Source organism: Vitis vinifera, chromosome 7 (genome assembly GCF_030704535.1).
Source record: "Vitis vinifera cultivar Pinot Noir 40024 chromosome 7, ASM3070453v1".
NCBI classification, from domain to species: domain Eukaryota; kingdom Viridiplantae; phylum Streptophyta; class Magnoliopsida; order Vitales; family Vitaceae; genus Vitis; species Vitis vinifera.
The window spans coordinates 15,309,666-15,453,844 of NC_081811.1; the positions used below are offsets into that span (position 1 = coordinate 15,309,666).

Genomic DNA, 144,179 nt, shown 5'->3' on the forward strand with positions numbered 1-144,179 from the left:
TTTTAAAATAGAATTCCATTTATAGGATAAAAAGTAATTATTCATAATACATTATTATTATTATTATTTTATAATGATTAGATCTATTTTTGAGTTCCAAATTATGTTTTTAAAATTATTAATAAATTTAGTACAAAGTCTTGCTTGGTTTGAAGTTCATTTTCCTAGTTAGAAAAATTTTAAAATATAATTATGTGTAGAAAAGAAATAATAAATCAATTTTTATCCATAAATTTATAGTATTATGAGTTTGTTATCTAAGTTTCAAATTATTGTTAAAAATTATTAGACTCGTTAATAAATATAATGCTTTAAGTCTTGCTTAATTTGGAATTTATTTTTCTAATGAACAAAATCGGAAAATAGTGATTCTATGAAGAAGAGAAACAATATAGTTGTTTTACACTAATTTTTGTCTATAAATATTTAGTATTAATTGAATCATTATTTTTTAAAACTACCAAACACGGTTAACATATTAAGTTTTATTTAATTTGTAGTTTATTTTTTTAGTTAAAAAAAATCATAAAATGATAATTCTGTGTAGAAAAGAAACAATAGAGTTATTGTAGATCAATTCGTATCAATAAATTTATTGTATTAATTGGATCATTATTTGAATTTTATGTTAAGGTTTTGTGATTCATGTCATGGAAGTATGACTACAAAACCCAAGTGTTCTTATGTGTGACCGGATTGATCCAGCACCTCTGTTCTGTTTGCATGTGTGCAGGTAGAATGTTGATGCATTGCATTTATAATTCTGGTAATTCAAAAATCCCTGGCAAATCCAAAACTTGTATGTTCCATTCTAGTTGGACAATGAAAGCAACAAACAGATGGTCACAGGTGGCTAAGTGGTTTCACTGTTATAACCATTGTTTTATTAAAAATCCCTGGTCCTTATACTAGATTTTTGTTCTTTTATTTATTTCATTTCATATATTTGTTGTTTGTGCAGAGTGAACTTCATGGATTAGCTACTTTGCAGTGGTCTACTTGTCAAGATTCACTCAGCAGGTATATTTTTTTCTGATAATTAACAAGTCCATTGTTCCTTTACATAGAATTTGAAACAAGTAGATTGTCCGTTGATGAATGTAAGACTTTTGGTTTAGCTCTTGTTCATGATAAAGGCAATTTAGGATTTCAATTGATCAACTCATTTCTATTCTACTTAGGGGTTATGGTGAGTCCTCTTGGCCAGTTACCAACATGCAGGTTCAAATGATATAAAAAACATAATGGATTGATTCAATTTAAATGTCTGTACACCTTTTGTTTAATACAAAATTTGGCCTCATTTTGTTTAGGATTGCAAATGAACTGAGCTGCTCATAAACTGCTCACGCCTGATGAGAAGTCAATGGGCATTACCAGGTGTAGCTACTCATAAAGATCAACACAATATGTTTGGTTACTTGGAATACGAAAATTCTTACTACATTGACCCTTTTATTTCAATTAGATGACAGACTGAATTGTTTAGTTATCAACACGTCATCTTACATGTAATGTTAGAAAGACAAGATGCATGTTCCAGATCAACTCTTTGGGCAACATTTGTCCGGATATGAGTGTTCTCATTTTCAGCGTCTAACAAGTAGGCAGGTTTGTGAACCAATGGGAATTGCATGGATTGTGATAAATTTGGAATGAAACAATTTCAAACCATGCATTTATGTGCTGTTTAGAGTTGGAGAAAAATATTGGGTCTAACTCATAGGAAAGGAAGAACAAATGTGACACTGTTATGAACATTTGTTGTTCTAAATAATTTGGGAAGTTTGCAAATAATTATTGAATCATTTTCCTCGTCTACAATACTTAAAGTAATTCATGAACATTTGATTATGTCAAATAATTTTAGAGTTCACATGTTGAATGGAGTCTGTTTTAGAATTGGGGCTCTTGACTAGAAATAGAAAACTGCTAAGTAATATTAAATTTTTGTTGTCCGGTTATTGGAAGGATACTAAGTAGATGCAATGGTTGACAAGCCAGATGAGGCTTGAGTTATGTACGAGAGGCTTCAGACTCACCCAAATGCCTTAGTGAGCAAGAAAGCCAGGCAGCTCATGTTTGGATTCCAGGTAACCAAGCAAGGACTGCACAAAATAATGTAGTGCCTGTTTGCATGACCTCAGGGCTCAGGAGACAAAAAAAAGTCTGAACTTAGAGTAACAAAGAAAAGTAAAAAAAATGCACACATTTTTTATCAGACAAGTGAAAAATGCTGCATTAGGAGTGGCCTTTTTACAATAGGTTTAAACTACTCTTGAAGTAAATGGAAAAAATAGAAAAAGAATATATTTCAGAAGCTAAATTGGATGTGCTGCTTGATTTGGAAGACTGAAAACGATGCCGCATATATCCTGTTTTGTCCCAATAATTTGTCATTTACATTTTGAAGTAGACTAATTTCATCATGCTTATTCTTCTGTTGTTGCTTTCATTTTTGGTAGGCCGTGGAAATGATGAAGGTTACAAGTCAACTTCCTTCAAAGAACACAGGCTACTAGAATTTTTTTTGAGGCATTTATTGAAGATAAAGTAGATTACTCTCTGGAGGACAATGAAGTTGAAGTTGAACTTGACCAAGCTATCCCATATATTATTTTTCTTGTATCTCCCATTTTTATTGTGCTACTCATTGCTTTACAAAAGGGAACATAGATAGGAAGTTGAGAACATGCAAATTGCAATGGGCTATAAGTAACAAATGTTATCCTTCCAAATGTACATTCACCTCAGTTACTCTTTTTACGCACGATATTATTGACCAAGTGACAGATAGAACAAATACCAAGAGCCATGCACATAGTTACAAGAAAATTTGGGATTATTCTCAGCAGGTGATGGACAGATGAGTGTAGATTGTGGTTTTCTGAACCTCATAGTAAAAATATCAATGAAAGTCTACATAAAAGCAAAGCATATAAATGATGATTTGTTAAGAATATTTTCTTAGAAAGTTTCATCCAACTAGAACATAGTGAAGATTAATGTAGTCTGGTACTTGGTTTTCTAGATAACAATTAACCTTCAATGCCATAAAAAGTCCCTTGCAGACAAAAGAAAGCTGCTAAACCCCCTCTAGAACTCCCAAGAAATAGGAGCATTTTCCATCAAAGACTTGTGAGAGTTAACAACCTACCAAATGTAAATGCCTTCAGTTTCCCATAACACAATACAATCAAGGATCTAATAAATTTCACATAATGCATCCTTCTCTTCACTCCCCAAGTGGTGACAACTGTACCTCAGCAAGTGGTGAGTTCTTGTACTCAATCTAACACCAAATTTTCAAGGGAGGTCATGGATCACCGCCTACAAAGACCACCAAAATTCAAATAGGCTATATAGATTTGTAGGAAGTAATGCTAGCCACACTTCAAAAAACTTTTATGTGGAAAATTACACATTTTGAATTGAAGGAATATTGGATAGAATTTGAGATATATACACACAAGGAAGGATACTAATTTCATCATTTGTTAAGGTGTCCAACATTGGAGCTCTTGTGGGATGTGACTTGTTTGGCAACTTTTACAATTTCTCTAGAGATATTGAAAGAACTAGGTTCAAATCCAATTAACAACCTCACCTTGTCAGGTAATGTAATTCAGTAACTGCAACATTTTATGAAAAGCTCTTGTTGGATGGGACTTCAAAATTATGGCATGGTGTAAGTCACAATACCATTATTTATCCTGTATTTTCCATAATGGCGGGTGACATATTAATAGTCCATATGACCACACGTGCACTAAAAGTAGCTTTTGATAGAAGAAGGGTCATGAATGAGGAGATGCAATTTTTCATGAGAAGCTATCAAAGATTAAATATATTTGAAGTATTGGAAACTTATAGATAAAAAGAATATATCAAAGTATGCAAGAAATAAAGGGTATGTTTGGAATATGCTTTTAACAACTCTCCATTCTCAAGAACCAAAAAGAAAAAGAAAAATGTAATATTTTTATAGAAAATAATTTTCTATTCTAAAAAAGAAACAATTTTATATTCTTAAAAACAAAAAACAATTTAATGTTTTAAAATAGAAAACATGATATTTTTCTAAGAACCTATTTTAGTTGTTTGTATTTTTGTTCATTTGTTTTTAATTGTTTTTATAAGTTGTCAAATGATTGTTTTAAATAAAATTGTACAAATTTGAAAAATGATTAAAAATGAAGTACTACAAATAAAATTTAATTTTAAAAACATAAAAATAGGTTATGAAACATTTTAAGTTCCCAATATACTTTTGTTTCATAAAACTACATAAATTTGCTTGCAAAACATTTTCAAAAATAGTTCTAAATTTGAGAATTGTTTTTAGAAACTATTTTATAATGTTTTACAGAACAAAAGTCTATTTGAGAATTTAAAATATATTTTTTATATTTTAAAATATTTTTTAGAAATGAATTTTATTTATAGTGTTTTATTTTTTAAAACATCCCTTAGAAAACTTAAATATGTTTTAAAAAACAACATATTTTTTTTGTTTTTTTTAATTGTTCTACATGTTTTCATGTTTTTTTTGTCCTTAAAAACAAACTTTTTTTTTCTGTGTTTTCTTTTTTTAAAACAACTCCCAAACATACGTAAAGTTACTTGTCTCTATATAATATCTAAAATTACAAGATCAAAATGGATGCATGATAATTCATTCTCACTAAAAAAATAAAATTTTAAAATAATTTTTAACATAGATCATTTTGAATCGTAGTATTATGGTATTTATGGTGTATATTAGATTTGAATTTTAGTTCATATTGATAGGTGTTTTTAGGTGGGATATACTCACTTTCTACTAATACAACTTTTTATATAATTAATTTAATAAGTATATGTTTCTTTTCATATAATTATCTCTTCTTTATCAACTTTTAATAATTTTTTTAAATAAATAAATTTTAGTATCATTGTCTTCATTTTCAAACAAAATTTATTATTTATTATGCTAACTCTATTTATATCATTCCAATTTCTATAAATATGCCCTCACCTTTCAAATCATAACAAATATTCCTGCACACATTACTTTTACTCGATCTCTCTCTAATTCAACACTAAAATTCTTCAAATTTAGACTCAAGTAAAGTACCTGAATGAAACTTGGCATCCTCACGAGACGATGACTTCGGCATCCATAACTATCTTGGGGATATGAGCAATCTTGCGCCATTCTTTCCCTTTGTCCCTTTGGCACCGTTTTTTCAGCAGAGGACATTTATGAATCTCGAGAACAGAGAGGGAGGGCAGCCCCTGTTTCGGAAAGGACTTTAACTTAACGCAGTCAACAATCCGGAGTGCTTCGAGAGATGTGAGGTTTTGAAGCCCCAGATTGTCCAGGGATTTCAGATCTGGAAAGTCAAAAATACTGAAAGAGAAGAGAGTGGAGGGCAGCAACAGCCACTCCTCGGAAAATGACTCCAACCCTTCTTCTGTACCTCCCCTGATAGTCAAATATCTAAGGGAGGGAAGTGTTTGTAAGCCCCATTCCTTTTGAGATTCCATAAGCTTGTAGCAGTTCCATATCTCAAGTGAAGATAGATTAGTCGGCAAATCCCCTTCCGGAAATGAAACAATTTCTGGACAATCAAGTATCCACAAATCGTCAAGCGATGTAAGGAGGGTGTGCATCCGTTGGGGCAGTGACTTAAGCTACATGCAATTGCGGATCCAAAGGGATCTCAGGTTGGAAGCTGGCAATCCTCCTTGTGGAAAAGACACCAGATTCGGGCAATCCCAAATATATATGCTTTGGAGAGATGTGAGATCCATGTTGCGAACTCCATCTGGAATGTAAAGGGACTCCAGATTTGTACAACCCCAGATATTAAGTGTCTCAAGCTTTGTGAAGAAGGCTAATGGAAAGGACGTAAGAGAATCACAACTTCTAGTTATAAGTAAATAGGTAAGCCAAGGGTAATAGTTGTGTGTGGTCTCCTCAGGAAGGGGTAACTCTACTTTCCCACACTGCATTATTTCAAGTGATTTCAATGAATAGATGATGGGCAAAGACGTAAGAGAATCACAATCTATGTACAAGCTCTGGAGACTGGTATTATTTTGAGTCATTCCCTCTGGTAGGGTCTCTAGAATGTGGCACTTTTCTATTCGAAGGGTTTCAAGCATGGGGGGCAGCCCCATCTCTGGAAGAGAGGAAAGACTCTGACATTCCTTGATAACCAACTTCCGGAGAGATGTGAGCATAAGCAAAATTGCTGGAAATTCCACTTGTATGGAACAAATATTACTCACTTCCAACTCAGTTATTGAAGGCAGGTGGACAACACTTCTCAACACTACCTCATCACATTCTTTTAAATTCAGTTTCTGAATGGACGGTGCCTCTGGAAGCTGACACACCAATTGCCCACATTCTAAAATTACCAGGCTTGTTAAAACAGGAAGGTGCTTGGGCAAATCCCCTTTCAGCTTTGGACAATACTCAATACGGAGCTCATTGAGACGAGGGAACTCCCCCCCTTCGACTCCAAAACAATCCCATTCCTCCCACACTGATATCTCCTTGAACACCAGAGTCTGCAGGCTTCCAAATGGCTTAAATGAAGAAGGCCCATTCCCATAAAACTCCTGCCCCACCTTTTGCAGAACATCATTCTTCACAATGGAGAGGTTCTGGAGAGACCGTAGCTGTCCAAGCGGTGGCAAGGATGCACAATTTTTACAGTTAGAGAGTTGTAGACGCACCATGTTGATGAATGAAGGTTCCCCTAACCAGCTTGAAAATTTTGCACCATAGTAGCATCCAATGGAGAGTTCTTTCAGGTTGCTATGAGGCTGCAGCTTTTCCAGCACACTTGCTGCATCATGTGAATCACCGGCAATTGCATTATCATCTTCCCAATTCAATTCTAACTTGTCAAGGCACTCCTTACCCTTCATATTACTCTCCAAGGCATCTCTAGCATCCGCCACATTTTTCAACTTGAAAATGGCAAGTGTACCACTAAGGTGTGAAAGGTCCCTCAATTCCCCAACTCTTGATCCTGTATGCTTACCGACAACAAAAGTAGTCAACGTTCGAAGATTTTTCATTCTACTCATTTCTATCGGCATCCTTTCTAGATTAGTCCCATTGATTTTGAGATGACGTAAGTTGATTAGTCTTCCCATTTTTGTTGGCAAATCAACAAGATATCTACACTCTGATAGCATCAACGTCTGCAAGTTGAAAAGAGTAGTTATTGATTCAGGTAGTGTTCCAATTGGAGTATGAGAGAGGTCCAGATAGCGTAAGTGTTTCAAATTTTCAATTGAGTGGGGTAATTCTTTAATGTCAGAGTAAGTCAAAGACAAAACCCGCAAACACCTCAATGTTAACAACAAACCATGTGAGACCTTCTTGCTTAAATAGAAATTAGGAACCCGATCATAATAAGGAGACAGTGCTAGGAAGGTCCGTAGACTATAGATGTCAAAAAATGATTCAACTTTCTTGAAGGCTTTCAAAGTTTTCCAAACATACGAAGAATGTCGAATCTCCTTAGAAATTTGATTTTGTTGTTGGCCCTCCAATCTAAAACAAAATTTTTTTGATATAAATTGTGCCAAATCATGAATCAGATCATGCATCACAAATTGAGAATCATTGTTATGGTATCGTTGAAAGAACGACCTTGATAATAAATTATCGAAACATATGCTCCCAAACTCTTCTATAGCTTCCCCTCTTTTGGAGCCATCTAAGAAGCCTTCAGCCATAACAATACTAACTTTTCCCTGTCAAACACATGATCCTTGGGGAATATGGAACAATATGCAAAACATCGCTTCAATGTTGTAGGAAGATAACAATAACTCAAATTCAAAGCAGGAAGAATATTATTTTGCTCATTTGGCAAATCCCATACATCATTGTTTAACACTTCATTCCAAGCAGTGCTATCTTGTTTAGAGTGTAATAAACCTGCAAGAGTCTTCACCGTCAAAGGCAAACCTTTGCATTTTTTTGCTATCTTCCAACCAATCGATTCCAAGTTTTGACATGCATCTGAATTTAGATTTTTGAAGGCCTGTTGTGATAACAATAACCAACATTGTTCATCAGTTAGTTGACCAAGCTGACAAGAAGGCATTGTTTGCATAATTGATGCCACAGTTTCATTGCGAGTTGTTACTAAGACCACGCTGCCTCGTGCTGCGACATTAAAAGGAGCTTGTAGGAGATCCCAACGGGGGGGTTTCTCGTTCCATACGTCATCTAGAACAAGGAAAAAATTTTTCTCCTTCATTTCATTCTTCAATTTTTCTTGAAGCGATTCCAAGGTTTTAAATTCACATGGACGTTTTGTGATGGACTCGAGAATTGCTTTTGTTATCCCTACAACATCAAAATCATCTGAAACACAAACCCAAACTCTCTTTTCAAAACGGTTCTCCACCCTGCCGTCTTTGTAGATGATCTGAGCGAGGGTTGTCTTGCCAATCCCGCCCATTCCGACTATGGAAATGACAGAAATTTTATCGAGCTGGGTTGCTTCATCTGACAGCATCAATTCAATGATCTTCTCCTTATTAGCATCCCTACCATGAATACGAGACTCATCTACTAAAGAAGTAGTTGGTAGCCTTTCTTCAATTCCAAACGACACCCCTCCAACACCCTCCCTCAGATGAAAGTCAAGTCTCCGTTTGGCAATCGCATCTAACTCCCTTGTGATTTTGTTTATTTTTTCACCCATCTTTTTGTTGAAGAACATAGCTCTAGGATCCAAAGCACCAAAAGTTGGGATGAGCTTGCGTACCTTACTTGTGCTGGCTTGATGGCCTTCTGTCAAACTCCTTTGCTTGGCTTCAGTATCAAACTCATCCACCACATCTTCAATGTCATAAGCCAAAGATTTGAGGTCATCCAGCCAAACTTCCACTGCTTTCTCCCTGATCTGCTTGTTCTCATCATCATCTAGCACTGCTTCAATATGGGTCAACGTCCTCCTCCATTCTTGGAGTGTTGTGTCAACTTTTTTCCGGCGAGCGTACTCTAACAGCGGGGAGGCGATCAATTTGTCAATCAACACACCAAGGAAGGAAGATCCAACTGCCTCAGCCACAAACATATTTTCAGTAAAAGCGAGAGAGCAAAAGTGATAAGAGAAGGGAAAGTTTCCACAGATTGTAAGATTGTTGTTGTAGTGACCCTTTCAACTCACAAGAAGACATGGACACAAACACCCACTATTCGCAATTGAAAAGAAAAATAAAATAAGAGAAAGGTCATCTTATTCTACAGAGAAGGGCAATTCTATCCTACTGTAAAGGGGTTTTGGCTTTGGCTATGTATCATACAGAGCAGTTGAAAGGGATTTTGAAGGGCAAATCATATGACTGTTTGACTCTTTTGAAATTATTTTTGGAAGTGTTGAAATATCAAAATCCCATAATTCAGATAAATTTATTTTCATCTAAATTTCATATGTTTGTAGTTATTTTCCCTCATTCTAATTCATTGTATCTTAATTTTATTTTTAGATATTTTGATTGAATGGTCTTGACTTGGTAATACATGTGAACAGGTTTGAAGTTAGCTAAGATGCCCATCCAATATAATAAAGCATTTTTCCAAAAGATAAGGTCAAAAATAATAGAAGTATATGATTCTATTCTCCATAGAAAAAGCATCTTTAAAAGTGTATTGATCCCATTCGCAATAGAAAAAACAACTTTTCAAAGTGACTCCCACGTGGCCATGTCCGTAAAACAACCATACAAAAGGTTGATGATGGTCCCACTGCTTTTCAACACTTAGAAAAAATGGAAAAGCAATGAACCTACTTCTTTGAGGTTCCCACTTACCCATTTTCTTTTGTAACCATGTCATTTCATTGGGCTTATAGGTATAGGAAAATGCCCTCTACAAAATCCAAAGTTTACTCTCTTTACTCACCTCTGCAATACTGTTCTTTGTATTTGACACAGAGTGTCTACCATTCTCATTTTGCTAAAGAAATGAAATGAAGTAATTGTTACTAATTTAGACCAAAACATCAATGCAGCTTTGCTTAAAGATTTATGCATTTTCCACCATCTTTGCCCTTTAAAGATCATGCAACCATGACCAGCCTTTTCATGCTTATATAATATATTTGTTGTGTATATAGGTACATGTATCCAGCAGGTGAAAAGGAAGTACCCGACCTGTTTGATGAGACTCAATCCAACAAGAAGAACATGAGCTGGGGCAGTTTGGCCCCAATATGAGAACTCCCTTTTGTTGTTGGGTTGGGGTGAGGTCGGCATAAAGGTTACTCCTTGAACCTACTTTATTGATATTTGTATTAAGACCATTTTAATTAGGATTAATAATGGCTAATATATATATATATATATTTCCATATTTATAATTGAGATGAGAATCACACCTTTAGTGTGAATCAACTTACCAATTCATGTTAGAAAATAATACTTGTGAATTGAACTCTACCAATTTCCCCTCAATAAAATAAAATGACATATCATCATTATCATTATGGTTATAGTCATCATCATGATTCATTGTTATAGTGTTTGTTTACATATATTACTTGCTTTCTGTTTTTAAAATAAAAAATAGTAGTAATTTTTTTATAAAATAAAAACTCTTAAAGGACCTTTATAGAAAAAGTAAGGGTCTGTTTGGTCATGTTTTATGAAATTTGTTTTCGAAATTTTTTTTAAGTTAAAGAACAAAAAAATAGTTTTATAGTATTTTATAGAAATAAGGGTATTTGACAAATTATTTAAATATATATATAGTTTTTAAAAAGAGATTTAGAAAAACACATGTAATTTAAAAAAATATATATATATTTAAAGTGTTTAGGTATTGGTATTAGATCAGAAGAATGAAAGAAAATGATATCATGTTAAATTTTATTTAGTTTTTTATGTTTTCATTTTATTTTTAAAAATTGATGAAAACAATTTCTATTTGTTATCTAAAAACAGTTTTTTTTCAATTTTTTTTAAAAATAATAATTGTTTTTAGAGAGCCAATGATCAAATCATGTTAGGAATTTTAAAAATAGTTTCTTATTTTTAAAAACAAAAAACTATTTTCAAATCACACGACTAAACAAACTCTAATAGTTTTAAAAACTATTTTAAAATTTTTTGATACCCTTTTAAGATTTTTAAAGAAAAACAGAAAAATGGGAAGTCTATCTAATATTTAGGAGGCAACCCTTGGATTCCTGTAAATGAAAACATAGTCCTCACAAAGTGGATCTAGTAGTAACAGTTTAATTCAACCTATTTACAAAAAATAACAATAAGAATTAAAGGAAAAAATAATTTATGAAAGGAAATGGATAAATAATGCTAGATTCATGAGTGGCAAGAATATGATCTACATGTCACAAAGATTAATAGAAAAGGCAACTACAAAATCTGATTAAAAAAAAAAAAAAAGTGTGCCCTCGTCCAAAGCTATTACTAGTATGTGAGTGCTTTTTAAAGTTAAACATGAGAATAGAACTATAGTAATAGAGAAATAGAGCTATCACTAGTCTTTCATCATGTTTTAAGAGTTGCAACACACTGAAAATAGAATCATCCCCTCCTCCTCCCCCTCCAGTCCCTTTTTTTTAATTAATTGATTAAAATGATGAAAAGCTTTCAAATCTATAAATCTAACATTTCTCAGTTTTGAACTGAAAGAGTAATCCATTTTTGACATAAATACCTTTCAATATTTAGATTATTTACATGTGTTTTAAAAGAAAAGATTATTTTTACAAGAAAAAAGTAAGAACATCATATGTGTTCCAACATATGAACTTCAAGGCGAAATAAGACACGTGCATGGCCACCCTTTACCTCTTCCATACCTACCACACGCTCATGTCTCCACTTTCTATCATAACCCACGCCTTCAATGCTCACTAGTTTTCCATCCTCCATCATCCATCATACCCCTCACATATCATTTCTCTCATTACCCAACCTTCATTCTTCCCAAACCCACTGCCCATAGTCAATACCTATCTCACCACATCCTATCATTTTTCCAAACCCACTAAACTCACTCCTCATTACCCTCCCTCATCCATTCATCACATCCATTTACAGTAGCTAACTTCACCACCATACCCACATCAACCTATATTCCACTCACCATCCTCCATCACAACCACCATACCCGTGTCATGCTCATCCCCATTGGAATCCCAAAGTCACCTACCACATGCATGGGAACCATGCATGCATGGCCATCCCCATGGACACTTCCACTCACATCCCTCGTACCCATTCTCTCTCTACATCCTCATACCCATTTTCCAACCATCCCACTAACCCATTCCTCATACTATGTCCCTACCATCCATGCCACCCATGAACAAGGTCATTAACCCATTTTTCTCACTTTCCCTCACTACCCAACTTACCCATATCATCATGCTTACCATACCCGTTTCCTCACCACTCTTCCACCCCATGCCCGTATTCTGCTATGCCATCCACTTTCACCACCCATCAAAACCACCATCCTCTCATTTCTATTATTTCTTTCAGGTGCATGATGCCCCATGCACACTATCACCTCGATCACCCCCCATGCTTGCTTAACCTATCTCCACATGTCGTTCATCCCCCACCCACTCATTTTCATCATTTCCACGTGCATGAAGCCCCATGCATGTGGCCACGTCCATTCCATACCCATTTATCATTCATGCATGCACGCCCGCCATACCCATTTCCTTCTCATACCCGTCATTGACAGTCGATATCATCACCATGCACATAACTCCATTTCTTTTTTCCACCGGTTTCCCTGTCCCATTCCATCACTCGCGACCCACAGTCTTTACACCCATCACTATTCGCACTCGTGTTCTACAGAATCAATAATGAAGGTGGTGTCTTGCCTCAGCATCAATAATGCAGTCTCTATAGCGTCTAGTTTTCCTTTTTAGCCCACTGCTCACGCACACGGGCGAAGACGTTGCGTTTCAGAACTAGAAGACGGATTGTTAATTGATATGAGCGTACTTCTTGTGTCTGAGAAAGAAACTGATATGTCTTCTCATACCATAACCAATTGAAATAGAAGGAGAGGGATGTCATCGCGATCAGAACTTCAGGTGCGGCCTGAAATATTCTACAGTGACACTGAAGCTCGCAGGTATGTTTCCTCTTCTTGGATCATCGAAATTCAGGCCAAGCTCTCAGAAAGAGCATCACTGCTGCTTGTTTTGCCCGACAATGGAGTTTCCAGATTATTCATTGACATCGAAATTTAAATTTATTTTTTAATTTTTTTTCTATCTTCTCTTTGTATTTTCTTTTTCTCTAATTTTCTTGGAAACTCAAAACCGTCCCATGGGAAAGAAATTAAAATTTTAACCAATTATCTAAGATTCAAGCAATTTCTCTTGGTATGCAATGTAGGGAATTAAACCGAATTCCCAACCCATGAGAAACAAAAATTAGAGAAAACACACGCCAAAGAAAAACAATCACACGCACAAGACAGTATTTACGTGGTTCGGCAATTTGCCTACGTTCACGGAGTTGTAGGGATATCACTATTATCAGGGAAGAATACAGAGTACAACCTAGCGGCTACAATATTCTCTCTATATATATAGCACGTCAACCCCACCACACTAAAAAACCTTAATTACAAAATGTGGTTCCACAATGGGCTAAACGAGCCCAACAGGCCTCAATAAATCTCCCATTAAAAAGTCATGCAATATTATTCGGGTCGGGTCGTCAAATCGGATCAAACAAAACTAAGCTCCACAAAGCCCAACAAATCTCCCACATGGAGACTAGTCCAATCACCAACATCAAACCGCTATCCTCCAAGAAACAATCCCTCATCCCTACAACTCATCCTCCTGTCCTCAAGCTAGAAGACCAATTGAAGCTGCGCACAGCTTCAACTTCTCAATAGTGACACCCTTAGTCAACATGTCTGCCGGGTTCTTAGATCCACAAATCTTCTTAAGTATTACCAGTTTATCTTCAACAAGATAACGGATAAAGTGGTATTTTGTTTGTATATGCTTCGACTTTGAATGAAAAGCCGAATTTTTGGCAAGAAAAATTGCACTCTGACTGTCACTGTGTAGAATGCCCATCTCCTGCTTCTTACCCAATTCATCTAAGAAACCATGTAGCCAAATCATCTCCTTTCCAACTTCAGTTGCTGCAACATACTCAACTTCTGTAGTAGACAAAGTAACAATCTTCTGTAGATTTGAAGCCCATGATATAGCTGTACCACTTAGAGTAAAAACAAACCCAGTAGTACTCTTTCTACTATCAATATCACTAACAAAATCAGCATCTCCATAACCCTGCAATTTCAAACTTGCACCTGTGAAGCAAAGACATGTATCTAATGAACCCTTCAGATATCTTAAAATCCACTTGACTGCCTCCCAATGCTGCTTTCCAGGCCTACTCATGAATCTGCTCACAACTCCCACTGCATGTGCAATGTCTGGCCTTGTACACACCATAGTATACATCAAGCTGCCAATAGCTGAGGCATAGGGCACCTTGCTCATATGGTCTCTTTCTTCTTCTGTCTTTGGTGACTGTTCTTTGCTTAGTTTGAAATGACTACCCAAGGGTGTGCTCACTGGTTTAGCTTCATTCATGTTGAACCTGCTGAGAACTTTCTTCACATACTCTGATTGTGAAAGCTTCAATGTACCATTAGCCTTGTCTCTAATGATTCTCATACCAAGGATTTGCTTTGCAGTTCCCAAATCCTTCATTGCAAACTGTTTCAACAATTGCTTCTTCAGATTATTAATCTTCTCAATGTCAGACCCTACAATAAGCATATCATCCACATACAATAGTGATATGATGTAAGAATTGTCAAAGGACTTAACATAGCAACAATGATCAGCTTCACATCTCTTGAACCCAATTCTATGCATAAAATTGTCAAACTTCTTGTACCACTGTCTAGGAGCTTGTTTAAGGCCATACAAGCTCTTTCTCAGTTTGCAGACTAGATTCTCTTGTCCCTGAACAATGAACCCTTCTGGCTGAATCATGTAAAGGTCTTCCTCCAAGTCACCATGAAGGAATGCTGTCTTCACATCTAACTGCTCAAGATGTAAGTTTTCTGCAGCCACCATTCCAAGTACAAGTCTAATTGTTGACATCTTCACAACTGGAGAAAATATCTCTGTGTAGTCAATGCCCTCCTTCTGCTGGAACCCTTTAACAACTAATCTGGCCTTGTAACGTTTGCTACCATCATGCTCATTCTTTATTCTGTATACCCACTTGTTGTGCAAAGCCTTCTTTCCTACTAGCAATTCAGTCAGTTCACATGTCTGATTCCCCAACAGGGAATCCATCTCATCCTTCATGGCTAACTCCCACTTGCTTGAATTCTCATCTTGCAAGGCTTCATCATAACACTCTGGCTCACCACCATCAGTCAACAGGAGATAATTTAAAATAGGTGAATAACGCTGCGAAGGTCTAATGTTCCTAAAAGATCTGCGAACTTCAACTACAAGTGTACTCAGATCTACTTGTGAATTTACATTCTCCTTATCTTCTTCACCCCCTTTTTGGACAGTACTTTCAGTCAATTCATCTAAGTTGACAAACTCATATTTCTTTTGATCTATCTCTGTAACATCTGACACTACAGATGACCTGTCCTTGTACATAACCTGTTCATTAAATATCACATTTCTACTTCTAATGATTTTCCTGTTTTGTTCATCCCAAAACCTATAGCCAAATTTCTCATCACCATAGCCAATGAAAAAACATATTTTTGACTTTGCATCAAGTTTACTACAAGCATCAAAATCAATATGAACATAAGAAATACAACCAAAAACTTTTAAATGTGAAAACTTCACCTCTTTACCGCTCCAAACCTCCTCAAGAAGTCTGAACTCCATGGGAACTGATGGTCCTCGGTTTATCAGGTAAGCTGTAGTGCTAACAGCATCAGCCCAAAAAGTTTTTGGTAGTCCAGCATGCAACCTCATACTTCTAGCACGCTCATTGAGAGTTCTGTTCATGCGCTCAACCACACCATTTTGCTGTGGTGTCCTAGGAATGGTCTTGTCCATCCTAATTCCCTGTGCAGCACAATACTCACTGAACCCTCCATCTATGTACTCTCCTCCATTATCTGACTTCAAACATTTTACTTTCAAACCTGTTTCTGTCTCAACCATGGCCTTCCACTTCTTAAAAGTTTCAAATACATCATATTTATTTTTCAGAAAATAAACCCATACCTTTCTACTTGAGTCATCAATAAAAGTGATGTAGTACCTTGAACCTCTTAGGGATGCAACCGGAGAAGGCCCCCACAAATCAGTATGTACTAGTTCCAATTTTTCAGCCTTCGATGTCCTGCCAGTTTTCAAGAAGCTCACCTTTTTTTGCTTTCCTAAGATGCAAATTTCACACATGTCAAAATCAATGGACTTCAATTCTGGTAGTTTTCCTTTTGACAACAACATCTTCATCTCTTTTTCACTTATGTGACCAAGTCTGCGGTGCCATAGGCTTGTATCAGTACTTGCATCAGCAACTGCAATTGTGTCTCTTGGACATGAGGTCATATACAGAGTGTCAGTCTTCTTTCCACGAGCCAATACCCTAGCTCCCTTTGTAACCTTCCAAGTACCACCAACAAATAGTATTGCATGTCCTTCATCATCAAGTTGTCCAACAGAAATCAGATTCCTCCTCAGTTCAGGAATATGTCGAACCTTATCCAGTAACCAAATAGACCCATTGGGCAACAATATCCGGACATTTCCCAGACCCACAACATCCAAGACTGAACCATCAGCCAAATACACCTTACCAAAATCACATGCAACATAATTCTATATGATTTCTTGGTGTGGAGTGGTATGAAACGAAGCTCTTGAATCCAAAACCCAATCATCAAGTGGACTGTCTACTGCAAGAAGTAATGCATTCTGTACCTCTTCTGTTACAGCATTAGCAGAATCATCTTCATTCTTCTTCATAGGGCTTTTGCATTGCCTTTTAAAGTGACCTGTTTTCCCATAATTCCAGCATTGTACTTGTTGGCCTGATCTAGATTTGCTTCTATTCCAATTAGAATTTTTGGAATTTGATCTACCCTGATTTGAATTTCTGTTATTACCTCTCCCTCTTGTCTCAAGGTTTAGGGCAGAACCAGATCCTGAGGTTTCACCTGCATCTCTTCGGCAAATCTCCTCAGCCAGAATTAAATCTCGTATATCATTGTACTTGAGTTTTTCCTTTCCCGTAGAATTGCTTACTGCCATCCTCATTGCCTCCCAACTGTTTGGCAAAGAAGCCAAGACGATCAGAGCACGAATCTCATCATCAAAATCAATTTCTACAGACGACAATTGATTTGTGATTGTATTAAATTCATTCAGATGTTGTGCTACTGATGCATTCTCTGCCATCTTCAAATTGAACAATTTCTTCATCAGATGCACCTTATTGTTTGCGGACGACTTTTCATACATACCAGACAAAGCCTTCATCAGATCTGCTGTGGTCTTCTCCTTTACAACATTGTGTGCAACAGACCTAGACAGAGTTAACCTAATAACTCCTAGAACCTGTCTGTCAAGAAGCGCCCATTCCTCAGCCTTCATACTCTCAGGTTTTGTCCCCAAAAGAGGCAGATGCAATTTCCTCCCATAGAGATAATCTTCAATCTGCATCCTCCAATACGCAAAGTCTGTGCCATCAAACTTTTCTATTCCAGACGCCTTTCCTGCTTCCTCTACCATTGCTCCCACTCAAACCTAACCCTAGGCTCTGATACCAGTTGTAAGGAATTAAACCGAATTCCCAACCCGTGAGAAACAAAAATTAGAGAAAACACACGCCAAAGAAAAACAATCACACACACAAGACAGTATTTACGTGGTTCGGCAATTTGCCTACGTCCACGGAGTTGTAGGGATATCACTATTATCAGGGAAGAATACAGAGTACAACCTAGCGGCTACAATATTCTCTATATATATATAGCACGGCAACCCCACCACACTAAAAAACCCTAATTACAAAATGTGGTTCCACAATGGGCTAAACGAGCCCAACAAGCCTCAATAAATCTCCCATTAAAAAGCCATGCAATATTATTCAGGTCGGGTCATCAAATCGGATCAAACAAAACTAGGCTCCACAAAGCCCAACATGCAATGGGTTGACTACGCCACTTAGCCTATCATCAAGGTTTCAATTTTTGCGTATAATTATTTGGAACCAGCTACCTCTCCAGTTAATAACTTTAAACTGGCTAGAATATGTTGATTTGGTGTCCTCTGGCCTGTCGTAAAGGCTTCATTTCCTCCATTTAACAATTTCAAACATAATTCGTAACATCAATAGTTTGGAAATTCCATGCGTATAGCATCCATCTGGGTCAGTCTCATGTCAATGTTTACATCCGACACCTTAAAATTCGCCAAATTAACAGAATGTGACATACATAGCAGTGCAAAATGTGCGCTCTCTTCTCAATTTTATAACAATAACGAAGCCAAATATTAAAGAAGAAATTATAATGGAGATATTATCATGAAATTTCAGGAAGCTTTATGAATCTTGCTGACTGTAAGAGGAAAATCATCGAATACTGATGGGAGGTATTACGAAACAAGAAATATTAAACCAAAAAGAAAATGATGAAAAAAAGATGGACTTTTACCGGAGCAGCTGGTGGCTGTTGACTTTGTGCAGACTCCATATTAAGTGGTCGAGAAGAGTGGTTAAGAACGAAATCAAATGAAATTTCAGGGATCTTCACTGTAGTAATGGTGGCAGTAGTTGCCAAGTTCCATAGCCATGGATGATGGGAAGTGAATCCCCAAGTGGAGGCAAACTGATATACAACTGTGAGCTGAATCATAATCAACAGAAACTTGAGAAATGATGATGATGATGATAAACGGCATGAAACCGGTCCTTTTTCCCCTCGCCCCATCTCTTTTTCTGGACCCAACTTTCTGAAAGGCTCTATGGAGTTTCTTCCAATGATTCTCTTATGTATGGGAAGCTGCTTCAATCCAAGAGTAATGACATCATTTCCTTTGGACTTGGTCCATTTTCCCCTTCAAAAGCAAGCCGACTTTACATTATGAACATGAAGGGTGTCATGTCCCTAAAAGGCTTTCAGTTTAATATTCAGTTGCTTATATAGGGTTTCATCATGCCATGCATCAAGTATCTAATGGAATATTAGTAACAGAAAATGTTCTTGCGTTTTCTATGGGTCAAACTTTGTGTTCACTTGTTGATGAGATTTTCCTTTAGAAGAAATCGAGTCGTGTCCCCAAAAAGATGACTCATGCTGAAGACCTATATTCCCCTTCATTTGCCCCCTTTCTCACTAGTAAGTGTAGTGGTTGAGAAGTTTTAAGGTGGGAAAAAATAAATTGCTTTTGCCACATGAACAATTTTCATAGGGCCACTTGCCCTCAACTGCGATGTGCCACTTCTTTTTGACACGTGACCAAGGATCTATGCTCCTATGCATTTTCCAATGGTGGGACAAAGGTTTTTGTAGTTTGTGGCTTTAAAATTGGATAGTCAGCCTTACTTCGCTTTTAATACATAATGTCTGAGTTGCTAAGCTTGAACTGATTTTTTTGTTGGGTGCACACCATGCTATCTTGAATCCTCTCTGTTCCATTATTCAGTGAGTTGTTCTTGTTTTGTGCTTTGCTTATCATTTTTATTCTATACATATTCATTTTCTTTAAAGTTTGAAAATAGGTATTTGGTTCCATGCTTTAATTGAGCCATTGCTTGGCTTCTTTTGGGTTTTTTTTTACGTTTTAAGGGTTTCAAAGTTTTTCATTCTTGTTTGAAGGTTTTTTAATTTTTAGTCGAATTCTTATGTTGGGATACCCTATAGGATCATAGATGCATGCCTCTAACAACACAAGGACATTAGATCTAACTGTATTAGAAGACAAAAGATGAAAACATTAGATGTAGGGCATACGAAAGATTACATTTAATATCTAGATGTTCCTATATCAAAATCCAAGAGTAGAAGAATGTCTCAACACTACAAGAAAAATGGGAAACAATGACGTTTTTTAAGCGTCAAGAAAGGTAACAGATGACGCTTCTCTAAAGCATTCTCTTCGCCTCTGTCATTGTATGTCTTAGGCAATAATGACACTTTCAGGAAGCGTCATCTTTGATAAAATAAAGGTTTTGTTTTTGGATGAAAGATGACTTTCCAAAACTCTAAATCCGATCTTCACCGTTCAAATTTAAGATTAATGACTTATAAACCTCTCCTCCAAATTTCAGCTCAATCAGACCATGAAAAAAGCGGCATCGGCCCTTTGATGAAATCTGGGCATGATGTAAAAAACCACTGTTTTTCTCTCTTCTCCTCTTTCCCTCTAATGACTGTCCGAAACTCCAAATCCAATCTCCACCGTTCATATTGAAGATACATGAGCCAAGAACCTCTCCTTCAAATTTCAACTCGATCGGACCACGGACGAAGCGGGATCGGACATTTGATGAAATCTGGGCATGATGAGAAAAACCTACGTTTTTCTCTCTTCTCCTCTTTCTCTCTAATGACTGTCCGAAACTCCAAATCCGATCTCCACCATTCATATTGAAGATACATGAGCCACGAACCTCTCCTTCAAATTTCAACTCGATCGGACCATGGACGAAGCGGGATCGGACATTTGATGAAATCTGGGCATGATGAGAAAAACCTACGTTTTTCTCTCTTCTCCTCTTTCTTTCTTATGACTTTCCGAAACTCCAAATCCGATCTTCACCGTTCAGATTAAAGATAAATGAGTCACGAAACTCTCCTCCAAATTTCAGCTCGATCGGACCACGGACGAAATGGGATCAAACCTTTGATGAAATCTGGGCATGATGAGAAAAATTTGCGTTTTTCTCTCTTCTCTTCTTTCTCACTAAAAACGGTGGCTCTCTCCCTTCTTTCTTGTCTTCCAAAAGTTAGGGTTTTCAAGGGAGACTTTATAACAAATTCTAAAATACCATACATGTCCTTTTTCAATAAATTAAAATAGTATTCTTTATTTCATCTTCCAATAATAATTTTTATATATTGAACTCATAATGGATTTATATTGTTTAATTATTTGATATTTTAGGTTGATGTTGGTTTAATTTGAATATTGATATTTAAAAAAAAAAAAACTAATTTAATAGAATGAGCTTAATTCCCATAAATATTAGAAAGTTTTTATAAATATTCTTATTACATTTAGTTTTATTGTGAGTCTAATCATCATTAAATTAATTTAAATATTAATTTATTTCATTTTAGTTAAATAATTTCAAATTTATATTCATTAACTATAAAACCTTCTCAAATAAAAGGGTTAAACCCAATAAATGTGGCCCAAGGCTCGAACAAGTGCTCAAAATAGGCCACTTTTTTGTGGTCCACAAATAAATTAACAAATTATTTTTAAATGAAATATAAGATAATTTCTAATTTAATAAAAATGAAAAATAGTTTATGAAAATAGATTGTATTGATACAAACTATAAAAAAATTAATATCAAACAATAAAAAAATAATTTATTAGGATTTTATTTTATTTATATCCAATTTTTTTTAAAAAAAACCTTAATGTAGCAACTTTATGTCATTAATATTAATGTCAATTTACCATAATTAATTTATAGAATAAAATTCTAATATCAAAATTTGTATAAGTTAACTTAAAAACAAAAATTTTAAAAGTCAATACAACTATGACACTTCTCAAGAACGTCATTACATACCCATCAAATAATGATACTTATAATAAGTGTCAAGGTAAATAATAAAACTATGACGCTTCTTATAAGCGTCATTATATACACAGTTATAAGGAAAAAGATGACATCAAATAATGACACTTATAATAAGTATTAAGATAAATAATACAACTATGACACTTCTTATAAGCGTCATTGTATACTCTCAATAATGACGCTTTTAGAAAGCGTCATAAAATAAAGCGTCATTAATTTCAATTTTTGTAGTAGTGACCATTTTATGGTTAATCTAGATCAATGAATATATTTTTGAATCCATTTTAATGGCGAATTTCTCTAAAGTCAAGATACCATGTATTTTTATCCTAACTTTCTCCTTAGTATATTAATAATAAAGTAAGTTCTTCTTGATCTTTGTTTTCAATATAATTGATCATCAATTTGACATTGGTAGTGACTTTTATGCATAAGGACAAATTTTTGAAAACTATAGGATTGAATATGATGTTTACCGTACTTTTCTATATTGTTTTTCTTTAAATTGTGGCTTCTTCCATATTCAAATTTTGACTTGTTCCCATTATTTAATCAATTGAAATTCCTTGGCCACAACCACATTATTTTGGCTTCTTTCCTTGCTAGGTTTTCTTCCTTCTTTAATTAAGCTTTTTTTTATTTTTTTTATTTTTTTAAGAACTTGTTCCATTTTTTCATGATTCTTCATTTTAAACCCCCCTTCATGAGCTTATGATACTCTTATAAGTTGATTAATGGTCATAGAATCCTAATTGTTGGCCATTTCAATTTCCATGACATTACAATTAAATTTTGAATTTCAAGATCAAAGTATATTTTTTTTCAATCATACATGTAGTACCCAAACCTTTGCCTTAATAGATTTAGAATTACCAATACTCTTGAAAAACTAATTACAATTTTATTTCAATTTTTCATATTCAAACCTTCAAATTCTTCTTTAAAAGTCTACAAACAAAACTTTCCTATCTTATAAACACCTTTTTTTTTTCTTTTGTTTATTTTTATTTTCTATAGCTTGATACACGAAGGTAAGAATTTTATTTTATTTTTTAATCTTTCTTCTTTGTATCTCTTAAAAAAAAAAAAAAAGGATTCCCCCTTCTAGATCTTTTGTACCCTTTTCCTTTTTTTTTTTTTTTTAAGATAGACAAGTTTCACCTTGTGGCTTCTTCTAACCTTTCTTTACAACCTCTCATAAATCTTTGGAACCAAGTCTTCATCATGATACTTAAATTGTCAAAATTCATCTTTTTTGATTTAAGGAATTTAAAAAGGACAAATCCCACTTGTAATCTTTTTTTTATGATTCTAATAACAAATGTTGAAGTAATAGAATTAAACACACATAAACAACTATATAAAAAGAAATAATTGTGTCCAACAACTATCTTATTTGTAGACACTCATGCCTAGTTAAGGAATTCAAAAAGGATACATCCCACTTGTCATCTTTTTCTTACGATTCTAATAACATATTTTGAAATAATAGAATTAAACATACATAAACAATTATATAAAAAAGAAATAATCACGCCCAACAACTATCTTACTTGTAGATAATCATATCAAATAAAAGAGAAACTTCAAATTAAAAAATATAGAAACTTTCTAGGACTCAATCAATAAAATATAGAAACTAAATTCTACTATTCAAATTGAAATATTCTAACTCACCTTGCGAAACTAGATCATATCAAATTTTTGGAAGCTTCCCATATAATTGTTTCCTTTTATTAACAAGGTTAATTAGTGTAAAACTTTAGTTGTAGTGAATTGATATTGATTGCAATATTGAGATAACATTCCAAGTTTAGTTGACTTACATATCCTACTAGGTTGATGGTGCAATCATTGTGATGAAAGATTTTATTCTTGCGGCCACTTATGATCTCCAACATTAAAACTCCAAAACTATATACATCTGATTTCATTGAGAAAATACCATTCCTGGCATATTCGGGTGACATGTAACCACTGCATCCAAGAACAAAAAGTTCTCAATGGGAGAAAGGATATAACAAGTAATTAAAGAAGTCAAGAGAACAAAAAGTTCTCAATGCGAGAAAGGATACAACAAATAATTAAAAAAGTCAACGCTTACATTGTCCCAACAATCCTTTCTGTATTTGCTTCAACTGCATTTGACCTAAAAATTCTAGCCATGCCAAAATCAGAAATCTTGGGGTTCATATCATGATCAAGTAAGATATTACTTGCTTTAAGATCTCTATGTATAATTTTCAATCTCGAGTATTTATGCAAGTAAAGAAGTCCTTGAGCAATTCCCTCAATAATGTTGTAACGCTTCTTCCAATCCAATAATTTCTTGCACCTAGCATCTGAAATATTTTTCAACATAGTTAATAAATTTCATAATCACTATAAAAGACGTAATGATTTAAGGGAAAAAGTATAAACCAGAAAGGAAGAAATCCAAGCTTTTGTTTGGCATGAACTCATAGATTAATATCCTTTCTTCTCCACTGATGCTGCAGCCTATAAGCCTAATAATATTCATATGTTGTAGATTGCTAATTAGCCTAATCTCATTTTTGAACTCCACCAGCCCTTGTCCAGATCCTCTTGAAAGTCTCTTTACTGCTATCTCTTGCCCATCAATTAGTTTCCCCTGAAACAATGGATTCTAAATACTTTATAAATGGAATGGATTACTAAACAATATCTTTTTATATGGAATGTCCTTATCAAATTTTATTTACCTTGTATACATCACCAAAACCACCTTTTCCAATTTTATTTTGAGATGAAAAATTATTTGTGGCAATCATGATGTAATCAAAATTAAAAACTTTCAACTTATGACCATGATTCCCATTATTTCCATTCTCATCTAAATCAGTAGATCTGTCAAAAGTTGTCAATTCATGTAACATAGCCTCTTCTTCTTTCTTCCCTGTAGGATTAATAGAAATTTTTGTTTAGATCCAACTATTTTCCATATTTCAGAAAACAAAGCATTGATATTGTCAAGAAAATGTAAAATATATACACCTTTGAGTTTTCTCCTATAGCAGAAAAGGACTACGAGTAACATGAGAATTACTAGTCCTGAAATGGTAATCCACAACCACCAATAGTTCCCTACATAGAATGTAATGAATGCAATTGTTAGAATAAAACACACTAAAAGAGAAAGGGAAAGGTTAATATCATTAAGGCCTTTCATTGTGGTATAAATCAATGCCTAGTCGTTCTCTAAACAAAAATCACATTCTAAAATCATATGCATACCAAAATCTTACCTCATCTAGTTAAATTAGATCCTAACTATATCATGTCTTATTTGAGTTGAACACATGCATTGTAAACTACTAGCAAGTACTCATCAACAAATATTCTACAATAATATTACCAAATATTCTAACGCCAAAATGTAGTCATTTTGAGGGCATAAAATTGCCTTTAATTTCATTCTTTTAGGACTACATGAATCTAAAATCAAGATTAAGTTAAGAAAATAAATTTACCTGATTAAAGAAAAACTTAATTTATCCAAAAAATTTAAAATAAATAGTTCATTAATAACAAAAGTTACATACAACGTACAATCTCGATAGGTGCCAAGTTGGAAATAGCTTATGCATCACATTATCGATGCATTGCATTATCAAGGCACCCACTAAATACCATATTCAGTAGTGAATATAGAGATATGTGCCTAGCGAGATAAGACATGAAAAAAAATGATAAAAGAAGCAAGTGTTGATGTAGTCTTGAAATCGAGCCTTACCAAGCAAAATCAGTATTGAGTCTATTTGTTAATGGCTCCTCAAGAAGAGAAAGGATACGAACTATCGTCCTCTTGAACTTGCTCAAAATATCAAAGCATGAATAGTCGATCAAACTTGGATTCTTTTTTTCTAACAATTAAGGTAAGTACAATGCATAAGGAGAATGGGTTAAGCCACAACAAAGTGCAGAAATGGACCTAATTTTTTACTCCATTATCAACCCAAAACCAAAAATCTCATGTTAAATCATATAAAGAAAACATGTCGATTAGATTAGAGAATGTGGACAAACCTGAATCCATTGTCGGTCTTGAAAAAGTATGGTTCTTCTAAGGCAATAGATGAGGAAACCACATTTTTGTATTCTCTCTTGTGATGGGAGGCAGGAGAAGGAACGTTTTGTATTTTTTTTTTAAAAAAAAAAAAACTAAAGACACCAAACTTCAATTTCCTATTCTCTTTTATCAACTTCCTCTATGCCTTAGGGACCATACCCATTGGGTTGTTGGGCCACATGTGTCTTAGGCCCATCATGTAAGAAACATGTGACTTGGGCTCTACACACAAGGTGGCCCATACTTTATAACTAAATAATTGAATATATATAGCTTAATCATAAACAATTATTAATATATGTGAGTCCAAAATTATTCTAACAATCTCCCACTTGGACCACTTATATTACCGAATAATGTTCATGATAATACTTTATTGAGCTCATCTTTGCTATCCTATCCAAATATCTTTAAACAATCTGGTCTACTAATTATGCTAACATAGGATTAAAGCGGCCTTCGTTAATCATAACTATAACTAGACCCATCAATGATCACAACTTTAACAAAATTAGCAACATGGATCAAGTATGGATGTGTAGCATGGAAATTACATAAAATGTGATCTTTAATATGTCTATTTCCAATTGGTCCTACTTTATGACTAAAAATAGTCAAATTCCACTTTCAACACTTAATGCTAAATTACTTCTGAAAGTCATTATTTCAATTCAGAGTATTCAAACACAATAGTCTTTAAAAAACTAAAGTCTATACAGATAACACAAACATTACAACACATTAACAAAACAAACACAAACTCCCACTATACTGACACATGATTAATATGTACAACACCCATATGTGTGGCATGCTCATGAAGTACTTTGGGTGGCAAACCCTTAGTGAGCAGATCCACAATCATGGAGTTTGTGCTTATGTGTTTGATTGATACTTGAAGACTCTGAACTCTTTCTTTCACAACCAAGAACTTGATGTCAATGTGTTTGGACTTTGACGAAGTTCGGTTGTTCTTAGAATACAATTCTGCGAGCTTATTATCACAATTGATTCTCAATGGTTTCTCAATCCCATCAACAATACGCAACTCAGTGATAAAATTTCGTAGCCATATCCCATGGTTTGATGCCTCATAGCAGGCTATGAATTCTACCTCCATAGTGGAAGAAGCAATAAGTGTTTGTTTAACACTTTTCCATGAAACTACTCCTCCAACCAACATGAAGATATTGCCTAAAGTGGATCTCCTACTGTCAAGCCATCCCGCAAAATCGGAGTGTGAATATCCCACGATCTCTAAATGACTGGATCTTCAATATGTGCGCATATAATCTTTAGTTCTTTGTAAATACCGCATAACCCATTTTGTCTTTTTCCAATGATCCATACCTGGGTTACTCAAATATATGCCCAACATTCCAACAATGTATGCAATATCCGAACGCATACAAACTTGTGCATACATGAGACTTCCTACCACCGAGGCATAGGGAAACCTCTCCATATCCTTCCTCTCAAGTTCATTTCTCGGACATTGGTGCAAACTAAATTTATCACCTTTTGCCACAAGTGTGTCTCTTGGTGTACAATTGCTCATGCCAAACCTACTTCGCACCTTATCGATGTAGGATTTTTGTGATAGCCCAAGTATACCCCTTGAACGATCCCTATATATCTATATTCCCAGCACAAAATATGCATTACCAAGATCCTTCATGTCAAATTTACTAGATAGAAATCACTTGGTTTCACGTAAAAGTTCCACATCACTATTTGCAAGTAGAATATCATCTACATATAGCACCAAGATAATGAATTTGCTCCCACTGAACTTGTGATAGATGCATTGATCAATAGTGTTCTCCTTAAAACCAAATGAAGTAATCACCTAATCAAACTTTCGGTACCATTGTCGAGATGTCTACTTTAAACTATATATGGACCTTTTTAATTTGCATACAAGTTGCTTTGAATCATTAAACTCAAAGTTCTCCGGTTGCACCATGTATATTGTCTCATCAATGTTACTATTAAGAAACGCAGTTTTAAAGTCCATTTGATGCAGCTCTAAATCATAATGAGCCACAAGTACCATGATGATTCTAAATGAGTCATTTGACGAAACCGGTGAAAAGGTCTCCTTAAAATCAATGCCTTCTTTTTTAGTAAAACCTTTTGCGACTAGGCGTGCCTTATACCTTACAATGTTGCCTTTTGAATCCCGCTTGGTCTTAAAAATCCATTTGCAACCAATCGGTTTTACACCTTCAAGCAACTCTACTAGGTCCCAAACACCATCATCTTTCATTGATTTCATCTCATCCTTCATGGCTTCTATCTACTTTTCAGAATTAGAATTTTGTTTGACTTGACTTATTGAAATTGGATCATCTTCAAGACTCATGTCAAACTCATGTTCTTGGAGATATACAACATAATCATCTGAAATTGTACTTCTCCTTTCTCTAGTGGATCTCCTCAGTGTCACTTGTACTTGAGGTTCTTGAGGTTCTTGAGTTACCTCTTCATGAACTTGAACTAATTCCACAACTTGAGTAGGAGGAATTTCAGGTGTGTCTACAATCTTTGTTATTGGTTGTACATTCCGGATAGTGTCATCAAACATAATATGATCATGTCCAGTTGCAATAATAGGAATACTAGCAGACTCCTCTTCAAAGACCACCTTTCTTAATGACTCTCTCCCACTTAATTCAACATCCTCAATGAACTTAGCGTTGCCCGTTTCAAAGAAAGACCTAGTTGAGGGATCATAAAACTTGAAACCTCTCGACCTTTCAGAATACCCTACAAAGTAGCAACTCACAGTTCTGGAGTCCAATTTTTTTCATTTGGCTTGTAAGGCCTAACCTCAGTTGGACAACCCCAGACATGCAAATGCCTAATACTAGGTTTCTTTCTAGTCCATAGCTCATATGGGGTTTTGGCTACTACTTTGCTTGGGACTTTGTTCAAAATGTAAATTGCAGTTTTGACAGCTTTGCCCTAAAGTGATTCGGCAAGGTGGAGTGACTGATCATACTTCTTACCATATCCTTAAGAGTATGGTTTCGCCTCTCTACTGCACCATTTTGGCTTGGAGTCTCCAGCATGGTGTATTGAGGGACAATACCACACTCCATCAAATATTTGGCGAATGGCCTTGGATGTTGTTCATTGGATCTGTCATATCTACCATAATATTCACCTCCACAGTCAAATTTAATGGCCTTCATTTTCTTGCCTAGTTGGTTCTCAACTTCGGCTTTAAAATTCTTAAACACATACAATGACTGAGACTTCTCATGAATCAAATAAAGATAGCCATAACGTGAGTAATCGTCAATGAAAGTGATAAAATATTGTTGTCCATTCTAAGAAGAGGTAGGAAATGGACCACAAATGTCCGTATGTATCAATTCCAAGACGTCACCACACCTATTGGCATCTTTTTTGCTCACATTTGTTTGTTTACCCTTAATACACTCTATACAGACTCGAAAGTCTGACAAATCAAGTGGATCAAGAATTCCTTCTGACACAAGCCTTTGAATACGTTGATTTGAAATACAACCTAAACACCTCTGCCATAACATTGATGAATTCTTATTTGTTAACTTTCGCTTAACGCCATAATTACTTGAATGCAAGGTTTCATTACCATTATAGGCTTTTATGTTCAATTTGTATAACTTATCTGTTAGACTATCGATACCAATAACACTTGAATTTAGATAAAGACTAACCATTCCATTTCCAAATGAACAAAAATATCCATATTTGTCCAAACATGAAACATAAATTAAATTTCGTCTAAATGACGGTACCACAAAAGTCTCCTCTAAATCCAAAGTACATCTAGAATCTAACAGTAGTCTAAAAAGACTAATAGCCTTCATTGCAACCTTGTTGCCATTTCCCACATAGATGTATCTTTCACCATCAGTTGGCATTCGGTTCCTTAGACAACCTTGCATCATGACACTTAGGTGAGTAGTTGCACCCGTATCTATCCACCAAGTGTCAATAGGCACTATAGCTAAATTAATTTCTAAACAAACAAAGTTGAGAAGTGTACCTTTCTTTTCACTCCAAGCGACGTATTTGGTACAAGCCTTCTTCATATGACCAACCTTCGTATAAAATAAACAAGTGATCTCCTTATCTTGTTTCTTCTGCACCTTTTGCTCAGATGTCCTAGAATATGCAATTTGTTTTCCCTTATTCTCCCTCTTTCTTTTCTTATTGGTACCATGTCCCTAAGATGTGGAAGCCAAGTGAGCACTTTCTATCTTCTCTTATTTCAGTCTCTCCTCCTCTTGCACACATTGAGCAATAAGCTCATTCAGAGTCCATTTTTCCTTTTGTGTGTTGTAACTGATCTTGAATGGACTAAATTGTGTAGGCAAAGAGATCAAGACCAAGTGCACGAGTATGTCTTCTGATAACTCTAACTTTAGTGCCTTGAGTCTAGTCACAAGATTGGACATTTCCATTATGTACTCCCTTATAGTCTCTTTCCATTTGTACCACATGGAGACAATCTTGCTAAGAATAGTGCTTATCTCGACCTTTTCATTTGTAGTGAATCAGTTTTCTATTTGGTCCAAGAATATCTTCGCTCGGGACTCCTCAAGTATTGCATCCTTATAGCTTCTGGAATTGAGTGCTTCATTATCATTAGACTTATGCGATTGGATCGCTCCCATTTTTCCATAGCAGCCCTTTGCTCAGCAGTGCTGGCATCAGTAAAGTTTACAAGGCAATCCTTCTTTAATGCATAGTCCAAATCCATGCACCCGAGCACAATCATGACGTGTTCCTTCCATTTCTTAAAGTTTGTGCCATTAAGCACAAGAATGTTATTAACATTAGCAGATATAGAAGATGTTGAATCCATAATAATAAAGCTCACAATCAATCACAAAAATATCATACATATATGAATGAATAAAACTTTAATATATATATATATATATGCATGAGGGCCCATTACAAGATACTTGACACAAACATCAATATTCAGTCTTTGGACAAAAATATCAACTTGTAATTGGTACTCTTTTACAAAATTAGTTCATAAATATTGACAATAAAACCGAAGCAATATGTCTTTCTATAATTGGTACTTTTTTTTATTAGATTCAAAAAATGAACCCAACCTAGAAAAAATTCTTAGATTCTGTCAAGAAATTTCTTGCTCTAATATGCCATATGGGAGAAAAATCATGTAAGTTTGAATCATCATGCATTTCTTAATGATTCAACATGTGTGGCTCTGATACCACTTGTTGTAAAATCCATTATCAACCCAAAACCAGAAATATCATGTTAAATCATTCAAAGAAAACATGCCGATTAGATTAGAGAATGTGGACAAACTTGAATCCATTGTCGGTCTTGAAGAAGTATGGCTCTTCTAAGGCAATAAAAGAGGAAACCACCTTTTTGTATTCTCTCTTGTGATGGGAGGTAGGAGAGGGAATGCTTTGTATTTTCAAAAAAAAAAAAGAAAACTAAGGACACCAAACTTCAGTTTCCTGATCTCTTTTATTAACTTCCTCTATGCCTTAGGGACCATACCCATTGGGTTGTTGGGCCACATGTGTCTTAGGCCCATCATGTAAGACACATGTGACTTGGGCTCTACACACAAGGTGACCCATACTTTATAACTAAATAATTGAATATTTATAGCTTAATCATAAACAATTATTAATATATGTGAGTCTAGAATTATTCTAACACCTAATGGAAAAAAAAATTCCGAGTGTGGAACTGGAAGGATGCCTAAAGATGATAGCAAAACTTAAGACAGATAGCTTAAGTGAAGGTATAAGAATCTTGAGTGAAGTGTAGTTCTCTTAAAGGACCTTGACCACAGAGCATGTATGTGATGCATAACTAATTCATAGAAAAACCTTATGTGTACTAACCTAAACCCAAAGCCACTTAAGAGAAATGAGCATCATGACTACGTAGTCGATTATATGTGAGGAAACATACTAACCCTCTGCACTAAAAAGCTACCTATGCATTAAGATGTGTACACACTTCCCAATACCTCGACATGAAGCTGATATTCCTTTTCAAAAATTATTATGTGCACTCAAGGCTCTACACGAACATGGTACCCTCTACATTATGCGAAATACCTTCTAAGAGTTCTTATGCAAACTATCTTGCATACTCAGTTGTACTAGCCATCATGCATAATGTTAATTTCAGTTCCCAAAGGCTATGAATCTGTTCTAGCATGTGCCTGTTAGTTTTTCAAGGCTTTTAACTCAATATTTATGTGGCTATTTGGCTAGGTTTTGGGGTTTCCTATATATTTATAGATCGATAGATAGATGGACAGACAGATAGATTTATATGATAGGATACCTAGGATCTTAGAGGAATGAAATGTAGATGATTACTACTCAAAAAGTGCTATTTGATAGCCTATAATTAATCCTTTTAAACACTTTTGAGTAGTAGTTTAGGCATTTTAACTCAATTGGCATGTTAAGGATCCTTTAAAGCAATTTTGATCACTTTGTGTAAGTTTTGGTGTTTTTGTTAGTATTTTGATCATCAAAGCAAGTCAAATCTGAGGAGAGCTGTGAGGAATCTTGGGCAAAGTTGAGAAGTCATTTGCCAAGAGTGAATCCGGATTGCAAGGAGAAAAAGTAAAGAGAATCTGCCATAAAGCCTATTCTTGATGACAATCGTAGCAGCCACTTTTGGAGCACTTTCTGAAGTCCAAATTATGCATGCTATATACCATTTCAAATCTCAGGAAGTCAACAATCCAATGCTTCAAACGGTGTGCAATTCGGAGTTGAAACGAAGAAGTTGCAGCCATTACAAGCCAGTCACTCCGAGCTGAAGGAAGCATTTTGCAAAGTGCTGCGAAATCGCCCTTTTGTTGCGAAGTGATTTCGCAGCATTTTTGTACAGTAAGGTGTTTCTCCTTCTGACGATGCACAATTTATGCGGCGAGAAGGAAGCTTGGAACCTCAAGGTGGAAGCCAACTTCGCAGCCCTGTGAAGATAGCTCGGTGTTGCAAAATAATTTCGCAGCCCTCTTGGGTGTCTGCGAAATCTCGCAGACACCATTTTTCTCCTGCGAAATGGTTCCTGAAGCCTCCCGAAAGTTGCTACCGACATTGGGAGATATTTTCCATTAGATTTTTGTTGTCTAAATCCCAAAATACTCCTTGTAAACCACCAATTACATGATTCCTTAGTTTTTAAGTTAGTAAAAAGACTAAATATCTTTGTAACAATTAGTTTTATATTATGTTGATATATATACCTCTCGGGAGCCTGTTCTCGAGGAGGAGTTCCTTCTGTAACCGTTTGAGTAAGCAAGTAAAGTCTATTTTCTTTCTACTGCCTTACCTTCTCACTTTGTATTTTCATTTTATTTCTAAGTTATGAATTCTCTGAGGAGTTTTCCCCAGAGAATGAGTAACTAAACCTCTAATTCCTTGGAGCTAAGGTTGTCGGGGAAGGTTCCAAGTGCAAGAATGCAAAGCTCTGTGGTTTTAGCTAGTAATGAAGAGGAAGTGAAATCCTTCAGTGATTTCAATGTTTTTAGTTAACTTAAAACACCTTGGAGTCACCTGGGCCAACACTTGGTAAGGCAAGTGATTTCCAACCATGGAAATGCACTAGTTTACCCCTTGCGAGCCTCTGGTAGGTGACTTCAGGGTAGGATTTTCTAGAATAGCCAACACTTGATAAGCTTTTGGGCTCCTAGGAGACATCCATTAGTTATCTCTTGCGAGCTTTTGACGGGTAATCCAAGGTTAAAGATCACCTTGAATGGCTAAGGCTTAGTGAGAGGCTTAAACCATTGCAAGTTGCATCAGTGAGAGAATTAAAGTGAAATCTAATTGAAGGAGTCTCTGTACATCACCGGTTAGAGAATTGACTATAAGTTGAATCTCTAATGCGAGGAAATGAACCAACTGACCAGAGCCGTGTCTTTTGCATGAGGAACCACCCTAGTGAACCTAAATCTCCAATGAATGCTTTTCTTCCTAAATTATTCCAAACTTCTGCTATGTTAGTTAGTTTAAGTCTAAATCTTTACCAATCAAAGTTTGTGTTTTATTTCTTAAGCTAACCTTGAAATGAAACAAGACCAATTCACTTGGAATTGGTATCATTGATTGCTTGTTAGTCATTCCCAGTGAACGACCCTAGAGCCACTATACTATAGTAGCTTTTTCTTTGCTACCCTAGTGTATGGTGTTATAGGTAATAAATTTTGTTGATTACTCCCTCAATCAAGGAGCACCAGCTGAACACAAATCAGCTGAGACACCAATTGGGCACGAATCAAATGGCGCCATTGCCGGGGAATGAGTTTCAAGTTCATTGTGATACCATTTTTGAGCACTTGTGATTTTCATCACAAGTTGGTAAAGTTTCTTTCACTTTACTAATTTTCATTCTTTCTTTAGTTATTCATAATCTAAGTTTATCTTTTTAAATTTAGCCTAGTTTAATTTTGTTGTTGTAGCCCTGTTTTTCTTATTGTCCTCTGTTTTTATTTAAAGTTGCAGCTGGATACTAGTTGTGTATGCCCAAGTGGATACGAGACAGTGGAGGAAGGCTTGTTAAGTGTGATACACCTCAAAGAAGAGAATTGGAAGTGATCTTGAATATCATGGAGGCTACACCTGAAGATCAGCATAGTCACCAAGGTCGTCAAGATAATCTCAATGAATTCAGATCAATGAGGGACCGTATGCATCCACCTCGTATGAGTGCACTATCATGTATAGTGCCCCCTACAGAGCAGCTAGTGATCAGACCATATCTTGTTCCACTTCTACCAACTTTCCATGGGATGGAAAGTGAGAATCAGTATGCACACATCAAGGAATTTGAAGATGTTTGTAATACATTCCAAGAGGGAGGAGCTTCAATTGATTTAATGAGGCTTAAGTTATTTCCTTTTACTTTAAAGGATAAGGCCAAAATTTGGCTTAATTCTTTAAGGCCAAGGAGTATCCGCTCTTGGACTGATTTACAAGCTGAATTCCTCAAGAAATTTTTTCCCACTCATAGAACAAATGGCTTGAAAAGGCAAATTTCAAATTTCTCAGCTAAAGAGAATGAGAAATTCTATGAGTGTTGGGAGAGATACATGGAAGCTATAAATGCTTGCCCTCACCATGGCTTTGATACTTGGTTATTGGTGAGTTATTTTTATGATGGTATGTCATCCTCAATGAAGCAACTCCTCGAGACAATGTGTGGAGGAGATTTCATGAGCAAAAATCCAGAGGAAGATATGGATTTTTTGAGCTATGTAGCTGATGTTTCAAGGGGATGGGATGAACCAACTGATAACCCGACTCTTGGTAGCTTGGCATGTAAGGGTATCAACAAAATTTATACCTAAGGTCCTTACACTAAAGTAGCAAAGCTACTATAGCATAGTGGCTCTAGGATCGAACACTGGGAAGGGTTTTTACTTTAACTGGTGAAGTTCGGAGGATGGAGTGAACTTTTCTTAATAAAAATTAGGTTAAGATGAAAACATAAAAAGATGAAGGTGTTGTAAACTAAACTAACATGAAAATAAGTTAAAAGATGGAAAAAGAAGTTTCTCAAAGCTTTGGATAGCCATGCTTAACTCACTGTGTAAAAATGGAGATTTTGGGACTTTTCACCTCGAGTTGGGGAAGCAACTAAGGTGACGCTTACTTCCCGAACCGGTATGAGTTTAACAATTGAGTTTTAGTCCTTGAAAACTTACAAAAAGGGTAGCTGAACCTCATAAATGCCCTTTTAATGATATAGGTCATCTCCTCGACTTGCAATACAATGGCTCGTAGGAGATAACTAATGAACGTCAGTGGATCTAACAATAAGAATCCACTGAGACCAAAAGGTTATCAAGTATTGGCCATTCAAAGCAAGTCAGAGGGATTAAAAGCTTTACTTTGAATGAAAACATTTATGACGCTCAGCTACTTACATTCATGGCTTGGAAATCTCCATCCTGACACGGGAGCTTCACATGGCATCCATTACTTCAAGAAACTAAAAGGTTTTAGCCTCTCATCCTTGGGGATTTCATTCCCCAAGGATGTTTGGCTACTAAGAAAATGAGAAAGAAAAGAGAAAAGAAACGTATGAACAAAAGTGCTCTTATAACTTATAAAGTTACAGGTTACAAGATTTAGATGATGCGTGTCTGAGGCTCTTCACCTCTATTTAAAGACAATAACAAGCTAAATTACAAGAACTATTACAAAAGCAGCCTATTCATTGGTTGATTACAAGGGTAAAATAGGTATTTACAAAGCTAAAAATCAAGCAAAATATCTTGGAGAACCGGTAGTGGAATAACATCAACAACGTCTCAAAACAGGGGATTCAAAGGAATTTCGCAATGTGCCTAAATCCACCTTGCGAAATTTTCGCAAGGTGTTTCTTCATGGTGCGAAGTGGCAAAATTTCGCACCATGAAGAAAATCTCCTTGCGAAATTTTCGCAATGTGAAATTCACCTTGCGAAATTGGTCATTTGACATGATGCAGTTGCCTTCCGAAGGCCATATCTTCCTCATTTCAGCTCCAAATCATACACAGTTTGAAGCGTTGGATTCTTGACTTCCTAAGCTTTCAAATGGTATATAGAATGCAAAAAATGGACTTCTGAAAGTGCTTCAAAAGTGCGAAAGAAGACTGCAGCTGTTTTCTTCACTCTGTTTTCCTCTTCTCCATTGCTTGTGCTCGTGTTTCCACTTGAAATTCAAGCCTATAATTGTCCAAAATCCTTGCTTAACTTTCCCAAATAGCTCCTCCATCAATTGGCATGCTTGAATTGGTTCATAAGCTGATGAAAAACATGTAAACTTGCCACAATATGGTTAAAACCAATTACTAAGGACCTTAATGAATTAATTGGGTTAAATGAATATGATTACTACTCAAAGGTGCTTAAAATCATTATAATTAGGTCTACAAAATAACACTTTTTGGTAGTAATCACCAACTAAAGGAGAAGTGGGAAAGATGAAGTCTCAGTTGAATGCTTACAATGCAAAGGCTGGGATGTATAATTTAAAAGAAGATGATGACATGAAAGCAAAGTTGGCAGCTATGACAAGAAGATTGGAGGAGTTGGAGCTGAAAAGAATACATGAAGTGCAAGCTGTTGCTGAAGCACCAGTGCAAGTGAAGCTGTGTCCCAATTGTCAATCATTTGAACATTTGGTGGAGGAATGCCCTGCAATTTCAGCTGAAAGAGAAATGTATAGAGATCAAGCAAATGTTGTTGGACAATTCAAGCCCAATAACAATGCGCCATATGGAAATACCTACAACTCAAGTTGGAGGAATCATCCAAATTTCTCATGGAAGGCCAGAGCAACTCAATACCAACAGTCGGATCCACCATCTCAGCAATCTTCAAGTATTGAACAAGCAATAGCAAATCTCAGCAAGGTAATGGGAGATTTTATTGAAAAGCAAGAAGCCACCAATGCTCGAGTCGATCAAAGAATTGATAGAGTGGAGAGTGTATTGAATAAAAGGATGGATGGAATGCAAAATGATATGAACCAAAAATTTGATAACATCCAATATTCAATTTCAAGGCTTACACATTTGAATACACTGCAAGAAAATGGAAGATTTCCTTCTCAACCTCACCAAAATCCCAAAGGTGTCCATGAAGTGGAAAGCCAAGAGGGAGAATCATCACAGGTGAAAGATGTGAAGGCCTTGATCACTCTAAGGAGTGGTAAGAAAATTGAGCAGCCAACACCCAAGCCACATGTTGAGAAAGAAGAAGAGATAAAGAAAGGGAAGGAAATGGAAGATAAAGACAGTGAGATCAGTGAAGAAAAGAAGGACTCTGATTCAACAAGGAAAGTAATTCCAGAGAAGGAGCTTCTGAAGGAAGAAATGCTGAAGAAATAAACTTCTCCACCTTTTCCTCAAGCATTACATGGAAAAAAGGGGATTAGAAATGCAGCTGAAATCCTTGAAGTCTTGAGACAAGTGAAAGTTAATATTCCACTGCTGGATATGATCAAACAAGTTCTAACGTATGCAAAATTCCTAAAGGACTTGTGTACTATCAAGAGAGGGTTGACTGTAAACAAGAAAGCCTTCTTGACTGAGCAAGTAAGTGCAATCTTACAATGTAAGTCCCCTTTGAAGTACAAAGACCCTGGAAGTCCTACCATTTCAGTCATGATTGGAGGAAAGGTAGTGGAGAAAGCCTTGCTAGACTTGGGAGCAAGTGTGAATTTGCTTCCATATTCCGTCTACAAGCAATTGGGACTTGCAGAGTTGAAGCCAACATCAATCACTTTATCTCTGGCAGATAGATCAGTAAAAATTCCAAGAAGGGTAATTGAGGATGTATTGGTTCAAGTAGATAATTTCTACTATCCAGTAGATTTTATTGTTCTTGATACAGATCCTACTGTAAAGGAAGCTAATTTAGTTCCTATCATCCTTGGAAGGCCATTTCTTGCAACTTCAAATGCAATCATCAACTGCAGGAATGGGCTTATGCAACTCACTTTTGGTAATATGACACTGGATCTAAATATTTTCTATATGTCTAAAAAGAAAATCACTCCAGAAGAATAAGAAGGTCTAGAAGAGCTATGTGTAATTGATACTTTGGTGGAGGAGCACTGCAATCAACATATGCAAGAAAAGTTGAATGAAAGTCTTGAGGATATTGAGGAAGGTTTTTCTGAATCTCCTATTGGGCTTGCTACTCTACAAAGTTGGAGAAAGATAGAAGGAATTCTACCTTTGTTCAATGAAGAAGAGGAGGCAGTTGTTGAAAAAGAAATTCCAAAACTCAATCTGAAGCCTTTACCTGTGGAGCTGAAATATACATATCTTGAAGTAAATAATCAATGCCCTATTGTAATATCTTCATCTCTGACCAGTCATCAAGAGAATTGTTTAATGGAAGTTCTCAAGAGGTGTAAGAAGGCAATAGGATGGCAAATATCTGACTTGAAAGGCATTAGTCCTTTAGTTTGTACTCATCATATATATATGGAGGAGGAAGCAAAGCCAATTCGTCAATTTCAAAGAAGGTTGAATCCTCATCTACAAGAGGTGGTGCGAGCTGAGGTGCTGAAGCTACTTCAAGCAGGAATCATTTACCCTATTTCTGATAGCCCTTGGGTGAGTCCTACTCAAGTGGTACCAAAGAAGTCAGGGATCACAGTGATTCAAAATGAAAAAGGGGAAGAAATTACTACACGCCTCACTTCAGGTTGGAGGGTGTGTATAGATTATAGAAAGCTGAATGCTGTCACCAGGAAGGATCATTTTCCATTGCCATTTATTGATCAAGTGCTGGAGAGAGTCTTTGGACATCCATTCTATTGTTTCTTGGATGGGTATTCAGGGTATTTTCAGATTGAAATTGATTTGGCAGATCAAGAAAATACCACTTTTACATGTCCATTTGGAACATTTGCTTATAGAAGAATGCCTTTTGGTTTATGCAATGCACCTGCTACATTTCAAAGATGTATGTTGAGTATTTTCAGTGATATGGTGGAGAGAATTATGGAGGTTTTCATGGATGACATCACCGTATATGGAAGTACATTTGAGGAATGCTTGGTTAATTTGGAAACAGTTCTTCATAGATGCATTAAAAAAGACCTGGTGCTGAATTGGGAGAAATGTCATTTTATGGTACGTCAAGGAATTGTCCTTGGTCATATCATCTCTGAAAGAGGCATTGAAGTTGATAAAGCAAAGGTGGAGCTTATTGCCAAATTACCATCTTCAAAACCTCTTTGTGAGCTGTTAGCTAAGGATGCTAAGTTTATATGGGATGAAAGATGTCAAAATAGCTTTGATCAACAGAAGAAATTTTTAACAACAACTCCAATAGTGAGAGCCCCTAACTGGCAATTACCTTTTGAATTGATGTGTGATGCTAGTGACTTTGCTATAGGAGCTGTGCTTGGCCAAAGAGAAGATGGGAAGCCCTATGTGATTTACTATGCAAGTAAAACACTAAATGAAGCTCAAAGGAACTACACAACTACAGAGAAAGAATTGTTAGCTGTGGTATTTGCTTTGGACAAATTTTGTGCTTATTTAGTGGGGTCTTTCATTATTGTCTTCACTGACCATTTAGCCTTGAAGTATTTATTGACAAAGCAAGATGCAAAAGCAAGGTTGATTAGATGGATTCTTTTATTACAAGAATTCGATCTCCAAATCAAAGATAAGAAAGGAGTGGAGAATGTGGTAGCTGACCACTTGTCAAGGTTAGTTATAGCACATAATTCCCATCCCTTGCCTATCAATGATGATTTTCCTGAAGAATCACTCATGTTCCTAGTGAAAACTCCTTGGTATGCTCATATTGCTAATTATTTAGTGACTGGTAAAATTCCAAGTGAGTGGAATGCACAGGACAGGAAGCACTTCTTTGCCAAAATTCATGCTTATTATTGGGAAGAGCCCTTTCTCTTTAAGTATTGTGCAGATCAGATTATTAGGAAGTGTGTCCCTGAAGATGAGCAGCAAGGGATTCTATCTCATTGTCATGAGAATGCATGTGGAGACCACTTTGCCTCTCAGAAAACAACCATGAAGGTATTACAATCAGGGTTTACTTGGCCATCTCTTTTCAAAGATGCCCACATCATGTGTAGGAATTGTGATAGATGCCAAAGGCTTGGAAAGCTAACAAAAAGAAATCAAATGCCTATGAACCCCATTCTGATAGTTGAGTTATTTGATGTTTGGGGCATTGACTTCATGGGACCTTTCCCAATGTCTTTTGGTAATTCTTACATCTTGGTGGGGGTGGATTATGTTTCTAAATGGGTTGAGGCAATCCCCTGTAAACAAAATGATCACAGGGTGGTTCTCAAGTTTCTTAAAGAGAACATTTTCTCAAGATTTGGGGTGCCCAAGGCCATAATCAGTGATGGAGGTGCTCATTTTTGCAACAAACCTTTTGAAGCTCTGTTATCCAAGTATGGAGTGAAGCATAAGGTGGTCACACCTTATCATCCTCGGACTTCCGGGCAAGTTGAGCTAGCTAACAGGGAAATAAAGAAAATCTTGATGAAAGTGGTGAATTCCAACAGAAAGGATTGGTCTATTAGGCTTCATGATTCATTGTGGGCATATAGAATAGCTTATAAGACTATTCTAGGGATGTCTCCCTATCGTCTTGTCTATGGCAAAGCATGTCATCTCCCTGTGGAAGTTGAATACAAGGCTTGGTGGGCAATAAAGAAGCTGAATATGGACTTGATCAAGGTCGGAGAAAAGAGATTTCTAGACCTTAATGAGATGGAGGAATTAAGAAATAATGCTTATATCAATTCCAAAGTTGCAAAACAGAGGATGAAGAAGTGGCATGATCAACTCATCTCTAACAAGGAATTTCAGGAAGGGCAAAGAGTTTTGATGTATGACACAAGACTCCATATCTTTCCTGGGAAGCTCAAGTCAAGGTGGATAGGGCCGTTCATTATTCACTGAGTATGGTCCAATGGAGTGGTAGAATTATTGAATTCCAATGGCAAGGATAGCTTTAGAGTCAATGGATATCGTCTCAAGCCATTCATGGAGCCATTCAAATCAGAAAATGAGGAAATCAACTTCCTTGAACCTCAAAAAGCCTAAGTGAAAAAAGGGTTTGCTGGACGTGGTTTTACCACAGTCCAAAATTTTTGTAAATTTTGTAAATTTTCAAGTTTTTTCCGTACATTTGATCTTAGTTTTTGATCTTAAATCATGTTTTTAGGTGTGTTTTAATCGTTTTGAATGATCACAGGTGGAAGAAATTTCAAGGAGATTGAAAGAAGAAAAATCGGGTCGAAATCGGAGCCAAAACAGAGCAAAAACAGGGGAAAAACAGAGCTCTGCGAAATTTCGCAGAGTGAAGGAAACTTCTGCGAAATGATCATTTTGTTGCCAAACCATTCCGCAACACTGTAGAAGTCTTTGCGAGGGTATTTCGCAGCTGCGAGGGTATTTCGCAGCTGCGAAAGTGAATTTGGCACACGAGTGCCACTTCGCAGTACAGTAGCACCCATTTGGCAGCTGCGAAAAGCTTTGCGAAGTGGAAAAGCGTGATTTCGCACCAAAAGTCCCATTCCGCAGGGTATTTCGCAATTGCGAAAGTGGTTTTGGCACACGAGTGCCACTTCGCAGCACAGTAACATCAATTTCGCAGCTGCGAAACTCACTGTGAAGTTGCTGCGAAAATGGCATTTTGCTGCGAAATTGGCATTTTGTTGCGAAACTCAAACTGACCCTTAGGCTTCCGTTTTTCCTATTTATACCGGTCATTTGAGCTGCGAAAAGGGTTTCAAAAATCAGAGCACCATTTTCGCAGCCTGTTCATCTTCTTCGATCAGCAACGCCGGCCAAAGTTCGATAGCCCAAAATGGCACGAACACGAGGGGCTAAGTCTTCATCTCCTTCGAACTGCAAGAAGAGTCTGCGAAAGGAGTCAGTTCCAGAACCTGCTCCAGAGGCTTCACCGTCAAGACCAATTCCACCTCCGGTGAAGCCCGTGCCACCAAAGCCGCCGACAAGACGATACCTTACCAGGTCAGGCGGTCAGCCATTGCAGAAGAAACCCAGGGTGGAGAGCTTAGAACCCATCGATTTGACTGAGCAATCTCCAGAGCCTTCTCCAATTCCATCACCGGTTCAAACTCCAATGCCATCGCCGGTTCCCTCGCCAAGTCCCCTGCCAGTTCCATCGCCGGTACCATCTCCGGCGCTGCAAGAAAAATCTCAGGAGCCTCAAGTGCCACTTCCCGAGCCCCAAATTCAAGCTGAAACAGCTCTGGAAGAAGTGATTAGGAGGCCAATGCTACCTCAGCTCCCAATTGAGGGAAACTTGGATTGTCGAACTCGGGCATTCCATTCCGAGCTTTGCTTCGACTTAGCAGCGTTCAGAGTGAGGCCAGAGCTTGCCCAATCATTTCAGCTGCTGAAGAGGTATCACATGGAGCAACTGCTAGCTCCAAGAGACTTTTTCTATCCTCGGATAGCCACGGATTTCTACCAGTCCATGACAACTAAAGAGGTCAGGAATCCAACTCTGATTCATTTCACTATCGATGGGAGACATGGTATATTGGGAGCACGACATATTGCTGAAGCCCTGCAAATTCCTTTTGAGCCAACCCAATTCGATAATTTTAGAGCTTGGGCAAATCCTACTGAGCTAGAGATGGTTCGCACCCTTTCCAGAGGAGCTGCAAATCGATCACATCTGCTGAGGGGGGAGCTTCCTCCAGTTATGTTTTTGATTGATGCCTTTTTGCGCCATAATATATATCCATTGCAGCATTGGACCCAAAGAAGGGGAGTTCTCCTGGAAGCCCTGTACAAGATGTCAGAAGGATTTTTCTTTGGGCCTCACCATCTTATCATGGCAGCCCTTCTCTACTTTGAGGAGAAGGTTCACAAGAAGAAGCTTCAAAGAGCAGATTGCATTCCCCTCATCTTCCCACGGCTACTATGCCAAATTTTGGAGCATCTGGGATACCCCTCTGAGCCTCAGCTGGAGAGAAAGCGAATATGCCGTGAGCCATTCACTCTTGATAAATGGAATAATATGACGGCCTACAAAGTTGATCAGCATGGGCAGCCTCAACCAGCTGCAAGGAGAGCCTCCCCAAGACATATACCTGAGGGTATAACAGTTGCTGCTCCTGCCATTCCTAGAGCTCCACCAGCTGCACCTGCTCCATCACAGCCATCCACATCAACTGAGCCGAGGATGGCCATTCCTATATCTGAATATCGAGAGTTGTGCCGTGCATTGGAGACTCTTACAGCTTCTCAGAGCAATCTTGCTCAGGAGATGGCAGCCATCAGAGCATGCCAAGAGCAGATGTTAGCCTCTCAGGCTCAACAAGCTGCCATCTTAAGGCAGCTCCAAGTCCATTTCGATCTGCCACAAGCTGTAGAGCCCTCCACTGATACTCCAACAGAGCCACACTCTCAGCCTTCAGAGTCTCATCCTCCAGAGCCCCAAGCCCCAACTGATGCACCTACTGAAGAGGCAGATCCTTCTGCCTAATCCCAGCACCACCCCACTCATCAGACTATATTAGATATCTAATATTTTTATGTATTTCATTTTTTTTTTAGTTGAAAAGAAGTCCCAGTATTTTGGTACTATATATGGGATTCCTTGTGATTACTTGTCTTTTGCACTGTACTTGAATGAACAGAAAGTAATACAAGTTGAATTTTTCTTGTTAAAAGTTAGCATTAAGTTCTCCTTATTTCCTTTTCTCACATATTCTATTCTTTTTGAAACATGTGGTTTTCCCCAATCAATATTCGAATTTGATATCAGCAAGGAGGTACCACTTCCTCCCTTTTATTACAGTCACTCAAATCACATTGAGGACAATGCTTAGTTCGGTTGGGGGGTATGAGGAAGGAAGTATGCTAAATCTTTTTGGTATTGCAATTATATTGGTTAATTAGTTGTAGTTTTTACTTTTTACCCTTGTTACTCTTTTCTCCATGAATTTTGAGGAAAAATTTTCAAATTAAACCAAGAGAAATTGAACTGTTGCTTTTTCACTTGGCTTAGAGTATGGATTATGCTTACTAAAGTGGTTCAATTGTTGAAGCTTCTATTGAAATTGAATTTAGTTCTTCCACTTTAAGCTATCCACACACTGTGCACATTAGTTTCCGATTATAAGATGAAAAGCTATTTCCCTCTTGACTTAGGATAATTTTGGGACTTGGTATATTTGACCTCATTTGATAAAAATTGAAACACCCTGCAAAAGGCCAATGAGCCTTTGAAATAAAGAAAGTTGTTTGCTTACCTTGAAACCCGAGCAAGGTCTGAGGGGCATACGGTGAAAATCTTTTAAGCCTGGTGCCCTAAGCCTTAATTGGTTGGGAGTCATCGACCTCAATGCTCGTTATAAGGGTGAATAGGTAGAGTTAGCATATGGTAGATGCTTGGGTATTAGAAACTCATTCTTAAAAGTCCGGGGAAAAATCCGAGGAGTTAGTGGTTGAAAGATCCTTAAAACTTGGTGCCCTAAACCTTAATTGGTTGGGAGTCATCGATGGACCCCCATTACATGGACAAGTCAGAAAGAGTACCCCATAAAGCTGCCTTGAAAAAAAAAAATGATGAAAGTGTGTTCTTTTCTTATTGATTTTGGTCAGTTTGCTAAAGTGTTGAAAAGAGATAGGTTGGGGGGAGAAGCTAGTTTAGCATATTATTCTCGGAACCTAAGAAACCAATACACATAGATTTTTGTGGAAGATTAAAGTTTGATTCTTAGAAAGTGGAAATGATTTTAAAACTTCAGTTTGCATAATGCACTCCCTTGATTGACAGTGTTTAGCATAGGTGTTATGACTCTTGTTGAGATTTGGGTTTGTATTTCTTTAATGCTTCATGTGAGAATTAGATCATCATGCCACTTGACAATTGAATTTGTTCAGCATGATGTTGTAAATTTTAGATTAGTTTGCTATTTATTTTCATTTTTCTCTCCTATATTGCTAAGGGACTAGCAATATGTCGGTTGGGGGGAGTGATTACTACTCAAAAAGTGCTATTTGATAGCCTATAATTAATCCTTTTAAACACTTTTGAGTAGTAGTTTAGGCCTTTTAACTCAATTGGCATGTTAAGGATCCTTTAAAGCAATTTTGATCACTTTGTGTAAGTTTTGGTGTTTTTGTTAGTATTTTGATCACCAAAGCAAGTCAAATCTGAGGAGAGCTGTGAGGAATCTTGGGCAAAGTTGAGAAGTCATTTTCCAAGAGTGAATCCGGATTGCAAGGAGAAAAAGTAAAGAGAATCTACCATAAAGCCTATTCTTGATGACAGTCGTAGCAGCCACTTTTGGAGCACTTTCTGAAGTCCAAATGATGCATGCTATATACCATTTCAAAGCTCAGGAAGTCAAAAATCCAATGCTTCAAACGGTGTGCAATTCGAAGTTGAAACGAAGAAGTTGCAGCCATTACAAGCCAGTCACTCTGAGCTGAAGGAAGCATTTTGCAAAGTGCTGCGAAATCGCCCTTTTGTTGCGAAGTGATTTCGCAGCATTTTTGTACAGTAAGGTGTTTCTCCTTCTGACGATGCACGATTTATGCCGCGAGAAGGAAGCTTGGAACCTCAAGGTGGAAGCCAACTTCGCAGCCATGTGAAGATAGCTCGGTGTTGCGAAATAATTTCGCAGCCCTCTTGGGTGTCTGCGAAATCTCGCAAACACCATTTTTCTCCTGCGAAATGGTTCCTGAAGCCTCCCGAAAGTTGCTACCGACATTGGGAGATATTTTCCATTAGATTTTTGTTGTCTAAATCCCAAAATACTCCTTGTAAACCACCAATTACATGATTCCTTAGTTTTTAAGTTAGTAAAAAGACTAAATATCTTTGTAACAATTAGTTTTATATTATGTTGATATATATACCTCTCGGGAGCCTGTTCTCGAGGAGGAGTTCCTTCTGTAACCGTTTGAGTAAGCAAGTAAAGTCTATTTTCTTTCTACTGCCTTACCTTCTCACTTTGTATTTTCATTTTATTTCTAAGTTATGAATTCTCTGAGGAGTTTTCCCCAGAGAATGAGTAACTAAACCTCTAATTCCTTGGAGCTAAGGTTGTCGGGGAAGGTTCCAAGTGCAAGAATGCAAAGCTCTGTGGTTTTAGCTAGTAATGAAGAGGAAGTGAAATCCTTCAGTGATTTCAATGTTTTTAGTTAACTTAAAACACCTTGGAGTCACCTGGGCCAACACTTGGTAAGGCAAGTGATTTCCAACCATGGAAATGCACTAGTTTACCCCTTGCGAGCCTCTGGTAGGTGACTTCAGGGTAGGATTTTCTAGAATAGCCAACACTTGATAAGCTTTTGGGCTCCTAGGAGACATCCATTAGTTATCTCTTGCGAGCTTTTGACGGGTAATCCAAGGTTAAAGATCACCTTGAATGGCTAAGGCTTAGTGAGAGGCTTAAACCATTGCAAGTTGCATCAGTGAGAGAATTAAAGTGAAATCTAATTGAAGGAGTCTCTGTACATCACCGGTTAGAGAATTGACTATAAGTTGAATCTCTAATGCGAGGAAATGAACCAACTGACCAGAGCCGTGTCTTTTGCATGAGGAACCACCCTAGTGAACCTAAATCTCCAATGAATGCTTTTCTTCCTAAATTATTCCAAACTTCTGCTATGTTAGTTAGTTTAAGTCTAAATCTTTACCAATCAAAGTTTGTGTTTTATTTCTTAAGCTAACCTTGAAATGAAACAAGACCAATTCACTTGGAATTGGTATCATTGATTGCTTGTTAGTCATTCCCAGTGAACGACCCTAGAGCCACTATACTATAGTAGCTTTTTCTTTGCTACCCTAGTGTATGGTGTTATAGGTAATAAATTTTGTTGATTACTCCCTCAATCAAGGAGCACCAGCTGAACACAAATCAGCTGAGACACCAATTGGGCACGAATCAGTAGACATTGTAGATTGTACAGAGACACAACCTCTATTGTTTTCCTTTTAAAGTTTTCTGTTTTCCTTAATTATATTCTTTTCTTTTCCTTTGCAACCCAACATGGACTATGAGGAGGAATCCTTCACCGAATGGCTAAGTTGTTTTAATCCATATAAAGTTTGTGTCCTAAGGGTGGATCCCATTAAGGAATGCATCACTTAATGTTGAAGTTGTCCCCATTCCTACGTTCATGAATCTATGTACACTTTTAATAGGATAAGTATTTTCTATGCAAAGTCCATTAGGATAAGATTTGATCAAACATATGTCAACCCCTCAATAAAATCTTGAGATAAATAGTGGTTTCAAAGATTATTTAAGATTTGAATTTGAATGAGTGCAACTATGTTAAAAATAAAAATAAAAAATAAAAAATAAACCAAGATCCTATTCTTAAGATTCAATCTTAAAAGCATGACTGTCTCTGCATACATTACTATTCAATTGTTTCTTCTATATTATACTCTTAGGTTGGTCAATTCACCAGCTTCATCTGTATCTTAAGTTTGTTTAGAATCAATACCAATTAATCAATTTAACACAAGGACTAGGACAACCAAAACACCTCATCGCTGAATCTCGAGGATGACAACCTAGCTTACTAATGACTGTAGCATCCTTTTTTTTTATTTTGACCCACCAAGGGTATTATGTAAATAAAAATACTGATTTTTATAAAATTACGTAGTGTAAAGGTTACGTCATTCCTCAAATAGCATCAATGGTTTGTCGGGTTAGTTGCTTAGAGAAGAACAAGAGCAAGTTAATGAACAACAATATAGTTACAACAACAAATAAACCAATAATCTTGGAGATGGAATAGACTCTTGGTTGGGAGAATTATATGAGAAACTTAAGAAGCAAGACACTAGTCTCTCAAGCCTATTTGATAATTAGTATTGAATTGGCTCCAATCCAAATTCTCTTATTAAAACTAATAATAAATGAATATTAATATTTAAATTAAGGATAAAAAATAAATGAGAAGAGAATCTTATTCACTAAACATTATACTTGAGGGATAAAGAATTTTAACTTCTTTAATAGTATAGACTGAAATATCCTAGGAGAATACATATCAACCACAACAAAACAAGTTTCATGCAACAAGGGAATTCAACTTTTAAAGGAACTCTTGAAAAAAATTCTATTAATTGCTATAATTTTTATTTTGTCTTGATAACCAATTGGTTTCCAATATATATTTTTTAAAAGTTTTAGTTTTATTGGAATTAAGCCCTAGACAACATGACAGGATGTGAGATTAATTTATAAATTTATTTATCTATGTTTCTTAGCTTCCTATTTATTATCCTATTTACATTAAATGGTTATCTAAGCATACACGTCCATATCACTTGCATTGTACATGAATTTGGTGCATTAAGAGTTGCACAGAAGATCCAAGTCATGAGCTCCTTTCAAAGTGATGAGTTGTCTATAGTAGGTTCATGGTTTAGATAATCCATCTGAGACTATCATGCATTACCTCTTCATTGGAGGAATGACTTGTCTTGGTCATTGGGATAGTTTTTCTCTAATGAGTGCACTAGTATATGCGAATACACACTTAACCAGACCTACGGTAAATCGTGATGTAAGGCTATCAACTGTCATAATTCACTAAGTTATTACTACATGGACTCTTACCCTTGAGAGGGTATTGAATTTATGCCAAAATCAATAGGAGACTTTGGCCTTTTAGTGAGACCCTTAAGTAGTCATATATCCCTATGGATTAGGTTACTATTAATTAAGGTTGGTGGCAACAAATATTCTTGAAAGAGGCACTGTGATATTTCATGGTATTAAGACAATGTATCCCCTTAGATGATCTAAAGAACATGAGATCTAGAAGACTATGGTTATAGTAATTCCTTCAATGGAATTTTGACATATGCTCCTTGGAGTTAGAGTATGTTAATTGATCACATAATAAGGATGATCTATAACTCAAGGATTAAAAAAGTAATCTTTATGGGTGATAGCACTACTTTATTATATTATAAACACCATTTCATGGAGAGTCTACATGTAATGGATGGAAAGTTGTGAACTTGAGCTTTGTGTCATTGTTATTTACATAGGATACTAGAGTGCAGTTGATTATTTGTAGTGGGATGTTGAATTAACTTCAAAATTAGATTTTGAGAGACCTAGTACTCCTATAGGTCCAATGGTCATCACTCAAGCTCATATACCTTGATGACATAATTTATGAGGAATAAATAAGTTCTATGTTCACTTATATGCATAAAGATGTTTTAGTAATTACATAAGATTGCACAAGGGTTAGTGGACATTATATCTGGATTGAGTTAATTGATTAATTAGACAACCTTGTTAGGTTAATTAATCAATTAGGACCCATTTTAGGTTGTATTAAGTGCCCCAAGGCATTAATGGCCTCAGGTCACTTAAGCTTAGTTAGAGAACTCTATAAATATCCAATTAGATATTAGAGTTTCTACTTAGTCGTCTTCCATATTCAGAGAATGGAGAAAGTTTTAGGGCTTGTTTGGTAACTATTTTAAAGAATAGTTTTTTGTTCTCTAGAACAAAAAAATAAAATAAAATAAGAAAACACGTTTGGCAATTAAAAACTATTTTTTATTTTCCATTCTTAAAAATATAAAATAGGGTGTTTTTAAAGAACATTTTTTTTATTGTTTTATGTTGTTTTCACTTGTTTTCTAAGGACTATTTAAAAAAATTAATTATACAAACCAGTAGAATGATTATAATATAATGCTAGATATAAAAATTATTATTTTTAAATATTTAAAAATATTAAAAATCGGTTAAAAATATTTTAGGTTTTCAAATAGACTTTTGCTCTTAAACATTAGATAATAATTTTCAAAAACTGTTCTATAAATTTTTTCTTTTCAAATGTTTTTTTTCAAAACTTTTTGTTTTCGAAAATAGTCACCAAATAGTCCCTTGGCCTCCACCCTCCCAAACACCCACCGTTTGGAGTGCTAATATTAAGACTGAGACATTGAGTTGAAGACCTTAGATTTACTGAGGCTTTTGACTACCACAAATCTACTCTTTAGTGAAAGGAATTGATTTGAGAATGTCCAAATCATAAGTAAAGTTTTCTAATGCACAAATATAGATCTTTTGATTATTAAAAGTATTGTTTTTGCTTCATTGTGGAGGATTTAGAGGCCTAAAAATATATAAATTAATTTTTTTAATGTAGATTGAGGTGACAAAAATATATGAATTATTTTTCATATAGCTTTGAGTTAAAATAATTATTATATAACTTCTAATTATAAGAGTATAAAGAAATATATATTATTTCTCTTATCTACACAGCTTCTAGTTATGCAAATAATATTTTTTCTTTCTTTCTTATTATGAAAATAACATTTCATATTATCATAGCTACAACCTTACAAAAGAGATTAGTTTTTATTTATTTTTTATTTTGTTAATGTTACCTAATTATTATGTTAGTTTCCTAAGTCCATATTCATTCCTAATTATTTTACCTTTTGAACAATTTTATTACAATATAATAAAATGCATAACTTTAAGTTATGAAATATTCTTTATACAACTTCTTGTTATACTAGTTTTATAAAATTATACAAAATTGTTAATTGATACTTTTATTGAGTAAAACTTTAGGTTATATGTCAAGCTTAGAAATTGTCTACATAAATTCATTGTATAGCTTTCCGTTGTGAGATACCATAATTATTATTTACATTAATAAGAACTAGTTAACAAATTATAACAATAAAAATAAAATATGACGATATACCATTTTTTAATATTTTTGTTTGAAGCAATAAAACCGCACATCTTCCTAGATAAGATGAAGTGTTTGAGGTAAGTAAGAATCTTGTAGATGAAATCCTAGGTATTGTTTTTTTAAGCCTAACTTCTGTGTTGATATTGTAGTACTATAAAAGTAATGAAAAAGCAGAGAGAAAAGAAAAAAAATGGAAAGAATTAGAAGGAGTGACTTCTCTCCTCATATGACTATTCGAAATTGTACTAATTAGTGCTTCATTTACAGGAATCATAGACGTAGTTAAATAAATAAAAATAATAATAAAAAGGAGGGTATTAACAAAGAAAACAGAAGAGGGGTGGGGGAGGAAGGCGGTGGTCATCTACCCTCTTATTATTGAATGTATTTGTTAATACATTTATAGCAATTCACAAGTATTCTCACCTATTTTGAATGCTATTTTAAAAATGAGGTTAGAGGTAGCTTTCCAAAATTAATTTCCAAAAATCAAAATATCAATTTTAAGGATATTTTAACTTCCACCAAAAAGGTGTCAGAAAATAAATAAAATAAAATAAAATGTAAAATAAATTTCAAAAGATGTGGTTTAGAAACAATTTATGTTCTCTATTAAAAAAAACATATGTTTAGAAATTGACAAATTTTTAATTTAAATTGACAAATTTTCTTGTTCAAAATGGTTTTTTGAAAATTTGTTCTAAACAAATATTTTCTAGCATTTTTTGGAGGTTGAACTACAAAATCATTTTTTTGGAGAATACTCCATAAACTATAGTACTGTATATAAATGCAAAGTAGCTTATTGAGAATAAGAGAGAAAAAATTATTCGACTTACAAATAGAATTTTGTTGGTGAAATATTAATTGATTTTCATTCTTAATTAGGACTGAAACTTGGACAGGTTGGTCAAGTTGATGACTAACCTGAGTTCAACCCAAATTAAGAAATAATCAATCTAAATTCAACCCAACCGAAACTCTAATTCGAGGTACTTAACCTAAGCCCAACCCAACACCATTTTTTTAAATTCGGCCTGAGTTTGGATTGTTTAAGTTAGACTCAAACAGATCAAGTTAGACTTAGGTTGGTCAATTCAAAATCTATCTATAAAATTATTTTAATGTATTTATATGAAAATTTAAATAACAAATAGGACAAAATTTCAAGATAGCAATTAAAGAATAAACATAAGTTATATATTTTCTTAATAAAATGAAAAAAATATATATGATATAATATAATTTGATATTTTTTCCTAAAAATAGAGAAAGAAAATGAATATTATTATACAAGATAAGATACATTATAAATATTATAAAAACATTAAATGAGGTTTGGGTTGTTCGAACCTTACCTGAACTCAACTTAAATTAAGCTCGAGTTGAAAAAATCTAACTCAAATCCAACCTGAGTATTGAAAATAATTGTCCAAGCCCACCCAAATGTCATGTTGGATTTGGATTGGATCAGGTTAGCCCGCCTAAGTTGCACTTGCATTCTTAATGATTGTTCTCAAAACTGTTTTTTGATAACTACTTTTGAAATTATTAGCAAAGAATCCCTTAATAACTTCTATATAAAGTATAAAAAAATTTTATGTAATTGCTACAAACTAATCTTTAAACAACAATCATTTTTAAAAATTGGATTAAATGAATTGAGGTACTAAAAAGCTTTTATCATGTCAAATTTTTAAAATACTAAAAACAATCCTTAAAACTATATGACAGATTTATACTTTTTGTATAAAAAAAAAATTATATTTTATATATTAGTTAACATGATTTTGTGTTTTAAAAAAAATAGGCAATGTGTTCAAACAACAACTAAGTAAATTAAAACTCAACAAAAAAAAAAAATCTAAAAATCAAACATACTCTTAAACCAATGTCAAGTTCGTGAGAAGAACTCATCAATCTAAATAAAACAAAATAAAGAAAATAATAAAGTCATGAAGTAAGAAATGTTGAGGCCTCGTGTCCTTAGTGATCCATGTAGTTGCCAAATGGATGAATGCACGATCTCAACCAGTATCGGTTCTTGATTCAGTCGTTCCACCTGCAAAAGGCATCCGGACGGGGTATCCGGACGCACCCTCCGATGGTTTTGTCAGCCATGGTTAAAGAGAGAGATAAATCAGTTGGCCTTTTATTAGGTATAGTAAGCTTACCTTCCCCTTTGTGTGAAGGTTTGTATATATAGTATCAGAAACTTTGCTCCCCTCTTTAATGGTGGGGAGATATTTTGTGTTGTCATGATGGACACTAGGTGGTGGCAGGGCCATCATCACCCTAAGGGCGGCTGATAGAGATCGTAGTAGGTGATCATGTGAAGTGATCGTGGGAAGTGACTTGTTGTCACTTCATCTTGTCCTTTCACTCTGCAGATGGCGAGATGTGGGTCATGGCAGGCTGTTGTGATAACGTGCAAGACTTGCTTTCCTCAGTCAATGATCCGGACAAACATACCCGGATAGTGTATGTCGATCGTCCGGATGCGCTGTGGCAGTCGTCCGGATGTTATATTTGTGAGTGTCGTGTGCCTCTCCTTGAGGGAGTCCGGATAGGAAAGGCGCGCCACGTGTACTCTTGGGGAAATCCGGATGAGAGTGATCCGGATGATAATGCGTGCCACGTGTCATAACGAGGTGTGTGGCACGTGTTATCAGGAGGAGGGGTCCCTACAATGCCCCCCTTTTTTAACTTGCCTATTTTGCTCGAGCAAAAATGGGCGGGTTAAAAAATAATTGAGTTTTTAAAACTGTGGCTACTTTTTGCGTTCATTGGGCCACGTGGCGAGCGGGGGTGAAGAGAGAGAGAGAAGCATTTATGATGAGCCGCCGACCGTGAGTATTCCCAGGCAGCATGTAATTTCAATGATAGCGTAGCTGATCATTTGGTATACCGAGGGGATGTCTCCCTATAAATAGCATACTGTGTCTTCTGTTGCATTTTTCCTACTGCGTTTTTTCTGAGAGTGTTTCTTCTTCTTCTTCCTTCTGCGTACCTTTGTTTTCTGAGTGAAGCCCTAGGGTTTTCTGCTGAAGATTTTCACGTCTTGACGTGACTGCATTGCGGTTTCGAACCCTTTTCTTCCATTTTGCACTTGGTACGTATATCTGCTCTTATCTTTTCCCGGTTGCGCTTTGGTTTTGTTGGTTTGCTTCTGGCTTGTTTGGGCGAGTGTCTTTGCGACTGAGTGCTTGTCAATGGTTTTTGAGGGTTTTTTTTTTTTTTTTTTATTGTGTTTTAGGGTTTCTGGTGCCCCCTGTGTTTTTTTGTGAGTTGGGGGTTTTTCTTTGGGGTAGAGTAAAGGATTCTGGAATGGGTATACTGGTGGTGCGAGGTTTTCTGAGAGTTGCTGTCGTTTAGGGTTTGTGGGGTTGGTTTGCTGTGTTTTTTACTGTTGGTACTTCCTTCATGCAGATTTTTATCGTGAAGCTGAAAAATGTCTGCGACCCAAGAAGCGACCTCTTCTGGCTCATCAGAAGGTGCCCGTGCTGAGAAATCTATTGACAAATTGAGTGTGAAGGAGTTCCGCAAACGTTTCTGTATTCCAAATGGTGTGCTCTTGGAATTTTTGGATGGGGAAGCCGTGTCTACTGAGAAAGTTGAAAGCAATGCTATCAATTTTGCCAAGGAGCAATTCAACGTTGGGCTCTGGTTCCCTCTGCCATCACTATTCAAGGAATTCCTTCACTTCACGCAGATTCCACCAGCCTACATCCACCCCAATACTGTCCGGGTTCTGATGGGATGCAGCGTCCTCAACCTGCTTTACAATTTGGACCTCTCGCTGTTGGAGATTCTCTTTGTCTACTCCCTCAAGAAGGGGAAGAATGACATATTCAGCATGGCTGCTAACCTGCCCTCTCTTCAACTGGTGACTGAGTTGCCGGATTCAACGAAGGGAGGAGCCAAGGGCCATGTGTTGGTCCGGGGTATCTGGGCTGGTCTTCAGGGGCATCCGGAGAGGCCATTTTCCCCAAACCATTCCCTAAAGCTTCCGAGTAAGTCAGCTTGCGGGTCTTGTCCGGCATTCATATTGTTGTATGGGTTGGGAGGTTTACCACTTGGCCTAATATCTTGGTTTTGCTGATAATGCAGGTCCGGACAAGAGGGGTCGCGTAGTCGAGTGGGTAGAAAAAGCGTCGTTCCTTCGGCTAAACAAGTTGTTTGAGGTTTCCGCCGCTGAGAGGCAGTATGAGACGCTGCTCACTACACGAAACCTGTCAGCCGTTGTCAGGGAGTCCCAGGAGTATGTCGTCAACATTCTCTCCAGGAAGCTGCCAAAGAAGGTAGTACCTGGGGAGCATTACGTTCTGAAAGACCTCCCTTTTCTACAAGGAGGTGCAAAAGGCAGATGCCCAGAAATGTCACGCACTCCTTGACGATCGGGAGAAGAGGAAAAAGGAAGGAACCTTGCGGAAGGCTCCTGGCAAAAAACGGTCTGCGTCCTCTGCTCCCGTTGGCGCTCCAGCAAAGAAGAAAAAGAAGACTTCAAATAAGGGGAAGAAAGTGAAACTCCCCACTCCTCCTAAGGAGTTTGTGCGCCCTCCTATCACTTATGAGAAGGAGGTAACAATAAAGGAGCCGGAGAATCCTCTTCCGCCCTCTATCTCGAGTGGTCCCGGACATGTCGCGAGTTTAAACCACTCGGGGCCCTCCTTGTCTGCGGCTGCCCGCTTGGCTATTTTGGCTGAAGAAGCTGCGTCAATAAATACACCCGACTCTCCCCATCCGGATGAAGATGCAGGCGAGGCCGTTCGTGCGGATGCATCACTTCCTATGGCGACCCCAATGGAGGAAATGGGGGCAGAAAGCCAGGGAGCTTCCTGCGAGCCAAGCCCTCTTGCACTCGTACCGATGAAGGGGTCAGCCTCAAGGTGGTCGCATTCGGCGCATAACTTAAACTCCGGACTCATCGGGAGGCTTCAAGATCGATTCCAGGAAACCATCGAAGTTAGTTGTTCATCCGTCCTGGATGATCATTCAGAGGAGAGCGAGACGGAGATGGCAACTGAGACCCCAGCCGTCCCGGTGGTGGTCCCGGATGAGGGTGTGCCCTAAGAGACCCATCCGGCTGTAAATGAGGGGGCCCCGGATCCGGAGGAAGAGTTACTCTCTAACGCCTCATTAGGGGGAGATCCTGTTGATGATGCGGCTTGCATCTCCACTAGCCCTTTTAGCTATGCGGAGTTGGAAGAGAAGATGAAACAGATTCCACCCGGCTCGACCACTGCCATGCCTTCAGCAAAGATGTTCGAAGTGGTGGAAACGGTATAATGTATTTCTTGATTGTCTTTTGTCATATTGGTGTGTTTATGGTATGGTTTGTAACTCTGATTTTCTTGTTTGTGTGTTTGTCTACAGCTGGTGAGCGGTCTACGCGGCATGGTTCAACAACACGATCTATTCACTGACCTGCTGCGGACCGCTGATTACATGAAGGTTTTTGCCTCTCAGGGCAAAAACAGTGAAAATCAGCTGCGCTTGAGACTGGAAGAAGCTGAAGCCAGTTTATCCACCACTCGGGGGGATAATAAGGCTCTCCGGGCGGATTTAGCTGAGGCGAGGAGCCGGGAGGAGTCGATGGATGCCTGCTTGCACGAGGCAGAGAATGATGTGGCTCTCCTGAGGGAGGAGGTGAGGCAACTCCGGACAGAGGTATCTATTGAGAAGAAACAGAAGGAAGATTTGCAGCTGCGTTTAACAGCGCAAAAAGAAGAGCTAGAGGGTGAGTTTGCTGCAGAGAGGGAGGAGCTTGAGGCGGACTACCAGAAGCAAGTTGATGATATGTTCTTCTTCGGCTACCGTTGCTGTATGAAGAAACATGGCATTAAGCGGGATGTCCCTTCAATTCCTCCGGGTGAAGAAAAGAAGCTCCTTGACAAGCCTGCTCCCTGATAGCTTTCTTTTTGTAATCTTTTGCTGCTATTTTCTTTCTGTATCTTGTAGTCCGGAGGACCCTTTGTACATAACTTCACAAATATCAATAAAACATACATTTTTGACATTTGTACTTGTCTCTTTCTTTTATTGATAATACTATTTTAAATTCGACACATTTCATGGTCTGAGTAATGGAGTTCCGTCTAGCTTTTGTAGATGATAAGCTCCACTTTCACTTGACTTAGATACTATATAGGGTTCTTCCCAGTTGGCTTGGAATTTTCCTGCTCCTGTTTCAGCAGTATTTTCAAAAACTTTTCTAAGTACCAACGTACCATTTTTGAAGCTTCTGGGTCTTACTTTGCGATTGTAATGAGCGGATGCCCTTTGTTGATAGTTTGTCATTCGAATGGTTGCGCTTTCCCTTACTTCATCTGCCCAGTCCAAGTTTCTTCCTATCTCCGTGTTTGCATCATCCTGTTTTACTGCCTCAGTCCGGATAGTGGGTAACCCTATTTCGGTAGGAATAACTGCATCCATTCCGTATGTGAGGGCGAAGGGAGTGTTTCCAGTCGGCCGCCCGGGTGTGGTTCGATAGGCCCACAGGACGCCGGGTAACTCTTCTACCCATTTTCCTTTGGCTTGTTCAAGCCTTTTCTTTAAGGCAATGATTAGCATTTTGTTTGTGGCTTCTGTTTGCCCGTTACTTTGAGGATAACGCGGTGTGGAGTATGAATTCTGGATATTCAGTTCCGAACAGAAATTCCGGAATGCAATGCTATCAAATTGTGGACCGTTGTCGGCTATAATGGTTTGAGGGATTCCAAAGCGGCAGATGATGTTTTTCCATACGAATTTGGTGACATCTTTGTCTTTGATGCTTGCATATGCTTCAGCTTCCACCCATTTACTGAAGTAGTCCGTGGCGACGAGCAGAAATTTCTTTTGGGCTGGTGCGGCTGGGAGGGGTCCCACTATGTCCATACCCCACTACGCGAAGGGTCATGGGCTTGATACTGGTTTCAATGTTTCTAATGGCATATGTGGAATGAGAGCATACCTTTGACATTTATCACATTTTTTAAAATATGCTGTCGCATCCTTCTTCATTATGGGCCAATAATATCCTTGCAAATGGGCTCTATGTGCCAGAGACCGTCCTCCTGAATGATTTCCGCATATTCCCTCGTGCAACTCAGTTAACACATACTGGGCCTCTGAGTGACGTAGGCACCGAAGGTAGGGTCCTGTGAAGGATCGCTTATACAAGTGCCCCCCAATTAGGGTGAAACGGACAACTTGTACCCGGGCCTTGTGTGCTTGTTTGAGATCTTCGGGCAAAATACCTGTTCGGAGGTATTCTGTGATGTTGTTCGTTCATTCTTGATCGTCTGCTTGGCTTGCCTCAATGGTGTTGCAAGTGGAGGTTTCTGCAACAGAATGGTTGGTTTGCACATGTATAGGCAACAATATGGCTTCTTTGATGGGGAGGGAGGCAGCGATGCCTGCCAGGGCGTCGGCACGTCCATTTTCAGTTCTTCTGATTTTTTCGATTATCCATTCGGTGAATCGATGTAAGGTGTCCCTTACTTTAGTTAGATATCGCGCCATGCGCGCATCCTTGGCCTCGTATTCCTTCTGGACATGTCTTACTACGAGTTGTGAATCACTATAAACCCGGAGCTTGGAGACAGATAGGGCCAGAGCGAGGTCCAATCCGAATAAGATGGCCTCATATTCTGCTTCATTGTTGGAAGTAGGGAATCCTAGCCGGATGGCTTGCTCCAGGTGTTCCCCTGTTGGAGACTGTAGTAGAAGCCCGACTCCGGACCTAGATGATCGTGAGGCTCCATCAACTCGCAAAGTCCACCACTCTTTTTCACTTGATTCCTGGTGTTGGCTAGGCTTTCGGGAATATTCTAGCATGAAGTCAGCCATTACTTGGCCTTTCATGGACAATCTGGGTTGGAATTCGATTCCAAACTCGCTCAATTCGATAGCCCATTGCAACATTCTCCCAATTAAGTCTGGTTTGTGTAGAATGTTAAGAAGGGGTTGGTCGGTCAGTACGATCACTGGGTGGGCTTGGAAATAGGGGCGGAGCTTCTGGGCAGTGCTTCGAAGGGCTAAGGCTGTTAGCTCCATTTTTGAATACCTGGTTTCTACGTCCGCCAATGCTCTGCTGACGTAGTAGATAGGTTTCTGCTCCTTAGGTGAGGGACAGCGGAATAGAATAGCGCTGATTGTCCACTCCGACACAGCAAGATACATGTATAATTTTTCTTTTGGAATGGGGTTGCTCAGGATGGGTGGCTGCATAAGACAGTGTTTAATTTTTTCAAAAGCGTTCTGACAGTTGTTCGTCCATCCGTTTGTTCCAGCTTTTCGTATTGCCAAGAAGAAGGGTCGCAATTCATCAGTGAAGCGGGCTATAAAACGCCCTAGCGCGACGAGTTTGCCTATGAGGCGTTGTAACTCCTTCTTGTTCCTGGGTGGTGGTGTTTCTATGACCGCCTTGACTTGATCCGGACTGACCTCTATGCCCCTTTGGCTGACCATGAACCCCAAGAATTTGCCAGCGCTTACGCCAAAGGTGCATTTAGAAGGATTCAGCTTCATGCCATATTTCCTCAAGAGGTGAAAAACTTCTTGTAAGTGAAGAAGATGCTCGTCTTGGGTTTTGCTTTTAACCACGATATCATCAATATATACCTCTACCATGTGGCCTATCAGAGGTTTGAAGATCTTTGTCATCAATCTTTGATAAGTGGCGCCAACGTTTTTGAGCCTGAATGGCATGACTTTGTAGCAATAAAGGCCGTGTGGGGTTATGAATGTTGTTTTTTCCTCGTCAACCGGGGACATAGGAATCTGATGATATCCAGAAAAGGCATCCAAGAAAGAGAGCATCCCTTGCCCAGCAGTAGAATCCACGATTTGATCTATTCGTGGCAAAGGGAAACTGTCTTTTGGACATGCATTATTGAGATTGGTGTAATCGACGCACACCCTCCATTTTCCTTCTTTTTTAGGTACCACCACTACGTTCGCCAACCAGTCCGGATAATCTATTTCTCTGATGAATCCAGCTTCTAGCAATTTGTCAATCTCAATCCGGATGATTTTTTGTCTGTCCGAGTGGAAACATTCCTCTGTCGGATGGGTCTGGTTGTTGGCAAGACGTTAAGTTTATGGGAGGTAATTGAGGGATCAATTCCCTTCATATCAGAATGTGCCCATGCGAAGATGTCATAGTTTTGTCTAAGGGCATTCTACATGTTCTGGGTCTCTTCTGGCGTCATGAGGGAACTGATGTTCGTGAGGTGAGCATTTTCCTTCGAAATTTGAATTGTTTGTAAGGGATCTGCTGCCAGGGGATCTTTGTCCACCGGACCCAATAATTGCTATTGGTCATGTGCATTGCTAGGCTCAGGGAGGGATGCATCCTCCAGGCTGGTCCCTGCTTCTCGTGCTATCTGGTAGCATTGGCGAGCGGCTAACTGGCTGCCATATAAATCAACTTGCCCATCGTTGGTGAGGAAACTCACCATTTGATGATATGTGGAGGGGATGGCTTTCATGTAGTATAGCCATGTGCGCCCCAAGATGATATTGAAGGGTGATACCACCGAGAATTATACGTTGAGAGTGACTGGGTCTGCTTGGACCGGCAGTACAATGTCTCCCAAGGATGTAGTTGACAACCCGTTGAATCCGGATAGGATTCGTCCGGGGTTTTCAAGGCCTGTGAGACTGTGTCCCATGTGGCTAACGACCGATGCTTGTACAAGATCGGTCGAGCTTCCAGGGTCAACCAAGATGCGTCTCACATCGAAGTCTCCTATTTCCAGGGACAAGATGAGGGTGTCGCGATGTGGCTGCAGTGTCCGGGTGGGGTCTACTGGTGGGAAAATGATTGTCCCATCTATGGGGCGAGGGCCCCCTCTAGTTAACCCAGGCCGGATGGAGTTGATATGTTCGCGTATTGATGCGGCCCGCAACAATTTCTGCCTCTTTCGTTTGGAGTCATATTCTTCGTCAGATGGGCCTCCGTTAATGTAGTTTATAACGGCCTTGGTGGCAGCTGGGGCTTTGGGGGCTCCAGAGTTGTGATTTTGAGAATGTCCCGCCTTAATGAGCCTTTCGACCAAATAATGGAGGCACCAGCATGTCTTCGTTGTGTGACCGTGTTCCTTGTGGAAGGCACACCTCTTGCTATGATCTCTTTTGGATGGGTCCATTCCTTGGGGTCTGGGCCACCTGAAGTCGGACAAGCCTTGGATCATAGGCAGAAGTTTTTCATATGATATGGAAAGAGGCGTGAGGGGCAGCCTGTCTGGGCAACTTGGCCCTTCCTACCTTCGAGCGGACGGCCTTGGTCGGTCCGGAGGTTTAGCATTTCTTTCCGTGCCACCTCTAGATGCCTATCCGGCAACCAAGACTTGATGGTGGCTGCCCGTACGTCATCTTCGAGCATCGAGTATTTGTTGGCACGTTTGAACAAGTCATCCATCGTTTAGGAGGTTTTTTGGCTAGTGATTCGAAAAATTGAGTGTCTGGACAGATGCTTCGCTTGAAGATCTACAGGACAGCATCCATGCTGCAAGCGTCTACCTGAAGTACAGCCTGACCAAATCGCTTCACGAACTCCCTTAAGGATTCGTTATCTTGCATTTTTATGTTTTGTAGAGTGCTAATGTTCTGCTTGTGTCGGGCGGAGCACAAGTATTGTCCCACGAAAGCTTCGGACAAGTCTCTGAAATTGCCAACAGAGTTGGGAGGTAGGCGATGAAACCATGTGAGGGCCTGCCCTTGTAGGCTGGCGGGAAATACTTTGCACAGCAGTGCGTCGTTGCCAATATCGAGCATCATAAGCTGTCGATAATGCATATATGGTCGAAGGGGTCGCTAGACCCATCGTATGTGGAAAATTTTGGTACGAGGAATCCCCTTGGGGGCTCGTAATGAATGATATGAGAGCAGAAAGGCGTGGAGAGCATGTCGTCCAGCCTTTTGCTGATGGAACCAATTGGTGGCTCGCTTAGGAGGTTTCTTCCATCTTGTCGTACCACTAGGTGTGAGTGAACGTTCCGCACCACGGGGGTCACGGTGCGGGAGCACGTTCTGCGCCACGAGAGTGACCATAGGGTCGGGGCGCGTTGCCCCGGTTGTGGCTACTGGTGGCCTTGGTCTCCCAGGCCCTTGTGGGCCTAGTCTTGCGCACATTGAATTTGACAACTACGATCTTCTATCGCGTTGTCATTTTGCTGAAAAATGAGTAGAGTCTGAGCTTTCCTCACGGAGAGCTTGAGGCATGGGAGTGTGTGGCTCGTGTGGCCTCACGTTGCATGCTTCTAGGATAACTCCTATTGTCCCAGGATATATTGATTCTGGTTCTGGCCTTGAGTTTGCTACTTGGCCCCTTGAACGCTGACGACGACGAGGCCCTGATGTTGAAGCCTGGATACATAGTACCACGTTTTCTTCTCTTAATATTTTTGTCTCCTAGAGGAGAGCTTTCAGTTGTCGTTTGCTTGCCAACTGTCTTCTTTCGATGGCTTGGCGCCATTCAGAATTATCTTCCTCTCTCCTACCAGATGAACGGCTTTGGGAAGGTGTGGCCATCTTTACTAGTGACTGAATCAGTGATAAAATTTCCCACAGATGGCGCCAATGTTGAGGCCTCGCGTCCCTAGTGATCCACGTAGTTGCCAAATGGATGAACGCACGATCTCAACCAGTATAGGTTCTTGATTCAGTCGTTCCACCTGCAAAAGGCATCTGGACGGGGTATCCGGACGCACCCTCCGATGGTTTTGTCAGCCATGGTTAAAGAGAGAGATAAATCAGTTGGCCTTTTATTAGGTATAGTAAGCTTACCTTCCCCTTTGTGTGAAGGTTTGTATATATAGTATTAGAAGCTTTGTTCCTCTCTTTAATGGTGGGAAGATATTTTGTGTTGTCATGATGGACACTAGGTGGTGGCAGGGCCATCATCACCCTAAGGGCGGCTAATAGAGATCGTAGTAGGTGATCATGTGAAGTGATCGTGGGAAGTGACTTGTTGTCACTTCATCTTGTCCTTTCACTCTGCAGATGGCGAGATGTGGGTCATGGCAGGCTGTTGTGATAACGTGCAAGACTTGCTTTCCTCAGTCAATGATCCGGACAAACATACCCGGATAGTGTATGTCGATCGTCCGGATGCGCTGTGGCAGTCGTCCGGATGTTATATTTGTGAGTGTCGTGTGCCTCTCCTTGAGGGAGTCCGGATAGGAAAGGCGCGCCACGTGTACTCTTGGGGAAATCCGGATGAGAGTGATCCGGATGATAATGCGTGCCACGTGTCATAACGAGGTGTGTGGCACGTGTTATCAGGAGGAGGGGTCCCTACAAGAAATACACCTATGTCAAAACTAAAGTAGCAACTAAGCTAGGAATGGGCCAAATACGGTGACCGACTAGGAGGAGAAATGGGAAATATATGTAAGGGACTTGCAGAAGAAAAAGACACGGGTTGGGAGATGAGGCGGCTAGCAGAAAGAGAAGAAAAGAGAGGTCATGTTTATGAAAGCATGATACTTTTTTCATGATCATAAGGAGAAGAATATAATGGAGAAGTAACATTACATTGTAGCAGGTCAGGGCAGGGTGCCTAAATACCATACTCTAGCTGAGTTGGGGTCCTGTTATTCATTTTGTCCTAAACCCACCTTTATCCCATCTATGTGGTATCCAAACTAACTCTAATGGGATTAGGACAGAATAGGAGAGGTTACCTGAAAAACCTGTCTTCCCTAGATTTTTCTTCACCTCAATATATCTAATCATACTGCTCATATGTAGCTAACATATGACAACTGCCAGATTCTTGGTCCTCTTTGATAAGATAAATCTATTTCGATCATATTTTTCTAAAAAAACAAAAACAAAAACAAAAATAAAAAATAAAAAGAAAAATGAAAAAATAAAAAGGAAAAATATTATGAAGTATTTAAAAATGAAAGAATAAAACTTACTGGCTGCATTTATAGCAATGGCAGCTGGTCTTGGCTGTTGGAGAAGCGCACCTCCATAACTTTTGGTGGGAATGCTTGTGACCTGTTAAATATTATAAGTAATATTTGAGTGGCTTTGTCAATCCATAATAATTATCAATTAGTAATTGGATGGCATTGCCAATCCATAGGAAATTAAATGAGCAAGTTGGGTGGCTATGCCAACCTTTAGAAATTTAAATGAGTAAATGGGTGATAGTGCTAATCTACAAAAAATAAAAGTATAGTTGGAGGACTATATCAATCTACAGAAAATAAAGTGGCAAGAAAAAAAGAAAAAAAATACCCAATTTACATGGTAAAAGCCTCAAAATGAGGGAACCTCTATAGGGCAAAGCCGAGAAAAGAATCCACTATGTGATAAAATTGGGACAAAATATTACTCAAGTATTGCCTTTACTTGAGTTTCACACACCCTAGGATATGCTCACAATCCTCACAATTTTATCATTCAGTACTCTTTCTCTATGGAGCACTAATTTTTCTCTTTTGCACTCTCCTTGGTGTGATACCCGTAACTCTTTTCTCACTTTTCTGCACAACTCTCTATGGTTGGAAGTTTCTATATGAAAAATGATCCCTAGCAACTTGTATTTATAGGCAATTTTTGAAGGCCAAAGATGACCTCCATTGGTGGGAATTTAGGCGGTTTTTAATTGGAAGAAAAAACAACAATATTTTACTAGCGTGAAAAAGCGCTTGGGCGGTGGCAGTTGTAGAAGAATTTGAAGAGAAAAAATGACAACAATTTTGGTTTCTCAAGAAAGAGAAAAGCATGGCTACCTACCATAGTTATAATGGGGATTGACCCTACCAAATCTCCCCTTCTAGACCCATGCATCAATTGAAGGTGGGAAATCTCCTAACTTCTAGTAGGAGCCCATGCTGGCATTCCTGACACATTGTGCAAGTTTTTCTTTTGTAACAACCTTCGTCATCATATCAATAGTATTCTTATTTATGTGGATCTTTCTTACTTGGAATAGACTTTCTAATCCAGTAATATCTCACATCTATGTGTTTTGTCCTTGCATGGTACATAGTGTTCTTGCTTAAGTCTATAGCACTTTAACTATTGCAATATCCTATGTAGTCTTGCTATCTCAAACCCAGTTCCTGAAGAAACCGTTTTATCCAAAGCATTTGTTTCCTAGTTTCAGTAGTTGCTATGTACTTTGCCTCTGTAGTAGATAATGAAACACACTTTTGTAACTTTGACTACCATGATATACCTCCCCCTACAAATGTAAATAAGTACCTAGAAGTAGATTTTTTACTATCTAGATCTCCAATCATATCAGAATATGTATACCTTCAAGAAATGGTTTTGATCCTCCAAAGCTTAAACATACCTTTGAGGTTCCCCTAAGATATCTGAATATCCATTTCACCGCTTCCCAATGTGTCTTACCAGGATTTGCTAGAAATTTGCTCACGACTCCTACTGCATGAGAAATATCTGGACATGTACACACCATAACATACATCAAACTTCCTACTGCCAATGAATACAGAATGACTGACATTTCATTTTATTTTTCTCTGTAGATGGACAAGACTTCTTGCTTAATTTGAAAGGTCCAACAAGTGGACTAGAGACTGGCTTTGAATATTTCATATTGAACCTTTCTAGCATTCATTCAATATATCTCTCTCGTTATAGCCCCAGTTTGCCCACCTTCTTATCTTGTAGAATCTCCATCCCCAAGATATGCTTTGCAGTACCCAAATCCTTCATGTCAAATGTCTTTGACAATTCCCTTTTTAATTTTCGGATCATGTTTGCATCTTGTCCTATAATCAACATATCATCAACATATAATAAGAGAATGATGAATTTACTATTAAGGAATTTCTAGATATATACACATGGATTTAAAACTATTCTCTTGTACTCCTAACTCATCATGAAAGAGTCAAATCTCTTGTACCATTATTGTGTCGCCTGTTTTAGTCCATACATGATTTTCTTTAACCTACTAACCATGTTCTCCTTCCCTTTAACCTTGAAGCCTTCTGGTTACTCCATAAAGATCTCTTCATCAAGATCATCATGCACAAATGCAGTCTTCGCGTCGAGTTGCTATAATTCAAGATTCATATGTGCTGCTAATCCTAGTATAACTCGAACTGAACATATTTTTACAATAGGTGAAAATATTTCATCAAAGTCAATACCTTGCTTTTGATTAAATCCTTTCGCCACTAATCAAGCCTTGTACTTTAGCAACTTCTCATCGTCTTTCTTCAGTTTGAACACTTATTTGTTCTTGAGTGCTTTACTCCTCTTTGGTAGTTCTATCAACTCGTATGTGTCGTTCTTCCGCAAGGATTTCATCTCTTCTTGCATGGATTTTATCCAACAATCTTTGTCTTTGTGAGACTGGACTTCCTGGAAGCTATCAGGTTCCCCCTCATCAGTAATTAAAATATACTCAGAACTGGGATATCTTATAAATGGTCAATGTTCTCTGGTAGTTCATCTCAATTGAGGTCCTTCTTTTGGTGGAGGGGTCTACTCCCCCTGATCAGTACCTCCTGTATTATTATCATCTACATTTTCCTTATCCCCAATGGTTGATTCTTCAATGTCTATCCCTTGTTATGATTCTGTCATATTTATTTCAGCTGTAGCACCCTCTAATGAAGTCTGTCTTGATGTTAAATTTGCAACACCTTCATATGTGAATTTTGCACCACCCATATTTTTCTCCATATCTTCAATGGTCACATGTTCATGAAACATGATGTCCTTGCTTCTGACTATCTTCTACTTTTTTGGATCCCATAGCCTATAGTCGAATTCCTCATCCCCATATTCAATAAAGATGCAAGGAATTGCTTTATTATCAAGCTTTGATCTTTGCTCCTTAGGTACATGCATAAATGTTTTGCATCCAAACACCTTCAAGTGAGAGTATGAGACATTTTTTCCAATCCAAACTCTCTCAGGAATATCAAAGTCCAAAGGAACCGATGGTGATATATTAATTAGATAAATGGTGGTGTTGATAGCTTCACCCTAAAATGACTTAAGAAGTTTACCCATTTTCAAAATACATCAGACTCTTCCCACAATAGTCTGATTCATCCATTCAGCAACGTCGTTGTGCTGTGGCATACCAGGAACCGTCTTCTTATGCCCGATTCCATGTTTTGAGCAATATTCTTTAAATTCTCTAGAGATGTACTCTCCACCATGATTTGTTTGAAGAAGCTTTAGTGGATTTCCCATCTCTTTCCCTACCATGGAATGAAATTGTTGAAAATACTAGAATACTTGATTTTTTTGTACACATCAGGTATACCCACGTCTTTTGTGAAATGTCGTCAATAAAAGTAACAAAGTATTTGTTACCACCCAACAAGTTTACTTCCATGGGTTCGCAAACATCAGAATACAATAATTCCAATTTCTCCATTTTTCTATTCGAATTCCTCTAGAATGAAGCTTTATGATGCTTTCCAAATAGACAATAGTCATAAGGGTTGATGATTTGCCTTTGACCATAGGAATGAAGGACTATTTGTCCAAAAGTTGTAGTCCCTTCTCCCTCATATGCACCAATTGTTTGTGCCATAAATTTGGAGAAACATCATCCTCAATTGCATTTAGTTGACCTCCACACATCTTCACGTGTGTTTTGTACAATGAGGAATATAATTTGCCTGATGCCACCACCAAAGATCCCTTAGTGAGTTTCCAATTGTCGTTGCTAATAAAGTGGTTATATCCATCCTTGTCTAGCATATGTACATAAATCAGGTTCAAATACAGATCTAGAATGTGTTGCACATCTTTCAATGTTAATGTGCACTCTATACTTGTCTGTATGCAGATGCCACCAATCCCCATGATTTGAGAAACACTTGTGTTTCCCATTTTCACAATATCGAAGTCTCCCACTTTGTATGTGGAGAAATATTCTCTTTTTGGGACATAATGATATGATGCTTTTGAGTCCACTATCCACTTGTCATCTTGATTTACCACATGACTACAATCTTCTTGGTTGTAGAATAAGGTCACCTCATTGTCACTGGTAGAGGTGGTAGCAATGGTATTTCCGTTGTCTGTTTACTTTTGGTTCTTATCTATTCCCCATTTCAAGAATTTACAATTCCTTTTCATGTGGCCTAGTTTACCACAACGATAACATTTTATCTTCTCTCTAGACTTGGATTTGTTTCTTTATTTGTTTTTCCCATAAGGTCCTTTGCTTCTACTTCTATCCCTGTTCTCCATGACAAGGGCATGTGTCATCGCCCACCAAATCCTTCCTTCAAATTTCCTCATTAAATAGGTTATTTCTAACCATACCCAATGTGACTTTTCCTTCTAGGGTTGAACTGAATAATAGGCATGCCTAGGTCTCATCATCAAGAAAAAGGCTTACAACAGATGATTGATCGATCAGACTTTCAAAATCATTCAAATGTTTAGCAATTGATCGTTCCTCCTTTAGCTTTAAATTCATCAACTTTTACTTCAAGAAAATTTTTGCTTGTGCGTTCTTTGTCTCATACATGCTCTCCAAATTCTTCCAAAGAGTGTGGGGATCTGTCTATTTGGCAACATGGTTGTAGAGTAATATCCACCCACTGGCAAATAACACCCAGTGTCTCATTCTTTAATTTCTTCTAATCTGCATCTGGTATTTCACTTGGCTTGGCATTATCTCCCTCAATAGGATCATATAAATGCTTGCAATTGAGGATATCCTCCATCATGGATTTCCATAATGAGTAATTTGTAGCCGTCAATTTAATCATGGGACCCAAATAATTTTCAACCATGATTCCACCCGAGCTTGAACTTCCAAACCATACTTTGATACCAATTGTTGGGAATGCGTGTGACATGTTAAATATTACAACAAGTAATATTTGGGTAATTTTGTCAATCCACAATAATTATCAATTAGTAATTGGGTGGCAATGTCAATCCACAGGAAATTAAATGAGCAAGTTGGGTAGCTATCCCAACCTTCAGAAATTTAAATAAGTAAATCGGAGATGGTGTCGATTCACAAAAAATAAAAGTGTAGGTGGATGGTTGTGCCAATTTATAGAAAATAAAGTGGTAAGAAAAAAAAACCCAATTTACAAGGTAAAACCCTCAAAATGAGGGAAACCTCTATGAGCAAAACCGAGAAAAGAATCCACTATGCGATAAAATTGGAACAAAATATTACTCAAGTATTGTCCTTACTTGAGTTTCACACACCCTAGGATATGCTCACAATCCTCACAATTTTATCATTCAGTACTTTCTCTATGTGGAGCACTAATTTTTCTCTCCCACACTCTTCCTGGTGTGATACTCGTCACTTTTTTCACTTTTCTGCAGAACTCTATATGGTTGGAAGTTTCCATATGAAAAAAAATGATCCCTGGCAGCCTGTATTTGTAGGCAATTTTTGAAAGCCGAAGATGGGCTCCTTTGGGGGGGAATTTAGGCGGTTTTTAATTGGAAGAAAAACCGCAAACATTTAACTGCCGTGAAAAGGGGCTTGGGCGGTGGCGGCTGCAGAAGAATTTGAAGAGAAGAAAATGCAACAATTTTGGTTTCTCAAGAAAGAGAAAAGCATGGCTGCCTGCCATAGTTATAATGGGGTTGGACCCCACCACCTTCCACTCGTAAACTCACCCCACGTTCTTCCTTTGGTATTTCGAGGACGATAACCACCACAAGAACAATTCTTCCAGCATCTAACCCAACAATCGCTAAGAGTCACGCTGGAATTATTCTCGTACGTTGTAAGATCCGATGGTAATCGTCTACCCCAGGAACCACATAAGTAAACCAATTGTCTTTTCCAGGGAGCATTGAAGAAAACCACCATCAATGGTTCCTCCTCCATTGAGAATGAAATAGTGTACCAACTCAGGTTCTGGTGCACAGTCTCGGCATTTTGGCGGATAATTCCACGATCCTCATCATAGTTTCCAAGTGTGAAATTTCCAGTACTGTTAACTGATTCCAGCTTTTACCTTATAGCAACCCACACTATGCTCTATGTAAGATCTCTTATGTACCAGATTCCTAAATAACTGTAACTTGAGTCCAACAGATTGAGACAACCCAATATGAAGGTTCCTTGGGTTGAAACGTGCACTGCTTCCGAGAATCCCAACCCCTCACCAGGTCTGTTGGTGACATTTCGTGTCTGATAAGTGTATAGGCATGGCATTAAACATGATAAGTCCCGAGTCTTTTCAACCCACATTTCAGGTGTTTGAAGCATGGTTTACATTTTGCGAGGTACCATAGTAAAGTCAAATTGTAATCATTGATAATAATATTAATATCCGTGCAAATGGAAATATTAACAGTTTGATTTTATTAAAGTATTAAAGAAACTATTTTCGTTGATGAAATAAAAAATTATAAAATTTAATAAAAGATATAAAAAATTTGGACCAACTTTGACAATTAATAAAATAATTAATCACGTGTATTATATTAGGCTACTTAATCAAAATAATGTAAAAATGATATAGTGATATTGGACATAGAAAGAATTAATATTAAGAAATGAAGTTTTTATGATTAGACATAAGTATTTTGTTTTCTTTTCATAATATACCAAGAATAGGAATTATTTGAATTTGTCCTTACGCTACATTTGAAATTCTATGTTGGTGTTTGGTATAAAGTTATCCCCTTAACTTGTCTTCTTGTGGCCTATATACTTCCCTAGCCTCACACATGTTGCCTCCAAATAGGCTATTATTCTGTGAATGTTAATTATTTGTTTCGTGGTAGGGATAAGACAGCGATTTCCTATGTTACTGCTAACACAACGATTGGCTACAGTGATAGTTCATTTAGTTATTATTCAGCGTGTATCTCATCTTTCGTCTTGATGACGAGTTCATAGCTTCTTCCTTCACTTGCCCCCATTTTTCCCATTCGAGGGCAATTCTTCGATATGCATTTGGGCGGGAAAAATTATAAGCGCATTTCCTAACTCAACTACCCCATGCGGAGAGACACGATTTACCTTCTGCCACGTGGTGGAGTTTTCTGGAGACCTGTAGATGGCAGCTAGCCTTGATTACTTCTTACCACTTCCTTTAATACGACGTCCCCACAACTCTTGTCTCTTCCTTTTTCCATTTTTTTTTGTCATTTACCCCTAGTTCTCCTTTCTCTTTTGACGCCCTTCATTCCCTTGGTTCTAGTCAGTTCGCAGGGCGACGCTTTTCCTCCAGTGCTTGCTACTCCATTTCTACGAGTAGAACTTGTTTGATATTCCATTCAGTCTGGTAAGTCCTCTTTTGGTGTTTGTTTGTGCTTGTCTTAATAGTTTGCTAGATTACTTTCTCCTGGCCTGTGCTTTAAATGTCCTTTTGAAAATTTTCTCTTCCTGTAGTGGGGGAGTGGGGTTTTTGTCGGCTTTAATATTATGTAGTTTTTTAATGAGAGATTTACTGAGGCTTAGTTTACGGAGTGAAGGCTTGGGTAAGCCTCTTGGGGGTCCAGGGGCAGCGCCTCTGGGAAATTTTTTTGGATCCGTTTAGCTCATTGTGGAACTACCTTTTGTAATTAGGGTTTTTTTAGTGTGGTGTTGTTACCGTGTTTTAGATAGAGAGAAAATATTGTAGTCGAAAGTTGTACTCTGTATTCTGTATTATTTCCTGATAATAGTGATATCCTTGTAACTCCGTGAACGTAGGCAAATTGACGAACCACATAAATATTGTCTTGTGTGTGTGATTGTTTTCCTTTGGCTTATGTTTTCTTTATTTTTTTTTTTCTTTTTGGTTTCTCACAAGTTGGGAAATCGACTTAATTCCCTTTTTCTGGCTCTAGGAACACCATTTTTGCTCTTTATTTTCACCACAATTTTGTCTTTGCCCTTTATACTTATTCACATCTTGGGGAGGGAGTTGTTCATGGCTTCCTTGTGTCTTTGTATAGGTGTCCTATCCTTCTTTTAGTTAGAAAATGTCACGATCAAGTTCTGGCAGTTCGTTTGGCTCAACTTAGATTGAAGGGGAGGTGATGAAGCTGATTGGAGATTATGTCTCATACCCTAACCCAAATGAAGGTCCGCTGTGATGATTCAAGTCATGGGTTAACTGTGGCCTAGGTGCAGGAGAGCGGATTCCGGTGTTCATACTCAATTCCTGATATGCTGGTGTCCATTTCCCTAGCAACCCTTTGGAGGTTCATACTCAAATGAAGTACTTTGATTACAATAAATCCTTGAGAAAATATAAAAATTTGAATTTATTTTTTAAGGATATAGTTGGCGGTTGGACTCACAAAGGATTGAGATATATATAGACAACTTATGAGCCAACATACAATAAATATTTCTCGTCAATCATCTTGGAGTTTATTTGTTTTATAAAAAACACTTTTATTTTACAAAATGCTTTTTAAAAAAGGTAATATGTTTAAAAAAATTTAGGAAACACTTATAAAAATTTGAAAATTTACTTGAAACCCGTTTGACAGTGTTTTTCTAGTACAAGTGTTTTTACTAAAAGTGTTTTCTTATACAATATTTCTATGAAAAACATTTTTATGAAAATCTGAAAAGGTGATTCTAGTAGTAGTTTTGATAATATATATGTCCTATAAGTACAAAAATGTTTTTAATATTAATAAATTACTAAAAATGACATTCATTACAAAAAAAAATATTATAATAAATCAAAAACTTTTATTACAAAAAAATATATAAACATTTATGAAAATAGAAACAATGTAGAGTACACGGAAAATTAGAAGATGATAAGCTTGCAATGATTTCCAATGAGATTGTACAAAATCTCAAAATTATTTTCTAAATATTAGTTCTCGGATTGTTAGTGAGAAATTTTTATAAAAATTTGAAGAGAGTGAAAGGAAAGAAGGGTAATGGGAAACGAAAGAAGGGTAGCAAAGAAACACACTAGGTAATTTAGGAATATTTGAAAAAATTTTAAGTATTTTCTTTAAATAAAAGTAAATAAAAAAATAAAACGCCTCTCAAGTACTTCCCTAAAAAACACTATCAGTATTTTTTTTGAATTTTTAAAAGTGTTTTTCAAAATATTGTGAAAACACTTATTTTTTATCTCAAAACACACTTTTAAGTGTTTTTTAAAAAGCATTACCAAAAAGACTCTTATAATGATTTTTTGAGAAACACTTTAGTATACTTTTGATAGTGATTTTAAGAAATGTTTCAAACATTTTTAACACTTAAAATTTTTTATATTTCAAACATTAAAATGGATAGAAACGCTTCATAAAATCACTATCAAACAAATTCTTAATAATTGATTTTCAAGAAAATATTTTCAAAAAAATATTTTCAAAAAAAACCACTCAAGAATAAAAATATCGATAATCATTAATATATTGGTGGTTTAATTTTACAAATATATCAGGAATATATTAGCGGATATTTTGACACAAAATATCAATTAACTTAAAATTGATCAAAACTTATGAAAATATAAAACAAAACTCTTAAAAATGAAATTAAAAGTATAATACCTATTTTAAAGTTGTTTTATTTGATCAAAAATTATGAAAATATAAAACAAAACTCTTAAAAATGAAATTAAAAATATAATACATATTTTAAAGTTGTTTTATTAAAGAAATTTATATATGTATATATATATATATATATATATATATATATATATATATATATATATATATATATATATATATTATTTATATATACGTCAATAAAAAAATATAAATTTTATAAGTTTACATTGATTATTAAATTACATCAAATATTTTTTTATAATAATATTATAATATGTCTAATTTTAAAATATGTTTAATATTAAAATTATGATATATTTTATTTTATTTTATTAAATGATATAAAATAAATAATGATAAATACATAATTTTTTAATATTTAATTAATATATTAATGATATTAAAAAAATCTAATCAATTAAATAATTTTTTTTATTTAATTATAAAATAATTATAATTAATTCATTATTTAAAATATTGTTTTAATATTTTGTGTATACGAGAGAGAGAGAGAGATATATATATATATATATATATATATATATAATATATTAATGATATTAAAAAAAATCTAATCAATTAAATAATTTTTTTTATTTAATTATAAAATAATTATAATTAATTCATTATTTAAAATATTGTTTTAATATTTTGTGTATACGAGATATATATATACTTATCATAGTGGTAAGGTAGGTGTTTGCTTAACTTTTTGTTAGGAGTTCGAGTTCCTCAAGCGGTAGAGAAATATACCAAAGCTTTGACCCGGTCAATGCCCCATTGGAAATATTGTAATAAGTGAAATCATTGTACTACTTTCACTTGTTGGTTGAAACCATCAAGTACATTTTACTTGTGTGCCTCTAAGTTAATTAAGGAGAAACTCTAATATTAATTTTATTATAAAAAATAAAATAAAATATGATTATAATCAATTAAAATTTTATAAACTATTTAACTTTTATATAATAACATTAAAGTAAATAAAACAAATTTAAAATAAAATAGAAAATTAATTTATTAATTCAAAAAAAAAATCTATCTTTTCTTTGTATTTTCTTTTTCTATAATTGTTTTCTTAAATTTTCTTGGAAACTCAACACCGTATCATGGGAAAGAACTTAAAATGTTGACCAATTATCCAAGATTCAAGCATTTTCTCTTGGTATGTAATGGGTTGATTACGTGTATACCATTACTGATTTTAATCTTTTTAACGTTTAGAAATTTATATCTTTTAAACTTCTTAAAATTATTGGCAAACACACCCCACGTAAATTAGCCTATCTTCCTAAAATCACCGACACACTTTACACCACTTAGCCTATCATCAAGGTCTCATTTTTTGCGTATAATTATTTGAAACCAGCTAGAGTAGGTGAACTACCTCCTACCTCCACTACCCTAGGATAAAGGCCTCCACTTACTAGTTTGGAAATGGCATGCGTATAACATCCATATGGGTCAGTCGCATGTCAATTTTGACATCTGGCACCTTACATACAATTCGTGAAATCAATGGAATGAGAACATGGGCCTTCTCTTCTCAATTTTAGAACAATATATTATCATAAACCAATAAAATGTAGAAGAAATTAAAATGGAGATATTATCATGAAATTTCAGAAAGTTGCATGAATCTTGCTTACTGTCAAAGGAAAATCATCGAATACTGATGACAGGAATTACGAAACCAACTGAAATGATGAGAAAAAGTTGGACTCTTACCAGAGTAGCGGTAGTTGCCGAGTTCCATAGCCATGGATTACCGGAAGTGAATCCCCAAATGGAGGCAAACTGATATACAACTATGAGCAGAATCATGATCGACAGAAACTTGAGACATGATAAACGGCATGAAACCAGCATTTTTTCCCCTCGCCCCATCTCTTTTTCCTGGACCCAACTCTCTAAAAGGCTCTGTGGAGATTCTTCTAATGATTCTCTTATATATGGGGGAGCTGCTTCAATTGAAGAGTTGGACTTAGTCCATAAGCATAAACCCTTCAAAAGCAACCTTTAATAACCCGACTTTACATAATGAACGTAAAAAAAACACTTTTAGTCTTTAGAAATAAAACACTTTTAGTTTGATGTTATTGCGTTTTCAATGGGTCAAGATTCGTGTTCACTTGTAGACGAGATTTGTCTTTAGAAATAAATCGAGTCGTTTCCCCAAAAAGATAAATCTCATACCAAAGACCTATGTTCGAATAGATCGCATTAATACCCAATACGCCCCCTTTTTCTCTTACTCTCACCATATTAAGTATAGTGGGTTGATAAGTTTTTATGATTATGCACCTTACCAGGTCCACACGGAAGAGCAGGAAATGATACACTACCTTCGTATCCCACCATTACTCTATTATATATAATATAATTATATAATTATTTAATAAAATATAAAATATTTATTAAATTAAATTTTATAAAAGAAATTATATAGAATATAATTTAAATAATTATGTAGCTATTTATCAATTAATAAATACTCAATGAAATTTTAAAATCTAAACATTTAATAAATCTCAAAATCAAATGGAAGATATCCCACCTCAAAAAATATTTACTAAAATATCAACTATAAAATACGAAAAGACCACTTTTAAGAATTTATTTTTATAATATATATTAGGGTTTAAATAAAATTAATTTATAAGCATTAAATAAAATTAAAAATAAAATAAATAAATATTTTATAAAATTCATTTAGTATCTATACTTACCTAAGTTTGATACTTTTAACTTTTAAAATTTAAATATGGTTTCGTGGTTCTAAATTCAATAATTTATTTTAAAGATAAGGCAGAATAAATACTCACATATTTTTTAAAAAGGAAGTTTTTTATTTTGGTATAGTAAAATCAAAGCTTGAAAAGGAAAAAAAGAAAAGAAAAAAGAGGTCATTTAACCTTAAGTAAATGAATATTAGAAGTTGTCTGGATACTTCTTTTTCACTAATTCTAATAAATATTTTAACCTTAAGCAAATGAAAAAGAGAAAAGATGTACCTTGGCGGAGGGAGCTGGAAACTAGAGATGTGGGTGATCCTCTGTATCATCATGGCTTCTTTTTGACATTGAATAGTTGAAGGCTCTGTTGAGGGTGATCTTGGCCATGGTCATATATGAGATGGATCCCACAACTTTTCACTTTCAAATCTGCATAGGCGCAATACAGAGGGGTCGAAAATCTAGTCTTAAACTTGTTCCACCTATTGGATCGATACTCACTTGAAATGGCAATCTGAGGGAAATAGACCACCATCAATCCTGGATCTGCAAATGTTCTATTCTTCATGTCTGGACTACAATACGGAATAAACTCTATCATCTCCACGTGTCCAAATTGATCACCATCGGATATCAACAATTGAAGAGTATCAAATGCAACAATAGGAAAATATAATGTCTTGCATATATCATCAACTGGAACATGATGACAGAATAAAGCAAATCCCAAGAAGTTGTTATCTTCATACCAATTCTTTGGGAGATCTATTGTTATTTCATCTCCCATACTCTTATGACTTATCCACTCTGGTATTCCTCTACTTCCTGGAATAACAACTCTAGTTTCACGGTAGTACTTCCAGTATGGTGGGCATTCAAAATAATCCTGTATAAAAATAGCATGTAAATTTCATGCCTTCATTAAAAAATAAAATAAAATAAGTGCCATATGTAAAATTCATACCTGAATGTGTGATTTTAAGCAGTTGGGAAGAGAGGACCAGAGTGGATGCTTTGCATCACTTGATAAAGTTTCCAGGAGTGGACAACCACGTGCGTCTATCCATCTTAGACTTGATGGAAGCTCTGGAATTTCTTGAAGCATCAAGCAGTGTCTCATGATAAGGGTATGCAACCGAGAAAGACGAATGATGTCACCAGGTATGCAATCAATGTTGTTTCCACTCACATTTAACCATTCCAATGAGAACAAGCACCATAAATCATCGGGGATTGCTCCTGCCATTAGATTGCAACCACTTACATCTAGTTGTTTTAACTGCATGCTTCTCAGACTGTCAGGCAATTTGTGGAGCTTTGGACAGTTACGAACAACAAGTTCACTAACACACGTCAAATTACCAATGCTGTTTGGAAGAGTCTCAAGGTTCTCACAATTGCTCAACTCCAACCTAATTGATGATGGCAGCTCTGCTATAGCTGATTCACGTAAAGAAAGGCCTTTTGAATGTTCCATATCCTCTATGATCTCCGAAAAAATCTCTAGATTTGAACAATCATTGAGATCGCAGAGTTCCAGGGATTTCAACTGTAAAATGCTGGGAACACTCCTCAAGTTTTTGCAATTTCTCAAATGTAAGTATCGAAGTCGGGGAAGATGACCTATCAAGCAAGATAATTCTTTAATAGGAGTACCATCTAGAAAAAGTTCCCACAGATTTTCCATATTCTTTTGGATCTCAGGGAACTTCTCAAAATTTGAGCAATTATCAAGAAACAGCATTTCAAGAGCCTCTAAGCACTCAATGCTGGTTGGGAGTTCTTTAATAGCACTATGAGATAACCAAAGACTCTGTAAATGTCTCATATTCACAAAGAAAATATCAGGGAATTTCTCAAACTTTGAACACTTTGAGAGATCAAGAGTTTCAAGAGATATCAAGGACCCAATGCTGCTTGGGAGTTCTCTAATTCCACTCTCGCTAAAATTAAGCTCTCTCAAAAATTTCATCTCAGAAAATGTGCCAATAGATGAATGAAGTTTGCTGAAGCTTACACAACCTTCAAGATTAAGTTTCTCCAATTTTGGCATCCTTGAGAATTTCGGTATTTTGATGAGCCATTGTGAGTTACTTAGATCAATGAACTTCAATTCTGCAAAACACTATAGCAAAAGACATTTTTTAATAAAAACCTTCCATGAACTTGAAAATTAGCATATAAAAAAAAAAAATTAAATAATGATTATACCTTCTCCTCTTTCAAAAGTTCTCTTATGTTGCTAGATTTCAAGTTGATTGCAACAAGTTTCTCTCCATGAAAATTTGAAGGCAAAGACACTAAACCTTCCCAATGAAGATAGTTTAAATTAGGAGGAAATTCAAAGTCTTTAGGAAGAGACATTTTATGCTCATCGCCAAGACTATAATAGACTTTGAGCAACCTAAGTTTCTTCATCTTGGCAAACACTTTCTTCATCTGGGCAAATATATTTGTAGTGAACCATTTTTCTTTTGATCTAGACAAGTCTAGAGAAATGGTTTCAACATTTTCCATCCCCTGGAAAACAAGATTGAAGGATAAGGGAAAACAAATAGTAAAAATCCTAACTTTTTAAGAAAAAAATATTCTTAAATCTTTTATCTCCCAAAAGAGCTTAAGTAAGCTATTGAATTTAAATAGTTGATTCTTACCTCTTCACTTATAAATGCACAATAGATATCATTTGGATTCCATAATCTGCTCTATTTGCTATGGTCTTTGGGATGTTGTTCACGAACAATATTCCTACACATTTTCTTGATCAAACCATGCATATATATCCTATTGTGTGCAATAATAGTTATAAGACATTTATCCAATAGAACTCTTATATTTGTTTCACCATACAACTTAGAACCTTCCCATATTTTTGAAGCAAAGTCGCTATCTTCACCTTGAAAAAAACAAGCGATGTCAAGGAGTACCGTCTTTTGTGTAAGGTCTAATCCATCAAAGCTTATTTTAAGCATATTTTGAATTTTCGCTTGAGGCTCATTTTTCAATTTGTGTAGTTCACTTTCCCATTGACCTATTGTCTTGTCATACAAAAAAGAACCCAAAACTTTCAAAGCTAATGGAAGACCTTCACAATAATGTAACACTTTATGCAAGAGATTTTCAAAATCCTCTTCTGGAAGATTTGATTGAAAGGCATATCGACTAAAGAGCTCAAGTGCTTCATTGGAATTTAGTCCTTCAACCTCATATATGTAATCCACATTAAGCATAGTTAGGCATCGTTTATCTCTAGTTGTGATGATGATTCTACTTCCTTTACCATACCAAGTATGATTTCCAACTAAAAATTCTAATTGGTCTTTATTATCAACATCAACATCAACATCATCAAAAATAATAAGAGCCTTTCGAAAGTAAAGACTATTTTTTATCACTTGGGCTCCTCGGTAAATATTGCTTATCTTTTGATTTCCTTCCTCTAGGATCTCATTAAGAAGTTGATTTTGTAAACCAAGTAGACCTTTATTTTTGTATACCTCTTTGACATTTTCAAGGAAGCTACTACATTCAAATCCCCAAGAAATTTGATTATATATATATCCAGCAATGGTTGTTTTACCTATTCCGCCAATTCCACATATCCCAACCATGCGAACATCATTTGACTTCATACTCAGTCCCCAACTTATTTGTTTAAAATGGGAATCCATTCCAACTAAATTATCCCCAAGAAACAAGGGTTTACAATTCAATATTCTATTGGCGATGGCGGTAGTAATTTTCTTGATATGCTCTGATTCATACCTAGTAATTATGAAGTAAGTTAGAGAAGAACACATGGTGAGATGAGCAATAAATGGTAAGAAATATCAAGGTAATTTGATGATTTTTGGTATCCTGATAACAACTGAAATTTCATTTACATATTTAAGAACTTTTTTTAGTATCATGTATGCATGACAATGAAAAAGAAAAATGAAAACTTGAACTATATATACTTCTACTTAGTTAACTTTCTATTAAAATTACCCTAAATTTCTTTTAATTCACTTATATTTTAAATAAAATCTTTATAAAATATATTTTATTTGAAAGAGCTTCGAAAATTTTACATAAAACATTTGTTTGAAAATCCTTTTTAATATTTTGTTTCAGCTATAAAGATTATTGAAACTTATACTTTTTATTTATCAAACTAATTCTCTAATAAAAAATAAATTTGTAAAAAATTAAAATTTGCTAATTTTTTTAAATATTTTGTTTTTTTGAAATTTTATCTAATCATGCCTATAATTTAGTAAGTTAGATTTTGTTAACATTCTGTTATAACATTTAGTTATATTCTATGATTTTAGTTAACCCTATCATTAACAAGTTATATATACAATTCTTTTAAAATATGAAAATATGTTAACGTTGATTTAATTTAAAATTTTGTAATTTAAATATCGCTCTCTCCCCAATATGAACTTCTAACTCCTTGAGTTTCATGACTTCTACAATTTAATTATTGTAAAATAAAATCCAACCATTAGATGCATAGAATTAAAAATGATACGATAAAAATAATTAAGCATATGCTAAGAATCAAGAATGATGAAATGGGAATAATGAAAGTAATGCATAGAATCAAGGATGATAAAATGAAAATAATTAAATAGATATATAGAATCAAGATAGGAATCTAATCCATATTTTCATAAATTAAGAGCAATCAAATATTAATAATATTTTATTATCTTAGTTTTAGGAAATAATATTTGTTTCCCTTAATTTTAGGATGTTCATTATTATTATTCAAGGTTTGTCAAATTTATTCATTAATAAAATTCAAGGTTTCCATTGCCAAATTTATCAAACTCTTCACTATTTTGGACCTTAATTTTTTATTTGTTTGTCATTAATATGTTGTATCATAAATAGATCATGTTTCTCTAAGACATTTGATTTTACATTTAATTCTTTGAATTGGATATTTAACATCTTTTATGGAACTATCCTAAATAGAATTATGAAAAACCCAAAGTTTTTCAATAATCTATAGTGGATATTAATTACATAATTAATATAGATCCAACAATTTGTTTAACTTTATAGAAATTGATTTTACTTCTAAATTAATTTCTAAAAAAGTTGTGTTATATTTTATTTCAAATCTTGTATAGGAATGCCTATTTATCAAATTATGAAATACTAAAAAGCATAAAAAAAAAAAAAGAAAAAAAAAAAAAGAACAAACAGAGAGCAAGAGGAAGAACTCATGGTTAAACCCAAACCATATACTTTTGATAATTTCTTTTTCGATTTGTCAATGAAATATTTATATTTGGAATCATGTGGGCTTCTTTCAATTATAAATTTATAAATAATAATAATAATTATTTTTTACTACAATTTGAGAAGTATTCAAGTATGAGGCATGTGTGTCACTAGATTATTAGCCATGCATCAAGTATTCTAAATAATCAACTAATTTATTCTATTTCAGAAAAATATAATTGGTATATAAGCTAAAAAGAAGATATTGAAATTACCCCTCTTTTACATGCCATCCAGAAATATTGCCTGTTTCAGTCAAGGCCTCCTTCCAACTTTGTACCTTGTTCTTCCAATTTTCTTCATACCTGGTGAATGCTTCTCCAAACCTCCCTGTTTGTTTACGTACATCCGATGGATCCACATGGTAGAAAATTGGCAATACTATTTGCCCATATTTCCGGCTGCACTCCATGATCTTTGCAAGCTCGTCTAGGCACCACCTTGAATGAGCGTAAGTTTTTGAGAAAACAACAATGGAAGATCTTGATTTTTCAATAGCATTTAGAAGCTCTGGCGCAATTTTTTCTCCTCTCTTAAGTTTGTCATCTCTGAAAGTTATAATGCCTTTTCCAACCAAAGCATTATGTAAGTGATCAGTGAAACTGTAACGGGTGTCTTCCCCTCTAAAACTCAAGAACACGTCATGAGTCCAACCAAGGTTGGAAGGAGAAGAATCAGATGCCATTTGAGTGCTTGTGGAAGCCATTGCCAGCCAAGTTGCGTGTATGTCAAAACTATAAGACAGTCTTCAATTGAATTTTGCCTCTGTGAAAGGTGTTGCGGAGGTAAAGTATTTATGCTGGAGAAAAAAGACGGATTTTAATAAAAAGGAATCATAAAATTAGAAGTTGAGGAAGGAACCAAGAAATTTGTAGGAAGGAAGGTGGGCACTCTAAAGTCTAACAAAACAACCTTTTTCCTTTTGCTTTCACACTCTTGTCTTTTTCCTTGGCATTCATTCACATGAGAATATGCCTTTTTCCATTCTCAATTATTTCTCATTAGCTGTATCCATTTACACTTGATTTAAGGTGGGTTCACATGAGCCAAGACCCTACCTCAATCATTAAGCCCATTCTTGAAGCTTTCCTTTACTCTTTTACATTTTATTTTTATTTTTCTTCTGTTTGGTATTCAACAACTAGCACTTTTGCTTTTGCAATTTTCAGTGTTATTTTATACATTTTTTTCCCTTTAACTTGTCTTTTCTCTAATTTTTTTTCCCAATTGGTATAACAACTAAAGTGTAAAAAATAAACATATGTCAAATCTTAGTGACTCAAATATATTACGTTAGAGATAATTGAGCTTTAATTTGGGTTTTTCTAATATTATAGCAACTTGGGATTCACCCATTGAGTAAAAAAAGCTTGGCCAAAATCCCAAGTAGTAATACTATAGGAGATCATTCTCGTACACTTCAAGTTGAAATTTAAAATCTAATTTGATACTCAAAGTGGATTTCAAAATTTTATTTATTTGGAAATGGTAACATAAATTCAAATTTCTATTTTAAAAAATCATTATGCATAAAAATTAAAGCCATATATTAAAAATATTATTGTTATGTTTATTATTTTAAAATACATATTAATTATTTGATGATTTTTTTAATTGAGTATTTGTTTGAAAAGGTAAAGTAAGCTTCTTTTTTCTTAACAAAAATTAAATCATATCACTAAATTTTGTTAGTTATCTAAGTAGCTCCAAATATATTGGCTAATGCAAAAAAAAAAAAAAAAATTCTAAATAATATTAATTATTTATTTGTATAAAAAAATTATTTAAAATTAGTTGTTAATCCTTTTATGAAATGTAACGAGAATGATTTGTTCACCAATGGGCTAAAAAGTAATGAATGGGGGGTTGCACTTCACAAGGAAAGATTCCTTTGTTGACCAACATAGGTGGCCCTTTTCTTGGCATATTCCCATGTGCATTGTTTTGTGGGGCTTGCAAAGAAAATTGGTGCCAACAAGTAATGAATGGGGGGTTGCACTTCACAAGGAAAGATTCTTTTGTTGACCAACATAGGTGGCCCTTCTCTTGGCATTTTGCCGTGTGCATTGTTTTATGGGGCTTGCCGAGAATTATTGTTTATTTTAAATTATATTGTATATGAGTTTCATCTTTAATAAAAGTGTTTTTTAGGACATCATTACTTTCTTATTAATATGGTACAAATGTTTACTCATATTGATATCAGCATATCATAAATTTATTTTGAATATAAATATAAATAAGATAATAGCTTATTTAGTTTATGGGTGGGAAGTTGAAGATGCTAATACTTCGTAGGAAAGATTAAAATAAATAAATAAAATTTGAAAAAGAGAATAGTCTAACCTATTGTTTCCACATCTCCATTGTCTAATAAATTAAACTTATAATGAGTGCATATGTCATCAAATAAAACACTGAACAACAGGATTTTAAAAAAATGGTAATTTTTAAAAACATGTTTTTTAAATATGACAATTCAAAAAAATATTTTTAAATGTACGATAGTTTGCAATGATCTAATTAGAAATTACATTTTAAAAAGATAATTTTAGATGAATTTTAAAGTTATTTTTTGAAAAAAAACTTCAATATTTAACCTAAAGTTGTCTTTCTAAAAGACGACTTCCAATTGATGCCTTAAAAAATGTTGTAGATTTGGAAATAGTTTTGAAACTATCATATTTTAATAAATATTTTTAAAAATGGTATTTTTTCCAAAATCCAATGAACAATCAATATTCTACCATTGTTCTGGGGAAGATACAAGACAATGTTTGAGCCTTTTCTTTAGTAAAAAGAAAAAGTGAAAGTTAGGTTAACTTTTTGTCATCTTGGAAAATTCTAAGAAGGAACAATATTTTTTTTCCCTTTTTTAAAATACCTATTTTTTAATACCAATACAAGATCAAAACTAAAAGAGCATCCAGACATGCCTGCTTTACTAGTATTATGAAATTCAAAATCTCTCTACTTGATATATTGAGGCATCTCTAGAAAATTGTGAAAGAACATTTAACTAACTACTTGGTGAAGGATTTATATGATTAGTAATTCGAGGAGTGGAAAAAATGAGTACCATGCCTTAAATTCAAGGTAGTAGGTAGAATGTCACTACAAATAAACTTATATATTATATTATACCCAACAAAAGGCATATAAAACTTTAATCTTGATACAAGAAGAAACATAAAATTTCCACAAAATTTTCAAGAAATTTAGCTTAAAAGGGGTAAGGAAACATTGTGTTTCTATAAAACTTTCATGAAATTTCATTCAAAAAGTGGCAATGCTAAGAAATTAACAAGGTTTAAATCCTCAAATGTGCTTTTACATTGAAAGACTCATATTGGCAGACAATATTATCCTTCTTAATTATTTCTTTTTTTACTTTTGTCTTTTCATCAATACTATGTGATTAGGATCTCACAAACTTTGTTGAAAGAAAATAAAAACTTTTTCAGTCTTCTCAAGTTACCCATAGGGTTCAAGCAATAATGCATACAATAATTGATGATAGTGAAAGATTCAAAAGAGTTTTATAGAGAGAAAAATTATACCCTTTTTATGTTTATATAATATGGAGAGAGAAATCAAGCTTCACTTAGTAGTAATTTTTTTTATCTATTGCAAAAAAAAAAAAAAAAAGATATCCTACAAAACTATAGCATACTTTTACATCTTTTATTACTTTTAATCATGTAGAGTCTATATGCACAAATAGTCAAGAATGACAATTAATTATATTTTTCAAAAAAAATTAAAAAGAAATTATATCACTATTTATTGTAAACTAATTTATAAAGATTGATATTAGTGGATGGCGAATAAACTAGTCATCCTATCATCTTCAAAATTGTATCTTAGATAATTAAATTAGTGCCACAATTATTAAATGAAAATGTTTTCTTTCTATTATTTTATGAAATAAAATAAGAAAAACATTTTTATTTCAATTTCTTCTAATCCTATGAAATAGTTAATATATGTGGTTCATATAACATGTATTTAAAGTAAATAATTTTTATTTTTTATTTTTTAAAAAAGATAAGTCTTACTCTTCTCTTATCTTTTTTTCTAGTCAATATGATTAAACTTTTTTTTTTTCTTTCTTTCTTTTTTTTTTATTTATTTTTTTTATTTTTTTTCATTGCAAGTTGTTTTCTTTCTTTAGATGAAGTGGCGTGTCCCATATGATTTTGTAAGACTAAAGACCTTTTTGGTTTTTTCTTCACCAAACACTACAAGTAGTCATATGCTTTAGATAACATGTATTTAAAATGAATAAATTCCTTTTACAAAAAAAGAAAAAAATGATAAATCTTACTCTTCCCTTTTATTTTTTCTAATCAATTTGATTAACATTTTCTTTTTTCTTTTCCCATTGCAAATTGTTTTATTTCATTAGATAAAGTGGTATGTCCCACACAGTTTTGTAAGGCCAAAGACCTTTTTGGTTTTTCCCTTACCAAACACCATAAGTAGCCATGTGTTTTAGACAACATATATTTAAAATGAATATTTTTTTTTGTTATTTTAAAAAAAGATGACTCTCACTCTTCTCTTCTCTTTTTTCTAATCAATTTGGTTAAACATTTTTTTTCCTTTTTCTTTTTCCATTGCAATTTGGTTTCTTTCCTTAGACGAAGTGGGATGTCCCACCCGATATTGTAAAACTAAGGACCTTTTTGGTTTTTTCTTTACCAAACATCATAAATAGTCATGTGCTTTAAATAACATGTATTTAAAGTTAATAATTTATTTTAGAAAAAAAAAATATAAGTCATACTTTTTCCTTGTTTTTTTCTAATCAATTTGATTAAACATTTTTTTTCCTATTGCAAGTTGTTTTTTTCATTAGATAGAGTGGTGTGTCCCATATGGTTTTGTAAGACCAAGGATCTTTCTGGTTTTTCATTTTCCAAATATCATAAGTAACCATGTGCTTTAGATTAACATGTATTTAAAGTAAATATTTTTTTCTTTTTTTAAAAAAAAAGATAAATCTTACTCTTCCCTTGTTTTTTTTTTCTTTTCTAGTCAATTTGATTAAACATTTTTTTTCCATTGCAAGTTGTTTTCTTTCATTAGATGAACTGGTGTGTCCCACACAGATTTGTAAGGCCAAAGACCTTTCTAGTTTTTCCTTTACCAAACACTATGACTATGTTTGGTTCCCAGAAAATTTGAGAGAAAACGTCAGGCAAGAAAATAAAAAGGAAAAATGGAAAGAAAGAAAAAATGAAATAAAAAAAAAAGATTCAAAATCAATAAATTATTTTTATATGTTTTTTCGAACTCATTTCATTTAGTTTCCCCTATTATATAAAGATTAAATAATTTTAAAATGTATAAATTTTCAACTAATTTTAATTATATTTAATTTTCTTAAAAAACAAATTATGGTGAAACTAAACATGAGAAAACTATTTTCCTTAGATTTTTTTTTCTTTCCTTAGTACTTTTCGGGAACCAAACATAACCTATAAGTAGTCGCGTGCTTTAGATATCATGTATTTAAAGTGAATGAATTTTTCTTTTTTAAAAATAATAATAATAATAATAAACCTCACTCTTTCCTTGTCTTTTTTTTCCTAATCAATTTGATTGAACACTTTTTTTGTTTTTGTTTTTTTCTTTTTTCATTGGAAGTTGGTTTCTTTTATTAAATGAAATGGTATGTCCCACATGGTTTTGTAAGACCAAAGACCTTTGTGGTTTTTCCTTTACCAAACACCATAAGTAGCCATGAATATTTGTCATTCTTTATTTCCAAGATTTAATTCAAAATATGTTAAGAAACCAAAAGCTTATATACATAATATGTTCTTTTGTCTTTTTCTTTGATATTGGTATATTTCTTTCTTTTGATATTTACATTTATCCTTGATTTTTGTGTATCTCTTGGCTTAGGTTGATCCCAAAAAAATTTTCTAAGCCATATGTTGGGCTATTCTTTTTGGGTGTTCTCTTAGTCCATATATTAGGCTTTTGGGGTGTTCTCTAAGCCCATATATTAGGGTATTATTTTAAGCCCAAATATAAGGAGTATCTAGGGTTTCTTTGTGTATGCTAAAAATTTGAAAGTAGATCCTAGAAGAGAGAATAGAAAATAGAAAATAGGAGTTTTTTTAGGGTGAATATGAAGGTTCTTCCATCAACCTTTTAGGCAAACTCCCATGGTATAATTTTTCATTCTCTTCTTGTTTTTGTGTTGATGGATTCCCACCTCAGGGTGAAGAAACTTGCAAAGATTTGTCTTCCAATTTTGATTGAAATGGAAGAAATTCTCTTCATGATTTTTTATCTCCTTCAAGAGAGTTTTTTAACGTTACATTTGATGCCATTTGACTTATGAGATCTTTAATGATAAATAAACTAACCTCTTGAAAGAGGAAAAATTTGTTGATTCCATTTTTTAATTGCATTGATAACACACCTACTGATTACTACTCAAAAAGTGCTATTTCATAGCTTGTAATTAACTCTTATAAACACTTTTGAGTAGTAGTTATCACCTTTTAACCCAATTAACATATTAAGGACCCTTGCAATCAATTCTAATCAAATTGTGTTAAGTTTTGGTGTTTTGATAGCTTTTTGATCACCAAAGCAATTAGAGATTGAGGAGAGTTCTTTAAGAATCCATGGCAAAAGATGTCTGGACAGGGCGTCCGGACACACCATTGGAGAGTGGCGGAACATGGGCTGTAGAAAGGCTTGCTCACTGTAGTCAATGATCAGGACAACATATCCGGATATGATATGCTATCATCCGGAGTGGGATGTTCACGAGTGCCGGATAGCATGGCGGCGCATGTCCTCTTGGGGAATTCGGATGAAGTTGAGCCGGATGGGTCCCTACATCTTACACACGCAGACGGTCCCCCTTGTGCAGCATAGCTTAGTCTACCCGGGGAGGAATTTCGTGCGCCGACATTTTACATCCGGATACCTCACATCCGGATGGGAGAGGAGGACACTTCAACTTTTCCGGATATACATATCCGGACCTTCTGATAACGCTTACCTGCAGAGTTCTTCTCTCAGTGTACAGTGCAGCGGTGTTCTCCTGAAGCTTCCTGATATTTCCGACCGACATTTTGAGATATTTTGGGATATTTTTCTTTAGATATTTGTTGTCTAAATCCCCAAACTCTCCTTATAACCCACCTATCATAGGATTCCTTAGTCTTTAAGTAAGTACAAAGGATGAATAACCTCATATATATAGTTTGTAATTTTCTTTACAAAGAGAGAATTATGTAATCAGTGGAAGAAAGAAATATATTTTAGAGAGCTTGCTCTGTTTTTCCTTCATATATTTGTTTTCTCGTTAGTTTTCTTTCTATCCAAACAAGCTCTAAGGAAGTTTCCTTAGAGAATGAGTGGTTAGACTTTTAGTTCTTTGGAGTTAAGGTTGCCGGGAAAGGTTCCAAGTGTAAGAATTTATAGCTTTGTGGTTTCAACCATTAATGAAAAGAAAGTGTGAACCTTTAATGATTTCTATGTTTTTAGTTAACTTAAAACACCTTCAAGTCACTTGAGCCAACACTTGGTAAGGCACGTGATCTCCGTCCATGGAGATGCACTTGTTTATCTCTTACGAGCTTTTGGGAAGTGACTTGGAGGTAGGATTTTCTAGAATTGCCAACACTTGGTAAGCTTTTGGACTCTAAGGAGACATCCATTAGTTATCTCTTGCTAGCTTGAGAAGGGAAGTCCAAAGTTAAAGATCACCTTGAATGGCAAATGCTAGGTGAGAGGCACGAGCCATTGCAAGTTGCATCAGTGAGAGGGAATTAGAGCTGAAATCCATTTAAAGGTTACATCTGTACAACACCAGTTAGAGAATTGACTATATGTTAATTCTCTAATGTGAGGAAATGAACCAAATGACCAGAGCTCTGTTTTTGCATAAGGAACCTCCCCTACGAACCTAAACCTCCAAGGAATGTTTTTCTTCATAAGTAATTTCCATTACGTTCTTTTTCGTTAGCTTTAAACAAAACTTCATTTAAACAAAGTTTGTGTTTTATTTCTTAAGCTAACCTTGAAATGAAAAAGCACCAATTTACTTTGAATTGGTATCAATTGTGAGTTGAAAACCCTTCCTAGTGAACGATCCTAGAGCCACTATGCTATATTAGCTAAGCTATCTTAATGCATGGTGATATAGGTTATAAATTTTGTTGATTACTCTCTCAATTAAAGAGCACCAGCTGGATATGAATCAGCTGAGACACCAATTAGGAACGAATCACCTGCCGAAAACCTCTATCCCACTCTCCTGCTCAGCTGGTTTTCTTCTTCCTCAAGCTCTCTTCTCACTCCAAAATGGTCTCTCAACTCGTTTTTTCCCCTCAAGACGTCTCCTCTCATTCCTCTGTTTTCTCCCAAAAAACGTCCCCTCCCTCCAGTTGGTTTTTCTTCTTCCTCCACTACTGTAACTCTCTCTCTTTGTTTGGTCATCTCCCCCCCCCCCCCAAAACGTCTTAGTCTACTCTCTGTTTTTGCTCAATCCCCTAAATCAGCCGACCCACCTAGCTTTTCACTCACAGTCTCGTCCTCTGCTTTTTTGCTCTGTTTTCCATCTCCTATAAGCTTCTACCTGTTTCCCTGTTCATCGCTCGACAATTCTCCATTTTAGACTACCACCATGGCAAGGTGGCCATATGTCCCATGCAACCCACTTGGAAGCCGTCCCCCACTTCCATGCCCAGCTCTTCCTGGTCCAAAGAGAGGTGGTAAAAAAAAAGAAGAAAAAATAACATTTGGTCCAGGTCTACAAAGTGATTTTTCAATATTAGAAATAATTTTTCAAATTTTTAAAAGTGTTTTCTAAATTTTATTAAAGACCTAATTTAATTTTTTTTAAATACCTTTTAAATTAAAAACGTTTTATAAAATTACCATCAAATGTATTTTTTTTTTTTTTTTACTTTCCAAAGAAAGTACTTGAAATTGGGTGATGAAAATTAGAAACAAAAAATAGATGTAAAATAAAATGGTTCTAATATTATTGTAGTTAAATGGTGGAATATTATAAATGTAAAATTTATATATTATTAAAATTAAAATTATATATAAATAATTAAAAATTTTAAATATTATATTATTTTATCTTTAATATTATCATGAAATTATAATGAATAGTTATGAAGAGTAAATTTATAATATTTAGTTGTTTAAAAGATATATCATATCTCAAAAAATTGAAACAAATTATTATTGATTTTATTTATGTTTTATTACCTTTATATATATATATATATATATATATATATATATATATATATATATATATATATAATTTTATTAATATTTCGTTAGGTACATGTGATTTTGATTACATTCCAAAATCTCAATACTTATGAATTATAATTGTCAAATCATCTTCTTTGATGTTTGGACGACGTTGGTGAATTTCTGAGTTTAGAAAAGGTCAAAGTGGGGTCCGCATCTATGAGAGTTTTGTTAAAAATCTCGAAATGGGCCCACCACTTTGAAGTTTTGAGTGAACAAAAGTGGGTGTGCTGAATGACGCGTGGGACCTGCCTGCTAAATAGACAAAAAAAAGAAAAACGGATCGAAATCGGGCCACTTGGTCCATTGGTAATACCGGTTGATTGGTATTCCGACCCAAAAACCGAACCGGATCTGCCTGTTCTACTCAAGGATACAAAAATAATCCGAGAAGATATACCAACGACCGATATATTCGGAAATTTTCATGTTTCCACTATTTTTTTTCTGTTTTTCTTTTTTAATTTAATTTAATGTCTTTTGTCCTTTTTTTTTTTTTTTAATTCTCAATTTGATAAAAATATCCTTACTTTTATCTTATAAAAATAATATTTTTTTATTATAAAATTTACATGTAAATATTTGAATCGTAAAAACATAAATGTCTTAGGGCTACATTTTATATGTTTTATGCTTACACCTAACTTTTATATATATAATTTTTAGAAAATAAAACATTAAAATAAAGTTTTAATAAATATATTGATTTTAATTATTAATTTTCAACTTCCATTTAATTTATTATTGAAAGCACATAAATCATGAATTAAATACAAATTTAATAATTATACGTATATTATAAAGTAGATAAATGATCATTTTATTATTAAATTTAATTTCAAATATTATCCATTATTATAAAATATCATAAATTATAATATTTATATATCAATTTCTTCATGTATCAATCACAATATTTTTGAGATCTAATATGGAAATTAACACACAATAATCTAGATCATTGAATTCAAACTCATCTCTGATAATAAAATAATAAAAAACATTAATTAAAAAAAATAAATTACATACTGTTTGAAGAACACGCAGCTATGAGAGATTTTATTTATGTTTTATTACCTTTACATATATATATATATATATATATATATATATATATATATATATATCTATATATATAATTTTATTAATATTTCGTTAGGTACATGTGATTTTGATTACATTCCAAAATCTCAATACTTATGAATTATAATTGTCAAATCATCTTCTTTGATGTTTGAACGACGTTGGTGAATTTCTGAGTTTAGAAAAGGTCAAAGTGGGGTCCGCATCTATGAGTGAGTTTTGTTAAAAATCTCGAAATGGGCCCACCACTTTGAAGTTTTGAGTGAACAAAAGTGTGTGTGTTGAATGACGCGTGGGACCTGCCTGCTAAAGAGACAGAAAAAAAAAAACGGATCGAAATCGGGCCACTTGGTCCATTGGTAATACCGGTTGATTGGTATTCCGACCCAAAAACCAAACCGGATCTGCCTGTTCTACTCAAGGATACAAAAATAATCCGAGAAGATATACCAACGACCGATATATTCGAAAATTTTCATGTTTCCACTATTTTTTTTCTGTTTTTCTTTTTTAATTTAATTTAATGTCTTTTGTCTTTTTCTTTTTCTTTTTTTAATTCTCAATTTGATAAAAATATCCTTACTTTTATCTTATAAAAATAATATTTTTTTATTATAAAATTTACATGTAAATATTTGAATGGTAAAAACATAAATGTCTTAGTGCTACATTTTATATGTTTTATGCTTACACCTAAATTTTATATATATAATTTTTAGAAAATAAAACATTAAAATAAAGTTTTAATAAATATATTGATTTTAATTATTAATTTTCAACTTCCATTTAATTTATTATTGAAAGCACATAAATCATGAATTAAATACAAATTTAATAATTATACGTATATTATAAAGTAGATAAATGATCATTTTAGTATTAAATTTAATTTCAAATATTATCCATTATTATAAAATATCATAAATTATACTATTTATATATCAATTTCTTCATGTATCAATCACAATATTGTTGAGATCTAATATGGAAATTAACACACAATAATCTAGATCATTGAATTCAAACTCATCTCTGATAATAAAATAATAAAAAACATTAATTACAAAAAATAAATTACATACTGTTTGAAGAACACGCAGCTATGAGATATTTTATTTATGTTTTATTACCTTTATAAATATATATATATATATATATATATATATATATAATTTTATTAATATTTCGTTAGGTACATGTGATTTTGATTACATTCCAAAATCTCAATACTTATGAATTATAATTGTCAAATCATCTTCTTTGATATTTGGACGACGTTGGTGAATTTCTAAGTTTAGAAAAGGTCAAAGTGGGGTCCGCATTTATGAGAGTTTTGTTAAAAATCTCGAAATGGGCCCACCGCTATGAAGTTTTTAGTGAACAAAAGTGGGTGTGCTGAATGACGCGTGGGACTTGCCTGCTAAAGAGACAGAAAAAAGAAAAACGGATCGAAATTGGCCCACTTGGTCCATTGCTAAAACCGGTTGATTGGTATTCCGACCCAAAAACTGAACCGGTTCCGCCTGTTTTACTCAAGGATACAAAAATAATCCGAGAAGATATACCAACGACCGATATATTCGGAAATTTTTATGTTTCCACTATTTTTTTTCTTTTTTTCTTTTTTAATTTAATTTAATGTCTTTTGTCTTTGTTTTTTTTTTTTTTAATTCTCAATTTGATAAAAATATCCTTACTTTTATCTTATAAAAATAATATTTTTTTATTATAAAATTTACATGTAAATATTTGAATGGTAAAAACATAAATGTCTTAGGGCTACATTTTATATGTTTTATGCTTACACCTAAATTTTATATATATAATTTTTAGAAAATTAAACATAAAAATAAAGTTTTAATAAATATATTGATTTTAATTATTAATTTTTCAACTTCGATTTAATTTATTATTGAAAGCACATAAATCATGAATTAAATACAAATTTAATAATTATACGTATATTGTAAAGTAGATAAATGATCATTTTAGTATTAAATTTAATTTCAAATATTATCCATTATTATAAAATATCATAAATTATATTATTTATATATCAATTTCTTCATGTATCAATCACAATATTATTGAGATCTAATATGGAAATTAACACACAATAATCTAGATCATTGAATTCAAACTCATCTCTGATAATAAAATAATAAAAAACATTAATTACAAAAAATAAATTACATACTGTTTGAAGAACACGCAGCTATGAGATATTTTATTTATGTTTTATTACCTTTATAAATATAGATATATATATAATTTTATTAATATTTCGTTAGGTACATGTGATTTTGATTACATTCCAAAATCTCAATACTTATGAATTATAATTGTCAAATCATCTTCTTTGATGTTTGGACGACGTTGGTGAATTTCTGAGTTTAGAAAAGGTCAAAGTGGGGTCCGCATCTATGAGTGAGTTTTGTTAAAAATCTCGAAATGGGCCCACCACTTTGAAGTTTTGAGTGAACAAAAGTGGGTGTGCTGAATGACGCGTGGGACCTGCCTGCTAAAGAGACAGAAAAAAGAAAAACGGATCGAAATCGGGCCACTTGGTCCATTGGTAATACCGGTTGATTGGTATTCCGACCCAAAAACCGAACCGGATCTGCCTGTTCTACTCAAGGATACAAAAATAATCCGAGAAGATATACCAACGACCGATATATTCGGAAATTTTCATGTTTCCACAATTTTTTTTTTTGTTTTTCTTTTACAATTTAATTTAATGTCTTTTGTCTTTTTTTTTTTTTTTTAAATTCTCAATTTGATAAAAATATCCTTACTTTTATCTTATAAAAATAATATTTTTTTATTATAAAATTTACATGTAAATATTTGAATGGTAAAAACATAAATGTCCTAGTGCTACATTTTATATGTTTTATGCTTACACTTAAATTTTATATATATAATTTTTAGAAAATAAAACATTAAAATAAAGTTTTAATAAATATATTGATTTTAATTATTAATTTTCAACTTCCATTTAATTTATTATTGAAAGCACATAAATCATGAATTAAATACAAATTTAATAATTATACGTATATTATAAAGTAGATAAATGATCATTTTAGTATTAAATTTAATTTCAAATATTATCCATTATTATAAAATATCATAAATTATATTATTTATATATAAATTTCTTCATGTATCAATCACAATATTATTGAGATCTAATATGGAAATTAACACACAATAATCTAGATCATTGAATTCAAACTCATCTCTGATAATAAAATAATAAAAAACATTAATTACAAAAAATAAATTACATACTGTTTGAAGAACACGCAGCTATGAGATATTTTATTTATGTTTTATTACCTTTATAAATATATATATATATATAATTTTATTAATATTTCGTTAGGTACATGTGATTTTGATTACATTCCAAAATCTCAATACTTATGAATTATAATTGTCAAATCATCTTCTTTGATGTTTGGACGACGTTGGTGAATTTCTGAGTTTAGAAAAGGTCAAAGTGGGGTCCGCATCTATGAGTGAGTTTTGTTAAAAATCTCGAAATGGGCCAACCACTTTGAAGTTTTGAGTGAACAAAAGTGTGTGTGTTGAATGACGCGTGGGACCTGCCTGCTAAAGAGACAGAAAAAAAAAAAAACGGATCGAAATCGGGCCACTTGGTCCATTGGTAATACCGGTTGATTGGTATTCCGACCCAAAAACCGAACCGGATCCGCCTGTTCTACTCAAGGATACAAAAATAATCCGAGAAGATATACCAACGACCGATATATTCGAAAATTTTCATGTTTCCACTATTTTTTTTTTCTGTTTTTCTTTTTTAATTTAATTTAATGTCTTTTGTCTTTTTTTTTTTTAATTCTCAATTTGATAAAAATATCCTTACTTTTATCTTATAAAAATAATATTTTTTTATTATAAAATTTACATGTAAATATTTGAATGGTAAAAACATAAATGTCTTAGTGCTACATTTTATATGTTTTATGCTTACACCTAAATTTTATATATATAATTTTTAGAAAATAAAACATTAAAATAAAGTTTTAATAAATATATTGATTTTAATTATTAATTTTCAACTTCCATTTAATTTATTATTGAAAGCACATAAATCATGAATTAAATACAAATTTAATAATTATACGTATATTATAAAGTAGATAAATGATCATTTTAGTAATAAATTTAATTTCAAATATTATCCATTATTATAAAATATCATAAATTATATTATTTATATATCAATTTCTTCATGTATCAATCACAATATTTTTGAGATCTAATATGGAAATTAACACACAATAATCTAGATCATTGAATTCAAACTCATCTCTGATAATAAAATAATAAAAAACATTAATTACAAAAAATAAATTACATACTGTTTGAAGAACACGCAGCTATGAGATATTTTATTTATGTTTTATTACCTTTATAAATATATATATATATATAATTTTATTAATATTTCGTTAGGTACATGTGATTTTGATTACATTCGAAAATCTCAATACTTATGAATTATAATTGTCAAATCATCTTCTTTGATGTTTGGACGACGTTGGTGAATTTCTGAGTTTAGAAAAGGTCAAAGTGGGGTCCGCATCTATGAGTGAGTTTTGTTAAAAATCTCGAAATGGGCCCACCACTTTGAAGTTTTGAGTGAACAAAAGTGGGTGTGCTGAATGACGCGTGGGACCTGCCTGCTAAAGAGACAGAAAAAAGAAAAACGGATCGAAATCGGGCCACTTGGTCCATTGGTAATACCGGTTGATTGGTATTCCGACCCAAAAACCGAACCGGATCTGCCTGTTCTACTCAAGGATACAAAAATAATCCGAGAAGATATACCAACGACCGATATATTCGGAAATTTTCATGTTTCCACTATTTTTTTTTTCTGTTTTTCTTTTACAATTTAATTTAATGTCTTTTGTCTTTTTTTTTTTTTTTAAATTCTCAATTTGATAAAAATATCCTTACTTTTATCTTATAAAAATAATATTTTTTTATTATAAAATTTACATGTAAATATTTGAATGGTAAAAACATAAATGTCCTAGTGCTACATTTTATATGTTTTATGCTTACACTTAAATTTTATATATATAATTTTTAGAAAATAAAACATTAAAATAAAGTTTTAATAAATATATTGATTTTAATTATTAATTTTCAACTTCCATTTAATTTATTATTGAAAGCACATAAATCATGAATTAAATACAAATTTAATAATTATACGTATATTATAAAGTAGATAAATGATCATTTTAGTATTAAATTTAATTTCAAATATTATCCATTATTATAAAATATCATAAATTATATTATTTATATATAAATTTCTTCATGTATCAATCACAATATTATTGAGATCTAATATGGAAATTAACACACAATAATCTAGATCATTGAATTCAAACTCATCTCTGATAATAAAATAATAAAAAACATTAATTACAAAAAATAAATTACATACTGTTTGAAGAACACGCAGCTATGAGATATTTTATTTATGTTTTATTACCTTTATAAATATATATATATATATAATTTTATTAATATTTCGTTAGGTACATGTGATTTTGATTACATTCCAAAATCTCAATACTTATGAATTATAATTGTCAAATCATCTTCTTTGATGTTTGGACGACGTTGGTGAATTTCTGAGTTTAGAAAAGGTCAAAGTGGGGTCCGCATCTATGAGTGAGTTTTGTTAAAAATCTCGAAATGGGCCAACCACTTTGAAGTTTTGAGTGAACAAAAGTGTGTGTGTTGAATGACGCGTGGGACCTGCCTGCTAAAGAGACAGAAAAAAAAAAAAACGGATCGAAATCGGGCCACTTGGTCCATTGGTAATACCGGTTGATTGGTATTCCGACCCAAAAACCGAACCGGATCCGCCTGTTCTACTCAAGGATACAAAAATAATCCGAGAAGATATACCAACGACCGATATATTCGAAAATTTTCATGTTTCCACTATTTTTTTTCTGTTTTTCTTTTTTAATTTAATTTAATGTCTTTTGTCTTTTTTTTTTTAATTCTCAATTTGATAAAAATATCCTTACTTTTATCTTATAAAAATAATATTTTTTTATTATAAAATTTACATGTAAATATTTGAATGGTAAAAACATAAATGTCTTAGTGCTACATTTTATATGTTTTATGCTTACACCTAAAATTTATATATATAATTTTTAGAAAATAAAACATTAAAATAAAGTTTTAATAAATATATTGATTGGAATTATTAATTTTTCAACTTCCATTTAATTTATTATTGAAAGCACATAAATCATGAATTAAATACAAATTTAATAATTATACGTATATTATAAAGTAGATAAATGATCATTTTAGTAATAAATTTAATTTCAAATATTATCCATTATTATAAAATATCATAAATTATATTATTTATATATCAATTTCTTCATGTATCAATCACAATATTTTTGAGATCTAATATGGAAATTAACACACAATAATCTAGATCATTGAATTCAAACTCATCTCTGATAATAAAATAATAAAAAACATTAATTACAAAAAATAAATTACATACTGTTTGAAGAACACGCAGCTATGAGATATTTTATTTATGTTTTATTACCTTTATAAATATATATATATATATAATTTTATTAATATTTCGTTAGGTACATGTGATTTTGATTACATTCCAAAATCTCAATACTTATGAATTATAATTGTCAAATCATCTTCTTTGATGTTTGGACGACGTTGGTGAATTTCTGAGTTTAGAAAAGGTCAAAGTGGGGTCCGCATCTATGAGTGAGTTTTGTTAAAAATCTCGAAATGGGCCCACCACTTTGAAGTTTTGAGTGAACAAAAGTGGGTGTGCTGAATGACGCGTGGGACCTGCCTGCTAAAGAGACAGAAAAAAGAAAAACGGATCGAAATCGGGCCACTTGGTCCATTGGTAATACCGGTTGATTGGTATTCCGACCCAAAAACCGAACCGGATCTGCCTGTTCTACTCAAGGATACAAAAATAATCCGAGAAGATATACCAACGACCGATATATTCGGAAATTTTCATGTTTCCACTATTTTTTTTTCTGTTTTTCTTTTTCAATTTAATTTAATGTCTTTTGTCTTTTTTTTTTTTTTTTAAATTCTCAATTTGATAAAAATATCCTTACTTTTATCTTATAAAAATAATATTTTTTTATTATAAAATTTACATGTAAATATTTGAATGGTAAAAACATAAATGTCCTAGTGCTACATTTTATATGTTTTATGCTTACACTTAAATTTTATATATATAATTTTTAGAAAATAAAACATTAAAATAAAGTTTTAATAAATATATTGATTTTAATTATTAATTTTCAACTTCCATTTAATTTATTATTGAAAGCACATAAATCATGAATTAAATACAAATTTAATAATTATACGTATATTATAAAGTAGATAAATGATCATTTTAGTATTAAATTTAATTTCAAATATTATCCATTATTATAAAATATCATAAATTATATTATTTATATATCAATTTCTTCATGTATCAATCACAATATTGTTGAGATCTAATACGGAAATTAACACACAATAATCCAGATCATTGAATTCAAACTCATCTCTGATAATAAAATAATAAAAAACATTAATTAAAAAAAATAAATTACATACTGTTTGAAGAACACGCAGCTATGAGAGATTTTATTTATGTTTTATTACCTTTATATATATATATATATATAATTTTATTACTATTTCGTTAGGTACATGTGATTTTGAATACATTCCAATATCTCAATACTTATGAATTATAATTGTCAAATCATCTTCTTTGATGTTTGGACAACGTTGGTGAATTTCTAAGTTTAGAAAAGGTTAAGGTGGGGTCCGAATCTATAAGAGTTTGTTAAAAATCTCGAAATGGGCCCACCACTTTGAAGTTTTGAGTGAACAAAAGTGGGTGTGCTGAATGACGCGTGGGACCTGCCTGCTAAAGAGACAGAAAAAAGAAAAACGGATCGAAATCGGGCCACTTGGTCCATTGGTAATACCGGTTGATTGGTATTCCGACCCAAAAACCGAACCGGATCCGCCTGTTCTACTCAAGGATACAAAAATAATCCGAGAAGATATACCAACGACCGATATATTCGGAAATTTTCATGTTTCCACTATTTTTTTTCTTTTTTTCTTTTTTAATTTAATTTAATGTCTTTTGTCTTTTTCTTTTTCTCTTTTTTAATTCTCAATTTGATAAAAATATCCTTACTTTTATCTTATAAAAATAATATTTTTTTTATTATAAAATTTACATGTAAATATTTGAATGGTAAAAACATAAATGTCTTAGGGCTACATTTTATATGTTTTATGCTTACACCTAAATTTTATATATATAATTGTTAGAAAATTAAACATAAAAATAAAGTTTTAATAAATATATTGATTTTAATTATTAATTTTCAACGTCAATTTAATTTATTATTGAAAGCACATAAATCATGAATTAAATACAAATTTAATAATTATACGTATATTATAAAGTAGATAAATGATCATTTTAGTATTAAATTTAATTTCAAATATTATCCATTATTATAAAATATCATAAATTATATTATTTATATATCAATTTCTTCATGTATCAATCACAATATTGTTGAGATTTAATACGGAAATTAACACACAATAATCCAGATCATTGAATTCAAACTCATCTCTGATAATAAAATAATAAAAAACATTAATTAAAAAAAATAAATTACATACTGTTTGAAGAACACGCAGCTATGAGAGATTTTATTTATGTTTTATTACCTTTATATATATATATATATATATATATATATATATATATATATATATATATATATAATTTTATTACTATTTCGTTAGGTACATGTGATTTTGAATACATTCCAAAATCTCAATACTTATGAATTATAATTGTCAAATCATCTTCTTTGATGTTTGGACAACGTTGGTGAATTTCTAAGTTTAGAAAAGGTCAAAGTGGGGTCCGCATCTATAAGAGTTTTGTTAAAAATCTTGAAATGGGCCCACCACTTTGAAGTTTTGAGTGAACCAAAGTGGGTGTGCTGAATGACGCGTGGGACCTGCCTGCTAAAGAGACAGAAAAAAGAAAAACGGATCGAAATCAGGCCACTTGGTCCATTGGTAATACCGGTTGATTGGTATTCCGACCCAAAAACCGAACCGTATCCGTCTTTTCTACTCAAGGATACAAAAATAATCCGAGAAGATATACCAACGATTGATATATTCGGAAATTTTCATGTTTCCACTATTTTTTTTCTTTTTTTCTTTTTTAATTTAATTTAATGTCTTTTGTCTTTCTTTTTTTTTTAATTCTCAATTTGATAAAAATATCCTTACTTTTATCTTATAAAAATAATATTTTTTTATTATAAAATTTACATGTAAATATTTGATTGGTAAAAACATAAATGTCTTAGGGCTACATTTTATATGTTTTATGCTTACACCTAAATTTTATATATATAATTTTTAGAAAATAAAACATTAAAATAAAGTTTTAATAAATATATTGATTTTAATTATTAATTTTCAACTTCCATTTAATTTATTATTGAAAGCACATAAATTATGAATTAAATACAAATTTAATAATTATACGTATATTATAAAGTAGATAAATGATCATTTTAGTATTAAATTTAATTTCAAATATTATCCATTATTATAAAATATCATAAATTATATTATTTATATATCAATTCAATCATGTATCAATCACAATATTGTTGAGATTTAATACGGAAATTAACACACAATAATCCAGATCATTGAATTCAAACTCATCTCTGATAATAAAATAATTAAAAACATTAATTAAAAACAATAAATTACATACTGTTTGAAGAACACGCAGCTATGAGAGATTTTATTTATGTTTTATTACCTTTATAGATATATTTATATATATATATAATTTTATTAATATTTCGTTAGGTACATGTGATTTTGATTACATTCCAAAATCTCAATACTTATGAATTATAATTGTCAAATCATCTTCTTTGATGTTTGGACGACGTTGGTGAATTTATGAGTTTAGAAAAGGTCTAAGTGGGGTCCGCATCTATGAGAGTTTTGTTCAAAATCTCGAAATGGGCCCACCACTTTGAAGTTTTGAGTGAACCAAAGTGGGTGTGCTGAATGACGCGTGGGACCTGCCTGCTAAAGAGACAAAAAAGAAAAACGGATCGAAATCAAGCCACTTGGTCCATTGGTAATACCGGTTGATTGGTATTCCGACCCAAAAACCGAACCGGATCCGCCTGTTCTACTCAAGGATACAAAAATAATCCGAGAAGATATACCAACGACCGATATATTCGGAAATTTTCATGTTTCCACTATTTTTTTTCTTTTTTTCTTTTTTAATTTAATTTAATGTCTTTTGTCTTTTATTTTTTTTTTAATTCTCAATTTGATAAAAATATCCTTACTTTTATCTTATAAAAATAATATTTTTTTATTATAAAATTTACATGTAAATATTTGAATGGTAAAAACATAAATGTCTTAGGGCTACATTTTATATGTTTAATGCTTACACCTAAGTTTTATATATATAATTTTTAGAAAATAAAACATTAAAATAAAGTTTTAATAAATATATTGATTTTAATTATTAATTTTCAACTTCCATTTAATTTATTATTGAAAGCACATAAATCATGAATTAAATACAAATTTAATAATTATACGTATATTATAAAGTAGATAAATGATCATTTTAGTATTAAATTTAATTTCAAATATTATCCATTATTATAAAATATCATAAATTATATTATTTATATATCAATTTCTTCATGTATCAATCACAATATTGTTGAGATTTAATACGGAAATTAACACACAATAATCCAGATCATTGAATTCAAACTCATCTCTGATAATAAAATAATAAAAAACATTAATTAAAAAAAATAAATTACATACTGTTTGAAGAACACGTAGCTATGAGAGATTTCCCTTCAGTTTATAGATCTTAAATCCTTGATCTCTTCTTCTCCGTATCAAACCTTAATACATAGAATTGTTTTCTGTAATTGATGGAAGAGAGCACTCACCGCACATGAAGGAGTTTCTGTATATATATCTTATTGATAGGAGAAGAGGGCTAAGAATACACGTTCAAAAACCGTTCTAAACGTGTTATTCGAATAACTGTTTTTATTCTAAATAATAATATTATAATTATTATAATTTACCCACTCCATCAAGGGTAAATATCTTTATAACGGTTTAAAGATATTGGGTATTCTTTTAATTGGCTAAATACTAGGTTAGTGGGCCACCTACTTAATTTTAATGTGGAAATAACAAATATATGTATTATTATTTCTTATATTATTATGATTATTTCTTTTTATAGTTTTTCCAACATTTTCACTAATTTTGATTAATTTTTTTCTTTACTAATATTTTATGTTAAAATACCATCGATATTTCATGATAAATCTTGATACATCCGTAAAATTAAGTTATCGACATATCCTTCAAAATTGAAAATTTTATCCTTGGTTCCATAGTTAAATTTGTCAAGTATAGTCTTTAATACATTGTATTTTACTTTTCTTATATTTGGTTTTTAGAAAATTTGATGGGAACTTTTTTGTGTGTTGGTTTATTGGAAAAAAAAAAGTAGAGATTAAAAATAAAAATAAAAAAGTGAAAGAAAAATAAAAAAAATAGAATTAAAATCAATAATGTTGTAAAATAAAGGAAGAAATAAAACCACAAGAGAAAAAAAAAAATTGAAACATGGAGAATAATGAATTTATTTCATTAATAGGTTTCGTACACACAAATTTTTAAAGTCCTACAAAATAAGCAAAACTTCAAGAAAAATATCCGATTAAATTTTTTTGTATTGAAGTACTTGTAAAGTACAATCTCTATGGTAATATTCTTTATAAAAGGATATTTATCTCTAATTGGGTCATTTTGATCACAATCAAATAGATGATGATGTAATTATTTTCTTAAACTTGAAGATCAATCAAGGGCCTAACACAACTTGTTCATGAATAACTTTTCTATTATTTATAAGTGAAATTAAGAAATTAAATTTGAAATCCCTAAGGTTTAATTGCTTAATTCAAAGAATTTAGAACTTTGATTTTAGTAACTTGTCTTCTTTATTTAAGAAATTTGCTAGAGAATATTTATTTTTAATTCTCTTTTGATTTTAATTGAAAGATTTGTTTTCTTAATTTTGGAAATTTACCAACTAGATTCTAATTCCCTTTTGACTTTAATTATTTTATTTTGCAAGACTTGATTTTGTAGCTTTCCAGATTTCACAACGTGTCACTTTTTAAATTGCATGCATGTCATGTGTTTAATGTGTATAACTAATCGCTTGTCAATCTCAAATTTTATTGAGCTAAATAGTCACAATTTTGATAATCAATTAATCCAACAATTTTTTTATGTCTACAAATGTCCTACTTTCAAGACACAACACGTACACACGTTTATCTAAGACTTGAAGTTGCCCTTCTAGGCCTTTGACCTTCTCTCTTTGATTTTTATTTTTTTCAAAGAAATATTTTGGTAGGAATTTTTCTTGTTTTAGAGTGTCTCTCTTCCAATTTTTTTTTTAAGACTTTTGTTATCTTGCCATCTTTTCATTTAGTATCAAAGAACACCTTGTGTTACAAGAAAAGTTTTTTATTTGAACATCACTTCTCTCTCTCTCTCTCTCTCTCTCTCTCTCTCTCTCTCTCTCTCTCTCTCTCTATATATATATATATATATATATATAGTTCTATTAATCCTATTATACCTTTAGTTAAGGATGTTTCATAAAAAGCATCCATGTAACCATAATTATATGACCAATTATATGCCTTATTTATTATTTTATCCCAAAAAATTCTCTTAGGAACTTTTTTTGAAAAATGAATTAATTAAATCCAAATTTTGCAAAGATGAATAAAGAGGATCATATAAAAAAGACGCTAAAAATATTCCTAGTGCAATAATGTGAAAGACACAATTTAAACTTTCACAAGAAGCCCTTAACTTTTGTTGAATTGCATTCTATACTTAAGTGTTTAAGTCTTCGTCCATGCAAATTAACTTGGTTTTGATGCACAGTAGTGTCCAACTTTTGACACGTCATTAAAAATTGGAACTATATTTAACACCCATGTAGACAAGTCATAGTCTTGACATGAAGCGGTGTTGTATTTTCAGCACTTAATGCGGCTTAAGGGTCAAAGCTTTACTCATGCAAGTTGGTTTAGCTTGGATGCTCAATGATGCCCAAATTTTAACACCTAATTAAAATTGTCATATTTAATGTCTATGGTTGTCATAGCCTTGATGTGGAGTAGGATTGTATTTTTGGCACATAATGCGATTTGAATGCTAAAGCCCTCACTCATGTGAATTGACTTGCCTTTGATGCATAATGGTGCCTAAATTTTAATACTCAATTAAAATTAAAAACATATTTAATACCCCATCTAGGCAAGTCATAGCCTTGACATAGAGCAATATTGTATTTTTGGCAATTAATGCAATTTAAGTGCTAAAGTCCCCACTCATGCAAATTGACTTGCCTCCAATGCATAATAGTATCCAACTTTTAATACTTAACTAAAATTAGAACCATATTTAACACTCATGTAGATATTGGGATAAAACCTTTAAAACCATGAGATAGTGTAATGATTATTTCAGTTCTCTTTTGTCTATTCCATTCAAGACTGATATCTCTTGTATTGTACATGACTTAGATGCTTTAGAAGTTGCATATAATATCTAAGTTATAGCTTCTTTGTAAGTAGATGGTTTGTTCATAATTGATTTATAGACTTATACAATCTATTTGAGATTGTAGTACATTACCTCCTAATTGAAAGGATGTGTAATACCGAGATTATTGTGCACTACCTCATAATTAGAGGGATGCGTGTGATGATGATGATATTTTAAATAAAAATATAAAAAAAGAAGTTATAAAATGTAAACCGAGGAGTTATAGTTTTTAAAAAGAAAATAAAAATAATTAACAAAAATGAAGAAGATTATGGAAAAGAGAGATCTAGAGAAAAATATGAAGAGATAGAAAAGAGAAAAACCCTACAGAGATAGAAGAAGAAATAAAAAAGAGAAAAGTAAAAAAATAAACTTAGAAATTTCACTATTAATTGTTTTTACTTTTTACAAAGGAAAAAATCTAAGTTCTTTAAGGAATCTATTCTTGTTCTCAATAATAAAATATTTTTTAGATTATATGTAAATAAGAAAAGAAATTCTTATTGTTCATCTAATTTGTATAGGGTTAGGAAGTCAAAAAAGAAAAAATAAGTGATTTTAATAAATAAAAAAGAAAAGAAAAAAAGAAGTGATTTTAATAAAAATAATTAATTAATGGTAGTACGTGGTCGCTAATTTAACCTTAAATAAAAAACAAAGTCTCTATGAGTAAGAGTTTTTATTATTATTTGGAAAAGTCTTTATATAATAAAATTCAGAATAAATGTAGAAATCTTAAATCACTTTGTTCCCTATCCTAAAATCAAATTAGGTGCATGAATTTTTTCGTAGGCTCTAGATCCTAGCAATGAAAGCAAAAATAAAATACAATTTTTAACATAAGGATCTAGGTTCTAAATTCAATAATTCATTCTAAATATAAAGCCTTGGATAGGTACTAAGATATTTATAAAAGAAAAAAATGAAAAAAAAAAGAGTTTTAATTTTAGATAGGCATAATGATTAGGATCTCCAAATTCCATAAGATTTTGGGATAATTAAAAAATACAATATTAAAATAAAAGCCAAAAAAAAAAAAACCCTATTCAAATTACTTGACTATATATCTAACATCATATTCAACTCCATATTGCACTATAATAGTTATGAGCTTTTTTCATAAATTAATTTTGATTAAAAAAGAGTATTTTGTAGTAGAAGATTTTTTGTCACAAAAATTATTTGTGGTGAGTTTGTTGCAATAAGTCTTGAAGCAATTATTTTTAAAATTGAATTTTATAACAAAATAAATAATTTTTCCACAAAATAAAATTTGTGACGGTATATCATTTTTTTATAAAAATAATCATGATAAAATATCATCTTTTTGCCATAAAAAAAATTCATGATGAAAGATCCCTCTTTTACCATGATATATAATTTTTTGATGAAATATATTTTATTACAAAAAAATTAATGATTTAATATTATGCATATCACATGTTTCACCTTTAATTCATCTCCCTTGTTTCAACTTTAAATATCATTTCTAATGATTTAATATTAACATTTCAAATGAAATGTTTGATGGAAACAATTTTGTACACAACATCAACTTTCTAAACAATAGAAACCTTTTGTATGGTCAAGTATTCACTTGTCAAAAACATGAACTAAACATTGAAGAAAATGGTCTATTTTACGCAGAAAATTTGCATGGCTGCTAAGGGAAACATTTTTGAAAGAAATGGTAAATCAGTCCTCATGTTGTGAAGGAGTTGTTTTGTTCTTATCAAAAATAAAAAAAGAAATAAAAGAAAAAAAAGAAAAAAAAGAGAGATATTATATAGTATTGGAAAATGAAGGGGAAAGAATAGTTCAAAAGCGAAGTCAGCAATAGGACTATAAATTAGATTTTAGAGAAGTATTTGCAAGCCTATTAGTTTTTTCATACTGTTTGGAACCCGATATAAGAGAAAGCAATCAAAGAAAATAATAATCTCTCTAGCTATTTTGGGTCGAAAATGAAAATGTGAGAAGATAGAATAAGGAAAAACAAGCAAGGTTGGAATTACTTCATAATTTCTGGCCTGTTGCAGGATAGTTAAATATGCAGAATTTAGGGTCAAAAATATACCTCATAAGGAAGAGTAAACGGGAATAGGAAGCAGGTAAAATAATATTCAGAAATATATTGTGTTTGAAATCACTCTACAACAAAACTACTTGTGATAAATCCTGTAAAGATTACTTGAAAGAAACAGACTACTCATTGATATAATATAGTAAGCATTTCATGCCATCAATATTATTTGTCAATTGTAATTTGAAAAGGAAATAAAAGAATTCTAGGAGTATAACCTATGCCAATCTCCCCAATGCAAAGGATGACATTTCCCTCAACTGTACATCTGCATAATGAAGCATCTCAATCAAAGGTTGCACCAACACCTCTCTATGCAATATGCACCTGTAAGAATCTAAAATCTTAAAAGAAAAAATAAAAACCAGAGAAAATAGGAAGAAGAAGAAAAAGAAGAAACAATAACATATATATGATGTGTTATTGTTTTTCGGCATCACTAAACACTCCTTTAGCCCATTCATTTGTGATATTCTGGGCAACACAGCCAGAAAAATAAGGCAAACTGGGGTATTTCGCAAACACATTTCTCAATTCAGAAACAGAACTACAATTCTAATGAGTGACTATGGGAAATGCTTCATGATGTACCTTCACCAATGTCTCAAGAAAAGGGTCACCAGTAAATTGATACTTGTCTCAGTTGAGAAGGGATAAGAAATAGGGGTTTGATACCAGTTCTTGATACTTTCTTAGTTTTCAAATAGGGAACATAAATTAGGCCAGTGCAAGGTTTACCAAATCAGTCAACCAAATATGCTGAATTAATTCATCAAATACACACATCATGGCTTAGTTTTTTCCAAAATAAAAAAGGAAGAACATCAAACATCGGTAGAACAATTCAACATAGTCCATTCACAAAATCAATAATTTTCCTCGAAGCATAGGTGCAAGGTGGAATCAAGTTCAAGTTAGGCTTGATTTCCCCAAAAGTTATGTACAAGTTTTACCTTTACCATGTTCAGAAGCATCATGGGAGGACTTAAAAGTTGCTGATGAACTACTTCTGCCCCTAGTGGTAGATTTTGACCCAGATAACCGGCTGAGGTCTTCATCATCACTAAAGGAAACTGCACTTCCAGTTTCTGCAGTACCTTTACTTGTGATATTCTACAAAAAATTGAAAAAAAAAAAAAAAGATTGGAAAGCTGCAGAGAGTGGATAAATATTGAACAATAATGACAGGTAAAAAAGGGGGAAAAAATCCAGACATGGACATCACTTGTTCTGCTAAGAAAACTAGAAGAATAAGCATTACCTCCAATGACTGAGCACCTGACATGAACTGTGGGGTTTCCTTGGAGTGCACTGACCTTTCCTTGACCCGCTCCTGCAATAGTTATATTTAGTTACCATCAAACTATATATTTCCTATATAGGCAAGGTATGCAGGCAGCGGGTTCACACCAAGTGTCATTGAGATGCCAAATGCTACTTCTGCAAAGCAATGTCCTAAAGGGGAAGGAAGAGTACATGTAGAGAGATTCCTTCTTTTACTCAAGAAGTCTTAATCCTAACTACTCAAAAGGCAAGTAATATAATTAACTTTTAGATTTAAAATCACTGCTTATATACTTAGTAATGCCCGCAGAAAGGGAAAGAAACCACCTAGGAGACAATTAGACAACACTAGGAAATATTGAACCCTTACAATAATTAAAAATCATCTACAATATACTTACAATTGTTATATTCAAACAAATTCAATACCATATAGATGTGGTGCAACTAAAAACCAACCTAAACTATGTGATATTGTCACAGAAATTTGAAGACATAATATGGAGTACTCACATGTGTCTCTTCCAGATTATATTGAACACAAGAATAGAAAGACATTTTGTCATCTTTGTAGACAAAATTGTGCAATGCAAGATTCACATCATTAACTGGAAGGATCTTCATTTTTTGCATCAATGAATATCATTCTCAGGGACCCAGAAGTGAAAGAAAGAAAAGGCTAAATAACTATACTGCTTCCATTATCACACCCAAATTTCACTTATCCAAGTCCTATTTGATCCAGTAATTGTTAAAAAATAGAAACTTCACTCTAGTAGAGGACAAGTAGAACCAAGCCCATAGAACTGCAGTCCATGCCTGAAACCTAGATGTAGTCTACAAAATTCCACATTGTCTCTCCTCTGTTGCCATTAAAAACTAATTCATGGTTTCCCCCGATTTCAATTATATTTTTTGGTAAAATATCAATGGTTTATCAGGGTTCCACCAGAATGAAAATTACCAACTGAAGTGACATTTAAAAGTTAAGAAAAGGAAAGAACAGATGAAACATGACGATTGAGTACCAGATTGTTCTCAGCAACTAAGGCTTCTATATTTTGTTGATTCAGTTCTTCTGGGCAAAGCCGCTCAAAATCATCAATTTTGGCTGCAGTTCAGGAAAGAAACCACAGTCATTCCATTTCCATTTAAGGAGTGAAACCAAACATCAATAAAAAGGAAAAATAAAAGGAAAAAAAAAAAATAGACTCTGTCGGAAATGCACTTGTATCAAAGAACAAGATAGATAATGTATGAAAACCAAATTTTTTATTAAGAACAGAAGCACACCATCCCTAGGAAAGACAAGACCACCATCAATAGACCTCATATCATACACAGAGATACATAGCCCCAAATTCACAATAATCTTCGTCACAAGACTTTCTGTCCCTTAAATGCTTTGAAATCTCAATAACAAATTAAAAACGCAAAGATAATGCTCAATCTCCAGACCTTGTCTAAGAAGAGACTTTCAAACTCTCCTTTGACGGCTTCATTGAGGGGAAGGTCCAGAAGATGATGCCGCAATTGCACTGTGTGCTCAATCAAGCTAAGGAAGAACATCTAAACCTAGAAAACGTAAATTTCAAACTGAAAATCAGTGACAGAGGCAGATTATCACAGGAAATTAAACAAAATAAAGTAAAAAAAACTAACAAAATGTCTTCTCCAACTTGTTTTCGCAGTCTCAAGGATGCTCTTTTTTCTGTAGGGTTCTTCAGTGAGATTCTGGTTGATCTAGGGCTTTAATCTCCGACCGATCAGACAATGGTGAGAGGAGAGACCGAAACCAAAGTTGATGGGAGAGGAGAGCTTAGCTGAAAGCCTGAAACAGAAAAATCATTTCAATAACGTGAAATAAAAATAAAAATAAAATCAAAATTAACAGAATGATTTTAGAATTAAAATTTATTTTAATTTTATTGTTCTTAAACAAAATTAACAAAATTTGACTCTAATCTGGAAAAAAAAAAATTCAATATATATATTTAAATATTTGTCTCCTGGCATGCTTAAGACTTTTTTTTTCTTTTAATTATTTAGTGTGAAATTAATTTGAATTAATTCAAAAATCTTCTTTTTTTCCCATAAAAATTTATGGTAGCAAAACATGAAATTTGTTACCGTGTTGTTCCAAATATTTAATAATTTTAAGGTTATGTTTGGTTTGCAAAAATATTAGGAAAAGAAAAAAAATGATCTTCTCTTGTTTGATTGTCTTATAAAAAATATCCAAGAAAATTAAATATGATTAAAACTAATTAGAAACTTATATATTTTTAAATTATTTAATCTTTATATCAATGAATTAAATTAAGTAAAATGAGTTGAAAATAATATATAAAAATAATTTATCAACTTTTAATTTATTTTTTATTTTTGTTCACTTTTTCTTTCTTTATACTTTTTTCTTTGTTTTTTTTCCTATATTTTCCCTCAAATTTTTCGGAACCAAACATAACCTAAGATATTAAAATTTATTCCACTCAAATGTAATTCATTTAATAATCATATCAAAATGAAAGTCCAAGAAAAACCCGTTAACATGATTCCAACTTGTTAATCTCCTATCAAACTACGATAACATGATTATAACATATCTAAAATGTTAAATATATAAAAATATTATTTTTAAAATATTTTTTTTAACATATTGTGGACCCCGCATTTCGGCTCATGCGTTTCCCACTCGATGGCGAGCTCGAATTTTGTTTTATTTGATGAAATTTGATTTTTAGAAAAAAAGACTTGGAGTCGCCACTTATTTTAATTTTTTTAAAGGGAAAACAAAATAAGAAAGAAAAACCCTAAGTGTGACTCCTTATTTTGGAAAAGGTGGTCTGTGAACAACCGGATCAGGTTCGGGGGTCAGGTTACTTATCGGGAAGGTACAGTAAAGACCGCAGCACCCCTCTAAGTCCCTAAAGTTGGGTTTCTACTAATAAAATGAAGCAATCATGACAATTGATAAGGGAATCAATGAATACTCAGAGTGATCATGCACATGTGAGAATCTAAACATGCATACAGAAAATGACCCGAGCGGATGTGGATACGTACCTAGGCAGTGATCCATGAAGTGCTATCAAGAAGTGAGGTTAGTGCACAATTAAGGAATAATTTCGAGCATGTCATAGAGCAGAATAAAATCAATCATGCATGACAATTAAATCAAACAAACAATCAATCAATCATAAGGAAATCACATATGTTGGGCCCCCACCAAAGCCCGATTTATATTACATGAATTAATCCCATAAATTCCATTATTCTGAATTACGGAAAATTCGTTCATGCTTATTAAAATCAAGAGGAGCAGAAGATTGTTTGAAGGCCAGAATGGAATTAAAGCTATTTGAGAGAAAATCGGATTTTTGAAATTCATTTGAAATATTGGAGTCCCGAGGGTTATTTAAAGAAAATTGGGATTTTAGAGTTTACTTGAAGATCAGACTTTCAGGAATTAAATGTGAGAATGAGAATTTTTAGAGATTAAATTTGAACGAGGTTGGAAACTTGAAAATGATTTGAAAGTTCGGGATTTTAAATGAGGGGATAAGTGGATGAGTGAATAAGTAAAGGAATGAAATAGCGATGGTGAAACAATAGAGTTTAGGTAAATAATTGCGAAAGATGGAATTTTAGAGATTTGAAGATGTGAATTTAGAGATTGAAAACTTAAGAATTTATTTAGAGATGAGATATTTGGTATATGAATAACTGAATAAGTGAGTGGATGGGATAACATTGATAACGAGAATAATCATTAAACGACGATATGTGGGCGGTAGAGCTTTTGAGGTTGGAAATTAGATTTGGAAGTCGGGTTCTGATGAATTGAATTTTAACGGTTATATTAAATAGATAATATGGAATAATAATGCTACTTAATGGAAACAATATTTTAAACGAATAGAAAATGAGTAGTGGAATTTTTAGGATTAAAAATTAAATTAGGACGTTGAATTTTTGAAGAGTTAGACTTTAAATAAATAAATAGATATATGATAATAATTCTAACCATTGAAAATAACATTTAGGCGGATAATGGAATTTCTGGGATTGAAAGTTAAATTAGGACATGGGGTTTTTGAAAGATTGGACTTTAAATAGATATGGGATAATGATGCTAATTTTTTTTTTTTGATAAGCAAATATGGGATAATGATGCTAATTGATGAGGATAACATTTAAACGAATTGTAGAATTTTTTAGGATTGAAAAATTAAATTAAGACATGAGGTTTTTGAAAAATTAGATTTTAAATAAATAAACTAATATGGGGTAATAATACTAATTAACGAAAACAACATTTAAACGAATAAAAAAAGGATAGTGGAATTTTTAGGGTCGAGAATTAAGTTCAATGATTGAGATTTTTAAAAGAGGTAAACAAGTATCGAGTTTTCAATTGACGAAAATAACATTTAGACGAATAGTGGAATTTTTAGGATTGAAAATTAAATTATGACATTGGATTTTTGAAGGATTAGACTTTGAATAAATAAATATGAGACAATAATTCTTAATTAACGAAAATGACATTTAGACGAATAGTGGAATTTTCAGGGCTTGGAAAATGAAATTAGGGCATTGGAGCTTTGAAGGATTGGATTTTAAATAAATAAACTCATATAGGATAATAATACTAATTAACGAAAATAACATTTAAACGAATAAAAAAGAATAGTGGAATTTTTAGAGTCAAGAATTAAATTAGGACGTTGGGTTTTTGAGGAATTAGACTTTAAATAAATAAATAGATATATGATAATAATTCTACTTAAGGAAGATAACATTTAGACGAATAAGGTTTGAACGGACTGTTGAAAAATTGAATTAAGATATGGGATTTTTGAAAGGGTAAGACTTCAAATAACTAGATAAATATATGATAATAATTCTTAATTGATGAAAACGAGATTTAAATGGATTATTGAAAGATTAGATTAAGATATGGGGTTTTTGAAGGATTAGAATTTAACTTTGATGAGTGAGATTTTGAAAGATGATGAATAGATACGTACGAAATAATAATAATAGTTGACAATCATAATGTTTAAACTAGTGAAATTGAATAGTGTAAATTTCAAGATAAAAATATACTTAACAATAATAATTTATCTTTTAATTGTCTTTAAGTTGAGCTAACTAAATTGGTGAAGATAAAATAAGATAAAAATAAGAATAAATAATAATAAATATAAAAAAAGCATGAATAAGTTAATAATTTGCTAAGGTTAGAGATTCAAAAACTTGTTTAGATATAATATAGCCAAATGGGCTAATCCAACATGGACTTGGGCCATGGAGATGGCTAGCATAGGGAGCAAAGGGGCCTTTCATCAGCAACTGTGGGCCTGGGCTCCAACTCAAGCCCAAACCTGTCACCAATATGGGCAAGCCCAAGGCACCAACTTAAGGTGGACTTGGGCCAGGAAGATGGCTGGCCTGAGGCTCCTCACCCTCACAAACGGGCCTGGGCTCCAACTCAGGCCCACACCCATCATCAATGGGCGAGCCCAAGGTGGAAGAAGGAGAGAGGATGCCAGTGTGGAATGAGTCGCTTGGGGTGGCATCGACATCGTCACTGGATGTCGCGCCAGCGCCTACGCTCGCGCCAGTGCCAGCCCACCTGCACCTGAGCCCGCACCAGCACCAGCCAGCACCAGCCAGTGCCTGCCAGCACCAGCCAACACCAACCAGCGCCTGCGCCAGCGCTAGCACCGACTGCACCTGAGGCCGCGATTGTGGATGCTCTTCGGTATAAAATCTCCGACAGAATGGAGAACTATGGTATTCACCATGGCAGGACATCGAGAACATGGGAAAATAGCAAACAGAGCACAATGGGAAAGAATAAAACGAACCCATACAAGCCATATTACATGTTTGAATCAATGGGTTTAGATGAGGGTGAGTTAAATCAAACAAGCATCCCATGGAATTGAAATGAAAGATAACAAGACTCCCGCATGATGCATAGTGAAATTTAAACAGAGTTATGTTATTCTCGAATCATCCCAAAGAAAAATGAAGGAGATAGCAACCAAGCATAAACCATAAAACTAAACACAGAGCCAAACGATCCACATAAAGAAAATATCCAGAAAAATAGAGAGAGATTATGCTCCAATGAAGAAAAACCCAAGCATTCATAGCAGTCATACCTCCTTTTCTTCTTTAGGCTGCCTCCAACCAGCCAGCTTACCTCACCCCCAGCTTCCCTCCTTTTAGACCCCCCAACCACCTTCCTATTCCCCCTCGTCAGCCAGCATGGGAGACCCCAACCACTCCCATGAGCAACCATGCCTCTTGCCGGTTGTCCGCGTCTCAGGCCATGCATGGGAAGGTCCCTCCCTCTCTCTTCTTCCACACATGTCATGCAAAAGGAGAAGGAGAAGAAACCAGCTTCCCTCACTTCTAAAAGGGTCCACACACACACACACACACACACATTAATTTTTAATTAACTTAGTTGCTTAATTTTAGTTATAAAACAACCACCCCTAAAAGAATTATTTAATAAAATATAAAATATTTAAATAAAATTAAATTTTATAAAAAAAATTATAAAGAATATAATTTAAATAATGGTGTAGCTATTTATAAATTAGTAACTACTCAATGAAATTTTAAAATCTAAACATTTAATAAATCTCAAAATCAAATGGAAGATATCCCACCTCAAAAAATATATACCAAAATATCAATTACAAAATACAAAAAGACCACTTTTAAGAATTTATTTTTATAATATATATTAGGGTTTAAGTAAAATTAATTTATAAGCATTAAATAAAATTAAAAATAAAATAAAAAATATTTTATAAAATTTATTTAGTATCTATACTTATCTAAGTTGGATACTTTTAACTTTTAAAATTTGAATATGGTTTCGGGGTTCTAAATTCAATAATTTATTTTAAAGATAAGTTAGAATAAATACTCACATCTTTTTTAAAAATGAATTTTTTTATTTTGGTATCGTTAAGAATAAACAGTTAAAATCAAAGCTTGAACATATCTAATACCACGTTCAACTTCCCAAACAAATAACAATATTAGTTGTCGGGATACTTCTTTTCACTAATTCTAATAAATATTTTAACCTTGAGTAAATGAAAAAGAGAGAAGATGTACCTTGGCGGAGGGAGCTGGAAACTAGACATGTGGGTGATCCTCTGTATCATCATGGCTTCTTTTGACATTGAATAGTTGAAGGCTCTGTTGAGGATGATCTTGCGCATAGATGAGATGGATCCCACAACTTTCCACTTTGAAAGCTGTCTTGTCGCCCCACCCACAAAGGGCCGAAAATCTAGTCTTAAACTTGTTCCACCTATTGGATCGATACTCACTTGAAATGGCAATCTGAGGGAAATAGACCACCATCAATGTTGGATCTGCCAATAATGTGCTATTCTTCATGTCTAGACTATAATTCGGAAAAAACTGTATCGTCTCCATGTGTCCAAATTGATCACCATCGGATATCAACAATTGAAGATCAAGACCGTCTTCGTTTTCGTCATCAATTGGAACATGATGACAGAATAAAGCAAATCCCAAGAAGTTGTTATCTTCATACCAATTCTTTGGGAGATCTATTGTTATTTCATCTCCCATACTCTTATGACTTATCCACTCTGGTATTCCTCTACGTCCTAGAATAATAACATGTACATGGTAGTCCTCCGAGTCCTCCCAGTATGTTGCCCATTCAAAATATTCCTGTATAAAAATAGCATGTAAATTTCATGCCTTCATTAAAAAATAAAATAAGTGCCATATGTAAAATTCATACCTGAATGTGTGATTTTAAGTAGTTGGGAAAAGAGGACCAGAGTGGATGCTTTGCATCACTTGATAAAGTTTACAGGAGTGGACAACCATGTGCTTCTATCCGTCTTAGACTTGATGGAAGCTCTGGAATTTCTTTAAGCATCAAGCAACAATTCATGATAAGGGTACGCAACCGAGAAAGACGAATGATGCCACCAGGTATGCAATCAATGTTGCTTCCACTCACATTTAACGATTGCAATGAGAACAAGCACCATAAATCATCAGGGATTGCTCCTGCCATCAGATTGCAACCACTTACATCTAGTTCTTCTAACTGCATGCTTCTCAGATTGTCGGGCAATTTGTGGAGCTTTGGACAGTTACGAACAAGAAGAGCATGAAGACCCGTCAAATTACCAATGCTGCTTGGAAGAGTCTCAAGGTTCTCACAATTGCTCAATTCCAACCTTCCCAGATATTTTTGACGTAAAGAAAGGCCTTTTGAATGTTCCATGATCTCCGGAAAAATCTCTAGATTTGAACAATCATTGAGATAGCAGATTTGCAGGGATTCCAATTGTAAAATGTTGCTTGGAACACTCCTCAAGTTTTTGCATTTTCTCAAATGTAAGTATAGAAGTCTGGGAAAATGACCTATCAAGCAAGATAATTCTTTAATAAGAGTATCACCTAGATCAAGCTTACACAGATTTTCCATATTCTTTTGGATCTTAGGGAACTTCTCAAAATTTGAGCAATTATCGAGAAACAACTCTTCAAGAGCCTCTCAACACTCAATGCTGGTTGGGAGTTCTTTAATACCACTATCAGATAACCGAAGCGTCTTTAAATGTCTCATATTCACAAAGAAAATATCAGGGAACTTCTCAAACTTTGAACACTTTGAGAGATTAAGAGTTTCAAGAGATATCAAGGACCCAATGCTGCTTGGGAATTCTCCAATTCCACTCTCACTAAAATTAAGCTCCCTAAAAAATTTCATCTCAGAAAATGTGCCATAGATGAATGAAGTTTGTTGAAGCTTACACAACCTTCAAGATTAAGTTTCTCCAATTTTGGCATCCTTGAGAATTTGGGTATTTTGATGAGCTGTTGTGAGTTACTTAGATCAATGAACTTCAATTCTGCAAGACACTATAGCAAAAGATATTTTTTTAAATAAAAACCTTCCATGAACTTGAAAATTAGCATAAAAAGAAAGAAATTAAATAATGATTATAACTTCTCCGCTTTCAAAAGTTCTTTTATGTTGCTAGACTTCAAGTTGATTGCAACAAGCTTCTTTCCATGAAAATTTGAAGGCAAAGACACTAAACCTTCCCAATGAAGATAGTTTAAATTAGGAGGAAATTCAAAGTCTTTAGGAAGAGACATTTTATGCTCATCGCCAAGACTATAATAGACTTTGAGTAATCTTAGTTTTTTCATCTTGGCAAACACTTTCTTCATCTGGGCAAATATTTTTGTAGTGAACCAGTTTTCTTTTGATCTAGACAAGTCTAGAGAAATGGTTTCAACATTTTCCATCCCCTGGAAAACAAGATTGAAGAATCAGGGAAAACAAATAGTAAAAATCCTAACTTTTTAAGAAAAAAATATTATTAAATCTTTTATCTCCCAAAAGAGCTTAAGTAAGCTATTGAATTTAAATAGTTGATTCTTACCTCTTCACTTTCAAATTTACAACATATATCATCTGGATTCCATAATCTGCTCCATTTGCTAGGGTCTTTGGGATGTTCTTGAACAATTTTCTTGCACATTTTCTCGATCAAACCATGCATATGTAGCCTATTGTTTGAGATAGTTATAAGACATCTCTCCGTTAGAACTTTTATATTTATTTCACTATACAACTCATAACCGTCCCATATTTTTGAAGCAAAGTCTTTATCTTCACCTTGAAAAAAACAAGCAATGTCAAGGAGTATCATCTGTTGTGTAATGTCTAATCCATCAAAGCTTATTTTAAGCACATTTTGAATTTCCACTTCAGGTTCTTTTTCCAATTTGTGTAGTTCACTTTCCCATTCACGTATTGTCTTGCCATATAAAAAAGAACCCAAAACTCTCAAAGCTAATGGAAGACCTTCACAATATTGTACCGCTTGATGTGAGAGATTTTCAAAATCATCTTTTGGAAGATTTGATCGAAAGGCATATTGACTAAAGAGCTCAAGTGCTTCATTGGAATTTAGTTCTTCAACCTCATATAGGTAATCCACATTAAGCATAGTTAGGCATCGTTTATCTCTAGTTGTGATGATGATTCTACTTCCTTTACCATACCAAGTTTGATTTCCAGCTAAAAATTCTAATTGGCCCATATAATCAACATCATCAAAAACAATAAGAGCCTTTTGAAGGGAAAGACTATTTTTTATCACATGGGCTCCTCGGCGAATATTGCTTATCTTTTGATTTGCTCCCTCTTGGATATCATTAAGAAGTTGATTTTGTAAACCAAGTAGACCTTTATTTTTGTAAACCTCTCTGACATCAAGGAAGTTGCTACATTCAAATCCCCAAGAAATTTGATTATATATATATATATATATATATAGATATATATATATCCAACAATGGTTGTTTTACCTATTCCGCCAATTCCACATATCCCAACCATGCGAACATCATTTGACTTAATACTCAATCCCCAACTTATTTTTTTAAAATGGGAATCCATTCCAACTAAATTATCCCTAACAAACAAGGGTTTACAATTCAATATTCTATTGGCGATGGTGGTAGTAATTTTCTTGATATGCTCTGATTCATACCTAGTAAATATGAAGTAAGTTAGAGAAGAACACATGGTGAGATGAGCAATAAATGGTAAGGAATATCAAGGTAATTTGATGATTTTTGGTATCCTGATAACATTTGAAATTTCATTTACATATTCCATAAATCCAAAAGGAATATAAAAAAAATGAAGAATAAAATAAAGGATTTGAATATGATAGAGAACTGAACTGTTGAGCCCAAAAGACATACATCGTTTTGAAACCAATCTTGGTCAGATTAAGGTCCCAAGGAATGACTGAGAAACCACAAATTTTCAATGCTTGAAAACCATCGATGGAAATTTTGGGAAATATTGGGGATATTTTTCACCGAAATTTCGGTTATTAGTGGAGCTTACACCATGCCGAACAACTTTGTCCATATCCGGTCAACACATATGCTTGAAATATAGAAACTAGTTTTGCCTCCAAACAAAAGCAAAGTACTAATCCTTTCACAAAAGACAAGGAAAAAAGTCGGAGGAGAAAAAGAAGCTCTTTTTTTAGTATCATGTATGCATGACAATGAAAAAGAAAAATGAAAACTTGAACTATATATTACACCAGGTTAGAGACCCTATAGTGCTTGCATGCTTTGATTAGATACGTCACGAGTTCTAGACCTGACAATATGTATTCAGGCCTCATCCTTCATTCTTCATTATGATATTTTCCATTTTGACATCATCTCATCACTTTTTCCGGCATCACATATCACCACCTGTGATATTCATTCTCTGTCTTTTCTCTCATCATTGCCTACTCGACATTATCCTTGCTTTACCTTCAGTGGTGTTTTTTCACACGTCATTGCATGGAGGATTGTCACATTCTTTCCCTCCCTTCACCCCATGGGCAGTGGTTCACAGATCTTAGTTTGAGAAATTGTCTTGTTAGTGAGGATTCATGTTACATCAATATGTTGAGAGGGTTTGATCATTTGGGTATGTATTTTCATGGGAGGTCATTCATTATTGATCAGAGTATGTGCAAAAAAAAAAAAAAAAAGTGCATTGTTCATTATACCGTTTTCCATTGAGCACATGTATGGATGTGCTAGTTTGCTTCATTGAGTTTATGTGTTAGAGAGTGTTCGTATGGGAGCTTCTTTCTGGGATTCTATCTTGGTATATATTTTGGGTGAGAGTATAAGTCACCCATTCGATTTTTGTGAGAAGGACGGATGACCTTTCTTTAGGATTTCTGGATCCTTGCCCTATTTGTCATTTCATCCATTTTTATGTGACTTATCTCCATGCTTTGATGCAGGTTGACCATCACTCGTTTTTCTATCTTTTTGTCTTCTTCTATCTTTATTTTATTCCTCCATTTCACTATACCTCATATGATTTTTTTATTTTCTCATTCTGTTTGATGTTTGACTTGGGTTCAGCATCCACACTTTATTCTTGCTTATTTGATATGTCATTCATTTATTATCATTTTCCATGTTGAAATCCTTAGGTCCGCAACTCATGATGTTTTCTACGCATTGCGTGTCATGCATGAAGGGTATAGGGATTATTTCATTAGGATCTTTGATCCTAGTTTCCTTTCATTTCTTTCACCCTATTACCTCAGCCTACGTTACATCCTGTGTCTTAAGACCACCCTAAGACCATAACTTCATGTTGTGCTTGACAGTGCACACATGAGCAATACTTGAGATTGGTTGGAGATTATTTCTTGGAGTATGATGGATGGGGAGTTGAACTGCTGGATTACACTAGGGCATACCCCTCTTATCAATGGCGGATTTTCAAAGGTGATGTGATCTACACTGGGCATACTCTGCTCATCGATGACATTTTCTTTCAGGATGATACCCTACACTGGGGCATAGCCATTTCAGAAAGCGCTTTTATTGGAAATACAGTCACTCTACTCGATATTCTACATTAGGACACACTCCACTCATTGATGGTTGATTTTTGAGATGATGGTTCATTTTGAGACATAGTTGCTTCATATATTGCACATGTTGAGACATAGCCTTCTCATTGGCGATGGACTTTGATTTATCTTGGAGCATAGACACTTTAGATGGTTTATTATGGGGCATAGCCACTTCATTCATATTCATAGAGCACGGGGATTTTGATTCATATGGATTATGTTGAGATGTTTCCATTTTTAGCATCAGGAGTATAGATTGATTGATTTGTTGACGTACACTACACATGGTCCTCCTCAACAATTGTTGACTCGGATACACTACTTTATATTGGGGCATAGCTGGGATGGATAGCATTTTCATTGGAGTATAGCCACCCTATCAAATCCTTTACACTAGGGCATATCCATCTTTTGGAGAGATATCATATTGATTCTTTACATTGGAGCATTTGACGGGTGATATGGAGATTATTGGACTGTTTCATTTCGTTCTCATTGCATACTAGGGCATAGCCACCTAGTCGGATGTTTTGACATCGAGACTTGACTTTCTATTTATGATTACTACTTTTGATGGATTATGGAGCTATTGACACCTTGGGTTTAGTCTTCTCGGCATACTTGGATGATCTCAGATACCTACCTAGCTTTCATTTTGTACTCATACATTTCACCATTGATACTTTGTGTTTCTATCTTACCGGAGCTTGATCATTACCTTCTTTTATCCCACACATCTCACCATGACACATGACCTCACACCCCTATCTCGATTAGGAGAAGATGTAGATCAGTCCTTGATTTCTTTGGTTGTAGTTTCATACATCTTTTGGACTTTGGGTTCAACATCTTCCATGATGGTAGGGTCTGATAGATTGTTGATTTATTAGTGATTATGCTTTCATTTTGACAGTTGGCATGTTGAGTGTTGATTTACTTGCTATTTGCATTTTGAGCACTGGTCATCATTTTTTTTTTATTCATTAGCATGGTATCACGATGCATGGTCCTGTTTGGAATTACCTATTTGAGGTTAGACATTTTCATTACATGATGGATGGGCATATTTTAGAGCACAATAATTTTGGAGCATTTTGTATCTCAGTTTGTTCATCGTCACATGCTGGGGCATACCCCCTTCTCTGAGAGCACTAGACCTTTCAGTAGACTTTCATTCACCTTTTGATCTAGTTGTTGGCCCTTGCAAGTTGCATACTAGGGCATACCCTCTTTCCCTAAGATCATCAGACCTTGCACATGCTTCATTATCTTTTGACCTAGTTGTCGATCCTTATGAGTTGTCATATTGGGGCATATCCCCTCCTATCGAGTTTGCTTGCATCGTTATCTTGGTTATCCTTTGGCTTTGGGCCACTTGATTAGATCACCATCATGCCAGTTCAGTTTGAGTCAGGGTCGCGTCTCAATCAATCAGCCATCTTCCTGTCAGTTTGTGTTTAGTTCGAGTTTTTGGGACCACACCCATATCGATCAATCATTCACCCTATGTTCAGTTTGAGTTTTTAGAGTAGACCGCACCTATACGATTGGACACATCTTTGTCTTTTCTTTAGTTTGGTGATTTTGGTCATGGCGACTACGTCCCATCCTTTTTATGTTTCAGTAGATTTCGATCATTGCGACCGTATCCCATATGCTTTAGGTGATTTCAGTCATTGTGACCGCATCCAGTATGTTTTAGGTGATTTCAGTCATGACGACCGTGTCCCATCCTTTGTATGTTTCAGGTGATTTCGGTCATTGCGACTACGTCCCATATGTTTCAAGTGATTTCGATCATGGCGACCGCGTCCCATTCTTTGCATGTTTAAGGTGATTTCGGTCATTGTGACCACCTCCCATATGTTTGAGGTGATTTTGGTCATTGCGACCGCATCCCATATATTTCAGGTGATTTCGATCATTATGACCATGTCCCGTATGTTTCAGGTGATTTCGGTCATTACGACCGCGTTCCATATGTTTTAGGTGATTTCGGTCATGGCGACCGCGTCCCATTCTTTGTATGTTTTAGGTGATTTTGGTCATTGTGACCTCGTCCCATATGTTTCAGGTGATTTCGGTCATTGCAACTATGTCCCGTATGTTTTAGGTGATTTCGGTCATTGCAACCGCGTTCTGTATGTTTCAGGTGATTTCGGTCATGGTGACCACGTCCCATCTTTTGTATGTTTTACGTAGTTTCGGTCATTGTGATCGCATCCCATATGTTTTAGGTGATTTTGGTCATGGCTACTACGTCCCGTTCTTTTTATGTTTCAGGTGATTTCGATCATTGCGACCGCATCCCATATATTTAAGGTGATTTTGGTCATTGCGACCGCGTTCTGTATGTTTCAGGTGATTTTGGTCATGGCGACCACGTCCCATCCTTTGTATGTTTTAGGTGATTTTGGTCATTATGACCGCGTCCCGTATGTTTCAGGTGATTTTGGTCATGACGACCACGTCTCATCCTTTTTATGTTTTAGGTGATTTAGGTCATGGCCATCGCGTCCCATCCTTTGTATGTTTCAAGTGATTTCAGTCATTGCGACTGCGTCCCATATGTTTCAGGTGATTTTGGTCATGGCGACTGCATCTCGTTCTTTTTATGTTTCAGGTGATTTCGGTCATTGCGACCGCGTCCCTGCTGTTTTAGGTTATGGTGACAGCATCCCATTCTTTTTTTTCTTCTTCAATTTTGTGATTTGGATCATTGTGACCTCATCTCATCCCTCCTTGATCTTAGGTGTTTTCAGTCATGGCAACCGCGTCCAATCTTTCCTTTAGATTTAGGTGACTCTAGTCTTTGCACACATTCTCCTCATAGCTTCATATTCCATCCTACTTTCGTGTGGTAGATGTGTGTTTTCTTCTCTTGTACACATTTATCCTTGTGCTCCTTGGTGGTTCAGCTGCTACTCGACTTCAACATCGATTTTCGAGTCGCTTTTAAAGACTTTTCTGAGGGAGTCTAGATCCATAATGTTTCTTTAAAGGCACCTTAGGAGTTTTCGTTCTTGCCATTTTTATTAGGTTTTTAGAATCCATTTGTTCTTATTTTGGTTTAAGAGAGCTCGTGTCATACTAGGACAAATTTAGTGGTTTTTCTTGTTCTTCGGCGAAGTTCACTTCGTTTCGCTTGTGTATACACTCACTTCACTTGTGAACTCCACCAAAGAGGGGCATATTTGTACACCCCAAAATTTGTCTCATACCCATTCTTACTTATTTTATTTTATTTTTATTTACTATTATGTATTTATAGGGCTTATTTTGGTTGTGTTTATTTAGGCTCCTTCCATTTTAATTTTAGCCTAACCTAGGCCCAACTTTCTATACTCATATGTGAGAACTAATCCTAGCAATTCCTTTTCCTTTTTAATCTCCACCATCCATTCTAAAAGTCAAACCCTAAAGGCTTTTTTTTTTTTTTTTTTCTTTTCTCATTTTCATACCCATGACACTACCCTTCTCATTGCCAGTGGCACCATTACCAGTGGTGTCACTGCTAGCGGTGCCATTGCCGACGACACCGCTAGTAGTGTTATATAATATTTATTTTTAATTCTCTTTTGACTTTAATTGAAAGATTTGTTTTCTTAATTTGGGAAATTTACCAACTAGTTTCTAATTCCCTTTTGACTTTAATTATTTTATTTTGCAAGACTTGATTTTGTAACCTTTCAAATTTCACAACGTGTCTCTTTTTAAATTGTATGCATGTCATGTGTTTGATGTGTATAACTCATCACTTGTCAATGTCAAATTTTGTTGAGCTAAATAGTCACAATTTTGATAATCAATTAATCCAACAATTTTTTTTTTTTTTTATGTCTACAAATGTCCTAATGTCAAGACACAACACGTACATGCGTTTGTCTAAGACTTGAAGTTAGCCTTTTGGGCCTTTGACCTTCTTTCTTTGATTTTTTTTCCAAAGAAATATTTTGGTAGGATTTTTTCTTGTTTTAGAGTGTCTTTCTTCCACTTTTTTCTAAGACTGTTTTGTTATCTTCGTCTCTTTTCATTTAGTGTCAAAGAAGACCTTGTGTTACAAGAAAAGTTTTTTTATTTGAACATCACTTCTCTATATGTCTGTCTGTATGTCTCTCTCTCTCTCTTTTTTTTTTTTTTCTCTCTCTCTCTCTCTCTCTCTCTCTCTCTCTCTCTCTCTCTCTATATATATATATATATATATATATATATATATATATATATATATATATATTAAGGATGTTTCATAAAAAACATCTGTGTAACCATAATTATATGACCAATTATATGTCTTATTTATTATTTTATCCCAAAAAATTCTAATAGGAACTTTTTTGGAAAATGAATTAATTAAATCCAAATTTTGTAAAGATGCGGAGCATCGTGAAAATTCTGCAAAGTTGTATTTCACTTCTCCATAAGCCACCCTCCTGTCATTCTTGTTGCTCAAAGCATCCGGTTTGCTCCTCAATTCAAGAAAAGTCTTGTCATGCACATGGGTTCATCTAAGCAAATGCCAAATAGAGACCCATAGCCCAAATCAACAAGGCCTAAAGCACACAAATTCCAAGCCCAAATATAATGATAATTTCAAAGCCTAAAAGCAATGAAAATCAAATGAATTTAATTAGGCCCAAAAGTTTGTCTAACCTATAAGTTCGAATCCTATATTGTAAAGCTCAAACACATGGCCCACAAACAAACCCAATTTTTTACAATTGAAAATTTCAAGATAGAAAAGAAAGGGGTTTAGCCTCATGTTCTTGAAGAATCCCAAATGATGGAGGAACGAAAACCATGGCAGTGAATGAGTGATAGTGTGTAAAAGAAATAAATGGAAGAAAATAAATTAAGGAAAATGAGAGGGAGAGAGAATGAAGGAAAGAGAGAATGGGTGAAGAAGAGTGTGAGAAGGTGGGGATGAGGGATACTGCTAGCGTTAGAGAGAGGATGATGTTAACCATGGCGCGATTGAGAAAAAGGTGGAGAGATATGGCCATGGTGTGGAAGAGATATGGTGGAAAGATATATTGGAGTAGGGGTTGCAAAAAGGAAGAGATGTGGTAAAGAGAGGGTGGGTTAGTGGGGGTGGGTTTATATATGTATATATGTTCTTTGATTTTTGGGATCCACAAATATGCCCCTTTTTAGTAGAATCCAAGAGTGAAGTGAGTGTATAAACTAGCAAAATGAAGTGGGCTCAACTAAGAACAAGAAAGACCACCAAATTTATCCTAGTAAGACATAATCTCCCTAAGGTCATGAAAAGTGCTCATCAATATGCCAATAGGGAAACATGCAACATATTTCGAGAAAGGCTCTATTGAATAGGGCAGTGACAAAGTCTATGCTAAACACTAGAGACTATACTATCAAAAAGGAATGATGAATGGGTGAACAAGAGAAGGAAAAAGAAAAGAAAAGCAATCAGGGTGTGCCTCTAAGAAAACATAAAGGAAAGGTCAAACAGTTAGGGCACAACTCGAAGAAGCCAAGAAATGTTGGACAGTTAGCATTCGACTTTAAAAAAACTAGGAAATAAAAGGTTGAACAATCAAGACGCAACTCTAAGAAACTAGAAAATGTCAAACAGTTAAGGTACAACTCTAAGAAACTAGGAAAGGAAAGGTCGAATAGTCAAGGCGAGGTTTTAAGAAACTAGGAAAGACCAAATAGTTATGGTAGGCATAAAAAGCCAAAAAAGGTTAGACAGTCAGGGTACGACTCTAAGAAACTAGGAAATGAAAGGCTAAATAGTCAAGACGTGGCTCTAAGAAACCAGGAAAGACCGAATAGTCAAGGTGTGGCATAAGAAGCCATGAAAGACCAAATAATCAAGGTGTGACTCTAAGAAACTAGGAAATGAAATATCGGACAATCAAAGCACAACTCTAAGAAACTAGAAAAATCAGACAATCAGGGTGTGGCTTTGGGAAGTAGGAAAAGGTCGGATAGTCAAGGTGCGACTCTAAGAAACTAGAAAATGAAAGGTTAGACAGTCAGGATGTGACTTTAAAAAACTAGGAAATGAAATGTCAGACAATCAAGGTACAACTCTAAGAAACCAGGAAAGGTAAAAAAATCATGGTACAATGCTAAGAAACTATGAAAAAAAATGTCAGATAGTCCAGGTGCAACTCTAAGAAACTAAGAAAGATCGGATAGTCAAGGCACGACTTTAAGGAACCATTAAAAGAAAAAGTGAGACAGTTAAGGTGTAGCTCTAAAGAAACAAGGAAAGGTCAGACAATCAGGGCACGACTTTAGGAGCCCCTCATGAGTTGATCTTAGATAGAAAAGTGTATTGTAGAGCCTAGGTTGATACTCTACTATAGGGATACGACATTCAATACCAACCTCCGACTAATGGGGTAGTAGAGGTCACGAATAAGAACATTAAGAGGATTATGAGGAAGATAGTTGAGACTTCTTAAGACTAGTTAGAGAAGCTGTCTTTTGCATTATGAGCATATTGTACTTCCTTTCACACTTCTACGGGAACCACACCTTGTTCTTTGGCATATGGCATGGAGGTAGTGCTACCTATTGAGATAGAGATGAGATCATTGAAAGTAGCACTAGATCAATAGATATCTAAGGCCAAGTGGGCCTAAGCCCATTTTAATCAACTTAACCTCTTAAATGAGAGGAGATTGAGGATAATAGATCATGTTCGTGCTTATTAGAGGAAGATGGCCCATGCCTTTAGAAAGTAGGTCAAGCCCAAGCAGTTTTAGAAAGACGATCTTGTGTTAAGGATTATCAGAGGATTGGTTGGAAAATCGTGGCAAGTTCAAGTCTAATTAGAGAAAACCCTATTTTATTAAAGAGTTGACCTTAGAAGGGGCTACATGCTTGATGGATTTGGACGAAAATCAATTCTCAGAGCCAACCAACGTGGATCAGTTGAAGAAGTACTATGTTTGAGACCATGGCTAGAGGATGGATGGCCTTCATTTCGATTAGCCCTACCCTAATCATCTTTAGATTTCATATGATCCTTTGCTAACCATTTGAGCCTTACGAGGGTAGTGGACTTTTGTTTCTTATCTCCTTGACTACCCTTTTTAGACTGGGTTGAGACCCCATAGTGAGTGAGATGTGTGGTCATAGATTTTATGGGCGATTCTATCTAGAGTGATGTTGCATCACCCTTTGTCTATATTTCCATTTTTATCTTTTAACATACATTTTTATAGAATTTTTGTCATCAGGTGTTTGTTTTCTTCTTGGTTTGTTGTCATTAACTTTTGCTCCCTTGTTTAATCTTTTTCTCATCTTCTTGTTTTTATATTTTGTTTCATCACCTATCATGGTGGATTAGTAGTTGTTGACTCGTCTTTGTGTTGATGAGGATCATGTCAATGGGTTTGATCTTGAGACTTGGGGGTTTTGTGGGCTTTTCTATTTCTCAAGATAGTATGATTGTATTTGGATGATTGAAAGTAACACTAGATCACCCAGAGTCTTCGAGGAGAGTAAGAGCATTATTGATATCCTCAATGATGTACATGGGTAGCTCAAGTGTTCTTCGATAAGTCATGCTCACCATTTCACCATACCCTTGATAGCACATGTGAGGCAATTTTCTATTAGATCATGTGTAGAGGTTTTGTTGACATGGAGTTGGAGTTATTTGTTTTAGTGATCCATATGTTATACTGGGGCATACTCCTTATTATTTTTTTGATTTGATTGGTGGCTTTTTAATGTGACTCATTGATATGGTAATCATTACATTGGGGCATATTTTTTTCATGATGTTTTCACTCTTTGTGACTTCATGATCTATTTTTTATGTTAGGGCATACCCCTTATCATCCTTTTTATCAGTTTTGTGACTTTTGATATGATTCATTAACTTGGATGACCATTATATTGGGGCTTCATTTTTGGTTGTCGTTACTCAATGACCTGACAATTCATATGTTATATTGGGGCATACCTTTTATTTACCATTTTGATTGATTAACAACTCATAGTATGGTATATTAGTGTTGATGGTAATTACACTAGGGCATACACCCTTCAAGGTGTTTGTGTACCCAAGTCTGTCAAATGATCGATGTCGTTGGAGGTCGTTAGTAGGCGCAAATTGTCATATGAGTCGTTATGGGTTATGAATAGAGATTAGTAGGCGCAAATTGTCATAGTATGATAGAGATTTATTGACGTTTGCATACTAGGGCATATCCCTTGACTAGAGGATTCTTTACACCTTGGATTGTCTCGTTCATGTCATGTCGACGCATTTGAGCCCCGTTCATATCACTTTTATTAAATAAAATTGGATTCATGAGTTTTTTTAAGTAAAGTTATGAAAACCTTTTTCTAATAAAAGGTAAGCAAAAATTCTTTATTGGATAATTTTTTGTAATTAAAGAAAAATTATTTTTTAAAAGCAAAATTGTAAAATCTTTTAAAAGAAAATCAAATTAGAATACTTTTTGTAAATAAGATAATGAAGAAAAAAAATTTATAATAAATTTGGATAAAAATTTTTGTAATGATTTTTTTTAATAAATTTGAAACCTTTTTTTTATTAATAAGTTTAGATTCTTTTTAGAATCCAAATAATTTGTAAAGTTCTTTTAATAAAATTGGAGAAAAGAAACTCTCTTTAGACCAAACATAGACAACGTCTCTTTTTAATAAACTTTTTTCTTAAATCAAATAAAAATAAAAATAAATCTTTTTTGGTAGATATAAAAGGGATTGAAGTACTGTAAATAATTTTGTAAAAGTCATTTTCTCATTATAAATCATTTTTACTAATAAGATTAACTTGAGTTTTAATATGTAAGTAATTAATTGTGAGTGTCTTTTTTATAAAAATAATAAAAATCAATTTGCTTATGAAAAAAATTGAATTTTTAGATAAATTTATAAAAAAATCTTTTTTTCTAAATATTTTGTAAAACTCACACTTCTTAAACAGAAATTAAATTGAAATACTTTTGTAAGTATAATTGTAAAAATTCATTCAAATTTTTTTTACATAAATAATTTGAAATCATTCATTCGAAATTGTTATTAATTTAAAATATTTTTTAATCAATTTGCTAATTCTCTTATCATTTACATCTTGTAGTATGCTTTTATGATTATTTTCCTATATATTGTTTTGTTTCCTTAATCTTGCTATGATTAATTAATTAGTTGTTATAGTTTCCTCCATTCATTTAGTAAAGACTGTAGGTATATAGGTTAGAGGGGTGCTACAATTTATCATCATACATTCTCGATAGATAACCTGATCCTCGAATCTACATTTGGTTTTTGAAGACATGTCTTTTACAAATAAGGAGTCACACGAAGTTTTTTTTCTTATTTTGTTCTCTCTTTTAAAAATAAACTAAAATAAATCACAAATAAAATTGAATCTCACTTCTATTGGAAATCGTTTTGTATTTTAATAAAGTAAAATAAAATAAAAAGTCTTTTTTAAAAAAATTGTGGCCCATTTAAATATTATTTTCCCTAAAATAAATGAAATGTGGGGTCACATATCTTATGGAGTAACCAACTATGTCTATAGACGTGAGGCATATTTCTCAATGCGAAAACTACCCTAAGTCTTCTTTGATGGGAATAAGAGAAAATAATATACATACATACATACATATATATATATATATATATATATATATAATATTAATTCCAAAAGTGGGAAAAAGGGTCTCTGGTCTACAAGAACAAGTCTGTGAGTTCCATCGATGCATGGACTTAAGGTCTTGTAAGGACTAGCCAACTAATTCATAATTTGTGTGAATTTGATTGCCATGGCTAGAGGTACAATCTTGGATTTTCATTTTATTACTTGTAACTTCAGAGATTTTTATCTAATAGTTGGTATCAAAGCTAAGGTTCTCTGGTCAGGCTTTCGATTCAATACTTATTGTCTTAAATGAATTAAGTTCTATATTTTCTTATATGATAAGAAAAATTTATCTCCATATTCATTGGGTATTTCTAATTTAAATCATATGGAGAAAATTTAGTAGACTCCATATTTATTGGATATTTTTTATTTAATCCATATGGAGAAAATTCAATAGACATTTCTCATACGGAATATTATGTTTTTCTGGAATTGTAGTAGACATTTCTCATACGGGATATTATGAGATTTATTGGTGATCACATTGTTCTCACATTTATCTCTAGTTATTTGGTTTAGTTCTCCAATTTATTTATCTAGAGATATATTTGCTTTAAGAGAACTAATAGAGGACTTGAACCCGTGACCATGGGTTGCCCTCTTAACTAGAATAGTCCTTGAACCATTGGACCAAGGCCCATGACTTGTTAGAGATTTCCTCCTCTAAACTTAAATGTTGGCTCCATCACTATGAACAACTTGTATAAATTAATTTTTTATAAAGTAGTATTTAGAAACACTACTTATATTTTTTTTACCATTTATTTTGGTAATTCTTGATGTCATACTAAAGTAACATTTGATTAATTAAGTAATAGCCACAACATTCTTGATTATGATAATGTTAAGTGACAAAAGAAAGTTTCATTTTTGTCACATTAAATTAATGACATCAATATTTGTAAATAATCATAAAAATAATAATTTTACCCCATAGGGTAATTATTATGTTTTGTGTTTATTGAGGATGGGATGGTAAAAAAAAAAAACAAAAAAAACAAAATGTTGCCCACAGACCTAAAATTACAAATCCCATTATAAAGTAATTAAAAAAGAAAAATCATTTGTGTGTCGTATTCTATTCCCACATGAAAGTTTATGATCATGTGTTGATTTTTGTTGATTGAATTAATTTACATGAGTAAATTTTAATTTTTGCTTCATTGCATATTAGTAAGCTTTGTCATTTATTTTGCAATTCAATCTATATTTGTTCCAAATTTTGATTTATCTCGCATACCTTCCTTGAATGGTGATAATTATGCTGATTGGAAGGAGAAAATTCTCTTTACATTGGGGTGCATGGACCTTGATTTAGCATTTCGTATGGGATGAGCCACTGGTTCCTACAGAATCAAGTACCCAAACCGAGAAAGCATCATATGAATGTTGGGAGCAATCTAATCGCTTAAGTTTGATGTTTATCAAGTCTAGTATTGGGAAAAGTATTCATGGTTCAATTTCTAAACGTGCTAAGGTGAAAGAATATCTCAAAGCTACCGAGCAACAGTTTAATGTCTTCTGACAAGGCTTTGGCTAGCACCCTAATGTCAAAGATGTGTTTTATGAAGTTCAATGGCACCAAAGGAGTGTGTGAGCACATAATGGAAATGAGGGATATTACTGCTCAACTTAAGTCATTGGAGATTGAGATGTTTGAGTCATTTCTGGTTCACTTCATTCTTAAGTCTCTTCCATCTAAGTATGAACCTTTTAAGATTTCATACAACACACATAAAGAAAAATGGTTTATCAATGAACTTTTGACCATGTGTGTGCAAGAGGAAGGGAGACTAAATCAAGAAAGGATTGAAAGTGTTCAATTGGAGACTCAAGAAAAGAAACCAAGCAAGAAAGGTAAAGTAAAGCAAAAGACGCCTCTTAATCATGTTAATAAGGGCGATATCAAGTGCTTCTTTTGTAGGAAGAAAGGACACATCAAGAAGAGTTGTCCCAAATTTAAGGCTTGGCTTGAAAAGAAGGTAATCTCATCTCTTTAGTGTTTCACGAATCTAATATGGTTCATATTTCTTACAACACTTGGTGGATTGATTCTAGTACTACAATCCATGTTGCCAATACCATGCAGGGCTTCTTAAACCAAAGGAAACCAACAGAAAGTGAACGCTCTATCTGTTCAGGAAATCGGATAAGTTCACATGTGGAAGCGATTGTGACCTACCGACTTGTTCTTAGATCTGGCTTTGTTTTAGACCTTGAAAGAAATTTTTTGTTCCATCATTTTCTAGGAATCTTATTTCAGTTTTGAGACTTTTACCATATGGTTTTAGTTTTAAATTTGTTGGTATTTCATTTCATTTGATAAAAAACAATGTCGTTGTTGGTGATGGTATTTTGGATGATAGTTTATTCAAACTCAATTTAAATCTAAGTTTTAATCATAGCCTTACAACTATGCATGGAAATGTTTGCATTAAGCATGGTGTTATAAATGAGAAATTTCCATATTGTGGCATAAGAGATTAGGTCATATCTTTATTGAAAGAATTAAAAGATTGAAAAATGATGGAGTCCTTGAGGCTCTTGATTTTTTTATTTTATTTTGATATTTGTGTGGACTGCATTAAGGGAAAGTAGACCAACATGACTAAGAAGCAAAGTGCCAGAAAGACTTCTGATATTTTAGAAATAATACACATTGACATTAGTGGTCCCTATGATATGTGCTTATATGGTCAAAGATATTTTATCACCTTTATTAATGACTACTCACAATATATGTATCTCTTTTTACTTTATGATAAGTGTGAAGCACTGGATGCTTTCAAAATCTATAAAGCAAAGGTAAAGAAACAATTGGGTAAAAAAATTAAGATTATGAATTCAAATAGAGGTGGTGAATATTATGGTAGGTACACTAAAATAGAACAATTATCTTGTCCATTTGCAAGGTTTCTACAGGAACATAGCATTGTTGCCCAATACACAATGATTGGCTCACCATCCCAAAATGGTGTGGCTGAAAGATGAAACCAAACCCTAAAGGACATGGTTAGGAGCATGGTTAGTAACTACAACCTCCCATTATCCTTGTGGAGTGAGGCCATAAAGACAACGACATATGTACTAAATTGGGTTCCAACCAAGGCGGTTCCTAAAATGCCTTTTGAGTTATGGAAAGGTTGAAAACCCAGTCTAAGGCATGTACATGTATGGGGTTGCTCAGCTGAGGTTAGAGTTTATAATCCACAAGAGAAAAATTAGATTCAAGAATAGTCCGTGGATATTTCATTGGCTATGCAAAAAAGTTTAAGGGATATAGATTTTATTGTCCTTCTCTTGCTATGAAAATTGTAAAATCTCATAATGCAAGGTCTCATAATTAAAGTGAACTTATTATCAATAAGTTTAGTTTAATGATGTTGGTTGATGTCAATGAGTTACTTTTAGTTGAATAGAAAAAGTTAAAATATTTGGCTTTTTCTATTAAGCCAAAAAACAAACACAACCTTAGTGTTTGAGGAATGCCATAATATTGAACCCACTTTTGAGTCTTCAAGTAGATTGATTATTTTCCCGGATAGTCATCAAGATTTGACAATATAGGAAGCACCAATTGTTAATGAACCACATCATGAGAATATTCTGGTGGATCTAGTTATTCAACATCCTCAACAAGAGAATGTTGATATAACATTAAGAAGATCTACTAGAGAAAGGAAACTTGCGATTTCTTCTAATTATGTTGTGCACCTACAAGAATATGATATTGATATTGGTGTTGAAGATGACCCCATTATGTTTTCACTAGCTGTGGGTGGAAGTGAATCCACATTATGGTACAATGATATGAAATATGAGATGAATTCAATTGCTAATAATTGATTACTACTCAAAAAGTGCTATTTTTTAGCTTATAATTAACTCTTTTGAACACTTTTGAGTAGTAGTTATTGCCTTTTAACCCAATTAACATGTTAAGGACCCTTGCAATCACTTCTAATCAATTTGTGTTAAGTTTTGGTGTTTTGATAGCTTTTTGATCACCAAAGCAATATGAGATTGAGGAGAGTTATTTGGAATCTATGGAAAAGCAATGGAAAGCTCAGAAACATGAAGAACCAAAGCTTTGAAGTCCTTTGTCATAAGCAAATCCGGAATGCAAGGAGGAGAAGCAAAGAGAAATCTGACATGAAGCATTCTTGATGACAGTCGTGGCAGCCACTTTTGGAGCACTTTCTGAAGTCCAATTGATGCATTCTATATACCATTTCAAAGCTCAGGAAGTCAACAATCCAATGCTTCAAACGGTGCACAATTCAGAGTTGAAACAAAGGAGTTACAGCCATTGCAAGAAGATCACTCCAAGCTGAAGGAAGATTTTTGCACGGCTGCGAAATCAGCCTTTTGTTGCGAGAATTTCGCAGCCATTTTGCACAGTGCACGGGTGTTCTCCTGAAGCTTCCCGATAATTGCGACCGACACTTTTGGATATTTTTCATCAGATTTTTGATGTCTAAATCCCCATTTTCTCCTTGTAACCCACCAATTATAGGATTCCTTAGTTATGAAGTTTGGAAAAAGGGTGAATAACCTCAGATATTTTGTTTTGTAATTTTCTTTATATATAGCTCTCGGGAGCTTGGTTTCGAGAGAATCATGTAATCATATAGAAAGATATATAGATATATCATATATAGAATCAACGAACAGAGCACTTGCTTTGTTTTTCATATATATTCTTGTTTTCTCGTTAGTTTTCTTGCTAGCCAAACAAACTCTGAGGATTTTTCCTCAGATGATGAGAGGCTAGGCTCTTTGTCTCTTGGAGTGAGGAAATCCGGGTAAGTTTCCACATGCATAATTTGGAAGTTTTGTTGTTTTAGTTTTTAATGAAGAGAAAGTGTGACCCGTTAATGGTTTTTATCTTTTTAGTTAACTTAAAACGCCTTGAAGTCACCTGGGCCAACACTTGATAAGGCAAGTGATCTCTGTCCATGGAGATTCACTAGTTTACCCCTTGCGAGCCTTTTCTAGGTGGTTTGAAGATAGGATTTTCTAGAATAGCCAACACTTGGTAAGCTTTTGGACTCCAAGGAGACATCCATTAGTTATCTCTTGCGAGCTTTTGACGGGTAATCCAAGGTTAAAGATCACCTTGAATGGCAAGTGCTAGGTGAGAGGTATGAGCCATTGCAAGGTGCATCAGTGAGAGGGATTTAGTGTTTGAACCCATTAATGGGAAGCATCTGTACAACACCGATTAGAGAATTGACTATATGTTAATTCTTTAATGCAAGGAAAAGAAACAAGTGACCGGAACTCCCTTTTTGTATGAGGAATATGAGCCTAGTGATCTGAAACTCCAAGAAACACTTTTCTTTGTAAGTAAAATCAGTTACTATTTTTGGTTAGTTTAAATCTAAACCTTTTTCATTCAAACATCTTTATGTTTTCTTTTAAAGCTAACCTTGAAATGAAAAGGCACCAATTCAGCTTTGAATTAATATCATTTGCAAAGTGAAAACCCATCCCAGTGAACGATCCTAGAGCCACTATGCTATAGTAGCTTTGTCTTTGCTACCCTAGTATATGGTGTAATAGGTTATAAATTTTGTTGATTACTCCCTCAATCAAGGAGCACCAGCTGGACATGAATCAGCTGAGACACCAATTGGGCACGAACCAAATGGCGCCGTTGCCAAGGATGGTGCCACTTTACAGTGATATCACCATTTCTAGAGTACTTGTGATCTTCATCACAAGTTTGGTGACTTTTCTTTTCCTTTTACTAACTCTTTTTATTTCTTTATTGTTCATATTTTAGTATACCTTTTATTTAGTTTTTAGTTTACCTTAATTTTCTTTCTTTGAATTGTTTTTCTTTTGTTTTCTTTTGTGTTCTCTGTTTTTAATTCACCAATTGCTAGTTGTGCATGCCATCTTGAATACGAGATAGCAGAGGAAGCCATGAACTTCATGAGTTATGTGGCTGAAGTCTCAAGAGAATGGGGTGAACCAAATGCTAGAGATAAGGGAAGAATGACGTCTCAACCTAAAGCTAAGGGTGAGATGTATATTTTGAATGATGGTATGAACATGAAGGCAAAGATTGCAGCTATGGAAAGGAGATTGGAAGAGCTAGAAATGAACCAGATGCAAGAAGTGCAAGCCATCTCTCAAACACCATTGCAAGCTATGCCTTGTGCCATTTGTCGATCATATGAGCACTTGGTGGATGAGTGTCCTACCATTCCAGCCGAGAGGGAAATGTTTGGTGATTGCAACACCTACAATTCCAATTGGAGGGACCATCCAAATTTCTCTTAGAAACCACAGCCGCCTTAGTACAAGCAACATGTTCAAGCACTTCCTCAAGCCTCAAGCCTTGAACAAGCTATGGTGAATCTTAGCAAGTTCGTGGGAGACTTTGTTGGAGCTCAGAAAGCCATCAATGCTCAACTCAATCAAAGAATTGACAGAGTGGAGAGTACTTTGAACAAAAGGATGGATGGAATGCAAAATGATATATCCTAAAAGTTTGATAATATCCAATACTCAATTTCAAGGCTCACAAATCTCAACACAATGCAAGAGAAAGAAAACTCTCCTTCTCAACCTTATCAAAATTCCATGAGTATCCATGAAATGGAGGCTGAGGAGGGAGAACCTTCACAAAAGAGGGAAGTCAAAGAAGTGATCACTCTGAGGAGTGGTAAAGAGGTTGATCTGCCCACATGCAAGCTAGAGCATAAGGTAGAGAGTGAAACAGAGAAAGAAAATAGGGAGGAAATCAAAGGAAAGAAAAAGGGGAAAAGCATAGAGAAAGATGGCTATGAGGTTAATGTACAAAGAGAACCACAGAGGATAGTCATCAAGGAAGAATTGATGAAGAAACACATGCCTCCACCTTTTCTCCAAGCTTTGTATGGGAAAATCATACAAACCAAGTCTCAAGTGAAGGATGCAAACTTCATATGGGATCCGGGCAAGCTAAATCAGGAGCAAATTTTTTAATGGACTTAGTCTTTTTAAAGACTAGCTAGTCCATATCTTTTTGTTTTGTTTTTTTTACTTGTTTTAATTTTGATTTCAATGCTTTAATTCTAATTTATTTTGATGTAATATAGGTTTTTGGATGATCAAAATCAGGAGGAATTGCAAAGAAATTGAAAGGAAGTCTTTCGGAGCAAAAACAGGTCAAAAATAGGGCAAAAACAGGAGAAAAACAGGGGTCTGCGAGATTTCGCAACCTCTGCGAAATCGGCACTTTGCTGCGAAATCAGTTTGCAGCCTTAGGCCCCTCTCTGCGAAAATTTTCGCAGCTGCAAAACCAACTTTGGCACACGAGTGCCATTTCGCAGCACAGTGACTCCCATTTCGCAGCTGCGAAACGGCTGCGAACCACCAAAGCATGAAAGATCCCATTTTCATAGGGAAAGCTCCATTTCGCAGAGGATTTCACAGCTGCGAAGCCACTTTTTGGCACACGAGTGCCATTTCGCAGCACAGTGACCCTCATTTCGCAGTTGCGAAACGGCTGCGAAATCCCAAAGTGTAAAAATTTCCAATTTCACAGCCAAAGCTCCATTTCGCAAGGTATTTCGAAACTGCGAAACCAATTTTGCCATTTGGAAGCCCCGTACACTCATTTCGCAGTTGCGAAATGGCTGCGAAACCTCTACACCTTAAAATCCTTCAGCGCGCACACCATGAGCTGACATGTCACAGCCGCACCCCCATTTCGGCAACTGTTGGACACAATTCGATCACTTCTCGAAGTTCAAATTATACATGCAATATCTCGTTTTAAAGCTTGGGAAGTTAGAAGTCCATAGCTTCAAACGGTGCTCGATTTGGATTTGAAACGGAAAAGTTATGGCCATTTGAAGATGACTGTGCAAACCATGAGCGGAAATGTCGCACCTCCATTTCGCTACTGTTGGACACATTTTTGAAGCACTTCCTGGAGCTTAAATTATGCATACCATATCTTGTTTCAAATCTTGGGAAGTCAGGAGTCCAGATCTTCAAACGGTTCACAATTTGGAGTTGAAACGAAGAAGTTATGGTCGTTTGAAGATAAGCGCGCAAAGCTGAGCGGGAATTTCGCAGCCGAGACACCATTTGGAAGGGTGTTTCGCAGCTGCGAAACCACTTTTGGCACACGAGTGCCATTTTGCAGCACAGTTCCCCTCATTTCAAAGCTGCGATATGGCTGTGAAATCACCTTGGAGCTGCGAAATCACTTTTAAGCTACGAAATGGGCTGCGAGAATTCCCCTCCTCTACGAAATCCACCCCCCGCTACGAAAATGCTCCAAGCTTCAAAAATGGTCTGCGAACATGCCACTTTGCTGCGAAATGATCTCCAAGCTTCAAAATGGCTGCGAAATCACCTCCAAGCTTAGAAATGGCCTTCAAATTGTGAAATTGACTTGCAAAATGGAGGAAGGTTTGCAAAAACACCTTGCAAAGCCAAGGGAAGTTGCTAAAATGCCAACAGAGCCCCGCGACCATGCATCTGAAGAGGAGAGCCCCGCGCACCCTGGGATCACACACACCAAGCCTCTCACTCCATTTCTAAACCTCCTAAAACCATCAAATCTCATAGCTCCAACTGAGAGCTCCAATTGAGGAGACTATGCCACCTAAGGAGACTACCAGAACAGAGGCCAAAGCCCTGATCCAACCCATTCAAGAGGCCACCACAAACAAATCAGCTGAGACACCAATTGGGCACGAATCAATAATCAAGTCTGAGATCTTGTTGAGTTGGCCAAAGGTGCAATGATCATTGGTTGGAAATGGGATTTTAAGACTAAAAGAGACTCCTTGGGCAATATTGAAAGATATAAGGCAAGAATTGTAGCTAAAGGATTCACTCAATAAAAAGGAATTGATTATCATGATACCTTCTCTCCTGTTTCAAAGAATGATTTATTTCGGATAATCATGACATTAGTAGCTCATTTTAATATGGAGCTACATCAAATGGATGTGAAAACAACTTTCCTTAATGGAGATTTAGAGGAAGAAGTTTACATAAAACAACCAGAAGTGTTCATCACAAATGGAAATGATCACATTGATTGCAAGCTTAAGAAATCTATATATGGACTAAAAAAAATCCCATCAATGGTATTTAAAGTTCTATGATGTTATTTCATTATTTGGTTTTATAGAGAATGTTATGGATCAATGTATATACCATAAGGTCAGTGGGAGAAAATTAATTTTCTTAGTCTTACATGTGGATGATATTTTGCTTGCTTGCTTCATGAGGTGAAGTAATTTCTCTCACAAAAATTTGATATGAAAGATATGGGTGAAGCTTCTTATGTCATTGGCATAAAGATTGAGAGAGACAGATCCCAACGAATATTAGGATTGTCTCAAGAAACCTATATCAATAAAGTGCTTGAGAGATTTTGCATGCAGGATTGTTCACTTGGTACTGCACCAATTGTCAAAGGTGAAAAATTTAGTTTGAACCAATGCCCAAGTAATGATTTGGAGAAGAAAGAGATGAAAAACATTCCTTATGCTTCTACAGTTGGGAGCTTAATGTATGCTCAGGTTTGTACAAGACTTGACATTTCTTATGCAGTAGGAATGTTGAGCAAATATCAAAGTAATCCAGGTCTGGAACATTGGAAAGCTGCAAAGAAAGTCATATGGTAGCTTAAGGGGACTAGGGACTACAAGCTTACATACAGGCGATCCTATCATTTGGATGTGGTTAGATATTCAGATTCTAACTTTGTTGGTTGCCTTAATTCTAGAAAGTTGACATCTAGATATGTCTTCTCATTAGCTGGAGGGGTCATTTCATGGAGAAGTGCAAAACAAACATTGGTTGTTACTTCAACCATGGAAGCATAATTTGTTTCATGTTTTGAAGCAACATCACAGGCTATTTGGTTAAGGAGTTTTATTTCAGGGATTTAGATTGTTGACTCAATTTCTAAGCCATTGAGGATTTACTGTGATAACTTTGCTGCAGTGTTTTTGGCCAAGAATAATAAAAGCGAAAGTCGCAATAAACACATCGACGTAAAGTATTTAGCTATTAGGGAACATGTTAAGTCAAACAAGGTGGCTATTGAGCCTATTAGTATTGGATTGATGATTATGGATCCTTTGATGAAAGGATTGCCACCTATGTCTTATAAGGAACATGTTGAGCATATGGAACTCAATTCTATTGTTATGTAAATTTCATGTAATTGAGGTTCCCTTTGTGTTTTATAGCATTTTTGGTCGATATGAAAACCCCAATTATTTCAAGTTTGTCTTCTCATTTTGGTTGTATACATAGAGTTAAGAGAATGACAATATGCATGTTATGAATTTTAAGTAGACACTAAATGTGAATCTTGGAAGCTCATTTATAAAGGAATGACTCACATATTGTTCTTATTCAAAAAAGAAAGTTACGTTGTAATACATGGAAGATAATACTCGTTCTTAGAGGACTTATTGTCATGATTCATGTGCTTTAAACTCTTTTGATTAAGTATAAGGATTTAAGGAAAAATATGTTATGTATTAATTTAATTAATACATATTAGGTAATTTTTATGGGCGAGAAATGTTGGAAACCATTTTGTATTTTAATAAAATAAAATAAAATAATTTTAAATTGTGGCCCATTTAAATATTATTTTTCCTAAAATAAATGAAATGTGGGGTCACATCTCTTGTGGAGTAACCACCCATGTTTATAGATGTGAGACATATTACTCGATGTGAAAACTACCCTAAGTCTTCTTTGATGGGAAGAAGAGAAGAGAATATATATATATATATAGTATTAATTCTAGAAGTGGGAAAAAAGGTCTCTGGTCTACAAGAATAAGTCTATGAGTTCCATCGGTGCATGGACATAAGGTCTTGTAAGGACTAACCAATTAATTCCTATTTTGTGTGAATCTGATTGCCATGATTGGAGGTACAATCTTAGATTTTTATTTTATTACTTGTAACTTTAGAGATTTTTATCTAACAACTTTGAGTGGGAACACACGTGATAAATGCGGGTCCACACTACCCTTAAATATTTATGTTTAATTAAAAGTTTAAATTATTTCAACTTAAAAAAAAATCAAACTTATATTGTATATCATACAAAATTTATAAATAGTCGAATGGTGTTTCTCCTTTTTGTTCAGAGATGCCATCTAGGCTTGATCCCCATCTTGCAACAATAATTTATGCCACTTTTCTACACCTACCCATCCCACATTTACACCTTACACAAACCTTGATTTCTTTAAAAGTCGAAAGCAGAGCACGAAGCCACAAACAAGCCATTGGGCTGGATTAAGATCTCTATGTGGCCCAAATTAAGTGTTCAGCCAAAACCGGCGAAAAATTAAATTAAGTTTATGTTTGCTTGGAAAAATGAAATTTTAAAGAAAATAATTTTCTAGTATTTGATTTTAAAAATATATCTTCATTTGACGAAAGATTAAAACCAACTTATACATACCAAATGAGGATTGTAAGTTAGTACTAACTCTAATTACTACTAAATATATTCTTGCATCAAAGATATCAATGGAGTAAGCCAAGAATTGTGCTTACAATCATTTTCCAACTCTGGTTCAAAGTTATTGGTGCACCACAATAATTCCAAACATACTTTTGGCAAAGTAAAATGCTTAAAAATAAAAATATATAAAAATAAAAATTAATTCTCACCACAAATTATGAAACTAAGGGTATTACAATTTTTTTTATTGTTATTTTTATTTGAGGATGGATCTTAATTGTGAATGATGATTTGCTTCATGGTGGATTAGCACTTAATTTTTTTTATTATTATGTGCCATGTCATCTATGAGAAGATAATAAGTAAACTCTGAAAAGAAATGGTAAGTACAGAAGAAAAAGTTAAAAAAAATATTGGTAAATAGAAAGGAAAAAGTTGATACAATAAAATTCTAGAAGGGGTAATTGTAAAAAAATTATGATCACTATTATTATTTTTTTTTTTGGATAAATTGAGAAAATGATGAATATATATATATATATATATATATATATATATATATATATATATATATATATATATATATATATATATATATATATATATATATATATATTACTTAAACAATTTATACAACTTATTATCACCATTTCACAAAATAAAATTTTAGAAGTATATGAAAATAATTAGACTTCAACAATAAAAAAAAATTAAAAATATATTAAACTAAAAAGTAAAGTTAATACACAAATAATAACAAAATAATACAACAAAACATTAGAAAGTCATTTTTCTTTGGTTCTTGGAAATTTTGAGGGAAAATGCAAGGGAAAGAAAATAGAAAAGAAAAGCAAGACGAAAGAAAAAGTGAAGACAAATATAAAATAGATTTAAAGTTAATAAATTATTTTTATTTACTATTTCAAAATCATTTAACTCATTTTACCTATTTTAGCTCATCGATGTAAGGAATAAATAATTTGAAAATGCATAAGTTTCTAATTAGTTTTAATTATATTTGATTTTCTTGGATAAGATGACCAAATATAAGAAAATCATTTTCCTTAATATTTTTTCTTTCTTTCCTTAGTATTGTATTTTATTTTGTTTCCCTATTATTTTACATAGTATTCCAAAAACTACTTGGAATTAGAAGAGAAGATAAGAGAAAAGCATTCACGCTTATTTTTAGACTTGAGTATGTAAAGCTTAGAGAACTAAACTTTTGTTAAAGAAGGTAAAATCATAAATTAAAAATTAATTTAATAAGTTAAATTAAAAGAGAATATAAAGGTTTTTTTTTTCACATTAAGAGTTTGGGGTATAAATTTGATTCTCTCACTTTT

General features: G+C 34.2%; 6 protein-coding genes across 16 annotated transcripts; all 6 read right to left on the reverse strand.

Moving 5' to 3' along the window:
• Positions 1-2,900: 2,900 nt before the first annotated feature.
• On the reverse strand, positions 2,901-9,329 carry LOC104878340 (putative disease resistance protein At3g14460). 2 transcript variants are annotated; one of them, XM_059738031.1, is made up of 3 exons: positions 8,787-9,329; positions 5,117-7,203; positions 2,901-3,330 (listed from the first exon to the last, which is right to left on the reverse strand). In XM_059738031.1, the coding sequence occupies exons 1-2, from the start codon at positions 9,096-9,098 to the stop codon at positions 5,677-5,679; spliced, it is 1,839 nt and encodes a 612-aa protein (XP_059594014.1). In that variant the 5' UTR covers positions 9,099-9,329; the 3' UTR covers positions 2,901-3,330; positions 5,117-5,676. The 2 variants fall into 2 exon arrangements, with proteins under 2 accessions (XP_059594014.1, XP_059594015.1); XM_059738032.1 differs by having other exon boundaries at positions 7,658-9,327.
• Positions 9,330-23,543: 14,214 nt separating this feature from the next.
• On the reverse strand, positions 23,544-76,724 carry LOC100853375 (G-type lectin S-receptor-like serine/threonine-protein kinase At1g67520). Its single transcript, XM_059737704.1, has 8 exons — positions 76,620-76,724; positions 75,334-75,566; positions 64,065-64,146; positions 24,814-24,903; positions 24,522-24,715; positions 24,220-24,430; positions 23,903-24,140; positions 23,544-23,775 (listed from the first exon to the last, which is right to left on the reverse strand). The coding sequence occupies exons 2-8, from the start codon at positions 75,490-75,492 to the stop codon at positions 23,544-23,546; spliced, it is 1,206 nt and encodes a 401-aa protein (XP_059593687.1). The 5' UTR covers positions 75,493-75,566; positions 76,620-76,724.
• On the reverse strand, positions 76,370-82,501 carry LOC104878651 (disease resistance protein RUN1). 3 transcript variants are annotated; one of them, XM_059738034.1, is made up of 5 exons: positions 81,836-82,497; positions 78,995-79,088; positions 78,552-78,860; positions 77,305-78,465; positions 76,375-77,226 (listed from the first exon to the last, which is right to left on the reverse strand). In XM_059738034.1, exons 3-5 carry the CDS (start codon positions 78,855-78,857, stop codon positions 76,669-76,671), a joined length of 2,025 nt encoding a protein of 674 aa, XP_059594017.1. In that variant the 5' UTR covers positions 78,858-78,860; positions 78,995-79,088; positions 81,836-82,497; the 3' UTR covers positions 76,375-76,668. The 3 variants fall into 3 exon arrangements, with proteins under 3 accessions (XP_059594018.1, XP_059594017.1, XP_059594016.1); XM_059738033.1 differs by lacking the exon at positions 78,995-79,088 and having other exon boundaries at positions 81,836-82,496; XM_059738035.1 differs by lacking the exons at positions 78,552-78,860; positions 78,995-79,088 and having other exon boundaries at positions 76,370-77,226; positions 81,836-82,501.
• A 25,537-nt stretch (positions 82,502-108,038) lies between these two features.
• LOC100248179 (uncharacterized) lies at positions 108,039-116,503 on the reverse strand. Of its 8 annotated transcripts, XR_009466043.1 has the most exons (7): positions 116,368-116,503; positions 110,881-111,049; positions 110,677-110,793; positions 110,247-110,329; positions 109,196-109,267; positions 108,888-109,047; positions 108,039-108,202 (listed from the first exon to the last, which is right to left on the reverse strand). XR_009466043.1 is itself a non-coding variant. In XM_059738037.1 (6 exons), exons 3-6 carry the CDS (start codon positions 110,785-110,787, stop codon positions 108,153-108,155), a joined length of 387 nt encoding a protein of 128 aa, XP_059594020.1. In that variant the 5' UTR covers positions 110,788-110,793; positions 110,881-111,049; positions 116,368-116,503; the 3' UTR covers positions 108,039-108,152. The 8 variants fall into 8 exon arrangements, 4 of the variants coding, with proteins under 4 accessions (XP_059594020.1, XP_059594022.1, XP_059594019.1 ...); XR_009466045.1 differs by lacking the exon at positions 110,677-110,793 and having other exon boundaries at positions 108,039-108,261; positions 108,894-109,047; XM_059738037.1 differs by lacking the exon at positions 110,247-110,329 and having other exon boundaries at positions 108,894-109,047.
• Positions 116,504-117,100: 597 nt separating this feature from the next.
• On the reverse strand, positions 117,101-117,526 carry LOC132254015 (putative disease resistance protein At4g19050). Its single transcript, XM_059737705.1, has one exon. The coding sequence runs from the start codon at positions 117,524-117,526 to the stop codon at positions 117,101-117,103; it is 426 nt and encodes a 141-aa protein (XP_059593688.1).
• Positions 117,527-118,233: 707 nt separating this feature from the next.
• On the reverse strand, positions 118,234-119,523 carry LOC109122094 (disease resistance protein RUN1-like). Its single transcript, XM_019218310.2, has 2 exons — positions 118,698-119,523; positions 118,234-118,563 (listed from the first exon to the last, which is right to left on the reverse strand). The coding sequence occupies exons 1-2, from the start codon at positions 119,358-119,360 to the stop codon at positions 118,249-118,251; spliced, it is 978 nt and encodes a 325-aa protein (XP_019073855.2). The 5' UTR covers positions 119,361-119,523; the 3' UTR covers positions 118,234-118,248.
• Between the last annotated feature and the right edge of the window lie 24,656 nt (positions 119,524-144,179).

Excerpts from the sequence above, each read along its gene's own strand:
- LOC104878340 (XM_059738031.1), bottom strand. The coding sequence starts at position 9,098 with ATGTTTGTGGCTGAGGCAGTTGGATCTTCCTTCCTTGGTGTGTTGATT. Across the intron at positions 7,204-8,786 it reads ATCAAGCCAGCACAAGTAAG|ACGTTGATGCTATCAGAGTG; the intron begins GTACGCAAGCTC and ends TTCAACTTGCAG.
- LOC100853375 (XM_059737704.1), bottom strand. The coding sequence starts at position 75,492 with ATGGGGCGAGGGGAAAAAATGCTGGTTTCATGCCGTTTATCATGTCTC. Across the intron at positions 24,904-64,064 it reads CATTGCTATAAATGCAGCCA|GGAACTATTGGTGGTTGTGG; the intron begins GTAAGTTTTATT and ends CATTCTATGTAG. Across the intron at positions 23,776-23,902 it reads GAAAGGATTGTTGGGACAAT|TGGTTACATGTCACCCGAAT; the intron begins GTAAGCGTTGAC and ends TCTTGGATGCAG.
- LOC104878651 (XM_059738033.1), bottom strand. Across the intron at positions 78,466-78,551 it reads AACTTTTGAAAGAGGAGAAG|TGTTTTGCAGAATTGAAGTT; the intron begins GTATAATCATTA and ends CTTTTGCTATAG. Across the intron at positions 77,227-77,304 it reads GCTTAAAATCACACATTCAG|GATTATTTTGAATGCCCACC; the intron begins GTATGAATTTTA and ends ATTTTTATACAG.
- LOC100248179 (XM_059738036.1), bottom strand. The coding sequence starts at position 110,787 with ATGTTCTTCCTTAGCTTGATTGAGCACACAGTGCAATTGCGGCATCAT. Across the intron at positions 109,048-109,195 it reads CAGGTGCTCAGTCATTGGAG|AATATCACAAGTAAAGGTAC; the intron begins GTAATGCTTATT and ends AATTTTTTGTAG. Across the intron at positions 108,203-108,887 it reads TGCTTCTGAACATGGTAAAG|ATGTACAGTTGAGGGAAATG; the intron begins GTAAAACTTGTA and ends TTCATTATGCAG.
- LOC132254015 (XM_059737705.1), bottom strand. The coding sequence starts at position 117,526 with ATGGAACATTCAAAAGGCCTTTCTTTACGTCAAAAATATCTGGGAAGG.
- LOC109122094 (XM_019218310.2), bottom strand. The coding sequence starts at position 119,360 with ATGGGCCAATTAGAATTTTTAGCTGGAAATCAAACTTGGTATGGTAAA. Across the intron at positions 118,564-118,697 it reads GTAAATTTGAAAGTGAAGAG|GGGATGGAAAATGTTGAAAC; the intron begins GTAAGAATCAAC and ends CTTGTTTTCCAG.